We start from the raw sequence: 144179 nt of genomic DNA on the forward strand, positions 1-144179 counted from the left end.
GCTTCGTTGTACGGCACCTCCAGCTGCTGGACGTGTTGTTTCGCAAGACTGTACGCAAGTGCTCCGTATGTTACTCGGGACACCAGCGTAGACAAACAAGCGGGCGGGCTGTCTTGACTCCGGCCCCTCCGATGCGTCACGACATTCGCCATATCAAATGAAGGATCCGGAGCCAAGGTTGACACAACTGTCGGATCCATATGTCGGGCCGACCGTCTGCTGCTATCGGCACGCCAAGAATGTTCACATAGCCTTCGGTCACTGAGTGAATGGGGGTGCCCGCGAAGTGAAAGGCCACTTTGTGCCGGCGTTCATCTTGGCCACCAATTGTGAAGTATGAGGTCTTTTCGCGGGAGAGTTTTCCAGGAATGCTGTGGTCATGTCCAGGGCAATTTGCAATACCGCCACTTGATCGGTGATTTCTTCCTCGCAGGACGTTTGCAGCGTAATGGCGTCTGCGTAGATTGTAAAATGCAGTTAATCCACTTCCTCAAGTTGCCAGGTCAGGCGGGCCATTACCATGTTGAAGGGCATCGGAGAAAAGATGGCTCCTTCCGGCACGCCTACTGCATTACTGTAGCGTCGTGTCGCCAGGCCCTGCATGTGGACTTTAAAGGTGCGGCCCTCCAAGAAACCGTTGATGAAGTTAAGTGGGTGGCCAGTTAGCCTGCTATGCGAGAAGAGTCTATCACGACTTCATGCATCACGGTGTCAAGTGCTTTCTTTAAGTCAACTACCACCAAGAGATCTGGTTCTACATCCCAGTTGCGACCAGGTAGGCGCGTAGTCTTGCGCAGATGGTACAAACTGTCGTGCGTGCACAGACCTTGACGGAATTCCGTCTGAAGCGGATGAAACCATCCCGTTGTCTCCAGAGGGTAGGTGATGCGAGCCAAAACCATGCGCTCTGACAGCTTTTACAAGAGGGACGACGTGTGAGATGAGGCGCAGGTGCATCAAACAGCCAGGTGTCTTTTCAGGTTTAGGAACATGCACCGAATGTTTCCAGACGTCGTTGATCAGCATCAGAAGATCACCCAGATTGTTATCATCTAGATTCAAAAGTGCCGACCATGTTATGCTGTTTCCGCCTGCTGCACTCCGCGCGTTGGCAGTATGTAGGGCATCAAGCAATTCTGTCTTGCTAAAGGGGGGATTTATGCTCTCTTCGGAGAGTACTGAGCCCCGTTCGCACAATATGGGCGCTGGTGGTTCTGCAGGTTGTGGGAAAAAAATCATGTGCCGCCTTATCCTCAAGTCGAGTGGTGGTAACCCAGTGGCTGGCAGGATGGCTTTTGTTGTTCGGTTGCGCTTGCCTCCGCTCCCGCTATCATTGATGACACGAAAGGTGGACCACATTTTCACCAAACATATGCCTTTGTTGAAGGAAATGCAGTGCTCTTCCCAATGGTGCCGATGAAGTTTGCGGGCATAACCTCGTGCGGCACTAGTGAGCCGGCGAATTCTGAGGAAGTCTTTGTAGCAGCGACTGTTGGCGTGGTAGCTGGTTTGAAGTCGGGTCGTGTGGCCCCAAAAGTTGAGTAGATGGCCGTCCGATGAAGGAAGATCAATGATCACTTCAAGATCCCGTGCAGCCTCGCGGCTGGCCCGCTGCAAGCGTACCACTAAAGGCAGCGACCGCTGGTAGTTGGTTATCTTTTCCCTTAAGGTTGCTCAGTCAATGGCGCCAATATGCCTTCTGGGTCTTCGGTTGGCGGCTTTATAAAGGTCGACCCAGATCGGGCAGTGGTCGCTGGGCATAGTGTCTGGGTTACATTCCAGCACAAGTCCTGGTGGCGCCCAGGTCAGGTCATGGGTTGTTTTGCGCTGCCGCGGGTATAGTGCATGATGAGCGGAGTTGTTAAGATCATTCTGCAGAAGTAAGCCGGCTCGCTCCGCTGCATCTACCGATGCGGTGCCTCTAACGGAGACCTTGTCGTGGCCCTACTCCGAATGGAGTGCGTTGAAGTCTCCCCCGATCAGTGGGCGCTCTCTTGGGTAACGGTTTTGCAAGTCGGTTATCCAGTAGAATTCACCAAATTGGAACGTGCACGTACCGGGCCGCATGTACACGGATGTGGTGACGATGCTAGAGCGATTGTCCAGTTTGCATCGAACGGCCACGACTTCCTGGTGGCACTCAGTTGCGCACAAACACTGCAGCTTGGACCTCTACGTATAAGGAGCCTGTCTTGTGGCTACAGTCGTGTTGGATACTCGGTTGGAAGTAGCCAGTGTAGCCTCGTATGTCTGGCGTCGCGTTTCCTGCAGCAGAAGTGCTTCCGGGTAGCCCGCGCCTGCGAAAAGCAAGTTCAGCTTCGGTGTGCACGTTCCGAGTCCACGACAGTTCCTTTGGAGAACTACCGGCAACTCGGGGGCGGAGGAGCTAGACAGTCGGACCCCGTGGCTCTTCGTTGCCTTTCGGGAGCCATGGTGGTGATAACAGGTTTACGGTGGAACGCCAACCCCTAAGAAAGCTGTCGCCATGTGTTGTTGCTGGGCTGTCAGAGCGGCGGCTACCGCTTCAGTTACCATCCTAACCAGGGAGTCCATGTAAAAAGTCTGCAGACACTGCTCCGGCTGCTGCTCTTTTCATTTTTGTGAAGGCGGCGCCTCGCTGCACATGTTGTTTAGGTTCGGTTGCGCCTTCTTGTCTCGACATTCACGTCCGTCTCGAGTGGTTGTTTGTCTTTCTTTGTCGGCCTGAATTCGCTTGGTTATCACCTCGTACGCGTTTCTCACTCTAGCTAGCTGTGATGTTAGTTCTTTCATGGCCGCTTCGATCCGGCTAATTTCTGCTTGCGTCTCGCTAGTTGTGACGATTCCACGTCTACAGCTGTTTCTGCGTCCATTTGGGTAGGCGGCTTTCGATTTCTTGCCAATGCATTAGCATATGACGCTTTCTTGAGCGGTGTCTTCGAAGATTCGATATTCACAGGGGCTGTTTCAACTGCCACAACTATCATGGTAGAGCGGCTACGGGGTGGGATTGCTTGCGCCAGGCCCTACTGTTCGTCCGGCGTCTCGACCTGCTGCGTTAACTATGCGTTTTCACCGCTTTCTTCGATTTGTCCTATCTGGCGATCTTCGTGAGACATGTTGCGTCGCGGACAGGTGGCTGTCCTCGTTGCGCTAGCGGCAATGAGGTCCGGAGGCTGGGCAGAGTTCACTACCATCCGGGTGAGCTGTGCCGCAGAACGCATGTGCACTTTAATGGGGACAAATGTCCTGTTTCTGGCCAGGCAGATGACAGTTTTTGCACACCAAGACGCGCGGTACATATGGGTGGGTCGGCAACAACTGTCCATGGTACGCTATGTGATGAGGCGGTAATGGTATGTCCACGGTGATTAACACTGTGCCGTTCTTGCCCATGCGACGCACCGCCACCACGTTCCCTTGTCCCGAATAGATCGAGCATAGTAGACTCTCTTCAGTCAGCTCGGGCGCTGTAGTGAGTTGCGCAGTGTGCGTCTCTTCGTCGGAGCCCTCCTTCGCTCTCGGGCGCTTCCTTTTTTTCTTCTTTACTTGATGCAGTGTACACACAGAATACTGCTTAGACCCATAGCCTTAGCGGCTCGCGCTACTGTGCTCGAACAAGGGCCGCGGGCGGTCACGTTCTTCACGGTGGGTGCTTTTGTTGCTCTCGTTGATGTGGGCTCTCCAGTATAGAGCGTCCACTACCATTCTGACTCCCGTCGGTTATTGAGTTTTTAGAATCGGCGTTCATGGCTTCGGTTAGGCTTAAGAGGAAGCTTTAGCTCGGGCCCAACTCTTGCGCAGCCTATTCAAATAAATGTACAACACAAAAACACTTTTTGAGATAAGCCCGGGACCGATTTTAATTAATCTTGTTGCATTTGAGAGAGAAATGGAAATCCTAGTGATTGTTGGAAGCGGATTTTGGATTTAGGGCCTGCATTTTTTTGAAAAGATTTTCGAACATATAGAAGCACGAAGTTTACAAAATAATACCTGGCCATCAAGAATAAATATCGTGATTCCGTAAACGGCGTCCATTATATCATTCATAGCGGACAAATTCAGTATGTCAATTTATATTTTACGTTGTGTACAGGAGTCTGCAAATACTACTAATTTTCTTGAGATTGATGTGTGACACATCAATTTCTTCCGCTTTAGACGTAGAATGATGGCGAATTCCATTGAGAGAACAGGAGCGCGGCGCTGTGCCACTGGAATGCGGCGTGCATCCGAAGAGCAGGTTGGAGAGATGTACCATGTGACACAAGCACTCGACGCCGCAGCATTCTCTGTGGGAGGGCGGCAAAACACGTGTAATCGTGTTGTGGTCGTCGGGTGTTCACCGGAACACACATTTGTGCAACGCCGACACAACGACGCATGCGGTGACGGTAGCTGTCGCTGCTGTCACCGTCGAGCGTCTCAGGCACTTGAGCAAGGCGAAGACGCTTTGCTGCTGCTGCTGCCCTACGCTCATCTGAAAAGAAGCAAGGGGGACTAGAAATGCCAGTATCCGTTGTTGAATCGTTACGAAACTGGTTAATACCAACAATGTCAATGTCAGTGGGGCCAAAACAGCGACTACGCTCGGCTGCCGCCATTGCCGCCGCGCTCGCCGGCAGAAGCAAAATAAATGCAAATGAGGAGGATATAACGGCTTGAAGCACGTGACTTTCTTTTCAGGCGAGAGCATTGCGGACTGCTCCCGGCTGCTCTCGGCGCAGCGAAACTGCTCTTGTTCTACGACTGGATGACGGCGCCCCTAATCCTGTTCGACCACTGAAACACGCCGCGCCTGGAAAGAGCAGTTTCAGCGTGCTTTTGAGCGCTCCTGTCCTCCCACTAGAATTCGCAATTAGATGCAATTCACAGAAATATAATATCATTTTTCATTGCTGAGTTAGAGAGTTGTAATCTTGATAGTTTCGTTTTGTGAAAATTTTTGATTTTCGCCAAGCTTTACTGAAATATTGACGACCTAAATAAAAAATTCGAAGCAAACAGTCACTCGCTTTCAAGTTTTTCTTTTAAATGCAACAAATATCATCAAGTTTGGGGGAGTGGTTGCCGAGGAAAACGAATTCTCCTTTTACACGTGTTCAGTATCAGAGCACTGTTACGGTTGGCGTGTAACACCCCAGGCAAGAAGGATGCTCCACCACCATGCCTCATCGAAACGAAGCATGGATTCCTAATTTGCCGTGATTGTCTCGAGTGGATGACTGGTCTGGCAGGGCACCGCAGTGCCCTTCGTGTGTGTGCATGCCTAAGCGGAACGAAGGATGGATGCGGTGGTTGTCTCGAGGGGATGCCGGTCTGGCGGACGCCCCCCAGTGTTCACAGGCCCCTGTGTGCGTGAAAACCCTTTCCGCGAACCAGACGGGACCCTCGGGTGGCCGCCAGCGGAGGCACGCTCGTGAAGGCGTCAACTGGGACAATGGATCAGCCGCCTATCCACAACCAGACGCCCTTTCCACGAACTGTCAAGCTCTACAGGAGAACTTCTGCGAACCAATGTCGCCTAGAAGAACGGATAAGCGCCTACGATCCTGGACCTGCTGGTTGCCACCTGCGGAGGCGGGCTCGTGAAAGGTCGCCGGGTGAGTGGGTGCCACCGCCAAGCACTGTGGAACTCAGTGTATTTCACGTGACGTTGACGTGAGCAAGATCCCGCCTACAATTTTAGTGTGCCTATTCAAGGGGCCCCGCAATGCACTTTTCACTTCATTCTCTTCTTCTCATCCTTCACCAACCATTGAATAAACCGCGCAAGTTTCGCACTAAAAATCGTCTCGTCCTTGCCTGGTCGCCAGCATCTACCGGACGCCTGCAGCCCGCCGACATCGCCATGCTACCCAATTGTAACGTCGTTCGAGCTTCGATAAGCAGACGTCGCAACAACTGATCGGCAGCGGTGAGGTACGCTACCCTGGAGAACGCAACAGCACCCGCGCTTCCTCTTAACAGCGTGGCCGCCAAATGGCTCAACGCTGATCAAGGTTCAACAAAATTTTGGCACACTGACCGGATGCTTAGATGTCTTTTGAGGTACACAAACTGTAAACGTCCAGTCGCTAGAGTCAGAGAAAGGTCTATCCGAGTGAGGAGTGCATTGCGCATACAGCATTCGTCGACATGGCTTGGCTTCCTGAACCTAATAAAGTTATCCGAATGTTTTGCCAGCAGATGCACCATATACTCGCAGTAATTTTTTAGCGTGCCGTTTATAAACGCAAATATTACGCAGTCCCGTTACGAAGCGCATATACTAGAGTGACGGGTATAGTAAACCTGAATCGTATTTATTTCAAGTTGTCGTTCGGTGGTAAGCTGTGGTTGAATACGCGCTTCACATCTCGTAAAAGCCAAGCGAGGACATTCTTAGTCTTTATTATTTTTTTTTCATAGAGAGGCCGTATGCGCGAATAGATGGCAGTGATTTCCTGACTGCATCTATTTTTCCAGCTTTTTATTGAGGCACCGAATCAGACCATTTTTGCTTATGTAGCTCTGAATGTTAACATGAAATCGCACCCTACGTGTTCACTTTTAAAGTGAATCCTTATTGGCGAATGCTGTCGCACTTTTCCCACCGTGCCTTCTCACAAAGGACAGCGCCACCTGCAGGACATGACAGCTGCACGTGCCGCTCTGTTCTTCACCGAACTGCGCAGTGAAACGCAGCCTCACTGCAGCAAATACGCGCCAGCGCTTAATTCCTTCATTGAAAGCGCAATCTTATGTGCCAACTTTCCTGGGGTCAATTTGTAGCAGGCCACTGCTGGGGAATGTGCAATAGCAAAGTGGGCTTATCCTGCAGACATCATCGCCTAGCAAACTAGGCCTATTACGGAGAGAGTGCGTGGTTGCGTGGGTCACGTGACGTCTTGCCTATCAGGCACGTGTAATCGCTACGCTGCGTGCAAAACGCCGTGCAGAACAGATCAGTCACAAATCACTTACTTAACCACTTCGCAAAAGCTTCCTTTCGTATATATTCCAACACGTGCGTTGGATCTACATACTTTTCCCACATACACAACGCGCAACTGCATTTGACATCGGTCAGCCGGCTTTTCTCGAAGAAGAGAAGAAACAACATTTAAAAAAGAAAGATTCTGCTTCTGTTGAATGCGTGTCACAAGCAATTTGCATTTTTCTGGCTTGTATAAGCGAGACTGCTCCTTGCAAAGAGAATCCCCGTGGCGTAATCTCATCAAAAAAGTGAACCTTGCTACACAAAGAAACAGAAGGCACAGCGTTCTTTAACAACTCACAGTAATCTTCGCGGAAGAAGCGGAGTGTGTCTTTTCATCGCGTAATTACCTGATCTATCGATGGGCACATTCGTGCATTACTCGTCGACTCCATTTCTTCCCGACTGGAAATGAACACATTTTGCCCTTCCGTGTCCGCTCGGAACAAGGCGAAAGGATGCGTCGTGCAACATTGCGCCATTATTGCTCCTCCAGTTGTTTGTGGCGTCACCACAAAGAAGTCTCTGTCGCCGCGCGCCGTGGCCGCCTCGTGCGCGTTGGCGGGAGAGAGCCTCGTCGCAGCGCCTGTATGCAAGCGCCGCAGATCACGACATCGGCGCATTCGAAGCTCGTCAGTGGCGGCGCCGGTTCGCTTCCTCCGCGCCGCCAGGTGGCGCGCGCACGCACAGTCGGGGAGGGGGCGAAGCGGGCGACCTCGTGCGGGTGCACGTAGCGGTTCGAGAACGAGTGGTGCGTTCACCCTGCGGTGACCAGTGAATAACAGTAATACATAAATAAATAAAATACAGAAAAAGTAGCGTGCCATCGGCTCGGTAAGCATGTCAAAGAAAGCTTGGGGGATTTTCTTTTTTGCCTTCGTCGCGTGAGCGAGTGTACGCCATGAATTAAGTCATTTAGGGGTGAGCACAAATAAATTTCAATTGTCGCTTTTATCTGCTTCGGTCGGATACACAAGGTTTCGTCAGAGCGAATTGTTTGCAATGTTAGGGTTGACACCAATTAGAATATAGCCTTTCTTTACTGTGAGTGACATTGCGGCGGTTCATTCTCTGGCGGGGTGCGTTGTGACAATTTCATGTCTCGGAAGGGGCTCTCAGCTCTGTCGCTGAATGGCGAACTCCAGTAACGAGCAGTCAAGGACGTTTCCATGTGAGCCTGGACGCGCAAGGCAGGGCCGGTGCTAGGCAGGGCGGTCTCTCGGAGCCAGGCCTTGGTGGCGACGCGACCTGTGTCGATCCGCCTCGCTGTGCGGACAGCACAATGTTTGCCTTGGGCAAGACCCATGCGGTGGCGCGGCGCCCAGCCGTGTGCGACCGAGGCAGCGCTGCCGCGTCGCACTCGCATCCGTCTCCCTCCGTCGCGGAGCTCAAGGGGGCCTCATTGTGCGCCGGCTCGCGTCTGCGTCACTCTGACAGCTGACAGAGGACTGTCTCCACCGGCTGCCGCTGCCGCCCGTCAGTGCTCGGGGTCGCTAAGCCCAAGTCGTCTACTCGCGCCGCTGCGAGCTTGCGTAAGACTTCCGCTGCCTATGCTGCCGCGTATCTTCGCACTCGAACCTCCTCCGACAAATTTCAGGAGCTGCTGAAGTTGACATCACGGAGTTTTTTATCCTTCGTCAGTCAATAAATTTTACCCGCACGCGAAGAAAAGCTATTCGTAAATACAACAATATATTCATCGAGTAATTTACCCGCATTGTTTGGTCTATGGTACATTCTTACGTTAACCCAAAACCCCTTTTCTGAACTTGGTGTATGTAGTTGGAATGTAAGTAAGAATGGCTTGTCGGCATGCATTAACAAAAGACAGCAATTTAAAAAAGGAATCAAATAATCTTATAGTGCAGCCCGCGAATCGGACGGCGTTTTTCATTCTATCCCTTTCTTCTATGTTAAAAGGAGCCCTGCGTACATACTTTGAGAACGAAATACTGAAGAACAAAAATGATGCGCGAAAGACGTGGCGACTCTTTAAGACATTCGCACATAACTTGTGGCCCTCCATGCGCTATGAACTACGTCACCGAGGAGCCGGCAGAAAAATTGGTCATACTTTGTGACTCTAAGGCGGCTCTTCACAGTATCAAGTCTTCCCTACATCACATAACGTACGAGTAGATGATATGACAGATAGGGAAATACGCCAATATGGTCTGGAAACAGGGCACAACATACTCTTTCAGTGGATTCCTGATCACGGTGGCATCGCCGGCAGTAAATGGGCTGATGGGCCTGCCCGGGCTTCCTGGTCTGCCCACGAGGACACCCATAGGCGTCCAATGCCTTTGGCGAGGACAGATGCTGCCAGGGAATTTCGTCTACTTGCACGCAAAAAGTCACAAACTTTCTTGAGTGATTGAAATGCATTCAAATGCCAATTGCATACGATGGACCCATTCCTACGGCTGCAACTGCCATATAGCCTCTCCCGCAGCGAAACAACCTTGCTGTACCGCGTGTGGCTAGAAGTGTCGTTCACCAACGTGTACTCCTGTCGTACGGGAAATGGCCGGTGTGCGCCTCCTGTAGGTGAGACGATACCATCGAGCAGCTGTTGTGCATCTATCCTCGCTACGAGGCACAACGCATCTCTCTCTGGACAGCATTAGGCCTACTGGACTCGAGACTGTTCTCCGAGTCAAAGATACTCGGACCGTAGACACATCCGTCACTGACACAAAGAGCGATTCGCGCACTGTAGCGCAGTACTTGAAGAGCACCGGTTTGGGAGACTGCTTACCCTGTGCATCCTCCCGCGTGCACTCAGTGCTCTCCCTCTTTCCATTTCCCATTGCCACCAGTGTAGGGTAGCAGACCGAGCGCTCGCTTGGTTGACCTTCCTGCCTTTCCTTGGTTTCTCTCCAACTCTCGGCTCATCACAACATCTCTAAGATTAATACTGACCGCTGATGTTAACTGATAATCCAGATATTGCGAATGCGTTTCGCCAATTTTTCATTCCTAACGTATCGGATAACCGTAATGGTACAACATTTCTTTTTCAAGCTTTGCCGCAATCTACGCAGTCATTTTACCTCTACCCCATGAACACTGAAGAACTTATGTCTATTGTTACTAATCTAAAAGCAACTAGTGCTGCATTAGACGGGATAAAAAGATCCAAAATTAAACTAATAGCAGGTCTAATTGCTCCTGTATACGTTGTCATATTACTAACTGTACGTTAAATCTGGCGTTTTTCCTGATGTTATAATGCGATACTGACCTGTACAGTACCAGGAGGAGTCAGGATATTTCCATTATAAACAGTAATGAACAGGATACAGAAACTCCTCCTATAACTAGCGACGAGGTCAGAAGGGCCTTGCAAGACATGAAACGAGGCTGCAGGAGAAGATGGAATAACAGTCAATTTACACAAAGATGGAGGAGGCGTAATGCTTGGAAAACTAGCGGTGCCATATACGAAGTGTCTATCGACTGCAAGGCCCCACGAACACTGGAAGAATGCAAACATTATACTAGTCCACACAAGCGATTACTATCGAATCCAAAGCGAAAACTTTTTGGCCCATTACCTTACTCCCAGTATTATATAAAATATTAACCAAAATAATTTCCGATAGAATGAGGGTAACACTGGACTTAAGTCAACCAAGGGAACAGGCTGGCTTCAGGAAGGGATTCTCTACAATTGATCACACCCATGTCATTAATAAGGTAATCGAGAAACCCGCACAGTCTAATAAGCCTCTATATATAGCATTCGTGGATTACGAAAAGGCATTTGATTCAGTAGAGGTACCAGCAGTCAAAGAGGCATTGCGTAATCAAGGAGTACTGAGCGCTACGTAAGTACCTTGAAAAATATCTAGAGATTCCACAGCTACCCTAATTCTGCACAAAAAAAGTAGGAAGATACCTATAAAGAAAGGCGTCAGACAGGGAGACACAATCTCTCCAATGCTATTCACTGCATGCTTGGAAGAAGTATTCAAACTATTAAACTGGGAAGACAAAGGAGTAAGAATCTACGGCGAATATCTCAGCAGCCTTCAGTTTGCCCGAAAGACATTGTTCTATTCAGCAATACTGCAGACGAGTTGCAACAAATGATTCGGGAAATTAATAGAGAGAGTGTAAGAGTGGAGTTGAAGATTAATATGCAGAAGACAAAGATAATGATGAATAGCTGGGCAAGGGAGGAGGAGGAGGAGGAGGAAAAACTTTAATCTGGTCCTGTACAAGGTGTTGCCACCTGCCTGGCTAGTTCCATGTTGGGACCGGGAGGTCAAGCCTCCTAGCCCTATCACGGGCCTACTGGACAGCCAGGACTTGAGGGATATGATCAGGAGATCTGATCATTCCTAAAAACCGATTCCGGGAAATGCCAGGGCCGAGCGACCCACACTCCCAGAGCAGATGTTCAAGCGTGCATATCTCCTTTTTGCATGCTTTGCATATAATATTCATGTCTGCAATGTTATACCATTTCTTTATTTGTGCAGGTGAATAATAAGACTCTGTCTGTAATTGTCTAAGTGTAACTGCTTGTGCTCTGTTTAGCCTATAGTGAGGGGGTGGAAACTCCCTCCTTCCCATGTAGTAATGTTTTGTAATTTCATTGTATGTAATGAGCGTATCTCTATGTAAGTTCTCCAATCCAGCAGAATCAAAACCATATGTAAAAGCGGCCCGGTCTGTAAGGTCGCGGGCGACGCTGTTGGCCGATTCATTTGGATTGACGGGAATGCCATCAAGTGAACCAAGGTGCGCCGGGAACCAATAAATGTAACGTGTAACATTTGTTTGCCTTTTGTTAATTATTCTCGCAGCCTGCGGGGCAATCTTTCCCCTATTGAAAGCTCTAATAGCCGTTTTCGAGTCGCTATATATTTCGATGAATCTATCGTCTGTTAGTGCCAATGCAATGGCAACTTGTTCAGCGTCTTCAGGTTTGTTAGTGTAGACCGTGGCGCAGTTTGTGCAATTGCCCTGGTGATCCACTACCACCGCCGCGAACTTAGTTAGATCTTTGTAGGCAGCCGAATCGACAAAGCAGGCTCCTCTGCCCCCTTTATCCATTTTCTCGATTAACGCCCTGGCTCGTGCGACTCTCCTGTTGATATTATGTTTTGGGTGCATATTCCTGGGTAGAGGTGCGACAATTATGTTGTCTGCGAATTCTTGATTAACTTTAACGTACTGTGCTGAATCCGTAATGGGGTTGATCATGATCTTGTCCAGGATTGATCTTCCCGTGCTGGTTGTAGATAGTCTCGCTATTTGTGATGTTTCTTGAGCCTCCGCGATCTCCATGGTCGTGTTGTGTATTCCTAATTTGAGCAGTTTTGCAGTGCTGGTTCGAATTGGGAGCCCCAATGCGCTTTTAACAACCTTCTTGATCACTGCGTCAAGCTTTTTGAGTTGAGACTGCGTCCAATTGTACATGGCAGCGGCGTATGATATATGACAGAGTACGAATGAGTTGATTATCCTGATGAGGTTATCTTCTTTCATGCCCTTGTGTCTTCCTGCCAGGCGCCTGATCATCCTGCACGCGTTATCCGTTTTAAGGGTGATATTCTTCACCTCGGTATGGTTTCCACCGTTTGCATCAATGAAAAAGCCTAGTACCCTGATCACGTTGACTCTGGGTATATTGGCACCATTTTCTGTATGTAGGTGTATATTGCTTTCCGATAGAGGTTTCCAGCCCTTAGGCCTGCCCCCCTTTTCACGTCTATAAAGTAGTAACTCCGATTTGTGGGGGGAGCACCTGAGTCCAGTGGGCCTCAGGTATTCTTCCACCGTCTTGATCGCTTCAGTCAGTGCGTCCTGTATCTGCCCTTCACTGCCACCAGCACACCATACAGTGAGATCATCAGCATATATGGTATGGTCAATGCCTTTAATCTTGCCCAGCTTTCTGGACAGACCAATCATGCACAGGTTGAAAAGGACGGGAGAGATCACCGATCCTTGGGGGGTTCCTCGATCTCCGAGCTGAACCACTTCCGAGTTTGTGTCTCCGACCTTTATCTTCGCCGTGCGTGCTTCGAGAAAGGATTTGATGTATTTAAACATCCTCAACCCGAGTCCAATGTCTTCTATCGTTCTGAGGATGTACTCATGCTTGATTCTGTCGAACGCTTTTTCCAAGTCTAATCCCAATATGGCCTTAGTATTTCTAGAATATCCGTCGAGTATGTGGTGTTTAATTTGCTTCATGGCATCCTGCGTGGAAAGTGCAGACCTAAAACCCAGCATGTTGTGAGTGTATATATTATTGTCTTCTAAGTGGTCTTTTAGCCTGTTAAGGATTGCGTGTTCAGCGACCTTCCCCACGCATGATGTAAGTGATATTGGCCTTAAGTTGTCCAAGCTTGGAGGTTTACCCGGTTTGGGTATTAGTATAACCTGTGAAGTTTTCCATTCTTCTGGGACTTCGCCTGAGATCCATGCTTCATTAATGAAGTCTGTCAGCGATTCAATGGACGGCTCATCGAGATTTCTAAGTGATCTGTTTGTTACTCCGTCAGGACCGGGGGCTGAATTTCGATTTAGTTCACTTAACACCCTCCGGATTTCGGATATGGTGAAGGGTTGGTCGAGTTCCGGTTGAGCGGCTCCCCTGTATTCTGATGGAAGTGGCTGGTCCTGCTCATTTCTAACTGGTAGGTATTTGTCAATTAGTTGTTTGGTAACTGTTTCGATGGGCTGATCCCCAAGGGCTACGTGTATGGCTCGGGCAAGGCTGTGTCTTTGGTTGGCTTTAGTGCCTTTTTCATCCAGCAGATGCTTGATCAATTTCCACGCCTTGCCGTTCCTGATTTGCCCATCGATTGACTCACAAAACTCGTCCCACTGTTGCTGGCAGAGGGTGTTACAGTATTGTTCGATTTGTTTGTTAAGTTCTGCGATTCTTTTTCTGAGCCTACGATTTAGCCTTTGTGCCCGCCACTTTCGGGTTATGGCTTCCTTGGCTTCTATTAAGTGGGCAAGTTTCGAGTCCATTGCCTCTACATTAGTATCTGTAACAATTCTTTTGGACGCTGTTTTGATGTCCCTTCTGATGCCCTCACACCAGTCTCTGAGATTGAGTTTGGTGGTTTCTTTTCCGCTTTGGGCTCTTAATTTACGAAAAAGGTCCCAATCTACGACCTCGAATTCTCGAGTTCGGCCTTTCTCAACTTCCAGTGTGACTTCTATTACGTAATGATCGCTGCCAAAATTCATGTTTGTATTAGTCCATGAAACATGCTCTGTGTTCTTAATGAACGTAAGGTCAGGTGTGGTGTCTCTGCAGACAGAATTGCCAAGCCTTGTAGGATGTGTCTTATCCGTGACTAAGACCAGGTCTAGCTCATCCGCGTGATTCCACAGATTCCTGCCCTTGGCGTTCGTCGTAACGTAGCCCCATAGCTCGTGGGCTGCATTGAAGTCTCCTAATATAATCAGAGGTCTACTTCCAGCTAAATTAGTAGCCTTTTCGAATAATCTCTTGAAGTGTTGTTTCTGGTGTTTCGGATTACTGTAAATGTTGAGTACGAATAAGCTATTGTTCCTTTGATTTTTGTGTGAAGTTGGTACTACAACCTCAACCATGAGGTACTCTAGGTTTTTGTCTATGACGCCTAATTCATGTGGGATGTGTGTAAGCTGCTTATTTACAAGCACGTACAGGCCCCTACCGAACGTTTGACACTCTATGGCTCTGTATCCAGTGAGTGTGACATATCCATATCCTGTCTCTTGAAGTGCGATAATATCCGGTTTAGACTGAAGTGACCTAAGGTATTGCTGGATGATGGAACGTTTGTTATTGTACCCCCCGCAATTCCACTGCCATATTCGAAATTCCCTCTTATTGTGAGCCATATTGCATATTCATCTCCCCCGCCTGGGGAGTTAGTGTAGCTCTGAGGAATGACGACCCGCATTGTTCCCTTACGTCCATTGACATAGTCATCATTTCCAGGGTTTTAATTCTTTCGCCAAAAGCCTTCAGTCCCTCCTTAGGGTCATTCAGTGCCGTCTGTATATGGCCTACATTCATTGTCAACTGTGAGACAGTGTACATAAGCATCTGCATGTTGTCTTTAAAAGATGCCAGCGCTTGTTTGACCTCCTCCATCTGTGTTTCAGTGTTCTTGAGTTTACTTTCAACAGCCCTACGCTTGGCTGACATTGGGCCTTCACCAGCAGGCGCCGGGACTGGGGCTTCTTTGCGTGTATTAGTGCTATCTTTGTTTTCTGCTTGTTTAGCCTCGCTTAAGAGTTTCCTTATTGCCGTCATCTCTCTAATCACGTCCTGATTCATTTCCCTTAGTTCTGCATTCTCTTTCTTAAGTCTTTCTATTTCACGATCCTTACTTTGCTCTGGGGGTGGGTCACAAAGCATGGCACTTACCGGATCGGTACGCGCGTCGTCGGCCCAGATAAGTCTTGTTTTATTGTTGTCCCGGTGAGGAGGCGTCTTGTCCGCTATGGCCGTTCCCTTGACTTTGTCGGCCCATGTGGATCCGTTGATTCCTTCCCCGGGTTTCGATGCAGCCTGTTGGCTCCGATCTCTTGATCCGGATCGCGTCCTGGATTGGGATCTGGATCTGGGTCGGGATCTGGACACGCTTCTTCCCCTGGAGCGTGAGCGACTGCGGGACCTGGACCTGCCGCGGGACCTTGAGCTTGGCTGCGTGTCGTTATTGTCCTTGTTGACGTTGGTTGCTAGTGCTCTTTCGTTTCTCCGTTTTCTGACCACGTATGGAGTTGTATAGCGCTGCTTACACACTTTGTCCGCAGTTGGGTGTGGGCCACCACACAGTTCACACCTGGGTTGGCACTGATGTTTGTCAGTCGGATTCACTGCACCACAGCCTCGGCATATTCTCTCTTGCGGAGACGGGCACACATCAGCTCTGTGACCGAGCCGACCGCAAGCGTAGCATACGTCGACTTGTTTCTTGTATAGTGAACACCTTACAAGGACCGGGCCATATCTGACGAAATTCGGAACCTTGTGTCCATCAAAGGCGATGATCACCGTACCGGTATTCTTGATTCTTTTAACGGCGAGAGCCAAAGGGTTTCTTGAGTTGACTATGTTCTTCTCCAGCTCCGTCGGGCCATCTGCTAAGTCAACGTTCCTTATCACTCCCTTGCACGTGTTGTGAGGTGCAGCCTCATATGCGTTGATCTCGAAGCTGCATCCATTCAGGTTAATTGACTGATTCTCACATATTTCTCAGCATTCTCTCGTTGCGGCGTACTCGCCACAATTATGTTTTGGTTCACGTTCGGGCATATGATGTCTGATGCAATGTGGTCCGAGCTTAGACCAGCTGCTTCAACGATGGTTTTGCCTATCTTGGTAGAGCCAATCTTGCTAATATTGAGTCCGCCGCGTGGTCGGAGTATGATTTTAAAGTGATCTTTCGGCAAGTATGGCATTCGGGATGCCCTGGCGACCCTGTTCTTGACTCGACTGCCGTTCTCGAATGTTCTAGGCGACGTAGCCATATGAGGCCCAGCTCCGGCTGAATTGCCGCTAACAGCGGATCTGGTAGAAATTCGCCTAGAAACTGCTGCCTGCCATCCGTACTCTTCGGTGCACTTGTCGGGAGGTAGTTCCTCCCCATCCATCATGACTTGCATGCCTGACTCGCCTCCAATTGCCACACTCAGGCAGCACCTGGCCTAGCGCGGCGGCAATGGTGGCTGCTCGAAAAAGTCTCTTAAAATGTGAATAGTCGACCCACCGTAGAAATCCTGGTGTCGCCGTAATCCTCTTGATGCTAAGCGTCGATTGATGTAACCGAACCAAGGATACACTCAGACTAATGGGTCGAAACCGATGTTGAAAGCGGGAGCCGATCTTTCTCCATGTTCTTCGATGCTTCTTCTTCTTCTTCTTTTCCTGGGCAAGGGAACAAGAGTTCAAGATCGTCAGTCAGCATCTAGAGTCCGTAAAGGAGTACGTTTACCTAGGCTAACTAATCACAGGGAACCCTGATCATGAGAACACTGTGGTATAAAATTTTTTAAACAGGGATGAAGTACCTCAGACAGGCTGGCCAACGTTTCGATAGGTGGACCTATCTTCGTCAAAGGCGGCCTCGTCATCCTCGGCGTGTTAGTTTTAAAGGGTTAGTGCAGTGACGTCACGTGCGGGTGTTGTCGCTGGCGGCTGGTTTTAAAGAGAGAGATTACAAGAGGGCACAGGCGCTGTCGTCCGACGTCTGTGAGCCTCATTCTCAAGACGAGGGGACAAGAGCGTGAGAGTGGGCACGCGGGGAGGAAAGAAAAGAAATAGAAGCAGAAAAAAGGGGAAAAAAGGAAAAAAGGAGGGGGGAGCCAGGGCCGTACCAAGACACAACAAAGGGGGGGGGGGGTGAAAGAAAAAGAAAGAGAAAAATGAAATCTTTAAGAAATACGGGGGCTTGGGAGCGTGTTGGGGATGCGAAAGGTTAGGAGGTATTCAGGGGGAGTCGTTGGCGGCATGTTTTTGAGGCATTAGAACGGCCGGTCAAGCAATAGGTCGAGTAATTTTGAAATAGTTAAGGTGGCGACGAGGAGTCTGCGGTGGAATGTGTGGGGTGACTGAAAGGCAGCGGCATGGTCTTTCAAGGGGCACTGCCCCACGCGCTTAACGTAGGTGTCGTTACGGCGGCATCCAGAAGGCGATACTCTGGGTTGAGGCGCCGAAAAAGGCATATTGACTTCGGAAATATATGCCTTTTTCGGCGCCTCAACCCAGAGTATCGCCTTCTGGATGCCGCCGTAACGACACCTACGTTAAGCGCGTGGGGCAGTGCCCCTTGAAAGACCATGCCGCTGCCTTTCAGTCACCCCACACATTGCACCGCAGACTCCTCGTTGCCACCTTAACTATTTCAAAATTACTCGACCTATTGCTTGACCGGCCGTTCTAATGCCTCAAAAACATGCCGCCAACGACTCCCCCTGAATACCTCCTAACCTTTCGCACCCCCAACACGCTCCCAAGCCCCCGTATTTCTTAAAGATTTCATTTTTCTCTTTCTTTTTCTTTCACCCCCCCCCTTTGTTGTGTCTTGGTACGGCCCTGGCTCCCCCCTCCTTTTTTTCCTTTTTTCCCCTTTTTTCTGCTTCTATTTCTTTTCTTTCCTCCCCGCGTGCCCACTCTCACGCTCTTGTCCCCTCGTCTTGAGAATGAGGCTCACAGACGTCGGACGACAGCGCCTGTGCCCTCTTGTAATCTCTCTCTTTAAAACCAGCCGCCAGCGACAACACCCGCACGTGACGTCACTGCACTAACCCTTTAAAACTAACACGCCGAGGATGACGAGGCCGCCTTTGACGAAGATAGGTCCACCTATCGAAACGTTGGCCAGCCTGTCTGAGGTACTTCATCCCTGTTTAAAAAATTTTATACCACAGTGTGCCATTCCATCTGCCAGCCCCTTTCTTGTTACTGATCATGAGAAGGAAATTCAAAGAATAAAAATGCGTTGGATCGCATACGGCAGACATTGTCAGCTCCTGACTGGAAGCTTACCATTATATTTGAAAAGGAAGGTGGACAATCAGTGCATTTTAACGGTGCTGGCATATGGGGTAGAGACTTGGAGATTGATAAAGAAGCTTGAGACCAAGTTAGGGACCGCGCAAAGAGCGATGGAACAAAGATTGTTAGGCATAACGTTAAGAGAGAGAAAGAGAGCAATGTGAATAAGAGGGCACACGGGTATATCCGATATTCGAATTGACATTAAGAGAAAAAAATGGAGCTGGACAGGTCATGTAATGCGCAGGTTAGATAATTGGTGGACCATTAGGGTTACAGAATGGGTGCCAAGAGAAGGAGAGCGCAGTCTAGGAGGGCAGAAGACTAGGTGGGGCGATGAAATGAGCAAATTCGCGGGCGCTAGGTGGAATCGGTTGGCACAGGACAGATGTAATTGGAGATCGCACGGAGAGGCCTTTGTCCTTGCAGCGGACATAAAATAGGATGATGATGATGATGATGATGATGATGATGACGACGACGACGACGACGACGACGATGATGATGATGATGATGATGAAAAGAGGCAGTCCTCCTTTTGCCTAAATGTGGTCGCCCACTCTACAGCTAAACTATAGGCCCACTTTCGTGCTGGTATTTCACATCAAGATTATCGAAAAACTACTCTTTAGCCACCTGCCATTCTAAATTGCTAAGTTTAATCTGGGGACCTACCAACAATGTTGTTTCCGCTCTGCAGTTTCAACAAGATTTGCGCTATTATCTCTCAATGCAAATATTGACCACGTCTTAGGTATGGATCATGTTGCCGGTGCAATATTGTTGACTTTAGCGAAGCCTTCAATACTATCAGCCGCACTATTCAATTTTATATACTAGAGTACTAGCCATTCCCGGTTCAGCACTTAATCTAATCCAAAGTTGCCGCACAAAAAGGTTGCACATGGTGCAAACCGAGGATTCTCTTTCTGTTCCACAAATTAATAAAAAAAGGTGTTCCGCAAGTTTCCATACTGGGCCCTATCTTATTTGTTAGATATATTAAAGTCATTCCTTTCTACCTTGGTTTTACTAACTCTCTTTCTATAACGTGGGTCCCAATTAACTTTAGCGGAGCTGTTCAACGACAAAATGATATTAGGAATAACACAGTGGGAGATACAATTGTAAGACCAATTATTAGTTCGGTTGCCAGAGGTGTGACTACCGGACACCGTAGGTCTTAAAATCGTGTGTTGCAGCGTGCTATTAAATCTTTCTTTCCATTAAAAGCGTTAGCTGTTATACCCTATGTTTATAGTACTGCGCGAAGGCGACGCCACCATCACGCTCACAAAAAGAATTTAAATAAAGCCTTATCTAAATTGAATTTAGATCTGCAGAATCTAATAGTATGATGCGCTAAAGATGAACTGTACATTAATCTTGCTAAAACACCGTTTATGCCTTTTCGTGCTCACAGGCGCCTTGTTAACCCCCTACTTTAACCCTTCAGGGTTATACGCTACTCACCCGCCGTGGTTACTTAGTGGCTTTGGTGTAGCGCTTCTAAGCACGAGGTCGCTGAACTAAATCACTACCCCTGCGGCCGCATTTCTATGGGGGCGAAATGCAAAAACACCCGTGTACTTAGATTTAGGTGCATGGTTAATAACGTCAGCTGGTCAAAATTAATCCGAAGTACTCTTCTACGGCGTGCCTCATGATCAGATCATGGTTTTGTCACGTAAAACACCATAATTTGAATCGTATACTGCTCCCCTCTATTAAAGCAGCGCCCTTAAGATAGGTCTAGATGCTCACATTAGATTTGTCGTTCACCCTGAATCAGTCTTTTCAAGAGAAGGGTTTCGTGTAAGAATTCTTATGAGAACACGGTGATCCTATGCCCAGTGCACGCTTATGCTACTTTACCGTGCATTCATTCACACGCATCGGCAATACATACTGTCTTTCGTCATGGGGGAAGCACTTATACCCTGCATACGTGTGTACATCCCCAACACTTGCAGAAGCAAACACCCCGACCTGCAACATTTTGCTCATACAAAAGGCACGCAGTTCCACTTTATGAATACGTAAATATCTACCCATACGCTATCTTGCGAAGCAAGGACTTGCTTTGTTTACATGTAATGTATTACATAGCGAGCTATATATTGAGCACATTCCCCATTGTTCACTGACTAACATTAGTCACAAAAAATTTTCGCAATAGAATAATTTCGTCTACTCAAAGTGAAAGCGAACTATAAAAAAAATTTACGTGATAATATTTGTATGGGGACGCGCGTTTTGTAATACGCCTCTATATTTATTTATTTATTTATTTATTTATTCAAAATACCTTACAGGCCCGAAGAATGGGCATTGGGTAAGGGGGGGGGGGAAATTGACACAGTATAAAGAGCAGCAAACAATTATACAAAATTATACAGTTATACAATGCTTTGTTATTAAAAACACAACGAAGAGTCAAGTTTACACCAAGTACATAATTCTAAATAACAAGAAAAAAAAACATACAAGAAGCAACACAGACAAGTTTTTTTTTTTTTAAAGTAAGAAATGAATGTTTATGTCGTGACGGAATTTTCCTTTGTTAGCTTCAGCTACCAGGATATCGGGAAGGTCGTTCCACAAGCGGATGACACGTGGAAGCGCAGATGAGTTAAAAGCGTCTGTTTTGCCGTAGATGCGCGTGAAAGAAAGATGATTATGCAATCTGCGTGAGGTGAAAGGAGAAACTTGAAGAGCTATTGGTGATGGCCTCGGTCCGTGAACGTACTTGTGGAAAAGCAATATAAGTGCTACATCACGACGAGTGGTCAAAGAAGGAATTGATAGATTGTTTTTAATTTGCGTTATACTTTCGCTCCAGTTGTAATTTTGTGAAATAAATCTAGCGGCTCTATTCTGAACTGATTCTAGCATAGTGGTTAAATAAATGTAATGAGGGGACCATACTGAAGAAGCAAATTCAAGTTTAGGGCGAACAAATGTAAGGTAGGCTAATTTGCGGATATTTGTCGGCGTCTTACGGAGGTTCCGGCGTAAATATCCCAAGGATCGGGAGGCATTTCCGCAGATATTGTTTATATGTGTAGTCCAGGAAAGGTTTGTTGTCAGGGTTACGCCTAGGTATTTGTAAGAAGTAACTACAGACACAGGATTGTTATTAATATAGTATGGAAAGCTGGAAAGGAAATGTTTGCGAGTGACATTATTTTACATTTATCTGGATTAAGCGACATTAGCCAGGTCCTACACCAGCTGCTAATAAGGTCAAGATCATTTTGAATTTTTACGTGGTCATCAGTACTAGTAATTTCTCGGTAAACTATACAATCGTCAGCAAAGATCCGCACATGAGAAGAAATGTTATTCGGTAAGTCGTTAATATATATAAGGAAAAGAAGTGGACCGAGGACACTACCCTGTGGCACACCAGAAGACACGTACGAGAGCGGGGAGGAAAAATTATTAACCACGGTGAACTGCTGCCGATTGGTAAGAAAGTTCCGAATCCAAGATAGCGTTAGTGAATCTAAGGACAACGAAGAAAGTTTAGAAATTAGTCGGCAGTGAGCTACGCGATCAAAGGCTTTCGAAAAATCTAAAAACGTGCAGTCAGTTTGCAGGTTTTTGTCCAGATTAAAATGTAATTCAGTCGTGAACTCAAATAGTTGCGTGTCGCACGATAAACCCTTTCTAAATCCATGCTGATTTGTGAAGAAAAAGTTATTATTCTCTAGATGATTGTAAATATGGGAGGTGATTATATGCTCTAGCATCTTACAGCAGATGGAAGTAAGTGAAATGGGTCTGTAGTTTAGTGGTGAATTTCTATTGCCAGATTTAAAGATGGGAATGACCTTCGCGATTTTCCAGTCTTGGGGAAGCATTCCTGTCGATAGCGATTGTCGGAATATATGAGATAATATTTTACTCGAGACTGATATCGTGTTTTTTAGTATTTTTGAGTTTATGTCGTCAATGCCTGCTGATGTGGACACTTTCAGATTATTTATAATGGATGCGATGCCGTCGACAGTAATGTCGATGGGCTGTAAGAAAGGGTAGTCAAGATCAGCTACCTCAGGCACGTTTGAGTCGTCTTCTATGGTGTATACTGATGAAAAGAATGAATTGAACGCGTTTGGACAGTCATAATCTGGAATGGGAATGTGGTCGTTATCATGCAAAATGATGTTTCCGTCCTGTCGCTCCGGACACACTGATTCCCAAAATTTTTTTGTGTTAGTTGTGAGCAGCGATGGCAAATCGTGCGAAAAGTACGTATCTCGGGCAGCGCGTACTCTGGAGCAGTAGCTTTTCAAGAAGTCGCTGTATTTTTTCCAAGATATTGGAGTGGACGCGCGTTTTGCGGACGCGTACAATCGTTTCTTTTTATTTCTCAGTTGGTTAAGTGACTTAGTGAACCATGGATTGCGTTTATCATTTGTTATTTTAATTAACGGAACATGTTGACTAACCAGTGTTATTAGCTTGTTTTTGAACAAATCCCAGTTATCTTGAACTGTTCGGTTACTGAAACGAGGAAGTAATACACCAACAAGAAATGTTTCAAGTTCAGCGTTAATAACACTGTAGTTTCCTCTGTTATAGTCACGAATTATCTTAGTTGTGGTACCAGAAAATTGGGACGGTACTTTAAGGTTTAATTGCATTAATTTATGGTCACTGAAACCATCTAAATATGTTATTTTTTCAACATTATTAGGGACCGTTGTCAATACTAGATCTAGTATATTGGAATCACGAGTGGGTTGACTTACGATCTGTGACAGGTTGAAATCTAATGTTAAGGCAATGAAGTCTGTGGAAAGGCGGCAGGTCGATGACAACTGCTTCCAGTTTATGGAGGGAAGATTAAAGTCGCCGAAAAGAAAAATACTTTCAGCCGGACAAGCTCTAATGGCGTGAGTTATGCTGTTTCGCAGGTCGCTAACAAACAACACACTTGAGTCAGGAGGACGATAACAGCAACCTAACAATAACTTTTCAAAACGAGTCATGCACGCAACCCAGACAATTTCTAGGCTAGTGTCGGAATCAATTAAATAAGATGTTACCGTCTTCCTAACGCCTATAAGTACGCCTCCACCTCGTTTATTAGTGCGATCGCATCGGTAAATATTATACGTGGTATGTATGGGACTTATTTCATTGTCTGAAATGTCAGGATGCAGCCATGTTTCCGTGAAGATGATAATGTCAGAACCTGTATCGTCTATGAAAGAACAGATTTGACCGAGCTTGCGCACCAGGCTTCGAATATTAGTAAATGATATTGATAGTGACGGTATGATCCGAGGTCCTGATGCCTGATGGCAGTGATGGGTTCGAGTGCTATGCTTTAGCTATCTGCTCAGCTGTACTACTGTGCTAGTGACGCCGTCGTACACGTAGGTTGTGTCATCTATGCGCATTCTGTCGACGCTGAGCTTGAAGTATTTTTTTTTTGCCTTTGCGAATTCGATCAGTTTCCTTCTTGCTTCTCGTGTAGCTGGCGAGAAGTCTTCTCGTATCGAAAATCCGGAGCCCTTAAGTTTTCGTGCAGCTGACAAGATGCGTTCTTTATCCTTATAAAATGTCAATTTTGCTATGATAGGTCTCGTTTTGTTATCGACGTGCTTGCCTAATCTATGCACCCTCTCGAAGTGCGTGCTTGATAGGCTTAAGTCAAGTTTTTCGGCACAGAAATCGACAATTTTCTGCTCCGACGCAGCCCAGTCCTCTTTTTCGTTGTCCGCTATGTTAAAGAAGAGCAGGTTTGAGCGTCGCATTCTATTCTCAGTGTCATCGCACCGTGAAGAAATTGTGGCCAATCGATCAGACACACCGCGAAGGATATCAGCGCCTGCTGTTGTAACAGCCGAATTTCCGGATGCGGGAGTATCGACCAGCGCGGCGATCTTGGCGTTCAGCAGCTTGATTTCCCCTTCAGCGGCCTCCTGTTTTTGTTTCGAAATTTTTAGTTCAGCGAGTAGTGTTACCTGCTCGTTTTCTAGCTTTTGAAACTTGCTTATAACTGCCGTATTACTGGCTTTGACACTAGTTAGTTCAGAAAGCAAGTGTGAGTGCGCTTCTTCTAATTTCCTAATAGCCTCTAGTGCAGCAGCAAAAGCTTCTTCTTGAGCCTTAGTCATTGGTCCAGGATTAGTTTCAACGTCTCCCGACAGCATCAGTGTTATAGCAGACAAGGCATAGCATATTTCACACGCAAGAGCCAAGAACTGTTTGAACACATCATTCAGGTCTCGTGGGCACGACACCACCAACAAGCAATAATTACTGGATTTGACGCAAGCAGCACCTTTCAGGTAACTAACCTGAAAAGGCAACGGACGTAAGCCTGCCATTCTGGAAGTGGTGTCGTGCCCAAGTGAGGCGGCTGCCAGCTGACGTTTATGAAGGCAGCCGGTTGCGTCCACCGTAGTCGTGCTGGATCCATGTTGCCAGATGAGCTGGCTGGTTGTGTCCAAACTTGGCGTTCTGCGCAACCATGGCGGCCGTGCTGTAAGCGGATCCTCTGCAGCAACATGGCATGAACCAAGCAGTCCGGAACACACGACCCAGGTGAGCGTCATCTGAAAAGGCAACGGACGTAAGCCTGCCATTCTGGAAGTGGTGTCGTGCCCAAGTGAGGCGGCTGCCAGCTGACGTTTATGAAGGCAGCCGGTTGCGTCCACCGTAGTCGTGCTGGATCCATGTTGCCAGATGAGCTGGCTGGTTGTGTCCAAACTTGGCGTTCTGCGCAACCATGGCGGCCGTGCTGTAAGCGGATCCTCTGCAGCAACATGGCATGAACCAAGCAGTCCGGAACACACGACCCAGGTGAGCGTCATCTGAAAAGGCAACGGACGTAAGCCTGCCATTCTGGAAGTGGTGAAAAATCCTCCGTTGATGGATCTCTATTAGTCACTAGGGAAGAGGAGGAGGCAAATGCTGCGCTAAGCTTGGCTGCACTTAGTGGGGCCACTGCCACCGGAACTGGTATTGAAGGAATGAATGAGGATGGGGCCACCCGTGCTGTCACCTGCAGCCGAAAGGCCCAAGGCCGCCGGCACCTGGCACGCCCCCCCTTGTGTCACCACCACAGCCCAGGAGTCCTTGCTCAGATGGTCTGGCTTCTGCTGTGACCGGCAGGTTGACGTCAGAGTTGAGACGGCAGAGCCTTGTTGGGTTTCCGGCGCTCTGGAGGGTTGCATTCATATTTGTACGTTTTTATTCTGTTTGTTCGTTTTTTCGCTATTATATATATGTATACGTAAGGCAGTCCTAATCGACATAAAGATAAGTGAACGGTCATCATAGATTTGTACAGCGTCCTATCAGGGACGGTTAAGAGTTCTTCGCGAAGACGGCGTACAATGAATTTGAACATCGCCAGATGCAGCACGGTAAGTCAAAATTTTTCTTGCCGAGAGTGGGCACAACTACGTCGAAATGCCATGAAATCATACATCAAAATTCAAGAATGCGCCTTAAAGGTTGAAGAATCGGCTATTTGTGAATTCGTGGGAAGAAAGGGCAAAAAAGAATGGGATTACAGCGTTAAAAACAACTACGGTGGGAATGACGCCGCAGTTGGTCCGAACAGAGCACGGAATCGCCGGGGGGGGGGGGGGGGGGGCAACGGCGTGCGCATGGCGGGCCCGCGGCTGCGGCGTTGCGCTCGACGTCACGTGATTTCGATGGGGACGAAATGCAAAGGCGCTCGTGCGCTTACACTTGGGAGCAGAAGTTACCGAAACGCATCCGGTAGAGCACGAACAGACATCATACGAAGAGGTGACGATCGATTGGGTCGTGCGTGCATTGTGTCCGTGAGGCACCTCAGCGCTACGGTGTGCCTGATACACGGAGCAAGAAATATAGGAGTGGAAACTCCGCTGTTTGCGGCGACCAGAAAAGGTCACAAGCCCGCGGATATATTTTCATGCTGGCGGCACCTGGCGGCATGGGAAGAAATTACCGCTGTTTTGGTTGCCAGGGCAACCGGTCGAGTGTTGCTCCCGTTCGGCCGCGCGCGCCTTACTTCTACCAGAGTCCTTGCATTTTTTTTTTACTCTGCTTCTACTGAGGGAACTCTCGCGCGCTTCTTTACCGCTTGTAGCCCGAAGAGCAACTGCTGCTACGCCTCAGCCATTTGAGCACAGTAAAAAATAAAACGCATTCTCCATGACAGCTATAAAATGATACGTAGCTTCTGGTTGTAGCCAGGGCTATCTTGCTCCGTGGCGGGCGGTTTTCGGCTTTTTGCACTTGGGAAACTGATGGCTATCTCGTTCCTAATCGCTCATAGGGCGACCGCTTGTTTCTCGCTCTAGTGCTCACAGGGGTGCGCTTAGGAAGGATGCCGCCGTGCATGTGTTTCCGTTCCTTTTCTTTTTTATAAGACTCCCGAAAACTAGTTGCCCTAGCTGCTTGGCGATAAGAGGAAGATTGGCGGAAGTTTGCCACACGTGTTGCTTTTTTTTGATGGGCACACAACAAAACAGTTTTCTTGAGTGCGCGCACCTACGCAGTTCGGTTACGGCGTGCCCGCTGAAGCAAACACCCGTGTCGTCTGCTTGTTGTCTGCTTTGAGCGGGTGCCGCCGGAGTGAGCGCCGGGCGCTGCTTTTTTTTTTTCCGCTGCTGCTTCTACGACGCGCCGCATGGTGCCGCCACTGCATAGGGTAGCGTCGGCGCATGCAACAATTGTGACTTTATCTGGTCGCCCGCGCTCGCTCGCGCTGACGGGAGTTTCACCTCCTATATGTCTTACTCCGTGGCCTGATAATAAGATTGCGATTATGGCACGTAAAAGTCCAGGGTTAGCCCAGTTCTTATAATTAGGCCTGCCCACACTTGCGGACGCTCCATAAAGCACGGACGAAGCCGTGCGCCCGGTACAACAGAACACGTGTTCGCATTGGCCGCGTCGCTTTCTTTTTTGGCTCTGTTCCCTCCTGCTCTGTTGATTTACGATCTTTCTCGTTGTACTTGTTTCATAAGCGCCGATCAAGAGGCTCATAAGCCACACCATGGCCGGTCATTCGAATGCGCAGTTCAATAATCGACACCACCTTTTCGCCCACACAGCGCAAGCACACAATTGGGACAGTAAATCTGCACACAGATGATGCAAATAATTTTTCGCAAAAATCATCAAGCTCGCCTGAGAGCTGTTCCATGTGTGTGTGCAAGGCGTCATATCACGCAGTCGGTCGTTGTCCCAGACATTTGGATGTAGGAGTCGTTTCATCGCACAAGTGCACGTGCCCTGACCGAGTGCTCGAGGCAATGACCTCAACTGCGAGTGGGCGGGCGCTAATGAGCCAACCTGGCTGTTTTCACAATTCACAATCCCCCTTTGCCCATTTTGACCAAAACTCCGACTATCTTGCCTTTACTAAGGCGATTCAACGTAATGAATATTTCGCATCTCTCGCAAGAATTTCGGACAACATGGTATGGAACCCAACAACCGGGGTAAAAATAAAGGCGGCCTAGATTAAAAAAAATACTCGCTTATCAGAAAGCATCCACATTTATTTATTTATTTATTTATTTATTTATTTATTTATTTATTTATTTATTTATTTATTCATTCATTCATCTATCTATTTATTTATTTAGAACTGTACGCTATACCATGCTATAATGTTGTTTTAAATTGAACAGCATTTTTATAAGGTCTCAGACCAAGTAATTCCTTTACTCAGCTGTATTACATTAACAGGCAGTATGAGTTTCATGACAGACCACAATCGTCAAATGACTAATTAACGGCACTGTGTGCCTTCGATAAGTACTGAAATCCTACTGTTCATTTACACTGCCGTTTCTATTTTGTTTTTTTTCAACGCCACTTCACTGGGTGAATATTTCGTAGCACGACCATGCGTAAAACGTGTGACGTTTCAGTCTGCCCACTCCGTCTATTCCCCGTGCACCTCGCAAGCAGGTGTGGCGCGAAATGCCCGTGCGGGCCACACACGAATCAGTCCTTGTGCATACGTAAGTAGCACTTCGGTCCTATTGATCAGCAGTTTAATGGCGAGTCTCTCGAAGGCTCACCGGGCTTTAGAAGTTTCCGAAAAACGGGATTGACCTTCCTTAAGATTAATAGTTATGAGCGAAGCTATGTAACTAAAATATAGTAAGCAGAATTGCTTTAATTGGATAAATATTTTATTTGTAGTGTTGGATATTCAGGGTCTCCATGTGCACCATCGCCAACAAGCTGTGTTGTGAATGAAAGACACAGATGTGAACACGACGGTTTGCTAAGCTGCGCGGAGAGCCGAGGAGGGCGAGGGAACACACGGCCGCGCCCAAGATGCGCGCCCGGGCCACTTGGCGCATCGCTCGCTGGCCTTGCCGAGCAAAGGCGAAAACCGAGGCATTGCCGGATGGCTGCACTGTTGTTGGCGGTCGTCGCGGGGGGCCACGTGAGGGTGCATACGGCCACTTTGCTGATTGGGGGACTTGAAGCAAGATAGGTTCGAGGCCGATAGGTTAGAAAGGTAACCTGGGGCGCTATAACTTAAAACTGTTCCAAACTTTTCTATTCCAATTCTGCTATCAGCCCTCCACGATTGATCAAAAACTTTTTTCGACCACGCCCACTTCACCTGTCTGTCATGAGACGTCACGAAAACCGCGATACCTCCCCATCTGATGTGATGTGTACACACTAATTATGCATGATTTGACAGAAAAAAGAAAAGCAGTTATTTCTGATTCGACCCCTTTTCGCCATTAGCCCTCGGCTATTGGTAAAAAGTTTTCGGGCTGCACCCACTCCACCTGCCTGTAACGCGACGTCACAAAACCACACAAACTCACCGCGTCAAAGTGACGTGTACGCGATAGAGATGCATTAATATGCCGAACAAAACTGAATTTTCTTCGGAATAGCCGCAGGATGCCCCGTTTCGAAAGGAATAAAAGATGGCTGCCGCCGATCGCTGAGACGCTGGCTACTCGCACCTGCCGGACAGCATGTGGGCGTATTTGCGTATAATAAATCTTCTTGCGTGGCCGTGTAATGTTTTCGAGCCCTTTCGGCACGTTTACCACCTCATTCTGCCAACTCTTCTTTGCTGAGGGTCAGTTTTAGCGTCGTTCTTAAGCTTCTGTTGCATGCCGCCGCGATTTTCGACCAGCCACCACAAGGTAAGTAAGGGAAAGCCGACCAATCGCAGACGCCGGCACCACCCTCTTCATCCAGTTATCGATTTTCAGTGCACTGGCTCTGCCCCAGTGAATCCCTCTCCACTTGAGCGTTCTCCTCGCCTCTTGTCAGCCAATTAGGTACGACAAGCCGCTCAGTGTAGGCAATGTTATTCATTTTTCAAGCAAGCAAAAGTGACCTCCTATGAACGAGGAGAGCGTTTGAATGGTCTGTTCAGACAACCCTGCGGGTGACCGCCCGGTGCTTGCCTCGGTGGTTACGCAAATTTGACGTCAGGAGATTGGAATAGAAACACATTGGAATAGTTTTACGTTATAGGGCCCCTGCTTGCGAAAATGTACTGTCGTGAGGAACATGTACCAGACTTGACGCCTCTAGCATTTCATTTGTATATCGGTGCACTTGGACAACCGGCGAGCAATCGTCGTGCAGAAGGCCGGCAGCTACTTGCATTCAGTGCGTTCAGTACTTGCGAGCCTCTTTGAGCTGACTGTGTCTGCAACTTATTGCTAAGAGCACGCGAAGAGCATTAACCAGTGACTGCAGCATGACGACGACCTGCAGACAGTGCTCTGGCCATTTCGCGGAAAGAGACATTCGACACCGTTGTCACACCTTGGAAGCACGAGTGTTTTAATTTCAGAGAAATAAGAGAGGTTGCTGTTATCGGTTCGAGGAGTGGTCTCAGATGGTCTGAATTAACGCAAAATACACTGACCTGGGCGGCATACGTTGCCCTTACCCGAATCCAGAGACCATAGTTAATCGACTTGCCTGCAGTTCATCGCTAGAGCACAGCAATACTACGCTACTAGTTTGGCCGTTATTGTGCCGAACGGTGGGCATCCCGAGATGAACGAGCGAAGCCAGACTGCAGCTCAGTGCCCCGCACGACCGAGAATGTATTTATACATCGGGCCCTCTGCCGGTCGCCTATAAAAGGACACAGCGCTCAATGCGAGGAGGAGAACACCTGGTTCCTTTCGACGCTCACCGAGCCTTGGACAGCGGCGCGTTCCGAGGCGGCGGCGCCCGCGTTTGCAGCGCCTGGCGCTCCAGTCGCACGGAACAAGCGAGCGGCGGGGCCAGCGATGTGGCGTGCGTCGCTTTCTAAAATAAGCGCCTTGATAAGCCCCCTTCCAGATCGCGCGCCTCACAGCCGACGGCTCGAGCGCATACGCACCGCGACTGGGGGCGTCCGCGTAGCGTGCCGTTATTGTTGGTCGCGTCAAATCAAATCTCGCTCGCTGCGTGTGATGCAAGCCTAAGCTAATCGAGGCACGTAATTAGAGCAAGCTGTGCTTTGCCAGAAGAAACCTCCTGGCATAATGTGGCACATAAAAGATGAGCTTACTTCAAAGTCATCCTATGCCAAGTTGAGACAACGGGACATTTGCTTGGCTTTATGCTAAAGATCCCTGAAAAACATTGGCAGTATTCGGCGACTTCACCGCCTCAGATATCCGCCGAACAATTCCTCGTCGGCGATGCGATTCGAAAGCCTCCAGCCATGTAGTTTCCGCTCCGTAGTTACCTGCATAAATAAGTACGTGATAACGCTTCTTCCCTGTGGTTTTATCACTCATTTTATTCTTATGCAGGTATACCGAACCACGAGCCCTTAGAACATGCCATAACACAAGTGACTAATCTTTCTTTCCGTTGAGTGGTGTGTGCACATGTGGTAGCAATGTTGAAAAAAAAAAAAACGACAAATGAATGCCTAGACATCGCGAATTACAGACTTACATCGTTAGCATGATCTGCAACTGCGTGAAGCGGTTAGTGACACATTTTGTCACCTCCTTCCCGGAAGACAACAATTTTCTGTCTCTGTTACATGAAAGAAGAAAATGGTCGAAAGCGATACACTTGGTCACAGCAATGCACGAGTTAGCTTCGTCTTATCATAAAGGAGGTCAACTTTGAGGCTGCTTAGATTTTTGTAAGGCTTTTGAGATTGTTAGGTGTAGCTAGCTCCTCTTCAACTTACAGAGCATAGGCCTTCCCGTAAACCTCATTAACTGGATCTGCTATTATTTTTACAATAAAAAGCGGCCAACAAATAGCGGTATCAAGTAAATGGTTCCAGATAGGCGTACTGCCCATGTGTGTTTGTTTGCTTATTTGATGCGGAAAAGAAAAGCAAGGGGCCCTATAGCGTAAAGTTGTTCCAATCTCCTGACGCCAGATTTACGTAAGCACCGACGTATGCATCGGGCGGCAGTCCGCAGGGTTGCTTAAAGAGCCCAATCAAACGCGCTTCTCGTTTATAGGATGTAACTTTTTTATTTTTGCTTTCAAAGCGAATAGCATTACCTGCATTGATCAGTTTCTCTTATCTAATTTGCTGAATAGAGGCGAGGAGCCCACTCAAGTGGAGAGGGTTTCCATGGGACCGAGCCAGCGCACTGAAAATAGATAACCGGGTGAGGTGGGTGTGGCCGGCGTCTGCGATTCGTCCGTTTCCCTTTACTTAGATTGCGGTGGCTGGATCAAAATTGCAGTGGCGTGCAACAGACGGTTAAAAATGCTGCTAAAATGGATGCCCAGCAAATAATAGTTGGCAGAGTGACGTCACATACGTGACGGAAGGTCTCGATAACTTTATACTGCCACACAAAAATGTTTATTTTACCCAAATAAATCCATGCTCCCCGGCAGCTACTTGTAGCCAGCGCCAGAGCGATCGGCGGGAAGCCATCTCCTATTCTTTTCAGGGCGGCGCAGTCTCCGTCTGATCAAAAAAAAAAAAAATCTGTTTTGTTCGGCATATTAACGCGTCTTTAACGCGTACAAGTCACTTTGACGCAGTGAGTTCTCGCGGTTTTGTTACGTTGCGTCACAGACAGGCGAAGTGGACGCAGCCCGAAAATGTTTGACCAATAGCAATTAGTCAAATGACGCTTTTTTCGCTAATGGCGACAAGGGCGTCGAATCAGAAATTATTATTTTTCTTTCTTTTGGTCTAACCATGCGTAATCAATGTGCACCCATCATATGAGATGGGGTGTTTTCGCGGTTTTCGTGACGTCGCGTGACAGACAGGCGCAGTGGGGGGGGGGGGGGGGGGGGGAATTGTTTCACCAATCGTCGAGGGCTGATTGCAGAATTGGAATAGAAAGTTTTAAGATAGGTTTATGTTATAGCGCCCCAAGCATGCATTTTCAGCAGCAAATTAGTAGATCCCGAAGTAGAACTGTCCGGGGGACCTCATCTCTTGCAATACATACAAGATAATGGCGTACATAGCAGCAGGATGTATCCAACAAGCGATTTCATACTGCAGAATGATATATATATGGAAAATCACAAGATAAAAAATAAGATACAGAGCTTTGTTTATAAAATAAGTATATTTCATTATCATCAGCTAACAGAGGCATAAAGGCAGGATAGGAAGGTTACATAACTCTTGAATTTATAACAATTTAACACGAAAGTATTTTGTTAAAGGAGTACTGACACAAACTTCTATTAGCTTTACTTTTCGCGCCTAATCAGTGGCTATTGACCCAGTATACATGCTAAAGAAACTAGTTTGCTCCAGCGCTTGACGATTGTTTGGCTATGTGCTCATATTTCTCTCGCTCTCTCGACCTGTCGCTGTTGCGATTTCGAGGAGCACTTCGTGCCCCGTAACGTAACAGGCATGCTAGTAAACTCCGATGATCACGTGAGCGCGCAGACCTATTGTACCTAACTGCTACGTAAAGCATTGGTAGCGATGTAATCGTTAACGTTCGTACTTTTCTGATGATTTCCTTCGACAATAACACTGACGTGACAAAAGAAACGCAATGTATTGTAGCTAAACGAATTGACACATGATGCTGCCCCCAGCTCTGCTACTGCTGGTCACGGCACCAGTACGATCCGTAAATTATGAGAAGATTGCGCGTACACTTCGTATGAGCATGTACGTGCGCTTCATGTGCAGCGAGTATAAGACAAACAGTGCTGAAACGTCTTCCAGACAGCGAGAGACGCCCATGACTTCGCACGTCCCCGATATCAACTGCCAACACTCGTGAAGTATCATTGTTTACACCTAGGCTGATGGTTGCATCGATAGATGCTGCACTTTCCGGTTCGCTGCTGGCACGAACTTCAAAATTAAACTAAAATGCGCACCAAGCGGCATTTGCTGTTGATAATTTACAGATAAAACCAACGAGCTCGCAGCAGTCTATGCTACCAATTAATTGGAGTTATATTTTTTTTTTGTCTCAGTACCTCTTTATTATCAATACAAGCTCCAAGAGTGGAAGCAAATTAAACATTCTACAAATTGCTACAAAATCGCAAAACTCGCATCCGCAATAATATAGAAGAAACCACAACGAAGGTAGCCTTTCCAAAATGTTATTTTTAATTTTTCTAAAGAAATACAAAAAAGAGGTAATTTTAATGTCTGTAGGACTTGTACTCCGAAGAGTTATGCCGCCAAATATGAGTGTTCCCTTTCCATAATTTGAAGTGATTTTGGGTAAAATATGGTTAGCCCATTCAGGAAATTTAGGGTTGTATGTGTTAACGATGTGACATAAAGAGAGGACATCTGTAGGTAGGTCATGATGAATCAAGTGAAACATGAAAAGTGATAGCTTATATTGAAGTTGATAAATAGTCACGGAAAGGCAGCACAGTGGTCTAAATGTAATCAGTTTTATTGCTTGGTTTTGAAAGTGTTGTAAACGTTTAAGATGAGTAAGATAAATAAATTATTAAATAAATAAATAAATAAATAAATAAATCTTTATTTATCCAGAATATCTGGATAGTCTTCAGGGCTAAATGCCGCTCTAGGCAGCTTGACTGGCTCCCTGAAGACCGTTACAATGGCAGCTTGCGACCTTCCTTCTGCAATTTTACAAACGCGGAAAATGAAGCAAATGAATGTTTCCTCATGTAGACAAACAGTACGTTATACCTATATAAGCATGATATAATGAAGCAAGGATACCTGTCGCCACGTATGGGCGCGTATTGATGAGAACATGAATACCAAATGACACTTTTTGCTGTAATGATATGACATGATATTAGTGTTTTAAGTGTCTCTCAGGGGTAACACCAATAACTTTTACTTTTTCAGATATTGGTGGTATATAGTTATTCAAGGAAACGGTTATTGGATTTACCATTACTTTTGGTGGGCTATGGAACATTACAAGCGTTATTTTAACGGATTTATACGCAGTTGGTTTAAGGTAGACCACGTGCCGACGTTGGAGAGGTCGGTATTACGTGTGGCTTGCAGAACAGTTAATGTGTTCTGAGATGAGTATAACGTGGCATCGTTGGCATATAATATCAATTTGAATCGGTAGGTACACTGGGCAAGTCATTTATGAACAATCAGAAAAGCAATGGAACTAAGATGGAGCTCTGAGGAACACCGCTGGAAATTAATTTATTGGGGGAGTTTTGATAATTAACACAGACAACTAGGGAATGATTAGGTAAGTAGCAGCGAAAACGTTCGAGAGGTGGACTATTAACGCCGAATGGCTCTAGCTTATGGAATAAAATGCAAGGATTTATCGTGTCAAACGCCTTCCTGATGTCGATAGTTCATGGGGGCAGCGTTGTGGGATGTTTTCTTTTTCTTTCTTGGCCGTTATGAAAGGCATTACACATGAATATATGCGTCAGTAGTAAATTCGGACTGTTTGCATAGGAGCTGCACGTTCCTTTCTTTCTTTTTAATTTTTCCACCATCCTTACTGTAGATGACCAGGAATGTCTGCACAAGCAGACCTGCATGTGTTTTCAAGAGGTGAGACGATTGGCCTTATTAGGAAACGAAACAGGTCAAAATTCGCCTTTATGCATGTTATAAATCAGAAAATGGATCCGTAAACAAGCATTCGTCTAAGGACTTTGCTTTGACTGAGGTTAACGAATAGGAATGTCTAGGAGTTACATTTGCAAATTGTCTAACGTAGTAGACCCATATTATTAAACTTGTTCGTCTGCCTCCAGAAAGCTTAGTTGTGTTCGACACAAGCAGAAACGCCATCAGGCACGAGGCTGTTGACCTATAATGCTTCTATAAGACCAATATAGTTGCCAACAACCGCGTAACGGGCGGTAGAATGAAAAACGATAGACCTGATATTAAGAGACTCGAACATATCGTTGTGGATCAGACAGGAAACGGGGATCGCCTATATTCTAGTTGAAATTAAGAGGAAAATTCACCGACGATTACGGTACTCCCCTATGCAAAAATTTAGCGCCGCTCTGCAGGTGTTTTCATTTCACGATATATTGGCTGGCGCGGACAATCTGTCTCGTGCGGCCCGTTGCAAACGGAGCGAAGTCTGCCGCGGCTGCCTCGTTGATCGCGAGAACCAGTGCGTGAGTGACGCGCGGGCTTTTCACACCAACCGCCGCAGACAGACCTCCCAGACTACCCGCGCAACTCTTGCGCCATCTCGTAGCCATCGTCACTGCACTCTTCTTTTCAGGCTTTCGCCGTACCCTCCTCCTCCTCCGCTTTCCGTCCCCCGCTGCACTCCGCGTTCTCTCTTTCCTCCTTCACTCGTTCTCTCGGTTATGCCGACGCTCGCCGCAGGAACGGGCACCTGCGCTATGATCAATGGAGCTGAGCTTGGCCTGCTATGCGCAGAACAGATGACCGTTGGTGTGATAGAATGGGCGCCGAAGTAAGGTTAGCGCCCTCGAAAATGGCAGATAGCTAAATGTGTGCTGAAATTAGGGAATTTGCAGATATGGCCTGTTACCCGCTGGCAGAACACAGGCGTAATCTTAAATATTGCTGAGAGGCCTTCGTCCTGCAGTGTACATAAAAATTATGCCGATCACATACTTTGTGCAAATTGGTGTACGCGAAGCTTTTATGAGCCGACAAGGAAAAAAAGGGGGAGGACGCTTAAGCTTCACCTTTCAATGTGGAACGCGATAGCATTCAAAGATCATTGACTGCTTCTCATGCCTTCCGGCAACGGCAGCTCATGTAACCGTAATGTTTACCGGGAAACGCTGGCGGTGAACGCCTTAGCAAAAAGACAACTTGCCTTCACCCCCCCACTTCAAGGTGAGCTTTCTGGTAGAAACGCGGTCTCCTGCGTGCGCCGATAGCGGAGATTGTGCTCAGCCGCGCAAAGAAAATTACATCGTTTGCAGGTTTCTGTTATTGTGTCGCACTTTTAATATTTAGGTCTGAGAAGATTTCACATAAAAGACATTCGGTGGTGGTGTTTTGTATCATGGCATTTTTTTCTGGGCTGTCATTCTCGAAATTATCAGAATAACTTTGTCTAGAATGTAAGACAAGGTATGAGCAACTGTGTGATAGAATGATGTGACAATATAACCCGCATATACCATTTGTCATATAGAAAAATGCTTGCCATGTACATATGCCTAAATATATGCAGAAATTTTTTCTCACGGACAACTCCGTCCATGCCGACACCGAATATCCTGCGACATGTGACCCTTAAGGCTATCGCGTTAAAATTGTGCACTACGCCAAAAAAACCGATGCAAATTTAGGTGACGAACACGTCCCTCAGCCACCATGGTGGACCTTGTAGAGGTACTGGAACTTTTATTCAGCGTTAAAACCTGTTCAATCACTAAAGGTGACGTGCTCGACCTTGTGTAGAAACGCGCCACAGCTCTGCGGCCCGCCTGGAGCCGACTTCCAGCACATAATGTCCACATGCCCTGAGTTCCAGCCACCCTCTGAGTGGCAACATATCGAGTTCGAGAGATGGGAGATTGCGGTGTCTACCTCCAATCCCAGCCGACCAAATAGGGCTGGTAGACGGGGCTCTGAGGGTCGTCGAGGGCCACAAACTCCCGGCGACCCTACGCGCTCTTCACCAGTAGGATTGTAACATGAGGTTCAAGCACAACAAAGGTTTACCCCCACAACACAGCTGCACGATGAGAGACGCGCAATGGAATTTGGCTTCGAACGCATTTGCCGTCTTCACCGTCAGATGTGCGCTCACTTATTTTTTTTTTTTTTTTATTGGCATGCGATGCGTCTAATGCGCCAAGCTCCGCAAAGCGCTGGCTTGCATGAGGGAAATTGGTAAAAGTGTTTTATTCCACCTATTATGCATGCGTTCGGCGCAGCCTCTGGTCCATGGCGCATAATAGCAATAGAACATCGAGTTTCTGTGCTGGCGGAACCCAGTTCGAAACCGACTTTCACCAGTGTAATGTATTATAGCGACAGCGTTAAGGGTCCCCTGTCGCAGAAGATCCGGCGTCGGTGGAGTTGTGCGTGAGCGAAAATTTCCGTATATATTTATATATATGTATACGCCACGCTTTGCTATCCACCCCTTGCTATATGGTATGTTGTATATGCGGGTTATATTGCTACACCATTCTATCGCTAAAGTCGCTCGCACCTTGCCTTACACTCTTGACAAAGTTATTCCTCGGAATTTTGTGAATGAAAGCCTACGAACAAATGTGCTGAAGCAAAACAGCAACAGCGCACGTTTTCGTGTTAAATATTCTCAGACTTACGCATTAACAGTGTGAAACAAGAACAGAAACCTGAAAATTACGTAATTTTTCTGGCGCGCCTGTGTACTACCGCCGGTATCGGCCTACGCAAGAGGCCGCGTTTCTACCAGGAAGCTCGCCTTCGTGCATGGCATTCGCCGCCAGCGTTTCCCGGTAAACATTACGCTTATATAAGCTGTAGTTGCCTGGAAGCTTGAGAAGCAGTCAGAAATCTTTGAATAATATCGCGTTCCACTCTTAAAGGCCAAGCTTACGGGCCCTCCAAAGAGAGAGAGAGAAAATGATAAAAGGAAGGTAGGGAGGTTAACCAGGACTGAGCCCGGTTGGCTACCCTACACTGGGGAAAGGGAAAGGGGGACGGAAAAAAAATTTTTATAAAATTTTATATAAAATTTTTATAGTATGTGCGGGCACCTGTCAAGGTCACCCTCAAAGTGCAGCCAGATAGAAACTCACAAAGTAAGGGGAAGAGCCAAAGCAAGCCAACCACTTAAAATCATGACGAAAATTATGAACTCGTGTGGTTAAGAGGCACTAGGACTGCTTCATCAGTGTTGAACTGCCTTTAAAAAAAGAAGTCTGGGGTTTTACGTGCCAGAAGCACATAATTATGAGGCATGCAGTTGTGGGAGAGTTGTTGTTGTTGTTGTTCCCTAATGATTTCAATAAAAACGGGCAATTTGAACTTGTGTGAATGGAAATTTATGTGATACAGATATATACCCTAATGTATGTATACATATTACGCTATAGAATACGCAATTTGAATCAGAAAAGAAAAATGAAACGGAAATTCTGGCGTTAAATTCCTTTAGTGTCACAAAGAAAATTGCAGAGCGAATGACAAACGTTCTTGTGCTTAAAACCGAGTTCGGTAGCACCAAAGGAAAGGACGACCGGGCGAAACAACGTTAAGTGAAGTTTACGCAACGGTTCTTCCAACAATCTTTTTCTTTGAACTTCAAAATGGCGACGTGCTAAAAAGAAATGTTCTAGAAATTCACTCTCATTGGGGAAATACCACAATGGTGATATTGCGAGACCAGACCTGTTAAGGTAAACCTCAGTGGGGGCACTCGGCAACGTGTTATCGTAAGCGACACTTGAGCCTTTCTAGTGGTGCACAATCTATTGTTCCAAGAGGAATTTAGATGCGAGTATTGTGGTTGAGTCGGCACTAATTGTGACCATCTGGGGTTCTTTAGCGTACACATAAATTTAAGTAAATGGCCACTCATTGAAATGCGGCCGCCGCGGCTGGGATCAAACTCTCGAGCTTAGCATCGCGTGTCTATTTCTTTCTTTCTTTGATATTTTTAAACGAGAGTGAGAAGAATGTTACGAGACGTACTGTTCCACTGGACATACTGCTGCGGAATTGCGAAGGTATCGCCGTATTGCCTGTCGCTTGTCCCCAGTGAAATGCATTGCAAACATGATATTTGTTTGTTTCACCGCACTGTCTTTCTTTCGCCTATGTATTATTTTCCTGTGTTTTACTGCTGAACTGATCCTCTGGGCATATTTGGATCAGGCAGCAGGATATGCGTGTGCTCGCAGGGTTTCGTCAAATTGTTCGTACAAATACGGACGTGCAGGTGAAAATATCAGTGGCGATTCTCAATCAAGCTTTCCCGTCGCCTTACTACCACGTGATCGCGTCTTCCCACACTTCAAACACATACCCTTTTTTGCGCACTACCAATTCCAACGCATTAAACATGTGCATACCTATTACCACTTTCATGGCGGCGACGCGTACAAACGCTTATACTATATAAAAACGAGAAATTGGCAGAAAAAGAAAGCTAACCGTTTCACCTCGTGTGCGAAGCAGTGACAGCGATGGTTCATGTTATTAAGGCCATTGCAATCTCGTTTTACCACAGTGTATTTGCTACTTCTACAATGTGTGATAATCTCTGAAACTAGTGCTTCTGCTCTTCTGTGAGAATATTTTGCTATTTATGGTTGCTATTTTGATTACTTTTCGGAAGATTAATGTGATCTTTTGTAACAGTTCGTGTAATACTATTCCGCTGGTACCTTAGTGTACGTTCATCAAATATATGACGTCTTGTGATCTCGTTCACTGAAAGGTGTTGGTTACTCAAGCAGAATCGTCTGTTACTTTTTCACGGTGAGAAAGAAGACGAGGATGTTGCCAGCCGGAGAAAGGCAGCAATGAATAGAAGTTTTATATCAGTTGCAGTGTTGCCTAAACAAACACTTGTAAGATCGCCTGCTTCTTGGCCCGATGTGGGTATGAGGGGAAAGAAGAGCAAGAAGTCTTCCCGCTTGAAGACGTTAGTCCGCCCTTTTACGACAAAGTCTTCGCCACGCCAGTCCAAGGCCTCTGATGTATCATGTATTCTACTCATATATATGGATACGACTATCAGTAAAAAATATAATGTGATTGTTCTTTCAGTGCAGTCTCTAAGTACGGTGTTTATCACGACTCACAAAATAAAACAGCAGCATGCAAGCCATTTATCATATTTGCTCTTCTGGCACGTGCCTTAGATTCCAGAAGAACAAATACAGAAGTTAAGTGGACTAGTCAGAAGAGAGCGTTTCCGCCCTCTCCTCCACTTTTTACTTGGCCAAACAAGTAAAACTCGGGCAGATTTGCTATAGTAATAAATACATTCAAAAGCCCTAATAAACACAAACATGACAATGAACACCACCAACACTTGCACTATTCTTTGTTTTGTCCATGTATTTTTAGCGCTTTTAATTCTATTCCATGTCACGAACAAGCTAGCCAGACAACACACCTTTTTAAGCACTTTTCTATACTGCCTCCGCTGGAACGCGTCTTTATGGCGTCATTGCGAGTGGCAGTGTAGTAAAGTCTCAGAAGCATCGAGAATCTGTTCGTTCGCGTCAAATCTTCTCAAGCCAGCGCTTAGTACAGTGCGCGACTGCTTGACGCTGTTGGTTTCTTCTTTTTCTTCCCAAGTCGACAAGCAGCCGGTAATACAGGTAAAAGGCGGCATTGTGACACGGCTCGTTACGCAAGCTCTCCCCCACTACGTGGATTTCGCGCCTGTTTGCTTTGGGAGCACGCAGTAAAGAAACAAACGTAAACCGAGAGCAAAAGTGAAGCCATTGTCGAAGAGAATGCTTTGACAGATCATCTCTACAGCGCAGTCAGCGCTGCGAGGAGGGGAGCCGGGAGGCAGTGAAGCGCGAAACACGGAGGACGCGCACAGCCGCCGCCTCCTCGTCAAAAGGGACAAGCGCGGTTAGCACTGGCAGCCCCTTTTCTGCCTGAGAAATTAATTGGCTCTGAGCCTGTAACGAGCCCGCTCAGCTCAGCTTTTCTTATCGCAGGTTTTTTTTCTTTTTCGTCGTTTTGCGTTCGTTGGTTCACATGCAGCATCCTTTTCCTTTCTCATTTAGCCAGTACGCCGGCCTTTGCTGCTCGCTACGGAATAAAATAAAATAATAAAGCTAAGCAGATATTTTATTTGATTTATCGCTGAGGTCATAGGTGCTCCAGCGAATTCCTGCCAGAACCCCCTGGTTAACCGCCCTGTCTTTTCTTAGGTTTTCTCTCTTCTGCCAAAATGAGAAATTGAACTCGCGTTATCGCAGTGAGAAAAGCTTAAAGAACTTCAACGAAGGTTGTTTCTCAATTGCTGACCAATATCCGCCGTTAGCGCAGATACTGGCAGGTAATGACAATTCCGCGAGTTTCTAGCTCCTGGCATATGTGGATCTTCATTTGTTTCGCCTTGCGTCTCCTACTCTCGTTAAGATCATTCGCCGTTCCTGTTTGCCTAATCAGGTACGAGTTTCACTAATGCGGAAACGTTTGCACCGCGCAGTGTTCCGCCAATTTCCAATCGAAATCATCTATTTACATCACCGATGTCCAGCGCTTAATACACTTTTCCAAGTCGAAGATTTCTTTGCTTAGAAAAATGTGGCGTGGCCCGGTCCTGTCTCCACCCGGCCATTCCTGGAGACAACGTAATGGTGAACTGTGGACCAAACTGGTACCTTAGTGGGAAATCCTGGCACCATCGCATGATGTGCGTCTTTGGAAGGATTTCAATGCCATTTGTAATGCGAACTGATCTTGGAGGCAGGGCTATCAAAGGCACGGGTGGGCCGATTTTGGTAATGCTACCGCATCGCCATCGCTCACATTTGAAGCTAGTCTTGCCCTTGTGTACGTCTCCGGATATTAGACACTCGTACGCCACCGCGAAGGCGTAGCGCGATAGCGGTCAGCTCCTCACACAACCGAGACGCACAGTCCCATATTTGCATTGCTGCAAGCATTTCCGTACCCAGAAAACAACAAATATCCAGTGGACGTACCACGAAAGACCAAATATTCGAGACAGTGAATGACGTCTAATTGAGATCTATAAAATTTTCCACGAGTACATGGCAGTCAGGGTCATCCAAAGGACGTCGAACGTCTTTGTGATTTGGCCATCTCTTGCGCATCCAAAGCTTTCGCACCTTGCTCGTACATTCTGCGTTGTGACTATAGATGAACGCACCATGCCGCCGGAATACAAAATGTCTCTGATATGCCCAACAGTGAGATGCCGGGAGAGGAAAAGCCGCGCTCTTGCCTGTTCCAGCACTGTGGCGGGGCATTTATTTTGTTTCTCCCCTCCATGTGCGTCTTCGGCATCCTGTGAGAGAGAGAATGTGTTCTTGAATTGCGAAATATCCATCTGTTCATTTTGAAAAGATTCAATTCGGAGTAATAAAGCCCATAATTTCAGTTATGACCCATTATTTTTTCGCAACGTGCCAATGAGCAGCAATCTTGCACGGCCTCTGCACATATTTTCTCATACACAAGTGCTTTCTTCTTCAGTTATATCTAATATAGAACAGTTTTGAAAATATGTAATATTTAACTTGCCGATATAATACGACAGATTATCAAGAAAAAAGAAGCTTGAACTTACAATATCTGCGACTATATCAACTCGCAGCATGAAATGTGTTTCATCGGCGGGTCTTTTGGGACTTTCGTCTGGTTGACCATCGCCCAAGTACGTACAGACTAGACAGAACTGTGCAGTTGCGTACTGGAATTTAGAGCTGAGATTCTGACAGAATTTGTTTTCCGTTTATTCGCCTTGCGGAGTGCATATACAATTGTCCTGAGGGCGACGTGTTGGGGTTTCATTATCAAACATAGATGTATCGCTTGGTTCCTGGAGCTTCTCTTGAAGTGTCAGGGATATTTCTCATTTGCAATGATTATTTCTGAGTATATCGCAGCGTTATGTGTTTGGCACTATCGCGGTGTGACAAGCTGCGCGGGCCTATCAAGATACACACTCCATGTGGGGATTCCGCTTGTGTGGATTTTCTTTAGTACATGTATTTAGAGGTAGCTAGAAAGTACTGGCTTTCTATATATCTGGAATTCCGTTGCACCAGAAGCAGCTACTTGCGTGCAGGCCATGCACTTAGTCATTCATTTGTATGTGCGATTATTACCTAAGACTAATCGTTTCAATTTATTTATTTATTTATTTATTTATTTATTTATTTATTTATTTATTTATTTATTTGTACTTACTGCAGCCATATTGGGCTGTTGCAGGAGTGGATGTGAAAAGCAGAACAGTGACAAATAACGAAAGGCAATAATTGTGAGATTGCAACTGCTAGTCATTTTCTGAGTGCTAACACCCTTTTCGCGTTAGTTATGTTTTAGTGAAGCTGAACTTTCAAGGATTTGTTTTTATTGAAGTTTTATAGTTCTTTTACACCCATGTTTAACCGCTTTGTATACTGTTAGAACTTGCGATGAATATTTTCATAAATGTGCCTGGCTAGGTGCCAATCATTTTTGTAATAAAACTTTATCAATTCTGTAGACAAAAAGCAAAGTTGATATGACATTGTGAGTCTCACTATTGTGCTTTACCTAATGCTTACTGAACTCTTTTCATGTAGCCATTGCAGTATTTGTAACTATTTATAATGATCAAAGTATAGATCTACGATACTGTGAGCCCAATTTTTAGATTTTCGTGAGCGCTAGAACTATATATAGTAAGAAAGGTACTTCATGAGTGTCTCAAATTATATTTTGAGATTCACATGTTTGCACGTTAACAAAGCATTGCAAGCAAATTCACCAGCTACTTGCCGACAACGGTGGTAGCTGTGGCATTAGTGTGCGTCAGCAGATGTGCCACCGAGGACAAGCGAAATGCGAGCAGCGGAGCAAATGAAGGCACAGCGCACGTCGTCGGCCTGTCATTGTGCACGTGCGTCGGCATGAGCTTCTCGCCCAGAGTTCCAGCCACCTTAACGGTAATCGCAGCTAGGAATGGCACTGCAGTGGCGAGGTGAGCGTCAGACAAAATACAGAAGACGCAATCGCACCAGGACAAGCAACCCCGCGTCGAAACCAGCTGCGCGTGCATGTGAACAATGATGGCAGGCCGATGCCGCACGCTGTGCTCCCCCCAGTTGTGCCTCGCCGACACGCTCTGCTGTTCGCATTTCATTTGTATTTGATAGTACATCTGCAGTGACACTTGCAGGTATGCATCTCATTATAGCGTGAACAGGAAAGATCCATTGGATGATCCATGGACTTCCTGCATTCCCAAAATGAACATGTATTAGAGGTCACTTGTGATGTGATGTGATAGAGGTCACCGATGTGACCTAGATTATCCATGGTATGTATTTGCAATGTTGTTTGAAGAAATATGGATATCTATAGGATGTGTGCAATGTCTAAAACATTATGCTCTACGGATGGGAGATAAACGCTTATCTGGGTATTTTATAGTGCATTGAAGTCGTCGAGAAGGGCTGCGCGTTCACCGTTGCCATTCACGCAATACGCTTGGTAAAGTGCTTGTCGGGCGCGTGACTTATATTCGTTTACTTTCGTTCTGCTGAGATCAAGCACGTCGATATTTTTTGTGGTATTCCGAGCGCAGCCTGTAAGGCCAACTACACGCGTCGCGTGAACTTGCGAGAGTCACTATACTGCGAAACGCCTGCCGAACTTGACCTCCAGTTGTACGGGCACCGAAAACGTGGCCAGAGGAGACGCGATCAAGCGAGGCCACGACTGCGAGCAGGATATTGTCGAAGCAGGAGAGCATCGAGAGAAACCACGAGAATCGCTGCGTCTGCACCGTTCAGGCCACCGTGCCGTGCCCGTACAGGTGCCAGCCGAGAAGGAATCGGCTGCCTGCAGACTGTAGTCGTGGCTCGCGGGTGTTTGTTGGTAAGAAGTCTTGGCGTTGCTTTCTGGAAGGGCCGCTCCCAACACGATATAGTATGTCGTGGCGTGCTAGCATTTTTCCACCAAGTTTTATGTGGTACCGGTTGTCCAGTAATAAGCAGATGATGCTTCTCACCATCTGTGCTATACTGATCCTCAGTCGTGGAAAAAGGAAAGCGTAGGCCCCGGCCAGCACGGACGCGTTGGACAAAGTGTCGCGCGAGTCACGTGCTGTTTTTCGCAAAGGAGCACTCGGACTGGTACGCCAGACATCGACGGCTGCCATAGCAACCGTGCTACTGAAGCTGCTGCTCTCGGCCTCTGAAAAGTGAGATAAGATTTCCCGCCCACGTCTTTCTCGCAGCACAGTCTTTCCTTGGCGTGCGGTAAGTAAGCTCGAAAGTTTAGGGTCGATGAGCCTGAGCGTCCGCCAGCGACACTCGAGTAATCACGGCCCGGGTTTTCCTCACGTGCCACGGAAAAGCACAGGAGCGCGTCTGCTTCACCAAAGCTGTTAGAGAAGTTTCATAGGCTTTATTCGGCAGCACACATTTCTGGCAGCTCGTAGCAATGCAAGTTCAAAGCTCGCGCCTATCTGTTCCGGCGAGCTGATTGGAGGCGCAAAGAGAGGTGGCACACCAACGTGGTTGCATTTCCGGCTTCGAAAACGCGACCTCAGGGCCTCTCTTATTTTGTTTATTTCCTCCATGGCCGCAGCCATCAGGGTAGATGTCGACCATCTTTCCCAAAACTAAGCTCTGCAGGGCACAAATTGGGAGCGTGCAACGACGCTGCAGGGTGCAGTTATGCCTGGCGAACAGGCCCGGAGCAAGGTCAGCTTTCCGAACTGGATCGAAGCACCGACCTATCTTTTCGTTTTTCTGCTGCAGACTTTCGGGATGCGCCGTAGCTTAGCTTTGTTGTGGATTTGGGAAAACATGTTTATTAGAGGTGAACCTTCACCGACACGAACAAGTCGAGTCTTGTGATCTTCGTCACCGTTACGGAACCGCTGTAGTTGGTACGCGGCTGTGTTGGCTGCCGCGCGTTTAGATAGTCCTGAAGCATTCTCTGCCTCGTGCCATGCGTAGTCTACTGTTCCTGTCTTTCGCACCTATTTAATAACGAGAAATGCGGGGCCAATGATGGGATCGAACGTTCCAGAAGGGCAGCCCGGTGCCCATTAAGATCGCCCTTCTCTCCTGCAAAAGCCTCATTGAGGCGTTGGCCCCTTCCCCACGGTGCGGAGGTTTGCGGCGCCCCCTGCTCTTCTCTGCGGGGCGAGCGTCGCGTGCCAGTATATCGCGTCGTGATCGCATTCTGTGTGAAGCATTCTGGCCTCTGGCTTTCGCGCATGCCGTGCACCCTGCCAAAAGGCGGTACTCGAACCTCGAGCTGCATGGCCGTCTGAAGAGTTCCTCAGTGCTCGCAATATGACGGGACGTGGTGCGGTCGAGAAGTCGGTCGTTCCCCATGCAGCTGGTCGGATTAATGGAGCCCATATAGATTTAAGAGGTTTAGCGCCGCTGCGAGCAAAAATACCCGCACGAGAGGAGCGGCTCGAGAAGCTAAGAACACAAAACGCGGCGCGCAGATTCGAGGAAGAGAAATCCCCGCTTATTTTGCCCGAATACGCACTCTCCTCCCACAAGAACGTAGTCATTTATCTTTGAATGCTTCGATTTCGGCGTCTCTGCATTTGCTTGCGAACATTTGTCTTTGCGCCGATCTCTCCGCACTAATGCGGCTTATTTAATTTTTTTTTTCATTCTCCCAGTTCTGTTCGTGCAGGGCTCTCGTCCCTCGTTCGGTGAATTTCACTTCATTTTTGATCGCTTCTCTTGCGCTTCTTTTCGTTCCACCGATTCTGCTTGCCTCGTTTTGCTCTTTTCTCGCACACCGTTTCATTGCAGCGTTCCTCCCACACAGTGACGCGTTCGTTCTTCGCGAATGCATGGAGGAAGAGAATTGCCGATTTATTTTGATGGGGGCCTAATCGTGCTCTCCATCTCGCGCCTGTGTTTTCTTATTCCGCGTGCACAACGTATCGAGTCATATCTTGCCGACCACTTCTCGCTGCGCTTTCATTTCCGTACTTTTGGCTTAGGTATACGCGCTCCTAGTTCGGTCTTGGCTCGTTTATGTATTCATGCCCTAGTCAGCTGTCGTTTACAACTATGCTCGTGGAGCTACCTTCCTTCACTCCGTCTCTTGAAGGCCCTTCTCCTGATTTTTTTTTCTTTTCTCCTCACGTTTGCTTTTCTACTCGCGCAGTTTTAGCAAAAGGGAGTCTTTCGTTCAATTATGCCGCTGGCCTTCGTCCCAACACAAAGATGGAAGTAACAAAAGAGCGAAAAACTAATAATGCAGATCCAGCGAACAGGTTGTAATCCATGTGAATCCAAGTTTCAGTTACGCGGTGTGTATTCAATCCTGTGCGGCTAACGGCGATGCGTCCTATTGTGTTTACCTGCAAGATCATCCGATGTGTATGTTCTTGCAATCTTTTATGCCTAAGCACGACACTGCTCACGAGCTATGCCGCCACGAAGACAGCAAATCAGTGTGAGCCGCGAGGACGAACGCGATGCTCGCCGCGCGACACGTGGCTGCATTTGTGGGTCACGCATCCCCTGGACCACGATGGCGCACGCCCGCTCTGAACGATGGAATGGGTGGAGAGGCCAACAAGCACTGACACCAAGGACAGCATAATTACTTGTGTTTAATAAATGAAAATAAAGAAACGATAAATTAATGGAAATTAAAGTGGATGAAAAAACTTGCCGCAGGTGGGAACCGAACACCCACAACCTTCGCATTTTGCGTGCGATGCTCTAGCAATTGACGTTTCTTTATTTTCATTTATTAAAACACAAGTAATTTTCCCTATGTTGTCCTTGGTGTCAGTGTTTGTTGGCTTCTCATGATATGACTATATATATATATATATATATATATATATATATATATATATATATATATATATATATATATATATATATACTGCGTGCACTAGCTCCTTGTTATGCTCGCACGAAAGCGCGTTGGGCGCGGAAAGGAGAATATTACTGGCAAACCGAGGCCTCAGGGGAGCGCCTGAGTCAGTGCAGGTGGGGCGGGATCTCCAGGGCACCCAATGGGCAGCCATGGGGATCAGAGCTGGAACACAGACCTGGGAGCGACGTGATCGGAAGGCGAGCAGATTTCACGACAGATCACACAATCGTCTGCGAACAAACGAATCGATGACGTTATTTGGGATGGGAGGTCGTTAATTTAGATCAGAAAAAGAAATGGTCCGAGTACGCTCCCTTGTGGTACACCAGATGTTACGCCATATTATACTAGAAATAAAGTTATCGACGACGGCGAATTGCTTACGAAATGACAAGAAATTTCTTATCCAGAATACTGTTATGGAATCGGTGTTTAAGCAGGAAATTTTACCTATGAGACGGCAATGAACAACGCGATCGAAAGTCTTAGCGAAATCTATGAAAATGGAACCTGTCTGTGGGCCCGTATCGATGTTTAAAAAATATCTGTAGTCAATTCGATTAGTTGCGCTTCACATGATAGTCCTTTTCTAAAACCATGCTGATCTTTCAAAGAGATCTCGTTAGTTTCCAAGTGATTTGCTACGTCTGAAAAGATTATGTGTTCTGGTAGCTTATCGGGAACGGTTGTTAGTGGTATTCGACGGTAATTGGTAACAGTGGTTTTATCGCCAGACTTAAAAAATGGTATAACTTTAGCGACCCACCGGTCCCACGGAACTTACCCTGTTGAGTCGGACTTTGGAAACAAGCGAAAGATAACTGTGCTAGAGGGTACTACTGTATATTTTAAGATATTTGAGTTTATGCCGTCCATGCCAGAAGAAGTTGACATCTTGAAGTTGTTGATCAGCTCAGCATTATAATATTGTTATATTGATAGGGGTCATATATGGATAATCGAATTCGATGTGTGTTGGTATTTTTGAATGGTCTTCCTTTGTAAATACGGCCGTGAAGTAATTGTAAAGATACATGCTGAAAGCTTTCGTGCAATCGGCAAGCCAGAACTATTAAGTAATTGTGAAATGTCGGAATCTTTAACGGGAGAGATTGTTTTCCAAAACTTTTTTTGGTTGTTGGAAGCAGCGATTTCTGATCACAAGAGAAATACTTTTGCTTGGCTTGACACAGGGCATTGCAGTAGGGCTACATCACAATACTTATGTTGGCTCCAAGATACAGGTGTGTCCACACGTTTGGCAGGCCTTTAGAGACGCTTCTTTTTATTTTTCAGACTACGAAGAGCTTTACTAAACCATGGTTTCGATGAGTTAACGCGAAATAAAACCTTTGGTATATCCGCATGTGCTAATTCCATTAATTTTTGGTTGTACAGGCACCAATTGTCGTTCACTGTCCGCTCAGAAAAAGTTGCCAAGAATGACGACGGGAAGCTTTCCAAACCACTGTTAATAGCGCTGACGTTTGCTCTTTTGTTATCAAAAACTTGTTCAGTTTTCAGGTGACGTTAACATTAAGGTGTATTAACTGTGAATTGTAATAACCGGTGGTCACTGAACCCATCCGCAAAAGTGATAGTGTTGACCCTCTCGGGTGATAGAACAAGATACAAAATGTTATTGATACGAGTTGGTTGGTGGGTTAATTGCACAAGTGAAAAATAATGTGTTCCAAAGTAATGTGATATGAAGTAATGTGATCCAAAACAAGATCAAGAATGCCACCATTGAAAGGCACACACCAACTAACCGATACGTGTGAAAACAACTTAATCGCAACTTGCTTCCTCTTTTTCATGGCACTGCACTTTTGCGCGGCTATCTTGAGATCTCGAGAAGCCGCATCACTTATTTTTCGGATACGACACATCTTCCTTTCATTTCTTTCAATTCCATAAGCCTAAGAATTTCCTTTGTTATTCTGCATTGGGCCCGATTAAAAAATACCAGTACTTTGTCCCAGACCGGAAGGCAGCCGCACTCCCGGCGGTTCATGCCTGGATGTCTAGAAATAACTATTCTGGCGTTATAACGATGCTCCGTTAGCCTCTGAATAATACAACGGCCTGTCTTTCCGATACGCCCACGTTCGCACGACAAGGGTATTAAGCAACATTCTCTATGCAATTCATAAATTGCGTGCGGTGCCTTGTGGTACAGGCGGTAGTCTGTTCCTTGTCCGAATTTATTTTGTTGCAAATCCTTTGCAGTCTTTCAGGAGCAGAAAAAAATTGGAGGAGGCTTAAGCTTCGCCTTCCCGTTCGCACCACCCACTCATTCGCTCGGCATGCTCTTGAGTCGCACAAAGACGAAACGTGCGCCTGAGCAAGCGGAACGAACCAAAGAACTCGGTGTCTCGGAGTGAGAAACGATCTACGCGAGCCACACGCCGTGATCGGCACGGACAGCCGGGTCGCGACGCGCCATGAAGGCGGACGCGATCATGGGGCTGACGCCTCGATGGGATCGTCCTCTATCTCGCTTGGGAGATCGAGGACATATTGCGGGTTCGTTGCTTGCTGACCGTATACGTCACTATCGCCGTGGGCGCCCAGAAACTTGACGCTGCAACACTCAAGGGCATTTATTTGACCTCGAGCGCATTGGCACTGGCGTTCGAGGGCGTGACTTCGCAAGGTACGTGCAGCTGTTTGGAAGTCACGAAGCACAGGGATGGGAAGCATGCTTGTGCATCGCGAACGGTTTAGAGCCTGTCATAATTTAATTGAATTCTGGGGTTTCACGTGCCTGAACTGTGATTTGACTATGAGGCACGCCGTATACAGTGGGGGACTCCAAATTAGTTTTGACCTTAGGGGGTGTTTCACCGGCCCCCAATGCACGCGACACAACCGTGTGTTTCTTTTTTTTTCATTTCGCCCTCATCGGAATGTGGCAGCCGCGGCCGGGATTTGGTCCCGCCACCTCGTGCTTAGCAGTGAAACACCATAGCCGGTAAGCCACCGTGGCGGTATAGCCGGTCATAAGCATTCTTGAAGGAAATTCGGAAGCGCTGTATAAGTTAGTTAGTCATACCAGAGATTGTGCGCAAGAATAACGAAAGGACCACGCTGGAGCTCGGCGCCCTGTGTTTGTGAACTCGTTCGAGTCTGATCACTTCGTTAATCGTGTGCGCAATCTCTCTAGTATTCTTAAAAGCGCACGCCAGCGCTAGATTTTGCTGCGAGCCGATTGGTGAACATAGTGCGTAGCCAACGATAAGTGCCCACTCCGTTGTTACGTGTGGGGACCCCCCTACCCGGTTTTACGGCAATGTGCTACAGCACTGCGTGGCTGTAGTGAAACAGTCAATGCAGAAAGCTTCGAAAATATCTTTCGAGGTAAGTGAATAGCTTACCGAATCCGTCCAATTAGCTGCGACAGCCGTTTCTTCCCGTTCCTCAGTCCCGCTGACGCCGCCGTGCCTCGCGTCGCCTCCCCAGTTTCTGTTCTGTGGCAGTCATCGCATCAGCACGCCATGGTTCACCGCCGCTTCGCAGTTCCGCAAGGTTCATCGATGTTTGCCGTGGCGTCTACGCCTCTCCGACCAACCAGTGAGGTCCGGAGGCACCTGCATTTTTCCCTCTCCCCCGGCAGCCCACTCTTTCTCACTACGCCTGGAAAAAAAATTTAATTCTGGGGTTTTACTTGCCACGACTGCGATCGGGTTATGGAACAGGCTGTAGTTTTGCACTCCGGGTTAATTTTGACCACTAGGGGATCCTTAACGCACCCCCAATGCACTGTGCACGAGCGTTCCGGCACTTCCGCCCCATTCGGGATACGGCCGGGTTCGCACCCGCGGCCCGGAGCCGAGCAGCGCCACAACCACTGCGCCATACCGCTGCGGCGTCGCCTCCGCGTTCCATGAGCGGTGGTGGTGTGGTGGTAAAAACTTTAATTCGTCAACAGAAAATGATTTATGAGATTAGATGTGGGAAGTCATGATGGCTTCGTGAGGTGGCCATCAGACCGTGTCTTACGGCGACTTCTAAAGCCCAGGTCACGGCCTGCATTTGAACCGCAGGTTCCGAGCTGGTCACCGCAGCCTCCCACTGCTCTCGGTTGGATAGCTGCCATTCGGCTCTAGGTTTGAGCTCAGGGAATCCGTGCAAGATGTGTGCTAAATCGGCTTTGTCAGCCTCGCATAGCGTACATTCAGGGGAGTGTGTCCCTGGGTAGAGTATGGATAGTTTGTACGGGTTGGGGAAGGTGTGCTTTTGGAGTTGCCTCCACGTCGCCTGCTGGTTTTTGGTTAAGGAATTGTCAGGGGGTGGGTATTCGAGTCTTTCGTTTTTATAGTATTGCGTAATGTCGTGGTAGGTTATCATGCGCTCTTTTGCTCCTCGCAGGATCGGTTGGCTCACTGCCCGGTTGACGAGTCCTCGGGCGAAATTGTGAGCCGCTTCGTTCCCGGGATGGGACGAGTGCGCAGGGATCCACATGATTTTGATCTGGCGGGGCGTGAAATGTACTTTCTTCAGAATTTGTAGCGCCGGTTCGTGTGTTCTGCCTTTGGCAAAATTACGCACTACCGTCTTGGAGTCGCAGAAAATTATTTTGGCTGCGGTATTTGTGATAACTATTGCTATCGCGGCTTCTTCCGCTTCTTCCGCGTGCCTTCCAAAAATGGTGACCGCGGTGATTGGTTTGAGGTCGGTTCCTACTACCCCTGCGGAGAAAGCGTCGCGTTCTCCGAGTTCGGCTACGTCTACGTAGACCGCTTCCTCGTGGTTTGCATAGTGTTTCTGGAGTGCTTTGGCCCGGGCCTGTCTCCGTTTGCTGTGATACTCCGGGTGCATGTTCTTTGGGATTGGGTCAACCCTGAGGCGATTGAAGATGTCTCTGGGTATGGGCCCGACGTTTGTTTGAGTGCTCTCGTACGGGTTCTTAATTTCCTTAGGATGTGTCTTCCCGCAGGTGTCTTGGTTAATCTTTCGTATTGGGCTGTTCTGTGTGCTTCAACTAGTTCGTCCAGCGTGTTGTGGACGCCCAGTTTCAGGAGTCTCTCGGTTGATGTGTATCTCGGCAGATGGAGCGCCGCCTTGTAGGTTTGTCTTATGAGGCAGTTTACCTTTTCCTTCTCCGCTTTATACAGGTTGAGATATGGGAGGGAGTACACGAAACGGCTGAGCACGAAAGCCTGGATTAGACCATCATACCTTGCTGGTGAAGCAGCGCACTGACACGGACACAGTGAAGACAAACAGAAAAAGACGACACCCGCAGCGGGTGTCGTCTTTTTCTGTTTGTCTTCACTGTGTCCGTGTCAGTGCGCTGCTTCACCAGCAAGGTATGATGATCACTCACCAACTAGCCCAACTTTCCACTTTACTGAACCTGGATTAGACGCCTAAGATCCACTCCCTTCATCCCAAAGTGTTTGTTGGCGATGCGTCGGATCAAACGGTTGGTTTCGTTCACGCATGCCGTAAGTTTGTTGATAGTCACTGTGTTTTTGCCGTTGCTTTGTAGGTGCATACCTAGTATCCGGATCGTTTGGACCTCGGGATCTAGGGTGCCGTCCACGTATACTTCTATAGGGACTGAGGTTTTTGTATGGCCTCGCGGATTGTATCTCATGACGAGAAGTTCAGATTTTTGCGGGGAGCACGATAATCCTATCTTTCTGGCGTGTTCCGAGACTACGTCTGCTCCAGTTTGCAGTAGGTGCTCGATCTCTCCCTCGTTCCCTTTGGTTACCCAGAGTGTAATGTCGTCTGCGTATTAGCCCCGAGAAAGAGGAATGGCGCCCTCTCGCAAGTGACGTCACGGCCAGGACGCCGCTCGCTCCGGCTCGCTCGGCTGCCGCGCGCGCTCGTTCCCTTCGTGTATGCTTGGGGTATAGGTGGCTCGAGCCGTACGTATTGAAGAATAAGTCGGCTTCTTTCAGCTGCAATACCTTAACCTCAGTTTCGTCTTCAAAAGCGTGTGAGTCGAGAGACTTTGCGACTTGGATATCGCAAGCTAAGTAGCGTTAAAGGGGTCTACAAGTTTTTGCAATGCATATATGCGCCGTGTCTATAGGTAAATTTTGACTAAAAAAACAATATCTGCAAATTCAACGCGCGAAGTTGTGTATGATGCTTCGCTAAACACTTAACATTCCTTTAGTATTTAGCTATGAGAGGTATTGCATTTTACGTGGAAGAAAAATTTGGTAATTGGCGTCAACATGTTATCCGATGTTAGAAAGACACTGCCCAGCGAAGCTGTCATCATGATTCCTATTACTCTGGTGTGTTGTTCTATTCAAATATGGCCATTAATTAATGCGTAAAAAATAGTTAGGCGCGCATTTCTTATGAAAATGTTTGCTGCTACTTTCATCCCCCTCTGAAACAGGCCTCCAAAAAACGAATTGCTCATGGCTGCTAACACAACGGCGTGTCATGTAGAGTATTTACATAGTTAATTCACAAACACCATAGTAGCAATCACCTGAGAGAAAAGTTTCGTTGTTTAGATCGACAGCCACTCAATTGAAAGTGATGAAATGTATCATAGTGGCCCTCAGTAGCCTTTATCGACAATATGGCACACCCCTGATCACGTAACTGTAGCAATCGACTGTCCGTATGGCGAGGCACGCTATGTTCGCGAAACCCATCAGTTCACTTCAACCTCGAATTAAAACCATAAAGCATTTTTTTACAGCGCCAACTGGAATGGCTAAAGTATTCTCGAGCTACTACTACGCAGCTTAGATTGCCTACAAAAGGAAAATTCAAGCACCATTTGTCTCACCATGTCTCGATCCAGCCTTATTTAATTATACAAACGGATAATTATTCGCATCGTCCGTACATAAAAGAGAACCTTGCAGGCTAATTTAAGTTTGCTCCAATCCAATCGTAAACATTCATAAAGAAAGCACCACAAGCCTTGCATATACTTTCACTTGATTTCTGACCCTCCACAGGAGGAATTTCGATATCTTCAATATGTCCCATACTACTAGTCATTGACGCTTCGACTGCTTTCTGGCTGCAGCTATGCGGTCCAGCAGGCATACTTCACTAAAAAAATTGGGCCGAGCAGCCTGTGTCAGTTTGCCAAACAGATTCGTCATGTATATTCCTCAAGCAACAAGCACCAGTAAATTTCTCAAGTGAGTTTGATTTGATTTGATTTATTAATTTCCATTTACACACACACATGTACAGAGGAGTGGTAAATGGAGGTGGATGAGGGAAAAAAGCCTCACAGACGCGGCTTGAGGTAATCTCACCTCTTAGATACAATATGGCTGCATGGGGTAACACATCAAGCGCCATATAAATTTCATTTATGTAGTGGCCATAAAACATTGCAGTTATACAATATATGAAAGCGCAGTGAAATATTTCCACGATAACAATGCAAAACACACTGTGGCATTGAAATAAATAAATGATATACACTTGGTAACATAGACAAAAAAAGAGGAACATAACATGCATTATTAATCATTAACAAACGCGCTCTAAAGAGGTGAGTTGAACGTGTAGCACGGAAAAGGGCATATATATTGGTACATTCCTATTTGTACTCTGTAAATAGCTGTAAGCCTTCATTAACTTTACTTCACATTTCCGCCGCTTAAAAAAAAATAAACACGTGAAGAACCGCCTAATGTTGACAAGCAGTTAAAGAAGCAAGTGAGGCGTGTAGAATCTAAGCTCCAGTATTGGTTAAGTCACCGTGCTACTGCCGAGCGTTTCTGTGAGGAAACGCAAAAATTTGATATTATACCATGAACTACTCGTCGTGAGCAAATCTGTTTCAGCGGAATAAAATCAACGTAACTGCTGTAGAAGTCATATATAGCCAGCTTTGTGACATACTTGTTGCACCGCGGCAGGTATGGTATCATAACTGGATTCCTATAGGCTATGCTTTTGCGATTGTCTATCCGCGTATGAAAAACACGCAATGGGCTGGTCTGCGTCGCTTCGGCTGGCACTGTAGCGTTGCCTTCGAGAGCTGCATTGTTGTCTAAGAAATTAGCTCTTTGAATAAATGTTCGCAAAGGAAGACGTCATAAAAATATATTTGAGACGACCACCATAAGTATACAAGCAGAGAGAACGAGGGCGAACAAACGAAAACACCTCAGAAAGCGCCCGGACAACGCCCGATCTGTAGCAGACGACAGGCGCGAGTCATTGCCCTGACCATAGAGTTAGTAGAACAACTCTAGAGGAAAAGCTGGGCCGGAAAAGTGGGAACCTCTAGGGCGCCGCCCTGTTGCTACTGGTCAATGTGGCCAGCGCAATTACTATTGAAAGAGCTGAAAACAAGTACAGGTCACCTTATGCTTTGTCATTTAAAACGCATATTTGATGGCTTTATGAAGGTGGTGGGTTAATATTAAGTTTATAGAAAGTGATCGCTAAGTCCGTGACTTATGTGAATCACGATGTACGCATTCATGCAATAAATGATGACGCGAATTTCGGTTTCGAATCTGTTTTTTGGATGCGTAGTAGTTTCGTTTAGGTTTGACATGCGATCTGCGATCGCGCGTCGACATCGGATGGCACACTCGTGCCTTATGTGCCACCGAAGCCCCGAAGTGCTCTGGCATATACCTTCACATGTAAGTAAACGAATGTATCTCCTTGTTGAGAATATCACGCGAGTAGGCAGCTCTTGTGGTGCATCAAAATCGTTTGAGAAGCGTCACTTTTCTACATGCGGAGCGGTTTTTTTATTTGCAGGTTTCCCTTCAGTAGGAAATTGCTGCAGGCGGACCAGCGCACCGCAATTGTACTGGCGAAGCCACAAGCAACTCAAAGAATCTGTTTAATTGTCGCACTTTGAACAGTCATGCTTCTACAAAGGCCACAGCAGAAAAACAGCCTGATGCCGAGTATTTCTGTGCCACGAAGTAATCAAGAGGCGAGTGCCTAATGCGGACGAAATCGAGCTCTTGCATCGAAACTTAGAACGACAGAAAGCTGAGCTAGTTGGTAAGGATTCATTATGCAAAACAAATGTGAAGCGTGCAGACAGGACACAAGAGTAGAGAAGTGGGCGGCGCTCGTGTTGTTTACTAAATACTCTACTCTTGTGTCTTGTCTGCACGCCTCACCTCCGTTTTGCATAACGAGTGCATCAACCCACATATTAATAGCGTAGGCATTTTGTTAACTGTGCAATATTTTCAACACTTCCTTGCATGCCATTTCATGTGGAATATCTTTTCTGGTCACAAATTTGTGCAGCGAATCTATTTGCATGATCGACTCCGGGCCTGTGGGACCGTTCACTTGCACTTGATGCTGAGTCTTTTACATGTATCCATAAACTGCAGGTATGCACATCAGATCCCTGCGAGCATTTTCAAAATTAAATTATTATAGACAACAGGCACATATGCAATACTGACATAATCTCAAATACCACTAAGCAGCTGGGACACATTTTTGTTGATCATACTCGCAGGTAAAATAAGTAGATCATGCGGACAGCTCCAGCTCATTATCCTTAAATCAGTGTGTACAAGGGGTATGCAAAATTAATTTTTTATCGCGCACCGATTATTTTGCTGTATAAGCAAGAGAACCCACCACGTTAGTGTAACGTATCTTGTACATCACACTAATATGTGCTTTAATTTACCAAGTGAGATGAGTTACTTTTATGGCTCATTCAGTCATATCACACTGCAAGCTGCATTCATCAATCTTCAATTGGATTTTGCAAATGTTTAATGAAACATGTTTCCCAAATTTTATGCAGATATGCAATTTGGCAAGCCCTCCCGTGTGTTCCAAAGGTAAAATTTAAGCTCTAAATTAAAGAAGACATCTCTAGTCAGAAACAAGCAAAAATGGCGAATGCAGAGTATCAGAAGCCCAAGGTACAGAAATTATGAGAAGTGTCGAATAATTTTAAGGAAAGAGTCGTATTTGAAAATGCAAGACTGTTCAGTGGAGGTCAAGCAAGTCAATATAGGTAGAATACTCTGCAAAATTATGCGAGAGAGGGGATGTCAAACTATGGGTCAGGAAATGCGTTGTTTTTCTGCAAAACAAAAGCTGATTGCCATTACATAAGTCACTTTAGCATCATGAGGCTGCTGCTTGATAAATTCAGAAATAGACCAAAAAACAAGACACGCAAAAATAAAAAACAATTTAATGATGCTCTCTCCACACTGGGATAAATAAAAACAAACACATTACATCTAATGTGGACATATCAGATGCCTTGTGAAACACTAAAGGAAAAATTCAGTTTCGAGCTATGGCACTTGCCGCATAGATGTGGGGGGCCTTGCACTAATAGTGATAGTTGCCACTGCATTTAGAAATTGAAAGCATTCATGCAGACAAGGATGGTTCATTATATTTTTGGCTACCACTTCAAATGCCTCCACTAAGTGTTACAATGCTGCACGCAGCCATACTAAGGATCTCGCAGCAACACCTGCAGGTAAAAAGCAAAAAGCAGTCAAAGTGCTGGTGTGTACTGGACACTATGTTTGAAAACTTTTAGGCAAGAGGAGTGCAAGAAGCAGACATAACTGCATTTATTTCCATAATTCCCCATTCGAATGGTCTTTTCTTTTTGCTTAGACAATGCCTACGCCTAGCCACAGCAGCTCCCTCATACAGACTCCGCGAGCCAAGAGGCCGTGGAGGCAAATGCAGGTAAGAGGCAAGAAGCAATAGCACTGGTTTCGACATTCATCTAATTTCTTTATTCTTCTTTCGTTTAGGCAGCCAGCACACCCCGAACAGCCACCTTGACTGCGGATGTGTCACCCTAGTCACCAAGGAAACATTTGAGGGAAAGCGACAGGCAATGTGACAATACTCTTTCTCTCGGATGACTCCTATGCCTCGCCACGCTAGCACACTTGTGCACAAAGATGTCGCGGAGGCACATACAGGTCAGAGGCAAGAAGCAGTGGCACTGGTGTCGACATTCACCCAATTTTTTTTACTTACACCGAGGCAGCCAGCACACCTCGAACAGCCACCTTGACTGCGGGTGTGTCAGTAGATTCCTGTTGTACATATGCTCATAATAAACTTGAAGGCAAATGGGACAATGATGCATTGTTTTTTTTAACATTTATTGTACACATACAATATATGTTATACTTTGCAGTGCTACAGAGCATATTTTGAAGCTTCCCCCTATATTTTGCACCTTTACTTACGTATGTGTTGTGTGGCCCTCAATGCAGTTCATGTTGTAGCAGCTGCTTTGTCTGTGTATCGCACATTGGCTAAAGCTCATGATATCCACATACTTCTCTCACATATGCAAAATAAAGTTCTATGTAGTCCTCAGTGTCACAACAAAAAATGAAAGTAAGCAATCCGATTGTGGAATTGTGTTTATTACAGTGATTCCTATGACAGTTACTGACAAGTTGACAACTTGAACTGGTCAATCCGTCCATAGCCTCCTCTATTTCTCAAAAATAAAGGAGGCTATGATCCGTCATGGCAAGGAATTGTATGTATACATAAAAAAAGGGGGGATATGTGTGTGTGTGTTTGTAGTGGGGGGTATAGGATTAGGGCGGTACGAAAAAATGTACCAACACCGTCCTCTAGACCCATTCCGTTAAGGTACCGTAACAAAGCGTATTATGCATAAAGTTCATAGAACCAACTCTGATACTACTACACACGCCAGGCGACGCGAGCTACATGCCATGACGCATTCGCGACTGCACCGGATGCCCTCCATATTATTCTCGTTAATCGTGTTCACTGCACCGAGGCAAAAGAAAGATCATGGGCGCAGGTGCCTTTAAAGTATCTCGACCTTGCGAGGCACTGCTGCGCGTGCCAGGGGAGCTGTCCGGGCGAACACTCCCTGGCACACACCTGACTCGGCGGCCCCAACCTACGTACCGTTCTGCTTCGAGCTTTGATCCCCCCACTTCTCTCTTGGGTGCCCTGGAGTTCCTGCGCCGCCTGCTTTATTATAATCTCAGGTGCTCTCCTGAGACTTCCGTTTGTCGGTTACATGCGCCTTACAGCTGGATCAGTACTTATAATAATAAAAAAACGCGATCTATCGTCGCGACGATAGATCGCGTAGGCGGATTTTGTAGCATACCGCGTCCGTGCGAACAGAATTACGGAACGCCAACGAGGAATCTGACCACAGCTTCAAGGTAACCTCGTCGAGTGACACTCCTGCAACAGGCGCGTGACCGCTGAAAACCGCATACCGCCGGAAACGTGAACAGGATCATCCCTCGGTTGCATAACTGCCACCTGTACGGCCAACATGGACCGAACCCACACCGTCCCGCAACATAGAATAAAGAACCAACTTATAAAGCCCAAACACACGGCTGCACGCACACATCACAACACTACAAGCGAGACGCCATGCTGCTACGCTGCTACTGTTGCCGGATTAAAACTGACTACTGTCACCAAGTTTAGCAAGCGTCTCAGGAGCTGGCAACCTCGGCGCGTAGCAACATGGCGGCGCTCTTGAGGTTCCCGATTTTAATGCATGGGCCCTATGGGTAGCTTGTCCTCTAGAGTCAGTATAGTAACTCTATGGCCCTGACGTCACGCGAGCGGCGCTCGCAGCGCCGCTCGCGTTCGTTCTCGGGGCTAATAGGGAATGCGATAGGTTTGGTATTCCTTCGAGCAGCTGTGCCATGGATATGAGCGCGACATTGAAAAGGAGGGGTGAGAGTACCGATCCTTGCGGCGTTCCTCTGCTTCCCAGTGTGAAAGGGTCGGATCTGAGTGACCCGAAGCGTATTTCCACCGTTCTAGCGGATAGGAAGGCTTTGACGTACGTGTGGGCTCGCTCGCCTACTCCTAGATTTGAAAGGGCTTCCATGATAGCCTCGTGCTTGATTTTGTCGAATGCTTTGGTTAAATCCAGAGCTAGGATTGCTTTGGTTCGTTTGCTGTGAATAGGGTTAATGACCTCCTCTGATAGTCTAAGCATGAGGTCTTGTGTGGAGAGATGTTATCTAAAGCTCAACATTGTGCTGGGGAAGAGTTCGTGCTTGTCCATGTGTTCTTGCAGGCGATCTAGAATCACGTGTTCTAGCAATTTGCCCAGGCATGACGTGAGGGAGATAGGTCTCAAATTTTGTATTTGTAGGCTCTTCCCTGGTTTCGGTATGAAGGTTATCTTTGCGTGTTTCCACGCTGCCGGCAGCTTGCCCTTTTCCCAGCATTGGTTGAAGAGTTTTGTTATAGCTTTGATTGATCCCTCATCCAGGTTTCTCAAGGTTCGGTTTGTGATTCCGTCCGCTCCCGGGGCAGAGGATGTGCGGAGTTCGTGTAGCGCCGCCCTCACCTCCGCCGTCGTTATTTCCTCGTCCATTCCTGGATTCGGAGGTCCTTTGTATTCAGGAAACGTTTCCTTGTCGGAGGTATCTACATATTTGCTCCTGAGTTCGTCGAGGAGTTCGTCGTCTTGAAGGGGGTGTTCGTGTATAATGCGGCTGATGTTCTTGTTACGTGCCGTCTTACAATTTTCAAGGTCTGGGAGGTACCTCAGTAGGTGCCACGTGTCTTTTAGGCCCAGTTTTCCATTCATCTGGTCGCATGTTTGACCCCATTGTGGTTTGACCAGCTCTTGTGCGTGGTGTTCTATTTCTTTAACTAGGCGAGTAATTTTGAGCTTGAGTCTTCTGTTGTGTTTTTGTTTGAGCCATCTCTTTTGAAGGCTTTCGTGTGCTTGCCACACGTATAGTAGTCTGTTGTCTATTGCGTCTGTTTCTGCTGTGACTGGTATGCTTTTGGTCGCGGTTTTGACGTCCTTGCCTAGCTATTCAACCCATTTGTCGAGGTCATCTATGGTGGTGGGTTCGTCTCGTGCTCTGATGAGTCTAAATTTGTCCCAGTCGGTGATCGCGATCTCTTTCCGCCCTTTCTTCTTTAGCGATGTGGCCGGGATGGTGGTTTCGATTATATAATGATCGCTGCCTAGGCTACAGGCGGTGTTCCTCCATTTCCCTTTTCGCACGTTCTTACTGAGCGTGAGGTCGGGGCTAGTGTTCATCTGCACACTGTTTCCTATTCGCGTGGGTTGTAGCGGATCATTCAGTAATGTTAGGCCTTCATCTTGTATGTAATTCCATATGGCGGTGCCCTTCTTGTTGTTTATTTTGTAGCCCCAGGCCGTGTTCCTGGTGTTACAGTCGCCTACTAATAATAGCGGCTTGTGTCCACAGAGCTTGAGTGTTTTGTTAACTGCCTCTAATATCGGGGGGTGGTTCGATCTGGGGGCGCTATATATGTTGAGAATAAATAAGCTCGCTTGTCCTCTTTTCTGTGGAATTATTTCCACGAGGAGGCTATCCGTGTCAATCGTGTTCGTGTCAATTTCGTGTTCGACAGCGGTCAGGTTTCTGTGGACCAAGACGGCCGCACGCGGGTTCTACGCTCCCGTTTTCTCGTACGTTTTATAGTTTCTGAGTTTGGCTTTAGTTAGTGTTTCTTGCAGTGCTGTGATGTCCGGTATTTCCGGCTTGTCTAAGTTTTGGATGTGGAGTTGTAGGTTCTCCCGCTTTGGGCGGAAGCCCCTGCAGTTCCACTGCCATATTTTGATTTCCTTAAGGTTTCCCTCCATATTGGTTTGATCTTTGTACCTGAGTGTTGATGAGACCGGATTTGGATAGTTAGATCGCTGCAAGTTGCTCAGCATGATCTGCGAGTTGAGTTTGTATCGTGGCTACGGTGGCCTCTGTTTGGCTTAGTCTGGTCTCGAGGGCGTCCATGCGCCCGTTTAGCTGCGTAGCTAATGCACCAATTTGTTCCTTCATGTCTGCCCTGATTCTCTCTTCGGTTGCTGCCATCTTCTCCTCCATGCGATCAAGTGGGGTGTTCATGCCTTGGATTAGGTGAATTACATCGTTTATGGTGGGGCTTTCCACGTCTTTGACCGTTTCGATCGTTCTCTTTTTAGCCGGGGGGCTTCTTTGTGGTGACGAGGCACGCGAGGATGCCGCGGAGCGGGGTACTGAGCCGTTGGGTATCGTCGAAGGGGTGCGTTGTTTTGAGCTTGGTGTTTCCTTCTGGGGGGAGTTTCTACCCTGTAGGTTTACAATGATTTCCTTAGGCTCTTTGATTGTTTCATTTTGTATTTCAATCATAGCCCTGAGCTCTGCGTTGCTATCTCTCTCTAAAGAGGTCTGCGGTTTCCAGCTCACCTGTTTTGGGCGTTCTTGACTGTCGGCTTTCGGGAGGGGAGGGAAGGAGATGGAGCGGCTTCTCCACCTTCTTTGGCTGGAGTTGGACCTTTCCCGGCTCCTGGAATGGTGTCTTCCGCTGTCTTGTTGTCCGCGTTGCCATTGGCTTTCGGTGGGTTTTCTGCCCCTGTAGTGGGGTCTCTCGAAGCGGGCCTTGCAGCTTCTGGTGCCCGTGAAATGATCTCCGTTGCACAGGATACATTTTGGGGTGCAGTCCGGTTTCTCTTTGGCGGGGTGTTGCGTCCCGCAGTGGTTGCATAGGTTGGTCCTTTCCCTCGGGCAGACGTCGGCTCTGTGTCCGGCCCGTCGGCAGTTAAAGCAGGCTTCCGTTTTGGCACGGAAGGGGTAGCACGAGTATAGTCCTCCGAACAAACGGAGTTGGCTGGGTACCTTTTGGGTTCCAGTAAAGGTTATTAGTGCCTATGAGGTCTTGCCTAGCCTTCTTGCGTCTGCAATTTGGCACCCTTTGTTGAGGTCCTGGATGTCTTCGAGGATTTCCTCGTGGGTTTGGTCTTCGAGCACGTTGTAGGCGATTCCCTTGATGGCTTCGTCCGGGGCCGCAATGTAAGCATTGACAGGGTATATCTGGTCGATGATTCTGAGGTTTTGTAGACTGACATATTTCTTGACTCTCTCCGCCGATGGAGAGCTCACGGTGAAAGAATTATTGGTTGGGTTGACACGCACCTGGTCTTGCTTTCGAGCTGTAGCGATGTCCGTGTCGGACCCCTGGCATACCGTTTGCAGGAGGGTAGTGGCGGTGTGGAAACGGAGATCGAGGCCTCCTTTCGGTCTGAAAACCACTTTATTATCCGTGGCCGGGAGGCGAGGAAGCGGTCTCCTTCTTCTGATTGTTGGTCGGCCAGCGGCCGATTTCTCTTTCTCGGCGGCCTTGCCGTTACCGTCGTCGGTCGTGATGGATGACGCAAGCGGCGTCGCATTCTTCTTCCTAGGGTGGACGCGGTCGTGGGCCTTGATGGCAGAGGTCCAGAGTTTTTCGTTGTTGTATTCTTCCGGGGAGATATCCTCCCCATCCACAGTACACCCCATTCGGGCTCGGCGCCGGCGGCGGCAGGGAGAGGCCCTAGTCGCGTTAGGCCTAAAGTAGGCCCAGCACGACTACGTGCGGCTCGGGGGAGAAGTGCCCGAAATCTGGCTATGAGCAGGTCTTGTCTCCAAAAACGTAGCGGTTAGATGCACAGCACCTTCACTGACCTCGGTGTGATGTTCCCGGGTCGTCGTAGTCCGTAAAGTTGCCAAAAATCGGTCGAAAGTCGGCAGCCCATGCGAAACACGTCCGCACTGCTCGGTGGCAAGATGGCCGACACAACAACAGACAAGAGCATCTACTCTCAGCTGCGCTCAGACCAGTGTCTCTCCATGAACGGAGAAAGCCCGGCCGCCGACAACAGGGCGGAAGAACCAACGAGCGCTTGAAGGTATCCTGAGACGCAGGGCAAAGTAGAACAGCGGGCTTCATCGATCCCTCCGACGCGGCCCGCACACATTGGTCATGCCGTTAATCAACGCCTCTGTCGGTCGAGGTGCGTGCGTGTTCGCTGTGTGGTTTACACTATCTACTCTAGTTGAGCATGATAAAGCACACGAACCAGCGCATGCTCGTACTAGGTCTACGACCTAGCTAGGTCTACGAAGCCTTGAAACGACGCCACGAGTTACATTCCTACACGTCAAAAACTTGCTGGGCCACGAGGCAAGAGGCTTGTGCCAAGAGGCCCGGGCTGAGGCCTCAATTCCTGTGGGACGAATAAACCTGATTTACGTTTTTCTTGCCGCATTTTAATCAGGGATGAATGCAAAGAGAGAAAAAGTTAGCTCATACGATGCTTAAGGAACAACAGCGGTGGAAAATTATGCCGAGTCTCTGCACCTCGGTGTCTCCTGACTGCTCCTGTCTAGCTTTTCGTTGTGCAAGAAACGATCGACGAATCAACGCCCGAATGATGCCTGTCCGTCCTTGAGAATGCGTAACATGTGCGCGCAGGCTCGCGTGCTAGAACGCACATTTTTATGTTTAGTTTAATAACGCCACCCGGAGTGTAAAATAACTAAAGTTCCGAAGGTACAGAACACGCACAACAGAGTCCGTGTACCGAGAGTGGAAGGAAGTCGGCTGTCTTTTTTGTTCCTGGAGCTGCGTGCTACGCGATGTTGAACACATTGGGAGAAAAACGCTCAACTCTTGCCCGGCGCCTACTTTCCGAGCCGCGATACGCTCCGGTGATTAATGTAGGGAGAAAGATTAACGCCATTGCGCTCCGGCGTGCGTCATCGATGGGTAGTAAGGTAAAAAATGAAAGTCCAGAAAGGCCGTAAGGAGCGAGGTTGGAGCTGCTGGGGGTATCTAAAAAAATACTGGCAAGCGGATGCAAGTGTCTTGCAAAGGCCTCGATCGCGACGTCGTCAGCGATCATGTGGGGCTCGTTTATTATCGTCCTTATCGTCATTGCTTTGTGTCCTGTCTTGCTTTTGCGGACGCGACTCGCAAGTGCCTTGAATGAGCTCTCGGAAGTGTTTCTGAGGAATTCAGCTTAAGGCCTTATTAGGAACTTCTCACGATATCATTGAAAAGTGACAAGTTGGAGCACTCGTGGGCTGTCATAACTGGAATAACGAAAAGCGTGGCGAATCAGCCTAAATTTGGGAAGAGCTAACATGTAAGAGACACTGGGAGCACCGACTAAAGCTTGCGCTAAACGAGAAATTAAAACGGAAGCAAAGGCATGAAAATGCAGAGCTGTGCATGCAGACGGTGACAACGATCACCGTGATGATGCTTGGGGCCTAAAAAAGTATCTTTGCTGTTCAGAAGGAACTGCCGGCCTGAAAATGCAGCCCCCTGCTCACGCGTGTACCGCCACGAACAGAAGTAAAATAAAAAAAAGGCGTATGAAAGAAAGCTCGACAAATGCAGAGATCGGAAGAGGAAATGAATAGTCGCTCGAAGGTGCGCACCAGTGGGGGAAAAAGCGAGGAAGGACAGCCCCTTGTTTGCTGCTTCTTTTTAAATATGGATGTTCAACTCCGTTTCGGCGCTGCGATATTGTTTCGGAAGCGCCCGGACCCGTGCGTGCGAGAGGGAGCGGGGTTTATTCGAACAGAGGCTCCTTATACTGTCGGAAAGTATGCGCAAGGAGCATGCGCGATATAAAAAAGACGTGTGCCAGTGAAGCTGCATCCGTTTCTATTCAAGAATGATTTGGGACTCGTGAACCGTTTGTTGGGTTCTTGTAGGTGTCTTACGCGAAAGCCGCGAAGAAACAGTAAATACCTTAAAGGCATCAATAGGAAGACAGATATGGAAATATTTTCTTTTTTTTTGGCCAGGATGTGGATAACCCCAAAACCTTGTGAACGAGACGCCTGAGAGAGGACGGAGTAGACAAAGCAGAAACTGCATCGCAAGCGCAATACATACTTGGCGCGTTTACAATATACCATGGTCATCTTTTACAAATTCTTGCAACTATATCCGACGTTTTCATGAAAATGGCGAAATGGAAGGCTGTTTTGCCCTCGGATACTTTCAACGTACTCGTGAGAGAGTATGCGTTCATTGACGCCGCTTATACGAGAAGTCACGTGGTCTGATGACCAGTCGAAGTCGTCTCTGCTATATGCAGGATCGACCCGTTTTTGCTCTTCCCATCAACCAACGCATTGATGGCGCCTTTGTTACGCTCATACGTAGACTGCGCCTGGACCTTACTGGCCGCATATGATCGAGACCGTACGCTGGTTGCCCTCACTGTGACACCACGTAGGGTGCACGTGTGGAACACCCGCTCATCGAGTGTCCGCGATGCGAGCGTCAGCGAGAGGCCCCAGTTGCGCAAGCTCTTAAATCCATAGCGTCTATTTTGAGTGAAGAAGATCCTGGGAACCTGCTCAAATAAACAAAAGCACGCTGTCACAGCTCTTCGTCGTTTTGTCTCAGATAGCGACTTTATACAGTCTTTTCTGAAAGACTGTATAATGTATATATATATATATATATATATATATATATATATATATATATATGAACAACCAGAAAGGATGCTTGCGGCCTATCTGACAAGGAGCCCTAGGGACTTTTTTGTATCGATTAACGGTGATTAGACGCTCGCATATCGTCAGTACAGCTCGCTCTACATTGTTTATCAGTATACGCCGTAGTTAAGTGATAGTCTATTGCACGCTATTTTCCCTTCCTTATTTCTCTTTCGTTTGTTTCGCTTATTCCATAGATTCCTTAGTGGCTGGAGGTCACTTCTGATAATTGGACTACCTGGCCCATAGGTGGCTTATTTCCGTACTGCTTATCATTTAAGAAACAAGAACAGAAACGTCGTCCTCTCTTTCGGCAGCTTGGCACACGGCGATGTTAACTTTTTCTTAAGTGCGGTACGCTGCATATGGCAAGTAAGCATTAACGTTAAAGCATCGGCTAGTTGGTTATTCGTATTCAGGTGGGAACAACATTGAAGACAGGCACAAAGGTAAAGGCGCGTATAAAACAACACGTGTCGTAACGAGTGTACCTGTCTTCACCTTTGTCCGTGTCCTTGGCTCTCTTGAAACCTAAATAAGGCAAGTTGCAAAAAGATTCCTTCTTTAAAGGACATTGCCAACAATGTGGCGAGTTTTGGTAGTCCGTTCTCCAAGTGGCAAACACGATAATAATCGGTAAAGAAGTGAAGGCGATTTTTCTCATCGCCTATCGGCGTAGCCTTCCGCGGTTGACCGGCGTCACAAACCCGGAGCTTGGCGCGCGCCCTCGATCCTCTCGTCCGCCCATCGCGACCGCGGGGGCCAGTGTCGCCGGCCTAATGAGATGCGCCTGCGAGGCTGCGTCTGATGCGCGATCAGCGGCGGCATTCATTAGCGGCAGCGCCTGCTCGCGCAATTTCACCGGGGGGAAGGCGAGCCACCCTTTCGGCACGATCGCTTGTAAGTGATCATTTCCGCTGGCGTCCCCTTTGAAGTGGGGCGGCCACGAATGCTCACCTGCTTCAGCTAGTTAGGTTTTACTACATCACAGCCTAGCATTTTGCTTATATCTTCTTCTTCGTCAAAACTTTTATTTATATATTATACAGTTACTTATACGGCCCTAACGACTCCGGTCGCATCGATGTTTTCTCAGCTTTCTTCCACTCTAAACGCATCTCGCTTATCTCGCATGCTGACCGGTTAGTGCTTCCAACCGCTTTGAATGCCGGCGTGTCTGAAAGATGGGCGTTCCCTACTGGTCTCGCTGGGGAAATATTTTGGCATTCTGTTGCGATGCGCTATATTGTTTCATACTTTAGCTACAGCAGACCTCATCCTGCTGAGGATACTTGCTCCGGTAAGTTGTTGTCGATAGGGAACCAGCTCAAATAGCAAGGCGTTGTTCTTTGTCCCCTACAGATCTCCCTTCTTGATTTCTGTCTTGCCGTATTTGTAAATCTCCATGGACATTCTTGCTTCCATCCTTTCCATCCAACTCACCGCCTCTGTTTCTCTCACTTTCTCTTTGATGAGTCGTGGACATGTATATTTATTCAGCACACGCGTTACAGTGTGTAACGGCCTCTGTTCAAGTCCTAGTAATTGAATAAATCAATACCACGATCCATAAATAGATTTTCCAGCTCTAGACAGACCTATATATAGCATTTGGTCCATATCACTGACAGTGCAAGTATCGCAAATAAATAAGTTTTGTTCGAAAGTATGAAGACGAGAGAGAGAAGAGAAAAGGCAACGTGGTTAACTCGATAGACTGTGTTCAGTTTTCTACCCTACACGTGGAAACAAGAATTGAGAAGCGAAAGAAGGGGAAAGTAACAAAATTTCTTAATTCATTGAAATCACGGCACAAAAGTTCTTACGCCAGAGTTGTTCGTCCGAAAAAATTTCAGCCGATCCTGACGTCGGTCATGTTATTTATAAAGGCGGCCAGCCAATGGCAAATGGCATTTACGAAAGACGAGCATTGTGAATTTCGCCACAGATATCATATAGTGAAAAGAGTTAAGCTTGAATACAGCCATACGAAACGTAACCCTTTTGCTTTGTTTTATTGCGACAGAAATTAAATGGACACTCCAGGCGCATTGCTGCCGCTGGCGTCGCCGTGACCGTCGCAGTGGTGTTCCGTATTAAGTCCAAAGGCGATAAAATCGTCGACGTGCGCCGTGTGCTGTATGGGCGAGTGCAAGCGTGTGAGCGCACGCAACGGAGGAAAGCGGGGAGGAAGCGCGCCGTCTTTCGTGGCGCACAAGGATCCGTGGGAAGGGTAGGGAGGGGGGGGGGGCAACGTTACTAGACTAGCTTCAGTTTTAAAACTCGGCGCCGTTGCGCGGAACCGCCACCCGCCCGCGCCTTCGTGGCGCTGCAGTCGCGCCCGGCTTCACTTCCTCACTGGCCGGCTACGCGGGCGGGCCGGACTAAGCACGCGGTGCAGCGTTGGTGTACTCTGTGGTTCGTTGTTGACGGCGAATTTCAACAAGCATGTCATCCGCGAAACTGTAGCCTTCGCCGAGTTTCTTAAGTATATCAGCAGACGATGCCGACGTGCTGCGTACCTGGCTGCATAGGCTGCTATCGGAACGATGTCGACAGTTCGGCGCACCACTTTTTCTGTGCTCCCAGCAATTCGACGCTTCGCTCGGCGTGAAACAGAGTGATTTCTCGTGGCGACCGGGAACAGTCGGCGAAATCAACGGCACGCGCTCGTGCCACTGCTCCCGCGTTCGTCGTCGTCTTCCACAGCTGGCTGCGTTGCCGATCATCTTTCCAGCGTAGAATTTCACTTCACTTCTGTCGTCGTAATGGGGAGGCAGCGTTTACGGGGGTATACAAAAGATTTAATATTGAAGAAATTTAATTTCGAAGAATCACAAGCGGCACATCGCAGGCGAAGGCTGCTAACCACGCCGCCGAGCAAACTCGAGACATCGAACGCAAGCGACAACTGCAGACTGCGGGCATACCGTCAGTGACGTCGTTCTCCCCGTCGCAGCCGATTGTGTGTGTAACCTCGTAACTGAGAAACACTTTAATGAACTCTCAGGATTAACCCAGCGATAAACACAGGGCCGCACGTTTCACTTCGCTGATTAAGCGCCTTCACGGAACTAAGAATCCGACTTTTATTTGTTTATTTTTTGTGTGGCTTGCGTGTACAAAGACCGACCTCAGCTTTCTTTTTGTAGCGCGTCTTTGGTGTGGTGAGAAGCTTCGGTAGGGATGAAGATATCCTACAATCACGCACTTTGGCCAGATAGTCAGGATCGTGAGCCTAAACTGCGCGAACCGTTAAGACGACAGGAAGAAACACACGGCATTTAGAAACGCTCATGAGAGTGGCTTGTTGGGCTAGTTGGTACATGGTTATACAAGGAAAATGCCAGCGAACTTGAGAGTAGAAAAAATGAAGAGGCAGTCATAGACAAAGAGACAGGAAGGTGGCTGGTGGTGACCTGGAAAGTGGTGACAAGCCACCTTCCTGTCTCTTTGTCTATGTCTGCCTCTTGATTTTTTCTACTCTCAAGTTTGCTGGCATTTTCCTCGTATAATTTAGAAACGCAGCTTCTGCGCTTCGCTGTATGTGTTTCTTCCTTTCGGGCAGTTTATCCTGCTTTCAGTATTTAACGAACTTGCGCGATAAATCTTATTGCTTTAGGTGGATACCGCTTTCTCGTGGTATCACTAATGCGGTCAAGGCAGAACGCCAGCCAGCGTAAAACACGCGCAAAGTGCCCGTCTGCTCGAGCTCAAAGCTGTGACGAGGCGTCTGCAGTGGAGCCCGATGGAACAGCGTCGCCACCTGGCGGCTGTCACAGAAGTGGCGACAGCGGCTGTAAGCGCGCGGGCGGGGAGTTTTACAACTGAAGCTAGTCTAGTAACGTTGCGGGGGGGTTCTACTTCGTGCGGTCGCGCGCGCCCGCCTGGGCCTCCGTATCGTGAAAGCCACCTGCGAAGGGGACAGAGTGTGCCGCGCGCTCTGTTTTCGCGGCTTCTTACTGCAAGAGGAAGCACGAAGGTCAAATCGCTCGCTGCTGCTGCTGCGCTTCCTCACTCCGGCGTTTTGACAGCGATGTTCAGCGGTCATCGAGCGAGATGTGCTCATGTCTGCTTGTGCGCGCGTGATACCATGCTTATTAATTTAGTTAGTATGCCTACGTTTGCAAGCTTATATCGGCGATAACACTATTTACTTCGTGTGGCTGTCCACTAATTTGCTATCATAATCGATGCTTCGCCTTTCGGGCGAAACTACGACTTCTTTTTTTCTTTCTGCTTATAACGAAGGCAGCCGTTCCCTTCGGCGCTCACAGTCTTCGTAACGCGAGAGCGATCTGTGGCGGCAGAGTGAACTTTGCACATTCCAGCAGTGTAAATACTCCACTGTTTAGCGGGAAATCAAAAAACCGTTGTCATGAACAACGGACGCCTGCGCAGTCGTCCGTGCCACATTACCGAGGCAGAGCGAGCACGTGTCTGCGGCAAAGGTTGGCGCTGACAGCGGATGCAAAACACGCAGCACCGGCGCGGCGCCAATATGCAACGGCCGTTTCATTTCCTTCCGCGAATAAGCGACGAACCCCGGAGCGCCGTCGCCCACTTCGAAATTGCTGCGCAGCCTACCGGAAGTAGCTTCCGCTGGCTCCGCACGTCCCCTTCCTCGCTCCCAAGTGCATCTCGCGCGGCAGTGACGTCTTTCCGTTGCCTCGTTTTAATCACTTCCTTCGCTATCCGTGTTCACTTGGAATTAGGCGAGCTCGTTCCATCGCGGCAACGCTTACGTGGCCGTTTTCTCGAATGAGTGCCTCTCCTCCTCCTCCTCCTCCTCGCAGCTTCCGTAAATTTGGGCCCCGCCTCGCGTGCGATGGCACGAGCAAGCCCTTTTCGGACTCCCTCTCTCTCTCTCTCTCTCTCTCTCTTGCTACTACAAATGTTCAGCGAAGCGTCGACGTTAAGTCGAATAACATGCCGGCGCCGCCGAGAAACGTTTCATATAGGCGCTCCACCTTCACATTAATTAGTTATCGAGCGATGCCTGTATCGATCGATATGTTCGTTTGTACGATGTTCGCAAGGCGCTCGATTTCTCGTCGAACTGTATCTCGTTCTGTTCAGGCAAGTTCCGTCAACTTGCTCCTCAAAATTCGACACCCTCAAGCAAAGAGTTCTGCACGTGAGAAAAGAAACGAATGTCACAACACCACCACGCGAGCTTAGAGCTCAAATCCTGCGGCGCTTATCGATATTCACGTAGATTCGAAACCCTCGAAAAAGCTGCACCCCTTGCAGTGGACACTCGGCGAAGGCACGGTCGCCGACGCGCCGCGTGCAGCGCCGGCTCTCTTCGCCGTGCGCCGCACCCGCCGGCGAGGCCGCTCTGCATACACTGGCTCGTGGGCGAACACCTTGGGTGGCGAAGAGGTTTTTGTTTTTCTATGTTCTTTTTATTTCCTTCTCTGTTCCCTTTTTTACAGGTCTTTATCAATGCGGCATTTACTAATTAAAATTTAGCTCACCGAAATTCATAAATGACGCTTCGCTTAATTGCTTCCAAGAAGTTGTTGCAATTAAACAGTTGAAACCAGTGAGCGTTTAAGGCACGTTCACTTAGCAGCTATGTCGAGGATTAACACCACTTTGCTCATACCAACACAGGCTGTGAACGTGTTAATCGCGAAATGAATTGTCAATATCGATTCAATTAAATAACCGTAAGCGATTATTGTATTATACCCAATGTCCGGCGGCGCACACAATAACCCGCCGCCGAAGAAAGTTACCTCAGTACGCCTGTAGCCATGTCCTGAAAATTATTCTTCACTGAAGGTGTCCGATAAAGACCACATGTGAGCGACTAAGCCGCGTTTCTTACGTGTGGCAATGTGGTCCTCTGCTTATGCGTTCGCCACTGCCGTTTCCTCTTCGCTATCGCTAGTTATTGCGTAACACGAGAGGAAAACGCCGGTTTCGGTTTCCACAGCATCGTTAAGAATGAAGCGCTGCTGGAAGGGCGAATGCTTTTAACACGCTAGCCGCAAAGTGGGAGCAAAATGGTGCAAGGAATTGCAGAGCCAAACGTGTGGCTCGAAATACAAAAGCCGCGGCGCTTCTGCGAAGAAAGCGTGCCCGGTAGCCAAACACAGATTGGATTAGGGGAGCGAAAGAGAACAGCGCTGCTGCAGAGCGCTGCCCCGTTAAAAGTGTGCAGCCGGCGACGGGGCGATGTGCCGCACGGGCGCAGCCGGCCACCTCTGTGCTGACGCAGCGGAGACCGGTGCACCACTGGCGGCACCCGTTCTACCGGCTGGTTGAGGCGAGCTTCCGGAGCGCGCGACCAAAGCGGGGCTTGTCTCTGGCGCGCGCGAAGGTTTGGCAGTGAGCGAGCCACCCGGTGCGCTTCGCTGACTTCGGGCGCACGTCGACGCCCGGCTCGGGCCTGACGGATAGGCCGACGAGTCAAATTAGATTTGGGCCCGACGCGCTGACTACGGGTTACTTGCCTCGTGCTTCGCGCACACACTCCCGCATCTCGCCCTCTCTCTTTTTCTGACCGTCGTTCGCGCGGTGCAAGTTTGTGCCGCCGGCTTCGGACGAATTGATGACGGCAGGCCAGCGTTCTTTACCAACGCTTTATTCAATGCTGAGTTAAGATCGCGTAAATACGCTGTAGTGGAGCCGTATGTGATTGCGCTATGTTGCGACTTTCCCTCTATCTGCGCTGCCTTATGAATTTTTTTTTATTTTTTTTTAGAGGCAAGATTCTCGCGTGTTACTGAGTGTATACTATGAAGAGTCGCTTCGGTTACTGCCTTCCTCAAACAGACAACCGCAGTGTATTGTAGCAATAAGTTTTGTTGCGTGTAATAAGCACGTTGTTGTACCCCGCGCCTTACTCTCCATGCAAATGCAGCCAATGGTATGGATCCCAAGTGCCTAGTGCTGCTGCACTGAGTCCCATAATTTGGTTGCCATTTTGAAGGAACGCAGAACGATTTGTTATCTAAGGTGGTTTCGGAAGAAGTCCGCGTTTGTATCGAGCCTGGAGCCGACGTGCTCCCTCAATGAAAACACGGCGGCATGCTATCCTCTTCCGTCACCATAAGTTCGCTAAGTTGGCGCGCTTTGAGTTGTGTTTGGTACAAATGAATATTGCGATGTTCCTTTTGTTTTACTGGGACATCACTCAGTTGCGGTGTCCCTCGAAACTTTCCGTTACGCCGACGACAATAGTTGTCTGTCATTTACGTGTCCCGCATCGTCCTATCGTTATGCATACCGCCGCCGCACTTTCTTCCGTGGACGAAAAAAACAAAAAAAATTAGTACCTTTCCACTCTGTGAAGGACACCCAGCGAAGCTGTCTTGGGATGACTATATTGACAACTATATTGATTTATGTGGTTCTTGCAATGTTGATTGAATAAAGACACGTACACCTAACTTCGTGGTTTTATTGTCTTTACTTTATCTCATTTGTTACCGCAGTGACCCTAGCTTTGTGGTCATCTATAGAGGGGCACGCTGTCAAAATGACCATCTACGTCCAAGAGGGACATTGACACGTTTCTGAACGACGTGTTCGGCTGGATCACTCCTATCGACTCTATGTCCATCGTCATTGTATGCGCTTTCAACATCGATCTGACTCGACTGTGTGGAAAACGGTTAGTATCGTTCCTGCTGGATAGGTTCTGCATTCAGTCCTTATATAATTCAGCATTCAGTCCTCAGTCTTGCATGCATTCAGTGCTCATATAATGGAGTGGGGCGAAGGAGTCTGATCCCCAACGAATGGAAATCTGTGGTGATACCTGTTTTAAAGCCCGGGCGTCCTGCAAAACACCTCAAGTCATACCGGCTTTTGTCACTAACATCTCATGTTATCAAGCTGATGCAATGAATGGTACTGCTTCGTCTCGACGGCAGACTACAAAAACTGAATTTCTTTCCTGATGTCATGAGCGACTTTCGTCGCCATCGTTCAGCCTCGACAGCATGGCAGACTGGGTATCATCGCTTGAATCTGCGCGAGAAAACAAGCACTCTGCATATATACTATTCGTAGACATACAGCAAGCATTTGATTCGGTACCACATAGGGCGATTGCTTTCGCTGCGGGAATTTCGGGTCTTCGTTTTTGTGTGAGTCGCGTGCACGATAGTGCGTCCGTTCTTGACATTCGCGCTGCGGTCGGCCCATTATCACTTGGCCGGCTACAATAGCAACAATTCCCAATAATCCTGCGTTCTTCTTGTTCTGCCTGTCTTGCTGTTCTCACGTGCTTCGCGGCACGGATACAGTTTTGTGCGCCATTTTCTATCGGAGCGCAAAATGAAAGTGCGTGTTGGAGGAGCAACAAGAGAATCTCGCGCGGTTAAGTGTGGTGTCCCGCAAGGCAGCGTTTTATCGTCGCTTCTCTTCAACAGCGTACTTGCTGGACTTCCAAGCCGATTGCCTCAAGAATATGCCTGTCCAATAGGCATAACAGTCTATGCTGATGACATCGCACTGTGGATCAGCGATCCTTCGCACCATGGTCCATGTCTTCGTGGAATCTTGCAGAGAGCTCTGAATGTCACATCAGAGTACATCGATGAAGTTGGTCTGCAGATTTCCCCCGCTAAGTCACCCGTAATAGCGCATCATCCTAGACAATGCGCATGTCGAACCATGAACCGGCTGTGCTTCGGAGATACACCGATAGATTTGGTACAACATCACCGCTGCCTGGGCGTAATTGTCGATGATCGCCTATCATGGCGCCCTGCCGTCACCTCTGCGCGGCGCAAATGACAATCCTTACTCAGATATGTGGCCGCCTTGACTGCTAGGGGCGACGGCTGTGACCAGATGACAGCACTACAGGTATATCAATCATGCGTACTTTCTGACACGATGTGTGCCTTGTCAGTGTTGAACGTGCCGCCTAGTTTGGTGATTCAATTGGAACGGGACCATCGTGTTGCCTTCCGAGTCATTCTTGGCGTGCCTCGTGAGGCGCAGTCTGTTTTATTACTCACTGAAGCACACCAGCTGCCCCTGAGGCTGCAGGCAGACCAGAGATCGTTACATCACGTAGACCGTATGCACCGAGCATCAGATGGACAAGTACTTATTAACTGGCTGATTCAGTGACCGTTCTCCCGCACGGGGAACATGGCGGCATTGTTCGTTGCCATTGCTGGCAGTTCAGAAAATACTACCTCACTGACAACTCCGATGGAACACAACAACAAACGCCTGTTCCCTATCCACCTCTCAATTCCAGAAATAGACAAAAAGTCTTACCAGCCTGTTTTGGCACTATTCCAGTTGGCCCAGCTGCACTTATTTGAAAGATATGGAGACCATCTTGAGATATTTACGGACACATCAGTAAGCAGCGACGCTCAAGGCGCTGCAGCAGATTTCTTCTGCCCTTCGACTGATATAAGAAGGGTCTTTCGAATACCTCGTCCACCCTCATCAACTGTGGAGCTGGCAGCGATTGATGTTCCTGAAGTACGTACAGGAAGAAGTAAGACTCCAACCAAATTACTGAATTTGATTAGCCCGACGTTTCGGAGCCCATTCGGCTCCTTCTTCAGGGGTTAATTGTTCTTCGGGGGGGGGGGGGGGGGGTTGCAGCTTTTAAAGGGTCTTGTCTAAAAAAAAAAGGATGGGAGAGTACGGAAGGTGGGGAGACACTTAAAGTGAGATGGCTACCGTGGTGCTGGGCGGCTGGGATGACTGGTGCGGGGGGAGCTTGACCCGCGATAGTGCCGCTGACGGGAGCCAGGGGAGCGGGGGGGGGGGAGGTTACAGGGCAGCGCCAACGTTTCAGTGGTGAATTCTGGCTGGTCGTCCTTTTTTTTCTTTTCGCCATGTCACCAAGGCCATTTATATACACCGAGGGTAGATTGACCTTCACGCGGTTTATGTTACCTCAGTATTCTGAATGTACCACGACTCCAATAGTTGTCTTTCCCAATTTCCCAACCAGACAGGCAATTCTGTCGAAATGTTTAGCTTCAGAAAGAAGCAAGCACGTCAAAGGTCGTCATCTTTACAGACTCCAGTGCTGCCCTGAGCAGCCTGTTGAGAAATGATGCCAACAGCCCAATTCTACGCACTGTCCTAGAAAGATTGGCCGCCCTATATACACAATGCCTCATGACCTCGAACGTACCGGAATCTTGGAAGAACGCTAACATAATCCTAATCCATAAGAAAGGGGACGCCAATGACTTGAAAAATTATAGACCGATCAGCTTACTGTCCGTTGCCTACAAAGTATTTACTAAGGTAATCGCAAATAGAATCAGAAAAACGTTAGACTTCTGTCAACCACAGGACCAGGCAGGATTCCGTAAAGGCTACTCAACAATAGACCATATTCACACTATCAGTCAGGTGATAGATAAATGTGCAGAATATAACCAACCCTTATATATAGCTTTCATTGATTACGAGAAAGCGTTTGATTTAGTCGAAACCTCAGCAGTCATGAAGGCATTACGGAATCAGGGTGTAGATGAGCGATATGTAAAAATACTGGAAGATATCTATAACGGCTCCACAGCCACCGTAGTCCTCCACAAAGAAAGCAACAAAATTCCAATAAAGAAAGGCGTCAGACAAGGAGATACGATCTCTCCAATGCTATTCACAGCATGTTTACAGGAGGTATTCAGAGACCTGGAGTGGGAAGAATCGGGGATAAAAGTTGGTGGAGAATACCTTAGCAACTTGCGATTCGCTGATGATATTGCCTTGCTTAGTGACTCAGGAGACCAATTGCAATGCATGCTCACTGACCTGGAGAGGCAAAGCAGAAGGGTGGGTCTGAAAATTAATCTGCAGAAAACTAAAGTAATGCTTAACAGTCTCGGAAGAGAACGGCAGTTTACGATAGGTAGCGAAGCACTGGAAGTGGTAAGGGAATACATCTACTTAGGGCAGGTAGTGATGGCGGATCCGGATCATGAGACGGAAATATTCAGAAAAATAAGAAGGGTCTGCGGTGCGTTTGGCAGGCATTTTCAGATCATGAACAGCAGGTTACCATTATCCCTCAAGAGAAAAGTGTATAACAGCTGTGTCTTACCAGTACTGACCTACGAGGCAGAAACCTGGATAGCTTAGGAAAAGGGTTCTACTTAAATTGAGTACGGAGCAACGAGCTATGGAAAGAAGAGTGATGGGTGTTACGTTAAGGGATAGGAATAGAGCAGATTGGGTGAGGGAACAAACGCGAGGTAATGACATCTTAGTTGAAATCAAGAAAATGAAATGGGCATGGGCAGGACATGTAATGAGGATGGAAGATAACCGATGGTCATTAAGGGTTACGGACTGGATTCCAAGGGAAGGGAAGCGTAGCAGGCGGCGGCGGAAAGTTAGGTGGGCGGATGACATTAAGACGTTTGCAGGGACAACATGGCCACAATTAGTACATGACGGGGGTAGTTGGAGAAGTATGGGAGAGGCCTTTGCCCTGCAGTGGGCGTAACTAGGCTGATGATGATAATGATGATGCTGATGATGCTGATGATGCTCCTGATGATGATTATGATGATGATGAATAGGGCCCGCCGACAAAATCACTTCTCGTGGGGTGTCCCTCATTGCCCAGAGGATGCCTTCGCACGTGGGTATTGCTGAAAATGAAGAAGCTGATCGCCTCGCTTCAACCTGTGCTCACAACGGGAGTGACTGCCAAGAAATTTCTAGTATGTTTGACAACGCCCGTGTGTTAATCCGCCGATACCCCCTAAAGCAGCACCCAGACCAGCGTATTGCAAACTGGTCATTCCCTCCCAGGGTTCGTAGTCGTGGCTTGCCCCGTAGTGCCAGAGCACTGTTAGTGATTTTAAGAGTTGGCTCTATGTTGGTGCGCCAACGTTCGTATCATCAAGGACGTGTGGACAGTCCGTCGTGTACGTCCTGTGACTCCTGGGAGACACTTGAACACATTGTAGTGTGGTGCCCCGCATTCGTCACACAACGATCACTGCTAATTAAGGAATATGGACTGAATGGACTCAAGTGTACGACTCTTGACGATTGCCTGTTAACGAGAGGGAGCGCTGCTCAACGCGACTAGGCCCATAAAGCCTTGCTAACTTTCATGCAGAAAACTGATTTGGCCTCCCGTTTACAGACATTTCTTCTGTGCTCCTACTTTCTTTTTTCGGGTCTCTGTCATTTGTTTATTTCCTATTTTCTTTCCTATTTTTTTGTTTCCTATCTTCTTCCCTCCTCCCGAAAGCGTTGCGCCCCTCTCTGTGGCAGTTATCAGCCTTCTCCCTCCCTGTTTCTTTTGTGTGCTTGTATTTTTCAATAATAATAATAATAATAATAATAATAATAATAATAATAATAATAATAATAATAATAATAATAATAATAATAATAATAACGGCTCATACTAGTCACAATTTTAACCGTGGTACGAGGTGCCGTAAGATAAATGCGCTGCAATTTTCTGAAGGGCAGTGTTCAATGTTATCAATTTGTACGGAGAAGCTTGGCCATAAACCGTTAACCCACATCGCATAAGCGGTTTGATTTGATTTGATTTGATTTATTGATTTCCATTTACACACACACATGTACAGAGGAGTGGTAAATGGAGGTGGATGAGGGAAAAAAGCCGCACAGACGCGGCTTGAGGTAACCTCACCCCCTTAGGTACAATATGGCTGCATGGGGTTACACATCAAGCGCCATATAAATTACATTTATCTAGTGGCTATAAAACATTGCAATTATATAATATATGAAATAACAGTGAAATGTTTCCACAATAACAATGCAAAACACACTGCGGCATTGAAATAAATAAATGATATGCAATTGGTAACAGACAAAAAAAGAGGAACATAACACACATTATTAATCACTAACAAACGTGCTCTGAAGTGAAAGCAATAGAGTTTTAAATTCTGACAGTGATAAATCCTGTAAATTGAAGCCTGCTCTGTCGTATAAATTCAGTAATCTTGGAAGGTTATTACACAACATTTGACAACCATAGTTAGTTCTAGAGCGCGGAAGCTTCCAGACTTCAGGTGTACGAGTGGAATAACGGTATGAATTGACGGATAGATTTGCAAGTTCTACAAGTAAAGTATTGTTACGTTTGGTATTAAAGTAATACTCGCGTAATAGTCTGCAGTTATAGATTTTATGGGCTGTCGCAATGTTGTATTTCTTGAACAGGTTTTCAGTATGGGCGGCAAACGGTACATTAGCGATGACACGTATTATTTTCTTCTGCATACGAAATAATTTACTCAAGTTACATTCAGTTGTGGTGCCCCATACAAGATGCCCATAATGTATGTGAGACACGAATAAGGCATTATAAATTAATAATTTTACAGAGACGGGTAAAGTATATCTGTAGCGATTTAAAACTCCTGTTATGCGGCTAAGTTTTTGGAGTACAAAGCTTACATGGTCGTCCCATTGCATGGTACTCGTGAAGTGTACCCCTAACACCTTTGCAGAAAGAGTGAGTTCTATATTTGTGGATCTATACGCTAATGTTAGATCTGACGGAAGAAGACTCATGCCTTTGGTATGAAAAATTACGGCCTTTGTTTTCGCCGTATTTACTTTTAGACAGTTCTCAGTGGACCAATAGGATAGGCTGCGCAAGAAGTCATTTGCCATACTAATTAAATTGGTACAAGAACCGGACGAGATGAAAACACTTGTATCATCTGCGTAAATGATAAATTTCGCCTTTTCGTAGATGGAAGTAATATCGTTAGCATATAAGTTAAACAGCAACGGGCCCAAAATGCTACCCTGTGGGACGCCACAAAGTATTTCTTTGGTTACCGATGTATTGTGGCCTACAGAAACAAACTGGCGTCTGTTATTAAGATAAGATTTTAATAATTGAAGTGCAATGCCTCTAATCCCATATTTCTCTAGTTTGTAGAATAAAATGTTGTGAATAATATGATCAAACGCCTGTGTAAAGTCGACAAATATGCCTATTGTTAATAGCTTATGTTCGAAATTCTGCAATATAAATTCCTTTTGATCGAGAAGAGCTAATTCCGTCGACCTGTTTTTACGGAAACCGTATTGAGCATTTGAAATTATCTTGTACTTTTCACAGAACGAAGACAACTGACTTAGAATAATTTTTTCAAGACCTTTTGAAAAAACAGGGAGGATCGAGATCGGGCGATAATTTTTTATATCCAATTTATTACCCTTTTTAAATAATACTACTACCTTAGCAACCTTCATATTTTCTGGAAATACGCCTGTGGAAATGCACAAATTATAAATATGTGTCAAAATAGGGGCAATATCATATATAACAAATTTTATAGGTAGAATCTGAAGACCATCGGCATCGCAGCTGCGAGATGTCTTGAGTCTTAGGTACACAGAACATACATCCGAAGGCATGAGTGGCTGAAAAAATATTGTGTTTGCGTTCGGAGTAATGTGCACATAGTGCGGCATGGGATGATTGAGGTCAACGTCTCTGTGTACAAAATAATCATTGAAAGCGTTTGCCAAATCCTCCTTTACCAGCAATCTACCGTTTAAACTAATTTGTTCAATTGGATCACTCCTCTGATTTCTGTTCATAAGAGCATTTAGTCTATTCCATAGTTTCTTTGAGTCATTCATACAAGACGAAAACATCTGCAGAAAATAAGCATCACGTGCTTTTCGTAGCTCTTTGCTTAATTTGTTACGAAACATTTTAAATGTTTTTAAATCCAGAGGCTCTCGGGTTTTGATGAATTTAGCATATAGTTTGTCACGTTTCTTCATTCTTTTACAAAGAGCATTCGTTAACCATGGCTTTCTGGCATTTTTTTCTCCTGTTAACTTTGTAAACAAAATGCTTTTTATACACGGTAACAAACCTGCTAAGAAAAATATTGTACGCTGATTCAGCATCATGTTCCTGCAAAACATCATCCCAATTAATCTGCTTCAGCTCTGTTTGAAAAGATGTTAGGGTATCCTCGGTTACTTTCTGGAAGGTTCCGCTTGTGTCTCTGTGCGAGGTGCTAGCTGTTCTAGTTTTGACAAACATGCAAATAGGCATATGGTCACTTATAGCACTACTCAAAACAGCACTTACGATACACTGAGGTGAGTAATTCGTTATAAACAAATCAAGCGTAGTTTCCGTATTTTCTGTTACTCTAGTGCTGGAGTGAATTGTATTTAAACAACCATTTGAAATGAATACCCTTTCAAAATCGGACCGGCGTACTGTATCCGCGCCAATGTTAACATTAAAATCTCCTCCAATAATTATGTTTAGGCGGTTTTCATTAGCAAAAGATAACAGATCATCAAAAAATTCAAGAAAATGGGCAAGAACACCATCAGGAGGGCGGTAGCATACAGCAAAAAGGTCTTTCTCTGAATGAACACATAGCACTTCGTAATCACTCGTTGTACGCGAAAAATTAGGAAGTATATCACAAGGTATAAGGTCAGACATCAATAGGCACACACCAGCCCCGCGTCTTGTTAACCTATTAAGGTAAAATGTTTTCATGTGCGGAAGTTCTAAAATGTGACTGTCATTCGTATACCAGGTTTCGCTTATCATAACGTCACACAGCTTATCTATCCCCACAAAAAAGCTTTCCAGTTCTTCTATTTTGCTAGAAACGGATTGAGCGTTAATATGAACACAACTAATTCCCTTTTGTTCAGCTTCTATGTGGGCAAACCATTCTTGTTTAGAAACCGACCCTAAGTGATTCATGGTGCTGAAAAAGAAATAAGATAAACAGCAAGGAACATTAGCAAGGAATACTAAGTAAGAGTCGAAAGCTCATCCTCGTGCTTAATGACTACAGCCTGGGCACCATTTTCTTTGCGTACAAGCACATGCCCATTCGCGTGCCATGCATACTTATAACCGGAATGTTTTGCCCATTCCTTAGCGGCAGCCAGAAGCTTTCGAGATCGAGTTGTCATGTTCTCGGCAATAAAAACTTTCATGGAACTATCTCTAAGTGATCGTTTCTTAGCAAGCCAGGCATTTCGCAGTTCCTGACGCGCGAAGCGCACAATTATGCCACGGGTCCTGCCCGACCTAGCTGGCAGCCTGTGTATAGCCACAACGTCCTGCTCCGATAGACATTCGATGTTAAGTTGTTGTGCTATTTCGTTCACCAGGGATAACAAGTTCTCATCCTCAGTCTCAGGAACTTCATGAATTTCAAGGTTCAGGCGCCTGCTGTGCCATTCAAGAGCGTCAATGCCATCCTTAAGTTTACTAAGGTCCTCAGGGTCTCGAGCCCCTTCCATCTTTTCCACCCTACGCTTTACATTGTTGATGTCTTTTTCGTGACAGTCCAGACGTCTCTTAATTTCATCAAATTGGTCAGACAGCATTTGGATAGATTGCTCAATGCCACTTACTTTACTTGGCAACTCCAAAAGCAAATTAAGCTTCTTATCCAATTCTACCAGCTTCACCATGATTTCCGGATCTTTTACCTGACCCTGTACAGGCGCAACACTTTTGCTTCCCTTCCCTTGACATGTCTCACACTTCCAATTTTTCTTGAAGGCTCCTCGTTTGGCCTCATTCACGCCCGAACACTGACCAATATGAAAAATAAATCCGCAGTCGGAGCACGTCAGAACCGAGTCATGCTCGCCGATAAGTAAACGGCACGTGCAACATCGGGACATTGTAGGCAGCTTTTACGTAAAACCACAATCACCAGCACATGTAAGAAATGGTGGAGCTACAGTGGCTGAAACGCATTAAGAATCAACGCAGACAATCAGTTTGGCAGCAGACACAGACAAGCAGTTTCGCAGCGGCAGCAGCGGAGCGCAAAAATAGGAAGGTTCAAATTACAGAGATAGACCAACCTGTAAAACAGAAGACTGTTCAGGCTTTCGTGCACGATGCGCTCCACCGCTGCAGCCAAAATGACGCGAGACGCCCCCCGCTGAACTGGCCGTGTTATCTGGTCACGTTTAGCGGATTTTCAGGAAAGGTGGCAGCACAGGCAGCCAGGTAGTCTCGAGGCGCGCAGATCAAACATCAGGTTTCCCTGTTGATGAAAGGCAGGAATGTCCTTCAAAGGTAGAAACACCCAAGATAATCCTCTAGGGCTGCGACAACACAGGCCACGACGTCCTGCCAAGTGGTCTGTAGCAGTACCTGTAAAACAGAAGACCGTTCAGGCTTTCGTGCACGATGCGCTCCACCGCTGCAGCCAAATGACGCGGTTCACCGAGACCACAGGCTGAAATTTTTCATTTTTCCGGAAGGGGGAAGATCAGCTTTCGGAACCCCGTATATATATTTTCGTGACCCAAATACTACGGTTGAGTGAGTCTTCGCCCGGCAACGCCCTCTTAAGACTTGCACCAGGTTGCGCTCACATTTTTATACAGCACTGAACACGCTTCGAGTCTTAGGATTACGCTGCTCGAGACAGAAGGAAAAGGTAGACGCACCCTGGATATTCGAGGATATAACAAGTAACTGAAGTTTACCACGACCGCAGTCAAAGAGCTGCATTCCAGCTGCAGAAGCCAAGTCACTAGTCCTGGTATATTTGAACACTACTTACCCGAATCACCTCCAAGTGTACACAGATGCCTCTGTCAAAGTAGACAAAGATCGCTGCGCAGCAGCATACTGTGTTCGGTCTCTGAGATATGCGTGGTCTGGCCGTTTGGGCTGTATGGCTTCATCGACGGTTGCGGAAGGCGTGGCAATAGCTGCTGCTCTGCGTAAACAAAAGACATTGCCTTCACAGCACGCTGTCCTCCTTACAGAGTCAAAGGCGGTGTTGCAACAACTCTACCGTGACCTACCGTCGATTAAGTACCCACACAAAACACTAGACCTCGTGAAAGAACTGGGCAACAAAGGCTCCACAGTAAAGCTTCAGTGGATTCCCTCCAACGCTGGCACGCAGTGCTCCAGCATCTTCCCAAAGTCAAGGCGCCGAAGAGTCATCAAGTTAAGAAATCTGACATTCGAAATCACTTTGGGTCACTTTGGGTTCAACCACATATTCCATGCGTAAACAAGAGATATCGCCGAGAGGAAGCCTCACTTGTATGTCGTATAAGGACAGGATCTGATAGCACACGAGCGTGGTTATTTAAGATGGGGCGTATCAATTCTCCGATCTGTACGACATGGCACGAGACAGGAGACATCGAACACTTTCTCTGGTCGGGCCCAAAATTCCAAGATTAAAGGGATCTCTCCTGGAAACTCTGCAACAAAAGGACCTTCCGCATGCGTGCCTGCAGCACCATGTGTTCCCCGAAGGACCAGTTATAGCCCGCAAAAAAACTTCATGTCTCCGTATTGCATTCTTAAGAGAAACTGGTCTGATAGACGTGTGGTGAAACACCACAGTGGTTCCATAAAAGACGCTGAGGCGGAGAAATTGCCGGCCTTTATCGCCAGGCTAAACCAGCCTGTGGCTACAACTCACCACCACCACTTACACTTAATTAACGAATCTTGGTTAATGAGTGAACAGACTGGGATGGCTACTCGACCATTTAGTGTCAACCGTGCAAAAGAACGATTATTGAAGAAAGCTTCATCGCATCGGTTAAACCCTATTAAAAAAATCTGTTTACATTAAAGCAGATCTCACGGTATACGTTTATAAGGAACCTATTTCTTGCACCCAGTCAAATTTGGTGGACTCTTTGTGTGTACGTTATACTAATTATCACGTGCGCCGGGAACCAAGACCAGCAAGTTGTTCCTTGGCACCTTAACAAGATTGATTGATTGATTGATTGATTGATTGATTGATTGATTGATTGATTGATCCCTCAGTAGATAGCGAAACAAAAAGCATAAATGACAAGTTTAGAACTCCTCGTGGATATAAATGGGCGGAATTGTTAGCAGACGCTTGTATTTTTCTGCTCTTATAGTCGATGAGAACAGGGCCATATTAAATGTGTTTAATGCGAGAAAAACAGTGTTCCTTTTTCATTTGTGACACCAATTCTATCTCGCAGACTGACAAAGTAGCCGGTCGGGTAAAAATGTTTTGAAAAATAAAGCGCGCAAAATAAAAATCTTCACGAAGCAAATTATTTAGACACTGCATTAAGCCGTACCACAAGGCAGTAAGTAGAGGGTTTACTGCACTTGATGCCTAGTCACTGCAAACCGGAGAATACAATTTTGCTCTTCACCGAATACCACAGCGAAGAATGCTAAGGTTGTGCTCTTACTCCTTTCCTCAGCTTCACTGCATTGCGCAAGTAGTGGCAAGACATAGGCAGGGAGCAATGGCGTAATCCGATGCAAGCAAGACTCACACAGCATGAGATGTCGACTAAAAGCGAAGTCAGTGCTGTAATTAAATCTTAACACGAATAGTGTTCTCGGCACTGTCAGACCAGTTTTAAACAGAAGCTTTCTTTGCCTCTTCCTTGGACTTTTCCATTGCTGCTGCTGACGCAGTATCTGCTGCATTGCAGGTGGCGCAGCGCTTGCCTTCTACTAACGTGCAAGTTTAGAGGGGAGATGGAATGACAGAGAGTGTGCAGAACCGACATCCTTGCCGCTCTTCGGTTGCAGTTCCCATAGAGGGGCAGGGAGGGCGGTGGAGGAATAAGGTGACGTCAGAGAGCACGTAAACACGACAGCAGTCGCGTGCAAACTGGAGCTACGGTACGGTGCGTTTCTGCTATTTCTGAAAAACGAACACCATGAATGTTTGTGAAGTGGGCAACTGACGCAGGGTGTGCAGACGAAAAGCTGGCTTAAATCACCACAGGGTCTAGGCGACGCTGCAGAAGCGGTCGCATGTTAAATCAACACTTGTGTGCCCGCCGCGGTAGCTTTGTGTCATTGCTAGAAGACGCGGGTCCGATCCCGATGGCGCCAGTCGCGTTTCGACGGTAGGGGAATACAAAAACGCTCGTGTACTTAGATTTAGGTGCAAGTTAAAGAACACAATGGTGTCAAAATTATTCCGCAGTCCTACACTACGTCGTGCCTCGTAATCCAAATGTGGTTCTGGCAGGTACTGCCCCATAATTCACTTAATGTTTAACACCGGCCCCGATGCGATGTGCCATGTGAGGCAATGACTACGCTCAACCCTTTCGGAAGTTATGAAGTGCTCCGAGTCATCATCCTTAGCTAATCATCTCGCCGCTCACTTATCGGACTAAACGTTGAAGAAATTAGGCATTCGCCGTTGACGTCACCGCTAATTATCGTCGTTCAAAGCAAACAGCGCAGAAATCTTTGCTTACTCAGCATGGGTGCGTGCCGCCCTTACACGAACCTCTCGCCAGCTGTGCACGTGCCCCTCGATGTGCGCCGAGACAAAGGGAAACGCGACAGAAGGAGGCGCGCATTACGCGTGGCGCGTCTCGGCCATTCGCACACCTGCACAGTCATCGCAGACCTGCGTTTCTAACGAGCTCTTGCTGTATCCCGTTGTCAGGGGCCTTGTGTCTGGCCTTTCTTCTTAGCTCGCCCCGACGTGCAATCTGTCGTTGAAAATAGTAGACAATAAATAGTTCTGAAAATCACGCATTGTCTTATCTCTCTTAAGAGTGAACACACTTTCGATTAACATTCCCACACAAAATTACAAACGGCGCTACTCCTATACCACGTTTGCATGCCCTTACGCTCGAAAGCCTTTTTTTGTGATTTCTGTGCTCCTGTGCATTGTGTTTGGGTGCTTCACGCAAGCTTAGCAGTTTCATCTACATAAATACCACCAGAGACGCTTGTTCGAACAAGTGGCGACCAAAGAGATTAGTTCGAATGAAGCTACAAAATCAATCCTGTGCGTACTTTTTTCAGATTGATTTGAGCGTTTTGTTAATAGCCTTTTTCTTGGCGCATGGACGAATTCTTGTCAAGATGCGCCAGCACTTTTCTTAACCATCAATGATGACAGAAATAAGCGGCCAAGGTAAATTCGGAGTAGTCTTCTGTTACCCATCGTGCACTGCATGAATGTTTGCCTAAAAGAAATTTCTGACAGCTGTCTTGCCAGAAAATTTCTGTACAGCTGTGTTTTCTATTTTTGATCTTTCTATATTACTTTAACAAAAATTTTGTGTTTAAGGACAGTTATCGGTGTTGTATTGCAGAAAAGAGTTTTCTGTTTAAAATGTTTCTGTTATTTCAGTGTTATCTTCTGTTCCACGGTACAGAAGTTTGATGTGCTAGGACAATTTCCTATCGTGATGACGACTGGACGAACCAAGAATATCGCTGAAGAGAACGTTTTTCCGAGGGCATTTCTATGCATCAGGGCCACCCTGACGAAGACGAAACGTCGGCTGCAATCGACATTCCTTGTCATATGTGGCTTACCCCTCTCGCGCCACCACTTTTCACACACATTCCTAAAGGGCACACAAATCACTCTATTCGGTGGTCAGCATTTTGCTGCTTTTTACGGCGAAAGCTGTGTATGACTTACCTTCCGTAGTTTTTTCGCCGTCCGTCAAAAAAAAAATCATCATGTGGGCAGATCCTGGTGGCAGAAAGGGTCCAAGCTCAATGCCACACACCCCTGTGGGCTCGGGAACCAATAGCGCGCCCTTCGGGATCGGCCCACGTATGGGGAGTGCTTAAGGCCTGCTTTACCTTTGGCGCGGGTCGGCCTGGTGTTGCACATCTTCGGGCCGACCCGCGGCGCCGGTGAAGCACTTTCTTTTCTTTTGAGAGCTTTATGCTGTCGTCAGCTTTCGCTATCATTCCGTCTTCACAGAGTGGAATCGTTGTCAATTCCTTCATTCCTTCTGGATGGCTGTAGTTATCGGCATCTCCTGGGGTGGGAAGGCCAGTTTTTTTATCGTTTCTGTGCCCGCGCGATTAACTCGAGATGCATTCAGTTGTCAACACCTATTCAATGATCAGGCGCATGGATGTTGCCTCGTTAGTTCAACCTTCTTTGCTTAGAGTAATCCAGGAACCAGGAAAGGGAATCGGTTCGTAGTCAGCTGGTCTGTATGCCTGAGGAACGAGTTGCAGTCGGAGAAAACGCCAGTTGAGTTTAACTTTTCCTTTTGCTTCATTATTTCCTCGAGTGGCCGCTCACGGCGATGTTGGCAGATCGTCGGTTCCATATATCCGCTATATGGGTTACATAAAGTGCAAATTTAAAAAAAATGTGAAACAGCGTCCATCATCAAACTTTGCAATAATCCTTAAACTCACTAGCAGTATGACTCTAACCCGTTACCTCGTCTGGTTTTTTCATATTTGTGCAGCGCTTCTTGTGCGAAATTGGCAACTGGAAACAACAGTCGCAAGGAGTTGAGAAATTCAGCGATCTACTAAAGGATCGAGAGAGCCAAGGCAACAGCCAAACAGGAAGGAAAAGTGAAAATTAACCAATTTAACCGTTGTTTGTGAAGACATTTATGCATTAACATCTTTCTTTATTTAAAAATGAAGTAGAGAAAACACCGCCGGAAGTGTAGAATAATTACGTGTGTTTAGGAATAACGCTTCTACAGTGACCAGTCGAGCCGTCTGATGTAGCCGTCTGATGTATTCGGCGTCGTAGTAGCGAACGTAGTGTGGAACCCGCAGTCCTTCGAAGGTGAGGAGGGCCGTGTTCGATTTGCCCATCATACGTTCCTGCAGGACGGTGAAGCCTGGCGTAACGAGATGATCCATAAGTTCGGACGGGGTTGTTGCCGGGTCCACAGCGGAGATGATTCCTTTACACGAGTTGTCTGGCTCCTCTATGTACACCAAAACGCGATAGGTGTGCTGGCCCAGGCGAAGTTGTCGGACGCTGTACAGGTTCAAGGCGATGTGTTCATGCGGCGTGCTTATCACGGCAAGATTCTGTTCTTGGCGTTGGCGAAAAACAAGCCGATCGACTTCAGCCGGGGGCAAGCCTGCGGCCTCCTCCATCGCCCGGTCAGGGTGGGGCGAGTCCTCTGATCCGAACGTAGCGCTCCTTGTGGACGCAGGATGGCCTTGTAGTCGTGGAGGGGCAAGAGGGGTGGCTTCAACATGATGGCGGGTTTCGCCTTCAATCTGGCTGGCCTTCGTGCCTTGGTTCAGCGTCGGGATGCGGAGGTCCGCTTGCGTGCGGCTCTTCCTTTGGACGAGCATCCATGTACAGCCGGCCTCGTCGGATCGGGAAGTTTCGTCACTAGTCGTGGTCGGGGCCGGAGTCGTGTCCATCGCCGCTGCAGCAGTCGCCATCACAGCGTCTGTCGCAATTTTCTCCGTCGGAGCGACCTCCATCTGGATATGGAGGGCTTGTGGGCGTCGGCGGCGTTCACAGACGGCAAAACGTTAAAATGTACCGGAACGTGCATGAAAGACAGAGATTCTCACTCGATGCGATGCAGATTCATGCAGGTTGGTCGAAAATGCGTCACTGCGCCCACTCAGAGCTCCCAAACATAGCCGTAGGCAGGCCGAAGCTTCGGCCATGCCTAGGTTTAGCGCTTTTGTTGAGCACTTGCGTCTGCCGTGGTCGCAAAGAACCAGCGGGAGGGGGGGCGGGGTTCAGTTAGATGAAAAATGGTGAAAATGTCACTCACTGGGGTCGGGGTCGTCTCAAATGGATCCCGGTGACTTGCCGCGTCGACTGAAGGCAGCGGTCAGGATGCAGAATTTGTTCGACCTCCGTAATGAGTTGGAAAGCGAGAGCCCACGCAGCCCGAGGAACGCCGCGTCTCCCACTCCATGGCGGAAGGATAAAACTGAGGAGAGGCCCCTCCGCACGCTAGGAGAAAAGTGTGGAGGAAGTCACGCGGTATTTTTCGTTGTAGTGGCCATGTCGTCGGGGCGCAATGGCGGTTTTGTTATGGTGGTGCGTGCTTATGCGTGTGCAGCCCCGTAGGTCTCGTACCGTGGAAAAGGCGTCGTGTGTGCAGGATTGCGTTGGTTTCCGTGTTTGAAGTGTTCCGCCGCGTTTTCTAGGCCGTACTTTCCCAACTGTTGTTTTGGCCAGCTGGAAGAAGTGAAAAGCGAGCGCAACGCCGTACGCCACGTGCCACGCCGCGGACGATGCGGGAATATATTTGCCGTCTTTTCATGCTAACGTGTTATCACAGACTGGAACCACTGTGCTTCAGAATATGTACGATAAGCGCGTTGCAAGTCAGTGACAGCTGCGCAGTGTTCCTGCTTTTGGCAGAGGACTATGCATTTGTGGAGCGCAGAACAGCCACGCGGAAGGATGAGAAAGAGGCGACTGCTGTGAGTAATTAAGTGACGAACCCTCCTTACGGTACATATACAGTCTAGCCCGGTTATAACGAAGTCGGCGGGAATCGGAAATCACGTCGCTACATCCGCTATTTCGTAATATGTGGACTATGAAAAAAAAATGCAAATATGGGCATACCGATTTACTGCAGCTGAAAGAAGTGGTCCAGCGTCCCCTGAACACGTTTCGCGAGTGCGGACTTCAGGATTGCGGCTTCCATACCATCCAACTGCGCACCAAAGATCTGGTCGAACTCCGGACTCCCGAGGTAGTACATCCGTAGCGTGTCAACAGCTGCGATGGCCGCTGCGGAGGTGAGCGGCTTAGGGGCACAACTAGCATCGTCGCATTCGCTGTCCGAGGCGCTGTCCGCCAAGGTCTCTTCCATGACACTCCTGGCAACTTCTTCAGTCGTGAAGTCCTCGGTGGCAACAAGGTCTTCGTCGGCAAAGACGAAGTCCATGTGGCATAGACCCGCAGGCACAAGGTTCAAGTCGCTAGCGGAATCCCAAAGCTGCTCGAAGCAGGCCGTCGCGGCGGCAGCATCAGTGGTTGCAGCGACGTCAATAGCTTGGTCCCCAGCAGGCGCCGCCTCCGCGCTGCTGCTTCGGGAGAAGCCGGCTTTCTCGAAGCAGTGGGCGATGGTCAGGTGCTTCACATTCCTCCAGGCTCCACTTGCGAAGAAAATCGCCTTTACCAAAGGCACCTTCATGCCGGCCACGTTGTCGGCAATGTGAACATCAATCAGGAGGCGCTCGATCATTCGGCGCCGTTAGTGGACCTTATAGTTGGCAATAACCCCCTTGTCCATGGGCTGCAGCTTGGCGGTAGTGTTTGGGGGCAGGAACAAAACCTCTACAGCGATCAAGTGTGCTTTGACGTGATACACACTGCAGTTGTCAAGCAACATCAGCACCTTGCGCTTCTTTCGGTAGAAAAAAAATCGTCTCTTTTCTTTTTTACCATTTTCCCCTGCGCGGCGTGCTCTACCGCTCTACGCCGTGACGCCGTTCAAGGACGGCGCAGCACGAGACTGGCGTGCCATGCGATGCAGTGAAGCAACCTTTCGCTCCGCGGGAGACCAGATGACGCCACGAAAGGACGCCGTCAGCCGAATTTTGCTCTTATTTTCGCGGAAAAAATCGCCTCAAGGACGCAAAAATGTGTTGATTCACAGATTATTTTTCGGTTGGTATGAAATCTCTTCGTTATATCCGCTGACGTGCTCTAATTTACTTCGTTAAAACGGGACCCAAAATGTATTGAAAATGCAAATATGGGAACGGGAAATTGAAATCCCTTCGTTATAACCGCTATTTCGCTATAAGTGGCTTCGTTATAACCGGGATAGACTGTTTATGTATGCTGGAGGGACGTAGGGAAGTGAAAATTGGCAGATGCGGTGCGAGAGTGAGCAAGGCTTGGCAGAAGAACGTGCGCCTGCGCGCACATCCAATGGCACGGCGAAGGGTAGGCACGTATAGACCCGGTCAAGGCGCTAGCTTCACGCATACGTGCTTAGTGTTCTGCATGGCGCGGAGTATACCGCAGAATTTTGTTTCCGTGAATCTTCACTTGCCGTGAGAGCAATGTACCTCAGGCCGCGGTCGGTGTACTTAAACGCGCGACGAGGTTCTCCTCTGCTGGCCACGCCACCGGCGCGCTGTGGCTCGTCACAACTCCGCCGTGCGCGCCCGCCCGAAACCACTTGTTCAGTAAAGCAAAACAATTCCTATAAATTTAATTTTAGATCAGCATGCCTGTCTGCTCTCATAAAGCGCAGATGGGCTATCCATAGGTCTTGATGTGCGCAAAGTGTGCTGCCGGTCATCGCCTGAGTATTCTTGTATAGTGCAGTGAGAACGCACAGATTTGTTTTCAGAAAAGCCCGCAAATGCAGCGGGTGACCGGCCTCATGGTCTAACTCGTGGAGTTCATGACTCTTTAAAAGCTAGAGCACAACACTCGGAGGAAGTGTCGAAGGCAACGTCATGGAGACGGTGCGTGTACGCCGCGACTGTATCCGTTGGTCGGGCGGCACGCGAACGCCCGCGCAGCCTGGCGTGGCTGCGCGTCGAGGGCGAGGAGTGTCAACAACGGATGCCCCGACAAGGTGATGAAGAAATTCCGGCGTCACGGAGCTTCACAAGGAGTGACGCCAGGGACTCGCCTTAGTTTTTCCTTCCTCAATCGTTTACTCGAGAGGCTTGAATATGGCGCGGGGCATCAAAGCAGCACCGCATACAGTGCGTCGTGCATGATGTATGCAAAAACCGTTGATGTATTCAAAAACGTATGCAAAAATGCAAAAATGCAAAAGGAAAGAACTCTAAAACATTATTTTATAGTTTTTATGCATTTGAAATAATTTAGACCGCTTACATTTTAGTTTAATTTGATTCGATTTATAGGCAGAAGATCAATAGAAATTTTGCGTTTATTTTTGTTTCATATGGCGCGTTTCTGTCATACAGCATTCACAGACAGACAGACAGACAGACAGACAGACAGACAGACAGACAGACAGACAGACAGACAGACAGACAGACGGACGGACGGACGGACGGACGGACGGACGGACGGACGGACGGACGGACGGACGGACGGACGGACGGACGGACAGACAGACAGACAGACAGACAGACAGACAGACAGACAGACAGACAGACAGACAGACAGACGGACGGACGGACGGACGGACGGACGGACGGACGGACGGACGGACGGACGGACGGACGGACGGACGGACGGACGGACGGACGGACGGACGGACGGACGGACGGACGGACAGACAGACAGACAGACAGACAGACAGACAGACAGACAGACAGACAGACAGACAGACAGACAGACAGACAGACAGACAGACAGACAGACAGACAGACAGACAGACAGACAGACAGACAGACAGACAGACAGACAGACAGACAGACAGACAGACAGACAGACAGACAGACAGACAGACAGACAGACAGACAGACAGACAGACAGACGGACGGACGGACGGACGGACGGACGGACGGACGGACGGACGGACGGACGGACGGACGGACGGACGGACGGACGGACGGACGGACGGACGGACGGACGGACGGACGGACGGACGGACGGACGGACGGACGGACGGACGGACGGACGGACGGACGGACGGACGGACGGACGGAGAACTTTAATTACAAGGCCCTGAGAAGCTTTGCCCTAGGGAAGAGCTGCGGGCCGCCCACACGTGGGGACTGGTAGGCCGAGCCTAACCGCAGCATCGCGGGCTCTCTGGACAGCCCAAGTTTGACGTGAAAGTTCTGAGCCCTGGATGGCAGAGCTCCATTCTTCTTCTGTGATGCGATTGGGTCCCTTAACGAGGGGTATCGCCAGAACGTGTGCGCGAGATTGCTAACAGCCCCACAGTCGGGGCAAGTAGAGCTAAAAGCCTCTGGAGCGATCGTGTGGAAAAGGGCCAGGTTTGGATAGCACTTAGTCTGAAGCATGCGCAAAGTGGGCGCCAGACAGAAAATTTCTTTTGCGGCACAGAAAATCTCTGTAAATTTTCTTTACGGTTACAGATATTTTTGCCTATAAGGGAGAATATATATCTGCAATATTTCATGCACGAGCTTCGTTCCTCCGAAAATTTAATTTTAGACAACATCGGAACTCGTTGTTGGGTACTATTCGATCCTCGCGGTTCAATAAGTTTCTAGTTGCCATTGGAAAGGGCTTTTCAGATTTGTGATTTGCTTTACCCATACTTTTTGCTTTTGCTTTAGTTGCGTCCGCTTGCCAATGTTAACTGAATCAAAGATTTAGTTGTGTTTGCTTCGTTTATGTAAATTTAGTGTTTGCTATTTGTTCCCGCGCCGTTGTCAGATGGGAAGAGGACTTGGCACCCGGAGGTGCCACGTCCCACAGCTTACATGTACTTGTCAACCCAGCATCATCCCATACATTGACTCCGGCGCTCCCCCTCTACCCGGGCTGACTGGGCGGGGGTCTTTGGTTCGGGCCAACGGTCCTTCACGGACAAGAGGGCTGTTGTGGTGCAGCGCAACTGAGTTACTGCACTCAACACACAAACAGCCATGTCGGTCTTGCAGGACACAAGCCTGACTGACCCTCGGACTGCCTTGACGCAAAATAAGTCAAGGCATACAACCATGGAGAGCACCAAAGGCATCCGTGGAGCAGCGCTACCACACGAGGATGCGTCTCAGCCGGTTCTGGCTCTGGGTTCCACTGAGCCAAACAAAACCCCGTAGATCGACTGGCACACACGGCCGAGTCGAGCGACCTTAGGAGCATGCATCATAACTTAACGGATAGCTTTCCACCTGACTCATCAAAAATCACGGCAGGACAAGCCCACACTTCGAGAAACTTCTTGTCGCCCAAGTGATACCGCTCTCGGGCGAGATGGAACCGGACCTCCTTCCGCGCTTTCGCAAACACTTCGTGAAGCGCCCGTCCCTGGAAAACCGCATCAGTGAATGCCAACCAAACTTGGTACGAGCACTCGACAAAAAGAAGCACAAACTGGTTGATCGCCTGGTTAGGCAAAGGGTGCAAAAATCGAACCGTCGGACAGGGAACACCTGGGAGCATAAAAAGACCAGCAATCCTTTGCAGAAGAGCTGCAGGACGGAAGCACTGCGTAAAGATATGAACCGAGTCCTCACGACCGCCACAAAAGGGGCACGAGCCGGGACCGCTGTGAAGCGCCTGTAACTCAACGACAGGCCCCCTCGCGCCAGGCGGTACATGAACGTAGCTCGCCTAGCGTCGAGGAAACTGGCCGTAATGGGCTTCCAGTTTGGCCTGTGGGTGGACAGATCGTACCTTTGGCAATGCGGGGGGAGACCTGGGGTGAAGATATCGACTAGTTCTTGCATTGGAGGTGAAACTATGTCGATGCCGGGGTGAACCTTGCGGGTGGCTTACCAAAGAATTGGCAGCCGCTGCATAAGCGGTGGACGGGGAACCTGAGTGAGGCACGCGGTGGGAAAATATGCTCTGCGAAAACAAGCGGAGTCGGGTGCTAACAAAAAAGGAAGTTAAGCTTCGAGTTAAAAGCATATCCAAGTTAAGAGCGACCTGGGTTCAAATGACCCGCTCGTGGTATTGGCGGCGAGGAGTTACGGAGCTGCGATCTGTCGGAAGCGCCTCCCTTGCGTAGTATGAGGGATCACGCGGCGCGCTCCTCATAGGTTTCGCTTACGGCGCTCAATAAAAACACCACGCGGCAGCTCTCCTCTCATAACGAGGGAAACTTTTGAGTGTCGATATAATAACCATGGGCAAACTGAAAGTACACAATCGTTTACAGACGCTGAGAGTAAACTATGTAAAATATGTTCTTATAGTGGGTTGTCTGTATAACCAAATGGAGCATAACAGAATGAAGCCCCACTGCAGCGATCGCACTTTTCCTCAGCGACCGACTGCGCGTCTGCATGCATGTCCGCACACAATGTTATGATTTCGCCGAAGCAGCCGACGCGGCCGCTGTATCCACGTGATCACTCATGCCACATCACGCCGACGGTGGCGCCAGCTCTTCCAGTGGTGGAGCTCGAGGCCAATAGCCTTACGACAGGGCTGCAGCGCCTATGAATAAAACAAAGAAAAATTAAAATCACATTTAGGATGGTACGGTTCCGTGAAACTATCGAAAGAAGGCGAGTTCGGCCGAGCTTTTCCGACGGCGCAATCGCGCGTCAAGTGTCTGTCAGCGCTCGAGGAGCGCCGCCTGACGGCCGGCGCAGCCACGAGTCTGCCACACCGCCTGCTGCATTGTTCGTCTTCGTCAAGGCCACGAATCGCACAAACTGCGGGGCGTGTACTGCTGGCCAAAGCCGAAAGAAAATTTTTATTCAGATTAATGTTTCTTTTCGTAATTAAGTTGAAAGCACGCACACCCCTCGACGCACAAGGGGAACGTAGAGAGAGAGAGAGAGATGCGAAGATCGCTTTTAATGCGCCAGAATCATTCTTTTGTGCGAAGCATATTACTAGAGCTCAATCCAGCTCCTCAGGCGCGGCGGTGTCGCCTTCGATACCACGTGACACCATGACGTCATGACAGAGGAGAAACGGGGCTCCAACTCGCGCCGTCGCTCGCGGCGTCGCGGCGGTATATAAGCAGCTGCGCTTGCCTCTGCTAGACACTCACGAGGTGAGATGCCTCCTGGAGACAGAGCTGCTCGTTGGAATGAGAAGCGAAGGTTGCGGCGTGCTACAGAGACTGTTTCTAGGTGGCTTTGGCTCCACTCTTGCAAGATGGGCTGGGTGGGAATCGAACCAGGGTCTCCGGAGTGTGAGACGGAGATGCTACCACTGAGCCACGAGTACGATGCTTCAAAGCGGTACAAAAGCGCCTCTAGTGAATGCGGTGTTGCCTTAGAAACGAGCTGTTTCTAGGGCTCAGGCGTGCGTCGCTTGCTCAGGCGCACATTTCGTTGCCGCGCCGAACGCTGCGTTGCTCGACGCTCACCGCGTCCAATGCGGGGCGCGTAGTCGCTGCGCCGTAGCCCATACACCCCTTGGCGGGTCGACGGGAACGCTGTCGCGTTCCACTCTTGAAGGCGAAGCAGAGTAACGCATGAGTGGTTTCTTCGTCTAGCCGAACCAAATATAGCCAAGCAACAGCAGTTCACCAGGCTAAACAGTGGTTCAACAACTAAAATAAAGGCTAGCATGCTTCGCGTCCTGGGCTTAACTTTAGCTAAGCCACAGCCATTTTTTTTGTCGGGCTTCTCGGCCGGTATCGTGCATAGGCATTCGGTCCGCGCTCTGAAGCGGCGTGGGTCGCGTATGCGGCTTGAACGTGGTCGCTAGCTGGTCGAGCAGCGGAACTGCATCGGCGAGAATTCGCGAGATTTCGCACACGACGGCCGGTATGTCGGAATAACGGCTGACAGCAACGGTTAAGCGTCGCGTTCCACGTGGACATATCAAATCACTAAGCAGAATAACGCTGCAGTTGTTGCCCGCGTATGTGAAAGTCGTCGCTGAAATGAATGAACGCTTTATGAATAGTGCCGCAGCCTTCCTATTTAAGTATTGCAAGTTCTAAACGCGTAGCCCATCCAAACTGCGTTTCTAGCTTTATTTTTTTCTTATTTCCAACATGGGGCCGTGGAACTTGCGTGCAATCTGTCGGAAGGGCCGGCCCCTGCGCCGTTCCCATTAAGACCCTTGCCGCGCTGTAATGCCTCCACTACTTGCACACGTGCTTGATGCCATGCCTTAATCTGGTGTTCGTCAGGCTTCAAAATTGCTCGCGTAGTCCCACTTCTCAGGTGTCGTGCGCGTAGTGAAACATGAGCTTACATAACAATTCACCTGTTCCCGTGCCGTCCAAGGCTACTGGAAACGTTCTTATACCCAGACTTACATTATTTAGAAGTTGAGAAACAGCCGCAGAAAGAACATGAAAAGACGCAACGCGCCGATGTCGTATTTTTCACACTCTTTCGTGCACTGTCTGTATGGTCTTCCCAAAAAAAGCACCAATTCGCCCACCCCTTCTCTGTTGCGCTGCTGTATTTGCAGAAAGGGCTAATTTGCTGCTTCATCTTCGCGGGCAGGCGTGACTTGGTTCAGCGCCCCTAAATCACGCTGCACACAGTTGTGGTGGGGTTTGCGGCGTCTACAGCACGTCATGCTAATTTATTCGCGAGGACTGACTGATCTGTTCGAGCTTTCGTCTTACGCATCCCTTAAAACGTACGGCAGAACGTGTTACAAACGACGTATGTAGTAACCTTTCCTGAAAGAAACATTTGCAGATTTTTTTACGATAAATGAAGGTCGGAACCCAACAAACGTGGCAAATAATCAATATGTAGTCACATCGCTGACGAAAAAAAAACACGCATTTCGCGAAATTTATTATTTCGTAGCATTTTTTTCGATATTAAGATACATATTCGTGGACTCTAGTGTTTTGAAAACCTGGAAACAACAAAGTGAACTTTACTTATCGCCCAATGTTCTTAAATATGGATAAACCAACGGTATGCTACTGATGAGCGCGATTTTTTAAGGTTTTATTGAGGTTTTATTATTTATACACAAGATACAGTACAAGCAAATATTATACAGGTGGAGGTCCCATGGCCAAATACTTTAATGGCACGTACCTCCAGTACAGCGCATGAGTAAAAACATAAACAGCAGTTGCAACAATTACTGTAAGAAATTTTTAAATGTAGCAAACGTAGTGTTCGACTAGCTTAAACAGTACAAGTAAAAATTATCTACAGAAAGGCTAGTAAGAGAGTATAATAGTTACTATTACATCCTACTAATTACAGAGGTAGAATTAACTATAACACCATTATACAAGTAAATGGATAATAAGACATAACCAAACGAACTTTTATTTGTGTACCATATGTAAGTATTAACAAAGGGTATATTTAGAGACAAAAAAAAGGAAAGAAAGAACATCACTAGACGGTGGCAAATGATAAAATATGGTCTTTCAGTTTTCCTTAAAATTCAAATTATTTACATGACTTAATATCAGGAGGTAGTGTGTTCCAGAAGGAAACGAATGAAAAATGGATACTCTGCTTACCATAACTGGTACGGACCATTGAAAAAATGAAATTGTTTTTTTAATGCGAATCGCGTAATATTAGTATTCGTTAGTCAAGGTCGGGGTGTCATGAAGCTTACGACAGAAAGCTGAGCTAGTTGGTAGGGATTCATTATGCAAAAAAGAGATGAGGCGTGCAGACAGGACACAAGAGTGGACAACACGAACAGTTCATAGTTGGCGTTCGTGGTGTCCACTTCTCTACTCTTGTGTCCTGTCTGCACGCCTCACCTCTTTTTTGCATAAGTAATCGGGGTGTAAGACTGTTGCGGTTAGCGTGATATAGTTATCGGTATCAAAACATACCAGGATCAAAGTTAATAGCTTCCTTTGCAGTAAGAATGCTATACTTACGTTAGTAGCTGTTTTGAATTGAAATAGTTAGGACTAAAACTAATTATTCTAACAGCCTGGTTTTGTAAGACTTGTAATGATTTAAGTTGGTAGCATACGTGTTGCCCTAGCATGCAATTGTCAGGATTAGGGGCTCAATCCCATCGCTCGTGATCCGTTGTCAAGATTGGAGTCGGGCATGAATTAGAAGGTAGCTGGCCCATGCCGTCGTCCAACTTATCCACGCTGAGGACGGTGATGAAGGGAAGGAGAGCTTCTCATCAAGAACGAGGAATATGGATTTATTTACAGTATTTATAACAGTCTAACATGACTGTTTGAGAAAATACATCAGTCTAACATAACTGCTTGAGAGAGAGTCTCAGTGCAACATGACTGCTTAAGAAAAGTGTATCAGTCCAACATGACTGCTTAAGAGAAGTGTGTCGAGCATTCGCACAACAGCAGTTTTTAAACACTCGGTCCTCCCATGATACAAGGCGACGCGAACGTTCGTTTAGTCATCGCAAACTAGCCGCCTCTCCGCAGGACGGTCTACACACACACACACACACGTGTTCACGGTCCGAAACCGACACCACACGAATTTCGTAGAACTCGGAGCCGTTCCGGGTAGCGCGTTGTCTTGCGTCTTGGTGGGTCCGTGGGAAGGAGCCTCCGTCGGCGTTCCCGCGGCAGCTCCCCCGCCCGTAGGAGATCAGGTCCGCTTTGTCGTGTTGCGCACAAAGCCTGCTTCGTCGAACTGCTTCAGTCACAACGCATCCTAGCTGAAGCGACGGAGAGTGGAGGATGCGCGTATTGACACTGACACAAAGTCGAGTTAGCCACGCCATGGCTAGAGGTGTGCGGCGATGGTCCCGGGATGTTGCTTCCACAGTCGCAACTGGTTGGCAAAACTTGCACTGCACTGCAGCTGGCCGTTCTTAACACAATGCAATAGTTTCTATGCGAATGGATAAAGAGCGTGGTGTTTTGTGGCTAAATACATACCGAGCTTTTAAAAGTGTCTTTATTCCGTAGGTTGCCTTCTTCCTAATGTTGACTATGTGTTGATAAAATTTAAGGTTAGAATCAAAAGTTCTACAACCAAATTACAGGTTACAAGAAGCACTATGGGCGATAAGATTATTGCCGAGGTTGAGCGGAGGAATGAATGTGTGTGAGCGTTGGGAGGATGTGAATAAAGCGAATTTAGTTGTAGACGAGTTTATATCGAGTTGGCTAATATTGCACCAATTTAACACGTTGTTTAAGTCAGTATTAAGGTTTGAAACTATGTTTCTTACACTGTTGTCTAAGTTAAAGATAGTTGTGTCAACTGCATAAATAATGTAGTTAGAAGAAAGCAGGCAATTAAGTAGGTCATTAACATATAGTAAAAACAAGAGTGTGCCAAGTATGGATCCCTGTGTTACGCCAATGTTTGCTGTCCTTGATTTAGAAAGAACACAATTTATTCTTGCTGTTTGTGTTCTACTAAGTAATTTTGTATTAAAGCAGGACCTTTTATTCCGATAGATTCAAGGATAAAATGCGGTATTTAATTTTATCGAAGGCTTTAGTTAGATCCACGAGCACAGCATACATGTGCTTATTGATTTCCATCTTTAATTGTTCAGTTAGAGCCATGAGAGCATGTTCGGTTGAATAGCCCTTGCGGAAGCCAAATTCGAATGGTGAAAGAATGCTAAATTTAGATAGGTACTTAGGCGCTTTTCTACCAGCCGTTCGGTAACTTTGCTGAAGAAGAGTAGAATGAACGTTTGTCTATAATTAGTAATCAAGGCGCGGTCACTCTTTTAGAATACTGGAGTAATTATACCTTATTTTAGTCTTTGTCGGAAAGTTCCAGTTTTAAACATTAGGTTGATAGTAATTGCGAGAGCCTCTGAAATCAGATGTGCAATTACTTTGATGTGATTTGAATGCATATTATCAAGACCTGCCCTGGTTGCTTCTAAATTTTTTTTATAATGTTTTCTATTTCCTGTGGTGTGGTTGGAAACAATAATAATGAGTGAGGTAGGCATTGCATTGAATGATTATTTTACGTGGATATATGCGAATCGCTACTAAAGAAAAGAAATCTGCAAAAGCATCGGCAACTTCTCGTGAGGTGATGTGCTTCCTGTCGTTATGAATGATTTTCTTTCATGATAATCATCATTATCTCCACTGCAGGATGAAGGTCCCTGCCTGCGATCTCCAATTACCCCTGTCCTGCGACAACCGATTCCAACTTGCGCCTGCGAATGTCTTCATTTCATCACCAACCTAGCCTTCCGCCATCCTCGACTTGGCACCCATTCAGTAACCTTACTGGTCCACTGGTTATCTAACCTACGCATTACATGACCTGCCCAGCTCCAATTCTTTCTCTTAATGTCAATTAGAATATCGGCTATCCCCGTTTGCTTTCTTATCCGAACCGCTCTCTTTCTGTCTCTTAACGTTATGCCTAGAAATCTTCGTTCCAACTCTCATTGCGCGATCGTTAACTTGTTCTCGAGCTCAGTCTCTAAGTTTCTGCCCCGTATGTTAGCACCGGTAGAATGCGCTGATCGTACACCTTTATTTTTAATGATAATGGTAAGCTTCCAGTCAGGCTTTGACAATGTCTGCCGTAAACGCTTCAATCCATTTTTATTCTGTAAATTTCCTTCTCATGATGGGGGTCCCCTTTGAGTAATTGACCTAGGTATACGTACTCCTTCACAGACCCTAGAGGCTGACTGGCGATCCTGAACTCTTGTTCCCTTGCCAGATCATTATATTTTTTTTTCTGCATATTATTCTTCAACTCCACTCTTACTATGTATCTCTGTTAAGGTCCTCAATCATTTGTTGTAACTCGTCCCCAGTGTTGCGGAACAGGACAATATCATCTGCAAACCGAAGGTTGCTGAGATATTCGCCGTTGATCCTCACTGCTAAGCCTTGCCAGTTTAATAGCTTGAATACTTCTTCCAAGCATTATTAGATTCGTCGGACGATCCCACCGCTGTTAACCAGATGTATGAGTTGTCGGACGATCTCGCCGCTGCCACCATTTGAAGGAGTTGAAGGTTGTAGAGAGGAACTTGGGAGGAACTAGGTGAACAGGATTTATTTACATTATTTGCAGTTTAAACAAGACACACATTGACAGTCTAGCGTGACTCCCAAATGTAGCCCGCAAGACAAACATACAGCACACAGCTCACGAGTACATATGACGAGCACAGAGCACGACGACGAGCACGCACTAGCAGCCGACAACAGATGCTTATAACCTCTCCGTTCGACGTCATCATTCGACGTCACTGTTAGACGCCATCGTAGAAAGTCCTCGTGGTCGCCTTTGTGAGATGGGGGTAGGGGTTTTACACACAGACATGCCGCACAGGTTTCGGTGCTCACTCCGAGGACCGACGACCTTTGCAGCGCAGTCGTCGTGGTATCCATTGTCCTGCGTCCCCGTAGTCAGGTGGCCACGCCCGAACCCAGCCGGCGCACCTCGCACAGCGGCCTCCGCCGCTGCACATGGTGTCTCGAAAAACGCATGAGGAGGTTCCGCCAATTGCCTCCCCTCGAGAACTCCCCTGAGCTGACCCTTGCCGCGTGGCTGCCGGTTATCCGCAGTTCTCTGAAGTGCGCCACCACCCCGTTTGGATTATTTATTTATTTATTTATTTATTTATTTATTTATTTATTTATTTATTTATTTATTTATTTATTTATTTATTTATTTATTTAGTACATACTGCAGACCTTTCGGTCCAAGCAGAGGGGCAATAGAACGTATACAAACAAAAGAGAACAAATTAAGAACAAACAAATACAAATTTATACAAATTTTAGTTAAACTGTGCCTGTAAACTGTCGTTCCAGTCTGATACTGTTTCGGCAAAAAAAGAAAATTTAAACGTGTCAGTTCGAGCATAATAAAGTGTTAGTGCATCCGGATGATGCTGTCTTGTTTGCCGTGTTACTGCAGGCGTTATATAAGTCGATGGTTTAATTTCAAGCTTGTTGTTGAGAAGAAGGGAAAGGTATTCAAGTCTTAGCAGCTTTCGGCGGGATTCAAGAGTAGGTATGGAGTTTTCTGTCATAATTTTAGAGGGAGAGTCCAGTCTTGCGAATTTATTAAAAGTAAACCTGAGTGCCCTTCTTTGTATTTTTTCAAGACGCACGATATTTGATTTAGTGTAAGGATCCCATGATATACATGCATACTCTAACTTTGGTCTAATAAATGTAAAATAACACAGTAATTTCACATTAGGAGGGGCATTTTTCAGTTTGTGTCTTAGGAAACAGAGTTTGCGGAAAGCAGAAGAACAAATATCATTAATGTGCATGTTCCATGACAATGTGGAAGTCAAAGTTACACCTAAGTATTTTTAATTGTGAGTTTCACGCAGAGCTGAAGAACCTAGCGTATAAGAAAAAGTTAGTGGGCTTTTTTTACGAGTAACACGAAGAAATACGGATTTATCAGCGTTAATAAACATACCCCATTCATTACACCACTTTAATATGTTATTTAAATTCTTTTCGAGGACAATCTGATCATTCTGACAAGTTATATCACTGTACAAAATACAATCATCGGCAAACAGTCTAATTTGCACACAAGTAGCTATGGTTTTAACAATGTCATTTATATACATTAAAATCAGTAAAGGCCCCAAGACACTACCTTGGGGCACCCCTGATGTGAGTGGGAGAGTGGCCGAGCTATGTCCACCTACTGTAACGTACTGAGTGCGTTCGCTCAGGTAAGCAATAATCCAGTTTATGAAAATGTCAGGCATGCCAATAATTCTAAGTTTGAAGATTAATTTGTCGTGCGGAACCTTATCGAAGGCTTTTCTGAAATCTAAAAATATTATATCTACTTGGTCATTATTGTCTAGAGATAAAGCAAATGAATGAATCACTGATACCAATTGCGTTACAGTCGAATAACTCTTTCTGAAGCCATGCTGAAACTCCGTGAGCACATTGTTTTCAGCTAAGAATTATTTTATATAGTTTGCCACGATGTGCTCCAAGAGCTTGCAGCATTGTGATGTCAGAGAAATGGGACGATAATTTTGTAATCTTAGTCGATCTCCTTTTTTAAATATTGGAACAACTCGGGCCACTCTCCATTCATCAGGCAGTTGTGCCGACAGCACAGACGCAGAAAAAATTCGTACAAGAAAGCTGGCAATAAGTTCAGGATAACGTATTAGAAAGATGTTTGGGATTTCGTCAGGGCCACAAGAAGCTTTGGTTTTTAGGTTTACCAACATGTTGACAATTCCAGCATAAGAAGTAGAATCCACATCGAATACCTGTTTCACTGGAAGCATAGTAATGCAATCATCTGACACTGCAAAGACACTTTGAAAATACTCATTAAAATGTTGTGCTATGTCTTCGTCATTAGTTATTGATGTGCCTTCAATTATTACCTGTGAAATTGGTTTCTTTCTTTCCTTCATATGATTCCAAAATTTTGTAGGATCATATTTAATAAAGTTAGGCAGAGAATTGTTATAATAGTAACCCTTTGCAGCAGTCACCTTCTGTTGAAGAGAGTTCTGCGCCTCTTTTATTTTAACAGGATTACCATGCTTTCGTTTTAACCTTTTTACCTTGCATTTAATATGAATAACATCGCGTGTCACCCAAGGTGTGTGTTTGCGAACTTTCTTTTTTTTACTAGGGATGAATTGGTTCATGCAAAAGTGGCACATAATTTTGAATCGATTCCACGGAGAACAGGCATCAGTGCTGATAAAATCAACAAGACAGTTTTCCATGTGCTCAATGATGGACACATCATCGGCATGAGAATAATCTTTGTAGCTAAGCACTGGGGAATAGTTTTGCATCATCTGTAGAACTGGTAAAGTAATGCTCACTAGCCGGTGGTCGGAAAGTCCTTCTTCAATACAAACAAAATATTCCGAAAAATCCTGGCTAAGAAATACCAAATCGAGAATGGAACTGCAAATGCCCTGTATGCGTGTCGGCTCGCGTACCACCTGTTTCAAGTTAAAACGCAGCATAATATTGAAGGCAATGTTGGCGTGCTTGCTGAACGCGTTTCCAGTATTGAGGCGCTCCCAGTCGATGTTCGGTAAATTAAAGTCACCTGCCAATATAATCTTATTCTTTCTGTGTCTGTTCATTTCATCATATAATTTTTGTAAGTATTCGGGAGTAGTATCCGGTGGTCTGTATATGGCGTAAACAATAAAGCTGTGACCCCAAGAGCTTATCTTGACGCGCAAACATTCAATCTCAGGGATATCTTCCAAGAGATGGGCAGAAATGCCATTTTTGATCAGGACGGCAACACCACCACCCCTGGTGCGCCTGTCTTTTCGGAACACTGTATAGGAAGGAGGAAATATATCGTCACTTATTTCATCATGTAGCCAAGTCTCAGTTAAGACAGTAATATGAGGATGATGTTTCAGTAATAAAATTTCCAATGCACCAGTTTTGTTTTTAATACTGCGGGCATTGACATTAATCAGTCTGAGCTGCTTATGTGGCCCTTGGGGAACGCGTCAATCCTGCGAGCTTGTGGAATGGTTTAGCTCGTTTGCTGTGGGAGTGCGAAGGGAGCTTTGGGGAATTTGTACGCGTCTGTTTAGGCATTCATCCCAACAAAAAGTATCCCTGCCAATCTTAAGGTCATCATGGATCAATGAAGCTCTTTTTTTAAGCAGCCGGTCTTCTTTACAACTGTCCCAGAGGAGTTTTCTTTTTTTCAGTGTGGAAGGGGAATAATCGTTCTGAATGTAGATGTCAGACCCTTTAAGTTTCTTGCAGTTTGCAAAAACTGCTTTCTTTCGAAACTGCTTTCTTTCGAAACTTTCTTTCGAAATGCTGCACGTGTTTCGGATCGAAACACGTGCAGCGGGCTGAAGTAACTTGCACTTTGCCACCCTGGCAGGCCATTCCTAACAGCATGTAGTTGTCTTGCCTATTAAAAAATTATTTACTATCTTCCATTTCTTACTTATGTCATTTCCGCACTGTAATATTTTTTTTCTCGTAATAAAGTTTTTGTAGCTTTCTTTAGTTCGATAGAAAGAAAGTTTGAAATATTTTTATACCTGCTAGCCAAATTGCGTTAAATGGCCGTAGTTTAGCTTTTTTATACAGATTGTCTCTCTTTTTTGCGCATCAAGGCTACAAGCTTATTTGACAGCCAGGAATTCTATGGGGACGCAAGCCTTTCTTTTTTTTTTTGCATTTGACTTTGCGGGTATGGCGGTCAAAATACGATTTTAATGCAAATGTAAAGAACGAGAAGGCCGTTTTTGGAACTTTTATATCTGCTATAGCAGACCGATCAGCTTGGCTCACTGAATCAATGAAAGGTTCTTCTTCAAGTGTCAGCTTTGTGTAAGTGACTTTGACGGAGTTTTCAGTATCCTGAAAGCGTAAAAATATTGGATAGTGATCAGTCAAATTTTGCAATAGTACGCCGGCACCTGGTGTTGACAGCAAACTTGAGAGCGCATGATCGATTAATGTACCATCCTCATAGTTAGTGCACCGCGTAAGCACTTTTATCAAGCATTCGTAGCCGAAGCTATTGAAACAATCCGAAATTTGTAAGGCGTAAGCAGACGAGCTGTCTGCGAGGTTAATGTTGATATCGCCTATAATTATGACCGTTCTATTCTCGTTTGCGAGGCTACTCAGCGTAGCGACTACGATGGCACTGCGTGGCCTGAACTCCCTCCGATCTTTCCCGGGGGGAGGGGCGCAGAGCCTCCCCCCCCCCCCAGGCGATTCCGGAGCCCCTCCCCCCAGTGTCATTGCCAGATTTCTGTTACCCGCATCATCTGTGGTTTCTTTTGAGTTGACTCTACCTCTTCGCAGAAAATTTTATTGCGGTTACAAGCTCACTGCGTCCTTGCTGGTTTGGACATGCACGACTGTTAATTCATGTTTGCGCTTTATTTCTGCAAATCCCTGAGAATAGGAGGACAAGCGCATTAAAGCATAATCGGCGGCTACATTATCCGCATTTTTTCACTTCAACTTTTTTTTTCTATTACCACTGTGAACGCCACGCACAGATACAACATTTTCTAATACATACACAGGACAAAGCTTATTATATTTTTTGAAGAAAGGAAGATAGCCAATTAACAATTATTTCTAATGGTATGGATAGCCTGTGCCTAGATAATGAATATATTGCAGTGTGTTCATCTCGCTCCAAATTGCTTTGCGTTATTTTTAACCTTGAAAAAAAAATTACTTGCTGACTTCATTGACCCTTTCGACAGTGTTTTTTACCCATGGCGTGTGCACTGCAAGTAAATGATATGTCTCATTTAGTGCTTCTGTTTCCAGTAGACAATGCTGACAACTTATGAGAAAAATAAGCTCTTCTAATAATTTACATTTATTAGGAATGGAAACATCGCTACTTGCATGCAGACGACATTTTATTCATTCATTCATTCATTCATTCATTCATTCATTCATTCATTCATTCATTCATTCATTCATTCATTCATTCATTCAGTAATACAATAAAAATACAGTAAAAAAAGAAAACATTAAAAGCACAGTAATACAATACAGCATAGTTACAAAAAAGGATACAAATATTGCATATATATTTACACGTTACATGAACAACACACACGCGTAATAACTCGAGTTGTCAAAGGAGAACGAATGAAGAACATAGTCAAACTACAAAGTTCGGTAACGATTGAACTGCAGGACAAAAGTATAAAGTAAATTGAATAAAACTGCAAGATACAATGAAACATATAGAAAAAAATCCATTGAATTAATAAACACACTGTGAGAAGAACAAAGCGGTGGATATTAATAAGGGATGGTCGCATGTACGTTATCACGAATGGGGTCTTGAAGTTTGCTGATGTTGGTTTCTGTAGCGATGAGTAATGGCAGCTGGTTCCGATCCTTTTATGTGCGTGGTGTGAAAGATATAGCGTAGTGTTTTGAGCGGCACATTATCTGTTTTACTTTGTTAGGATGGCCCCGGCGAGAAAAGATAACTGCTGGTTGCTGGAAAAAGTCGTCATGGAGGAATGTGTGATGATAAAGTTTATGGAAAGGTGATAAGCGAGAAAGTTTGAGGCGATGCGAAAGCTCTTGCAATTGAGCGCGTTTTTTAAAGCAGTGATACTAGCGGAAGGTGAGTATCCAGAGTAGATGAAGCGAACATCACGGTTTTGAAGGGCTTCGATATATATATATATATATATATATATATATATATATATATATATATATATATATATATATATATATATATATATATATATATATATATATATATATCATAGGAAGCCCACAAACCCAAACCCAAACAGATCACGTTCTCGTGACGCCTGCGGCAGGAATGACGTTCGACGTCCGCCGCCAAGGTCTGTGAGGGGTGGCGCTGGCTAACACGCCCATGATTCTACTAGGAAACATAAATACCCGAGAAAGTGGACGGGACGACAGCGCCGCGGTAGCTCAATTGGTAGAGCACCGCACGCGAAATGCGAAGGTGATGGGTTCGGTCCCCACCTGTGGCAAGTTGTTTTTTCATCCACTTTCATTTCCAATAAATTATCGTTTCTTTATTTCATATGTTAAGCAAAAGTAATTTCCCCTGTGTTGTCCTTGGTGTCAGGGTTTGTTGGCTTCTTATTATATGATTAATAAAAAATAGGGCTCATCGGTTAATGCCCTTCGTTCTTGTTTATACTTATATGTATATATATGTATATGTATATACCCCAGCTCCCTCCGGGAAAATGAAAACGTTCAGCCTACTCAGCCTGAAGCATGAAGCACGGCGCTTAAATCATTCACGGAAGATGAACGCGAGCGATGTAGACAACCTCTTATTAGATTTTTGTTGTCCGCATAAAGAAGGTCACTTCTAAGTTCGACCCATACCATTTCACGGTTACCTACGTTGAGAAGCTCGTGCCTTCTTTTGTGCGTAAGAGTACTTGAAATATAGATTGTGGCACCTCCGTGACAGCTGTACTGACGATTTGAGTATTCTGCTTCATAGGAAAGCAAAACAGGCTCTTGTTGCGGTAACTTAACCGCGATCCGAATAATTGAGCATGTGAAGTCAAGTGTCGCAATCAGATTTGAAAAGTGATCATAGTGTCTGCGTATGCCTCGTGCATTAAAATGAATTATATGTTTGTGATCATTAGACATATAATTATTCAGCTCGTTAGTTGTAAATCATGACGCCATTGTGAATTTGTCTGGTGATGCTTTTTGTCAAAGGCGAAGTCACCTAAGCGATCACCGAAAGATTAGCCTCGGTGACGATCCGAAAAACGTGACTGCCAGCTGTTTTCCCAGCCGTGATTTGGCAGCTGTCAGTCCATAAGAATTGGCATTTCTTAGATTTGTTTATAGCTAAGGCTTTAGAAAAGAGGGTTTTATTTTCGGGTGTTATGTGGTCATTTACGTACAGTGGCGTTTCTTTATTTGCTGATATGCCGATGTCGCCTAGAGTTGGTCGTGCTTTCTTTTGCTTTTGTCACGAAGTCTGACTTTTTCGTTCGCGAGATAAAACGGCCAATGATGTTTTGTTGTTGTCAGTTTTGGTAAGCACACGTTGAACAACGTCGAGATCCTCTGGCGTTACTGGACAACCAATTTGGTTGCCAATGATTTGCATCAACACCAAGAAGTATTTTCCATGCGTACAAGGAACACATTTCACCTCGACGTTGTTCTGCCTCAAGTGCTGTTCTAGATCTTTCACTGCTTTTTTTTTTGTGTGTGTGTGAGCGAGCTTTCGGAGCGTTATTTTCAGCTACTAGAGCAGCCTTCGCACCCCTTATTTTCTCTTCCAGATTGTTGAGGAATTCAACACGTACTGGTCACCAATTTATCCATTTCTTTTTTCATTTCAACAGCGTATAATCCTGAAGTGCTAACTTTTAGTAAGAATTTGCTATAGATCTTATCAAGGAAACTAGGCATTCAAATTTTCAAGCTTGAATTCAAGTTAGGCATTACGCTCTGGACAGCAAACCAATGTTTGGATGGCACAATATATATATATATATATATATATATATATATATATATATATATATATATATATATATATATATATATATATATATATATATGTATGTATATATATATATATATATATATATATATATATATATATATATATATGCATGCAGTAATACAGCAAAACTAAATTCAGTGGGTTGTTACCCAGATCAATATTCTTCCGAGATTTGCGGCAGCAGCTGCGGTGATACCGGCAGTATTACTAAGAGATAATAATAGGCCTATGACAAACCTGCCGTCGCAGAGTGGCTCGATCCTTGTGCCTGCTCGCTGTGCCCGAACGAGCCCCTGGTGTCGTCGTGGCTGCCTTCGCGCTGCTCGCGTGTGCGCAGGCGCGGCGGTGTCCCCCTTGGGCCAGGTGGGCCGACTTGTAGCTGGATGCGTTCTCCAGGAAAAGGTCAACGCACGTGGTAACCGATTGCAGGGAATCGGGACCGCAGGAAACTACAGGGGTGGCCGGTGTTGCAGCCTGCAGATGCAAAGTAGCTTGATCGTTGCGTGTCGTTGCACTCGCAACCGCTGCCAGAATCATTTAATTCTATACTGATTTGTTAAGGAGGTCTATCGCTCTCACTGAGGAACACCAGAGGAGCTCAACGTTTTTGCGGTACACAATAAGCGCGATTATTCCCTAGGCAGAAAAAAGTCAACCTCAATTGCTTTTTTTCTCTTGGGCATGCAGAATGGTATTTATTTATTTATTTATTTATTTATTTTTATTTATTTACTCTCATACCCACAGTGCCATTTAGGCATATCAGTGTTTGAGGTGGGGGGGAAGGTTGCACAAAACAATGTGAGCAACCTATGTCATTTTTGTAGTAAACGTCGGTACAACATGAAACGGAATCAATATCATTAAGCAACAGAAGTGTTCATCAATATGTCAATGCACATTACTAGCATAAAATAAACCAATCTCCTAAGGCTTTGGTCAACGAAAATAACACAATCGAACTATTGAATAAAGGAGTATGGAAAAAAGAAAACGTCAGCTGCAGTAGTCGACAGAGGATAATTTCAAAGAGCAGCTGCCAAAGCTCCGTTATCAGGCTGTTCGCGTTAGTGTGGAAAATATTTGCGCTATCCGCGCGCGTGCGCGCGTTAACCGCCTCCCCCCCCTCTCTTCTTGCTACTACCCTTTCCCCCGTGCAGGGTAGCCAACCGGACGTTTTTCTGGTCGGCATCCTTGCCTGCTTGCTCCATTGCTTTCCTCTCTCCCAGTCGGTGCGCTCGCAAGTCTTGACGGCACCATGCTGGCGTTTGTCCTTTCACCTGGTCGCTCTGGGGTCATGTATGAGAAAGTTATATTCATTAGCCTACCATGGATGATAGTTGTATTCATTAGATATCATGGATGATATCGTATTTTCTTGTCCTTTAGGGCCCCCCTACCCCCATCACCCCTTGCTGACCATTCTACATGCGTCAGCTGCATGCACCCAACAGTTACCGTGGTCAGCAGTAACTTAACCCTTCGTTTCTCTTCAGTTATTTATTTTAATAAACAACCAGTTACTACTACTACTACTACTACTACTACTACTACTACTACTACTACTACTACTACTACTACTATTGTTTGTCGAATAGGGACTATCAGCACGCAGCAGATACTTGGTTTCAAAAAACGTTTTCCTTCGGCATTCTAAGTTGCTTTGTACGACATTTTTTAAATTCCAGCGAAATAGCGCGACACCTTATTTTTGTCAATATTTATGACCATTCTAGAAATGTAATTTCTAAATTTTATCGCAGAAATTGTTTCTTTAGTGAGGAATGCATCCTCCTGTCCTGAAAAGTGTGTTTTGTCTTGAGTACTTATCTAAACACCACCCTACGTAGTTGCAGAAAGCTGCTTGTGTGGCATCTGATGGTGCCATCTAGTAATCACTATAAAGATCTCGAATCGCTGAACCCATGCAAACAAGACCTGGTGGAATGAAATTATGTTTCGTTTTTATTGGCAAATTTAACTCTCTGCAGTCACATTTTGTAGATGTACAGCGTGGGGTTGCATATTGTCATCTATTACGAGTCCAATCACTCTACTGGACGGCTTTTGTACTGGCAAGGCCTTACACTGCTCGGGAGGCAGTGTAATTTCAGCGAGTAGAAAGAACACGAACGATGAGGGTGCTCGAGCATCGCACGCTCGTTTAGCTGACACGCCTGGCTATTATCAAGACTGATCGAACGAAACGAAAGAACTTTGCGCCGTAGATCAATTAAGTAAACACCGTTTCAAGTTATTAGTCCCGAAGCTTATTATCAACTTTTTTTAGAATAACCTTTCGCTTATCATTGCATCCCCAGGACACAGAACTAAGTTTTCCATTGCATACACGTTCTGTATATATTTATTACAAGGGATGCGAAACTAACCTCAAGAGTTCTTGTACTTCTATTCGCCTGCTCCCTTGATAACGCGCTTTCTTGCTACTCCCTTATCGAAAATGAGCAGACGGCAGCGTTCATCGAACAGAGCCGCGAACATCTTAGGCCATTTCTTCTTTTTTTTTTTCTCAGTGTTGTTGTGCGCAGCTATAGTATAGGATATATACTAACTACCAAAATTTAAAAAAAAGAAATATCGCGACTTGGAACTCCGGCTTAGGGCCACTAATCTCTGGAGGGTGCTCGTAAGATCTGTGAGATCAAACGTTTGTGGAGCAATCTCAAGATCAAGACCAGCTGCTGTAGGTCAGGAGAAGAGAGCGAGCAGACGAAAATATTGTCAAATATTTAAAGCATCATAAACCTTTGTTAACTTGGATCAGGGCAGCGCAACTATGTTGTGGGTACATCTAATAGAAAAACAACCGAAATTATACTGAAATTTTGCTCAAGTTTTAGGCCGCACATCACAGACGTGTGTAATACAATGGCTCAAATGCGCAAATATAAGTGGAGATATTTCTCAAATGAAAATTTCTGTAGCTACATAGTGGGCCGTCTTGACGTTCCTTTAGCCAGTGCTTGCCGTCCGTCGTGGCCGCATCTGCAACCTATGAGCGTGTCGACTACTTGTGTATTCAGGCGTACACACGGAAAACGGCCCACGTTGGCGGACGCTCCACTTGTCTCCAGGCTCTTGTCAGAGCAAGTATACCCCCTTTCTTTTTCCTACGCTACTCTATGACTGATAGAGCAATCAGTAAGCATGGATTGTAAGTGATCTTATAATGCCTATAACATTAAAGAACGAAGTAAGTGCGAAAACTCAGTAGAAACGCCGCTGCTCCTTGAACGGCGTTACGAAAAGAAGTTGAAGAAGAAGGGCTTCATTATTGGCCTTTCTTTATCTGCTTGAGCAACAAAAGTGGCAAAGTGCAAAAGGAAAAAAAAAGGAAAGAAGAAGACTGCTTCTCAACACAAGAGCGACCCAGGCGACCGGGCTCCGCCTAATGGCTTGCCGATCAGGCGCTGTTTGTTGACACAGCGCCTGCAGCGAGCGGCGTTTTCGCCGCTTTTGTGGACGCGAGCCTTGCTCCGCTCGGGGGCGCGCGGCACTTCGTGCGAAGAGGCCTCGGCCGTCGACCGGTGCTTCGTCCAGGCGGCTAGGATTAACTGGAGGACTGGATTAGCCAAGTCTCGCCGTTCCACTTCACTCTGCGTCGACAGTCTATTTGTTGGCACATGTTCCACACATTAGAAACTAAGAACAATCTGTGTCGAGTAATGGAAAGAAAAAAAAGACGAAAGAAACCAAAGTGTAAGATTGCGCATAGTTCACCATGTTCGAAGTGCCACTGTTACACGGTGGTCACAGATTGTTTATTGTTTATTGTTGTTATTATTGTTATGACATGTACAAAAAACGGGCTTACATATTATATACAGCATCAGGAGGTCCCAGAGTGAGAAACTGCCAGGGGGACCTCCTATCATTAGTGGGTGCATAAGAGTATCAGAGCAGCAGGTAGAGGACGAACAAACAAACAAAAAAAACGCGTTAAAAATACAATTCGTAGGGAACAAGTGCAAATAAATAGAAGACAATTAGATATATAGTAAAAACAGCGTTATACAGTAATATCACAATAAATAATCATAAGCAGGAATATCTAGTAATCTAACAAAAATTTGGCTCTTCTGCATATTACGAACAAAGAAAAATACAAAATGTTTTACAGAAATATGAAGCCCAACGATACAATAATAGAAGTAATGTAAAGAAAATGTAATAAATATGAAAATGTTTTTATGACAAATGAAAAGCTGCTTCTGCTAACAGTATTCTTTTCATATTGTGTTTGAAAAACTGCAATGAAAGGGATGACTTAATATTAACAGGGATGCGATTCCAAAGTGAAATACCATGGAAACGAAGTGTAAATTTACCATAGTTAGATCTGATTTTAGGTAATGGAAGGTTATTGCGTTCTGCAAAAACTCACTGTCAGTGATTTCAGGACGTTCGATGCGTTCCTTGGAAAATCGCTTACAGAGGCGTTCTCCCTGATCTTAATTTAAATATATAAATCAATGATTTTATATATTTAGCTTTTAATGCGATTAGCTATTGACGGCTTCTCGTGCAGTAAGTTTTGCAGCAATATATGAGCGACGCTCGTCGCCTGGCAATGCAGGATGTGGCACCTTACATGGGTGAGAACGCAGTTGTCAAACTCCAGGCTTCCCGAAAGTGTTCAACCAAGCATGCACACAGTTCTGCGGGCTCGCACAAGGCGAGTGCCAGCAGGGAAAGGCAGAGCGCTCCCCCACCGAGCGTCGTGCAGTCGTTGCGCGTCCCTCGAGAGCCTCCGCATGCATGCGCCGCCAATAGTGGGACAGCACGGCGGGGGCGTCAGCGATGGCGTCCGTATAACTGAATAAAAATCGGAGGGATTCGGGGTGTTTAGTTGTTGTAGGGAGGGAGGAGGTAGGGGCTGTTACGGTTCACTTAGTGCGGCAATGAATGGAACAGATGCCAAACGCCTGGGGCACGGCGTGCCTAATCGTCACGTTCGCCAACATGAAAAGACTTGTCCGTCGTGTGTGTGCGACCCGATTATGGGCGGAATGTGCAAACGCTGCTCTCCTCTGTCCTACGTTCAACCTCTCCACGCCAAGGAGTGGTTTCTCCCCGTGTCCCTGTGTGCGAGTTGAAACGACGTGTCCTGACCATTCCCTCTACGAGGGGGCAAGAGAGGATGAGGTTGCCCGGACGGTGGAGAGCCGCCAACTGGAGACGCATCTTCTCAGTCCTTGCGTGCAGCTCCACGCACGCTGAACGTCTCTGCATTTTTGTCCTGCAGCGCGCCGCTCGTCCGTAAGGATGTATTAAACTTCTGTTACTTGTTTTTACATTACCTCGTCTGTAACAGTGAGGACGGTATGGGCAACGGCCGAATTTCTTTCAAGCAATATGTCGGCGATGAGACGTAGTACATAGACGCCGACGGGAACAGATGGGAACTACAGTAGAGTGACGTACGTAGTGGCTTGAGGCGACAGGCGGATGTCTTCGGGAGAGCATAACCGTGGTTGTGTGACTGGTGGACTATAGCAGCCATGGGGCAGTTCAAGCTGAATGACACTAGACGCGCAATCAAAGCGGGCTGAAAGGGGCGATAAAAGTTCAAAGCCGAGTATAACGTCGTAAGGGCATTGTTCCAAAACGGCTAACAAAACAGTCGTTAGGCGCCCCGCTATGCCAGTGCGAGCGGTGCACACACCAAGTAAGGCAAGCGTTCCTCCGTCAGCAACGCGGAGGGTGCGTGGCGCAGCAGGTGTGAGAACTTTGTTGAGGCGTCGGCGCAATTGGCCACTTATCACGGATACGTACGCGCCAGTGTCAATGAGTGCTGGGACACTGACGCCACCGACTTAAACGTCCATCAGGTTGTGTTTAGTCGGCGAAGGGATTAGAGGGTTTTGCGGTCGAGTCGTCAACCCAGCGTCACCTCCGGGAGCTGCATCGCTTAGTCTTCCGGAGACGCGTGTTGGGGCTGCATCAAGGACGGTAGGAGACGGGCCTGCGGCGATAGGGACGATGGTCGATGAGCTGGTGGCGAACAGGACTGGTGCCGTCGGAATCACGATGAGGTACTCTTCCATGGAGTACGAGCATCATTGTTTGGCTGTTACGGTGCCAATGGAGGCTGCAGTACCGACGCTCGTTCTGTTCGGGGCATAACTATTAGATGCATAACTAGTAAATGATGGTTGCAGAGGGGAGGAGACAGTATGGTTGTTGCAATGGCGAGCAACGTGACCGATACGCCGGCAGGCAAAACAGACTGGCCGATAGTCTGCGGTTCACCACTCGAATGGATTTCGGTAGCGTGCAGGATACCGTGGACCAGTCGATTGACCTGGAGTATGAGACAGCTGTGAAACGCCAACGGCACCAACAGAATGAACTCCAAGATTAACCAGTTCTTCGCGGACCATCGCCTTCACAAATGGTGCTGTAGGAGCTGTTCGGCTCACTGGGTTGGGATAAACGGGCTGCAGTAGCCATGGCTTCAAGTTCTCGCCGCACTATCCACGTCAGTTCATTTGATGACGATGGTCGCTTCACTCCTAGCCTGTCGTCACAAGAGGATGTCGCAGCTGTGTTCGTCAGACATGCGAACGGCGTTGCAATGCAGCGCCTCTTGACCTGCTCAAAGCGTTGACACTCTTTTGTGATGTCCTGTACTGTTTCGCAATTTTCGTACATGAGCTGGCTGAAAGCGTTGTCAGCGATACCCTTCAATACATGCCGAACCTTGCCTGCCGCTGTCGACCATACCGCTGTCGGCCTTGCGACACAGAGCCAGTGCGTCCTGGATGTAAGAGACGTAAGGTTCCGTGGACGTCTGGGCGTGGGCCGCTAGTTCTTCCATAGCGGTGCTCTTCCGTCCGGCGGAACGGCCAAACAAGTCCCTCGGCTTCTGTTTGCACGTGTCCCAGTCATTAAGCTCTTCCTTGTGGTTGTCGTACCACACCTTCGCCGTGCGTGGTAGGTGGAAGACCAAGTTAGCTAACATAACCATCGGATCCCATTTGTTGTGGGCACTTATACGTTCATACGTGGCGATCCAGTCTCGCACGTCGAGGTGGTCGGTGTCGCAGAACGTTCCTCGATTCCGCCGATGAGCCAGAAATGAAGTTTGTAGACTTTGATGTGCGCCACGGTCCTGTCTCGTCCGTCATGCTGTTCAGTTCGAGGTGATGACCACTGCGCAGCTCGGTTGTCGTCTCTCGTGGGTACCCCGCACCTATAAACAATTTGTTATGTTGCAGAAGTCACAAATAAAGATGTATTTACAATATTTGCACGAGATACAACGAGACATAAACAAGTTGGCTGTCGAGAGCGATTCCACCTCCACACGTCAAATCGTCTTCTTCTGACTGGCGCACTCTTGGGCCGTATAACGTAACACTGGGCGCTATAACGTAAAACTATTCCAAACTTTTCTATTCCAATTCTGCTATCAGCCCTCCACGATTGGTCAAAAACTTTTTTCGACCACCCCCACTTCACCTGTCTATCACGCGACGTCACAAAAACCGCGATACCTCCCCATCTGATATGATGTGTACACACTGATTATGCATGATTTGAGAGAAAAAAAGAAAAAGAGTTATTTCTGATTCGACCCCTTTTCGCCATTAGCCCTCGGCTATTGGTAAAAAGTTTTCGGGCTGCAGCCTCTTCACCTGCCTGTCACGCGACGTCACAAAACCGCAAGAACTCACCGCGTCAAAGTGACGTGTACGCGGTAAAGATGCATTAATATGCCGAACAAAACTGAATTTTCTTCGGAATAGCCGCAGGCTGCCCCGTTCCGAAAGGAATAGAAGATGGCTGCCGCCGATCGCTCAGACGCTGGCAACTCGCACCTGCCGGAGAGCATGGGTGTATTTGCGTATAATACAACTTCTTGCGTGGCCGTGTAACGTTTTCGAGCACTTTCGGCATGTTTACCCCCTCATTCTGCCAACTCTTCTTTGCTGATGGTCCGTTTTAGCGTCATTCTTCAGCTTCCGTTGCATGCAGCCGCGATTTTCGACCAGCCACCGCAAGCTAAGTAAGGGAAAACCGACCAATCGTAGACGCCGGCACCACCGTCGTCATCCGGTTATCGACTTTCAGCGCAGTGGTTCGGCCCCATCGACTCCCTCTCCACTTGAGCGTTCTCCTCGCTTCTTGTCAGCCAATTAGATTCGACAAGCCGCTCAGTGTAGGTAATGTTATTCGTTTTTAAAGCTAAAAAATGTGACCTCCCATGAACGAGGAGAGCGTTTGATTGGTCTGTTCAGACAACCCTGTGGGTGACCGCCCGGTGCTTGCGTTGGTGGTTACGTAAATTTGACGTCAGGAGATTGGAATAGAAACATATTGGAATAGTTTTACGTTATAGGGCCCACTATTCCGATATGTTTTTATTCCAATCTCCTGACGTCAAATTTGCGTAACCGCCGACGCAGGCATAGGGCGGTCACCCGCAGGATTGTTCGAAGAAACCAATCAAATGCTCCCCTCGTTCATAGGAAGTCACTTTTGTTTGCTTGAAAAACGAATAACGAAACGAAAGTGGGCTCGTCGGCTGGCCGCCAGTCAACGTGACCAACCCGTTGCTTTTTTACATGCAGTTTTTCCTGTTCCGCACGTCAGCGGTCAGCGCATTGCAAGATTCAACACCCTCGCTCATCACCAAGGCAGTTTTCCACGGAGATTGCGCATACGCACCGCCACACCATGAAGATCGCTGGGCGTCAGTGCGTCTTCTCTCTTTTGTCTTCTCCCTTCTAATGCTTTCTGGGGACGTAGAGCCCAATCCTGGACCTGGGGCTACGACTGATGAACTGTTAGTCGAACTACTTAATGGTCAGAAAAAAAATAGAAAAACGGTTAGATGAAATTGAAATGAAACTAAAGGTGGTTGAGGAGTCGGCATTGGCTATTAAAGAAGTCAGCAAAAAAGTCTCTGGCCTCGAGAAAAGTGTGCAGAGGTTGCAGGAGAAATTTGTCGATCTAGAAGATCGTTCCAGGAGAAACAACCTTCTGGTTTTTGGGGTCAAAGAAACAGCTGCCGAAACTCATGATGATCTGAAGCAAGCTGTGTTAGAGGGCGTGCTTAAGAGCGTTCTCGGTGTGCAAGTTTCCTCGGCTGAACGACTTCATAGGATCGGGCGCAGACACGGGACTACACCACGCCCAGTCATAATCAAGCTTTTCGACCACCGCGAAAAAATGGCCGTACTACAGAATTGTTTCAAACTAAAAAACAAAGATATTTCGGTCTCGGAAGACTTCTCAGCGCCAACAAGACTTAAAAGAAAGAAACTCTGGGATAGCGCCTCCGAAATTAGAGCTGCTGGGGGGAAAGTACAACTAGTGTACGACAAAATTAGGATTAATGGCGAACTATTCCGATGGGATGGCACAAGTGACAGAAGGATTCCCACAGGCAGACAAACTGAAGAAAGACACCAGTCACAATGAACCCAAACAGATGCCCAAAAGCCGCTCCGTTTCATCAACCTTAATGCACGTAGCATCGTTAATAAAGCTGATGATATTGAAAGTATCATTTTAACGCACAAGCCACATATTCTTATAATCACGGAAACTTGGCTTCACCCCGATATCTCCGACGTGGAAGTAACACCACCAGGTTACGGAATTCATCGTAAAGATAGAAGTTCGCACGGCGGTGGTGTTGCAATTATTTATCAACAGTCACTAGTCGTGTCTAGGTTACCTGATATACCTTCCATTGAGTGCGTGCTCTTTAAAGTATATTTCGATGGGCACACTGTAATTGTAGGAGCCTTCTACCATCCCCCTACTCAAGATAACTTCTTTCTCGAGCTTAACGAATTCCTTTGTTCTAGCAAAAGCTATTCTTGCAATGTCCTCCTGGGTGGTGATTTCAATATGCCTTCAATCGACTGGAGTACCGATTTTCCTGAGCCCCTTTCTAGTGCTGCTGAACCTTTTGTCGACCTCGTAGTATTCCATGATTTAGCTCAGTTAGTAAAAGAATCCATGCGCATTCAGAATGATACAGCTTCAATTTTAGATCTATTCCTTGTAAGCAATGCAGTGCTCAGTCGTGATCCCGAAGTACATATTTTTGACGGTATATCTGATCACAAACTGATGTCTTTAACAGTTGGCCGTCCGACTGAAACCAGGAAAAAAAGGTGCCTCGTTCCAAACTTTTGCCGCGCTAAGGACATTGACATATTGGACGCCATGGATAGGTCGCTCGATGATTTCATACTTCTTTCTTAATCGGGCACGTGCTGTGTGAACGAGCTATGGTGCTTCTTTAGGAACCTAGTCTTAAAATGCGTCAGGGACTTTGTTCCAATGAGACTAAGCATTCAACAGCACTCACGCCCATGGATTACAAAGGAGATAGTGCGGCTGGAACGGAAGGCTAAACGAATAAGAAAACAGCACCGTCAGTGTACCACAGAGGACAATGCCAGTAAACTTTCCAATATACGTCTGCAATTAAAGGCAAGCATTAAAAAAGCAAAGGAATACTATCAAAGTGTATCCTTGAAAAATTTTCAGCTGTCCTCCCCGGCAAAGTTCTGGCGTCATTTTTCTTCGAAAAAGCAACCCTCGTCTAGTTTCTGCATCGACGGGGATACCGTAACTGATAAAAGTTTGATAGCAAAGTCTTTCAATCAATTTTTCTGTTCGGTATTTACTGATGACGACGGTCGTAAACCAAGCTACCTTCTAGTTGATTGCCCGCCAATTGCACATATCTCAGTGACCGAAGAAGGCATTTTATCTCTCTTGTTAAATTTGAATACAAAGAAATCGCCTGGAATGGACGGCGTACCTACTGCCTTTCTCGTGAGATATGCCGAGTGGTGCTCAAAATATCTGTGCATCATATTTAGCAAGTCTTTATCGCGTGCGGAAGTTCCGGATGACTGGAAGTACGCAAAGGTTACCCCGACGCCCAAATCGGAAAACAGGTCGCTTATCACTTCATACAGACCAATTTCATTGTTACCCACATGTGCAAAAACCCTTGAACATATTATGTTTAAACATATTTCGGTCTTTCTTAATGACAACAATATCATTGATCCCAGGCAGCATGGGTTTCACAAGGGACTGTCTACAACAACACAGCTACTGGAAACTGTCCACGAACACGCAGCAGTTCTAGATAAACAGGGCCAAACTGATTTAATATTCATAGATTTCGAAAAAGCAGTCGACCGTGTGTCTCACACTAAACTGCTGTTAAAGCTACAAACAATACTTAAATATGATTCTTTGATTTCATGGATTTCAGTGTATCTGTCGTTAAGGCGGCAAAGTCTGTTTATTGACGGCGCGCGTTCTGGATCAGCACCGGTTCGATCGGGCATTCCACAGGGGTCCGTCCTTGGGCCTCTTTTCTTTCTAATCTTTGTCAATGACTTAATAAAAGAAGTAAACGTGAAAATACGTTTATTTGCAGACGTCTGTATACTATATCAAGAAGTTAATAGCGTAAATGATCAGGTCCGCTTGAATTCTTCACTAGCCAAGGTAGAAGCGCGGTGTGCCACATGGCAAATGAATATTAATACAAAGAAAACGGTTGCTATGTCAGTAACACGAAAACGCCACCCCTTAAAATTTTCTTACAGTTTCAGTGGTAATAACATATCTACGGTTACTAGCTACAGATACTTAGGCCTCGTAATTTCATCCGACCTTAGATCGAACGATCACATATCTTATATTTCAAAAAAGGCAATGCGCCAACTTGGTTACTTGAGAAGGTCGTTCCGACAGTCCACACCAGAAATACTTCTTTTAGCGTACAAAACGTATATTAGGCCAATTCTTGAGTACGCCTCGGTAGTGTGGGACCCGTACACCCTGAAGAACATTACTCAATTGGGAAATATTCAAAGAAAATCTGTTAGATTCGTGTTTAACTGTTATAGCTGGCACGTATCTCCGACAGGTCTTATTAACGAAATTAACCTGGAAACATTAAAATTAAGGCGATATAGGGACCGTCTGAAATACATGTATTTACTTTACCATGATATGCTGGGGATGGATAAGGATATGTATATTACTTTAGTCACTAGGCGTGCAACGCGATCTAATCATCAGACGAAAATAAGGGAATTTTCTTGCAGAACAAACGTATTTAAAAACACATTTTTTCCTCGTACGATAGGTGAGTGGAACGCGCTCTCTGCGAGTAGAGTGGAATGCCCAACCGTCCAGTCATTCTGCAACCAGGTGAATAGCATTTAGACGATGTTGCATGTATATGTATGTATGAATGTAATTTTTATTTTTCGTTTTTGATTTACAATATACGGAAGTGCTATTTTCGCTTGCCTGTCATTAGTATTTGTAGATTTCTTGCTGCTCAAGCTACCGAGCATGCGCGATGTCTTTTAGCATACCAGTATGAATGCGGCTCCTTGTTATCAATATCCCGTTGTTATCAATATGCTCTGTACAGCTTTTGCGGTTCAGCGAATATCCGTATTTTAAAATATATTGAAATTTTGTAATGCTTTTTTCGTTCGAATGCTCTGTACGGCTTGTGAGGATTAGGGAATATGTCTATTGCAATGTATTGAATTCTTGTAATGATTTTTGCTGTTATATTTTTGTTTTCTTCATCTGTATATCGCACTGTCCACTCCTGCCCAAGGCCTAAGACTAAGGCCGGCAGTATCCTGTAAATAAAATAAAATAAAAAAATAACATTGCTGCACTGAGCGGCTTGTCTTATATAATTGGCTCACAAGAGGCGAGGAGCATGCTCAAGTGGAGAGGGATTCAATGAGGCCGAGCTACTGCATTGAATATCGATAACCGTATGAAGAGGGTGGTGCCGGCGTCCGCGATTGGTCCGCTTTCTCTTTCTTATCTTGCGGTGGTTTGTCGACATTCGCGGCGGAATGCAACGGAAGCTTAAGAATGACGCTAAAACGTATCCTCAGCAAAGAAGAGTTGGCAGAACGAGGTCACAAACGTGCCGAAAGTTCTCGAAAACGTAAATTAATTTAATTATGGGGTTTTACGTGCCAAAACCACTTTCTGATTATGAGGCACGCCGTAGTGGAGGACTCCGGAAATTTCGACCACCTGGGGTTCTTTAACGTGCACCTAAATCTAAGTACACGGGTGTTTTCGCCCCCATCGAAATGCGGCCGCCGTGGCCGGGATTCGATCCCGCGACCTCGCGCTCAGCAGCCGAACACCATAGCCACTGAGCAACCACGGCAGGTGCGACAACGTTACACGGCCACGCAGAAAGTTTTATTACACGCAAATAAACCCATGCTCTCCGACAGGGACGAGTAGCCAGTGCCGGAGCGATCGGCAGCAGCCATCTTTTATTCCTTTCAGAACGGGGCAGCCTGTGGCTATTCAGAAGAAAATTCAGTTTTGTTCGGTATATTAATACATCTTTAACGCGTACGCGTCACTTTGACGCGGTAAGTTTTTGCGGTTTTGTGACGTCGCGTGAGAGGCAGGTGAAGTGAGTGCAGCCCGAGAACTTTTGACCAATAGCCGAGGGCCAATGGCAGGAACGCGTCGAATAAGAAATAACTTGTTTTGTTTTGTTCGGTCAACTTATGCATAATCAGTGTGTACACGTCATATCAGATGGGGAGCTATCGGGGCTTTCGTGACGTCGCATGACAGACAGGTGAAATGGGGGTGGTCTAAAAAAGTGTTTGACCCATCGTGGTGGGCTGATTGCAGAATTGGAATAGAAAAGTTCGGAATAGTTTTACATTATAGCGCCCTTAGTTGCGCCGTAACAATATGTCATCCTATTTCGCCATCAGAAACCAGAGGGTGGAGGGGCATGGTCGCAGCCGCTAGAATAGTATAGCCGGCACGATCGCTCCCTCTCCTCCTTCACCTGACCATCCACATGCTTACCTTTGATTGCCTCTCGCATTTTCATATCCCGCAAGCAACACCTACACCGGTATACTCTGATCCCGCCCTGTGTCTGTTCCCCTTCCCCGTATTTACCTGGGGTGGGGGAAGACTCTCTCCAAACACTTCGGGATGCGGTGGCCCTCACGTTTTTCATAAACCTGGGCCTCGGACCCAGCAGCACCCATATGGGTTTCTTCAAGTACCCACGGTTCCACTTGCGTGCCGTCTTCTGCGACTGTGTCCAGACCACACGAGGGAACGTGTCTAGACGCGCCTGCATACGGACAAACTACCCAAGTTCGCCCCGAACTAGGAACAGTTATTTATGGACGACAATTAACTGTTCACAGACAGTTATGCAGCTGCTTCAGTAAAAAGAACTGCCAAGCGTTTATTTAACGGTTATAACAAACAGTTAAAAAGTCGGAAATTAGTTCGCTATATCCATAATTCGTAATATAAAATTTCGTAAAAAATACATGCAAGAGGAGCAAAATTCAATCAGAGAAGGCACAGCAACTCGAACGATGCTTACTTGGGCCACGTTCATTTATTTACGCACAAAGAACTGCGTTATCGCGGCCTGCTTCTTGGTGTTGATCGCATTCCGTATCACGCCCTGTTCCACAGTTTGCAAACACTCAACAAGGGCAAACCCACTGCCCTCAATAGCACTGCAGTGGCGGCGCAGTAAATCCAACGCAGCAAGTGCTTCTTGTGAAGTCGGAATGTTCTCATGCCACTGCTAACACTAAAACGCAAAAGCAACATTCGATCACGCCGCTGCCGCCGCTGCTGAAGCGGCGCTGTCAGCGGTTGTGAGATGCGGACGATTTCTTTGGCTGTCAACGCTCGATGACGACGTGGCATCTGTGGCGCTGTCAGCGCCTGCGAGGTAGCCCTGAACGTTTGCTGCGCCGCATTACACGCTTGTAGTGCAACGAAGCCTGCGACCTGCTGTTAAATTGAGGTAGGGCTTGGCGTCGCGAAGTTCGTTATATCCGTTTTATGCCAAACCGCGTTCGCTATAGGAAGTTAAAAATACATGTGTTTGACAAAAATATTTCGGAAGAGTTCGATATATTCAATAATTCGTTATATGCGTGTTCGTTATATCGAGGTTTGACGTATCTCTATCTCGCCATTATCTTTTATCTCGCGGCCAACTATGAGACAAACAAAGGTTGACCAAAAGGAGAGTTACGTGCACTGCGAAGGCACTGTTCATTTAATATTGGTGGCAATAACTTAGTCATTAGTTTGTGTTGCAATCAGACAAGCCCAAGCCTTTTCGCGCCGCTTCCAGGTAAGTAGAGAAAGAGAGAGCGAATGATGCATGAAAGGCAGGGAGGTAAACCCTTCCTGCCTTTCAAGTAGAGGAGCCCAATAGGCATTATGATGTATACGTGCGCTGGCTGTGATGTCATTTTCTTTTGTGAATATCCACCACAGCTCGCAGGCGACCGCAAGGCCCTTGCGTTATAACGAAGCAAACAGCTAGAAGCGTAATGCACGCGGGCCGAACCGGAAGTGCGCTGCACCAGCGATTTCCACTCGTGTTGCCGATGCAAGCAAATAGGAAATCGAAGCGGGCGCACGCTCCTTTGGTATTCCGATCGTGCTTTTGGTTCGTGCGGAAGGAGGGCGCAACGGAGAAAACTCGGGCAGCAAAATAGAATGAGTGGAGCACAAGAAAGGCGACTGCGCCCGTTGTTTGCCTGGTGGTACATAAAGTTCACGTGCCTGGACTCCACCGAATAAAGCCTGGCGCTCACGTGCCAAGGCACTTTCTTTCGTGCGAACGCTCTCCGGCGATGCGGCTTTTGAGCCGAGTAGAACATCATCGTGTCTGTGTTCTTGCAGGGCGCTCGGACGAGCGTTTTGGCTGCGAAGGGCCCCCGCGCAGGGCTACGCCACCGCAATCCGGGGTGCGTGCTCCGATCGGATTCCTCCGAGGGAAGAGCACTGCGAAACGGGCATTCGTGCAGCCAATGGGGTCGCGTGCCACCAGTGGAAAGGAGGAGCAGCTCTGTTGCACGTCGGTGCGTTCTGGCCGCGCGTATTCGTTGCACCGGTCTTGTGATTGGGCGATGACGAACGAGCGCTGCTGCATACTCGTTTCTTCATTCAATCGCTTGTCGATCGCCGTGAGTTCTCGGGCATTGCGCGGAATAAAGCGAGGCAGTCGGTTTGTGCATGAAAATACGCTTAAAGACGAACGAAATAATTTCCGCGTACAGGCCCCGCAAGGAGAGAACAACGAAGGAATCAAACGGAAAACATAAACTAACTTGTGGTTGTGGAGTATAACTTACCGAAATGAGCACGTAACTTCTTAAAGGTGACATTTTCATGTTCAATGTTTCTGCACTTTAGCACCTTTCATAATCTCGGTAGCCTGTTTTTCTTTCTAGCTGTGGCCCGTAATTTGTTCGACATGTTTCTGCCATCCGCGGCTCAATATTTCTTGTTTTCTAAACTGCATTGTGTCACTTAAACCTGTGATATGTCATCAATAAGCAGGCGCTTCTTTATTGTCTGTGTAAACTGTATGAAAGAAAGAAAATGACGTTTTCTTTTGTTTTTGTTTTCGGACAGTGACATGGCATTGTACTTCAGAAATATTCAGATTCATGAGGACAGGGCACCTTTGATGCAGCTCGCCAAAAAAATCGTTTGCGTGGCAGATGTACCCTCGTTTGCGTTTACGTTCTTGTGTAGTTGACGCCCACGCTTAATGACAGTAATTAGGCGCTAAATATTTGAGGGGCCGGTACTTACACTAGTGTAGCAGAACTGCCCTCACAAGGGTTATCTTATGCTTGGTAACACGGGTGGCAATGGACCTTGCAGCGTCCCTCATAGCGTGCCGGACTTTGACAATAATCCTCCGATGGTTTCTGCCTACCTATCTTCTTATCGATATTATTATGCAATGACGAACTATCCTGCACGTGCATTCTTCGAAACCAGTCGTCTTGAATGCCCTTTTCAGGTGAACAAACACGAAGGAAAGAACAACCCTATCTGCTCTTGCCTCCGCCTGCTACAGCTGATGCAATGCCTGGGCTTGTATTGCGGACTGGACGAGCTCCTCTAAGCTGGTGCATTCGAAAAGCCCTGGCGGCCTGAGCATTTGCCAAGATTTCAGTGCCGACTAGACGCGCCGCGCACAAGCCTTTCTTGTAGTGCGCAGCCAAGTTGTTCCTGCTGGTGCTCACTGGCAAGAACAACAATTCTTCTATGTCACTAAATAAGGCATCGTATTTTTTATGCCCACTGAGAAGGATGTTCTAACTAGTTTTTGTATGTCTATTGTTTTCCCCTTATCACGACATCGATACATGAAATGTCCAGAATAAACCATTTATTTCGGTTTCAGTTCTATTTCAGTGCGTCTTTAAAGTACCTAGCGCAAAAAAAAGTCATAAATGCAGAGGAAACAACTAGTCCCTTAATTGGTTATGAGACAAAGTAAATCTTCGGCTTATTCACTTAAAATGATCGAGCCTAAATGAACCACTAAATATATTTCGAATACTTAGCTAGATTAGGCGTACATGTTCGTCCTGGTTATTATGTTTCTGCGTCAATGTCTTCATCGTTTTCATCAATGTTTCAACTCTGTCGGGTGAGGCTAGCTTAGCAGGATTCTTTGGGGAACTATGAGACATTGTTTGGAATCATTGGCCTTATAGAGATTAGAAAGATTTGTGAGGCTTATACAGAGCTGACTAACAGTCATTTCCTCTGCTATAGAGGTCTCCCAGATAAGAAGCAATACGGGCTAGGATTCCTAATACATAAGGACATAGCGGGCAACATTGGCGAATTGTACAGCATTAATGAGAGGGTAGCAGTAGTAGTAATCAAACGTAATAAAAAAATATAGATTAAAGGGAGTACAAGCCCACTCTCCAAGATCCAGTCACGATGATGATTAAGTTGATCACTTTTGTGAAAATGTTGAATTAGCGATGAGAAAAGTGCAAACTCAGTACATTGTAGTAATTGGCGACTTCAATGCAAAAGTGGAGAAAAAGCAGGCTGGTGAATAAGCAATTGACAACTACTGCGTCGATTCTAGAAACGCTAGAGAGATGCTGGTACAATTCGCAGAAAGGAATACACTGAGAATAATGAACACCTTTTTCAGGAAGCGTAGCAACAGAAAGTGGCCCTGGAAGAGCCCCAACAGTGAAAAAAGAAATGAAATTAATTTATACTTTCTGCTGATACCAGCATAGTGCAGGATGTATAAGTGATAGTGCAAAGGGTAGTGATCATATGAGGGCCAGGATTCACCTAAATTTGGACAGAGAAATAATAAAATTGGTCAAAAAGAAACAGGTCAACTTAAAGGCAGTAAGTGTAAAAGCAGACAAATTTACGCTGGTACTTGGAAACAAATTTGTAGCCTTAGAACAGAAATATGATGATGATGACATAGAGCTAATGAATGAAACAGTAACGAGGCTGGCTTCAGAGGCAGCAGCTGAAGTGGGAGGCAAGGCACCAAGGCAACCAGTAGGCAAGCTCTCCCAAGTAACAAAAGACCTAATAAAGAAACGACAAAGAATGAAGGTGTCCAACTCAAGAAATAAGATAGAATTCGCGGAACTGTCAACACTCAACAACAAGGCGAAAATAAGGGATATTCGAAATTATAACCTCAAAAAGACTGAAGAAGCCGTAAAAGATGGACGCAGCACGAAATCAGTGAAAACGAAACATGACATAGCACAAGCCTAGATGTATGCACTGAGAGATAAGCAGGGTAATATCATCAGCAATCTCGAAGGTATTGGCCTCGAGCTCCACCACTGGAAAAGCTGGCGCCGCCGTCGGCGTGACGTGCTAGGAGGGATCACGTGGACATAGCGGACGCGTCGGCTGCTTCGGGAGCGCCGAAGCGAGCTGAAAATGAATTTAAATTCCCTTGTACGCTGCGGTCCTCATTTAGTGGCGAGATTTTCCCGCTTCGAGTGTCTCCTTTACAGCGCTGGAAAGCACTACAATAGGTAGTGGCTGCCTTTGAAGGCGCGCAACATGGTAGGTTATACTGCTCGTTGCCGCAGTGCCGGACGCACGCAACGGAGCCCGGTGTCAGCCTTATTCGCACGTACCCGCAGGACAAGAAGCTGCGTGAAGCTTGGCTAGCGAAACATAAAACAGGCAAATAGTAATCGGCTACAACTCGGGTATGCAGCAAGCACAGACGCGAGGAAGATTTCTGCCACGGCGCCGGGTCTGCGATGTTCGGAAAACGCGCACTGAGACGCTCGCCCGAGTTCGCTGCCGGACTAATGTCATGACGGTTTGGTCTATGAACTTGTCGATGCTATAGATACTGGCAAGTTCACTGGAGTGGAAAGGCAGCGGTAAGGAGCACATTTTAAAGAAGCATGGCATATGGTCATGTTTGTGTTATGAATTCTGTGCACTGGATTACAAAAAAGAAGCAGCGGGAAATCGCATGCTGAACACACCAATAAACATACAGTGCGACGCAACTCGAGAAATAATATTGAAACGTCCAGGAATTTACAAGAAAAAAAAAGATTGAATCGTCATCACGGCACATCACGTTGAAGTCTCTACAATGAAATTATTTTTGAGCAGCTCTGATAGCGCCCACGCAACAATGGTTGCTTGTATACTGTCAAATGCTCATATTCTGAGGCCTAAAGCATGATCATGGCACGGTGCGAAAACGCGCGCGCGGAGAAAGCGAAACAGTGCGCGGACAAGCATGCAGACGCGCAGTCGGTCGCTGCGAATCTGAGCGATCGCTGCATTGAGGCTTCGTTCTATTACGCTCCATTTAGTTATACAAACACTATAAGAACATATTGCACATAGTTTGCTCTCAGCGTTTACCCACCTTTCACGCAAGAAAGCCGGTTCGGAAGTCTCCATCGCGGCGACCCCGCGCAGTCGCCTTCACTAGTACGTATTCGGTAAAGAGATCGCGTCTGTAAACGAGTCTGTGCTTTCAGTTTGCCCAAGATTATTATTTAGACAGTAAAAAAACTTCTCTCGTTTCGAAAGTACTTACAGAAATGTCCGGGAGAGCTCGCGCGTGGTGTTTTCAGTGAGCGCCTGACAGCAAAACCTATGAGGGGCGCGCTACGTGATCCTCCCTCATACTACGCCAGCGAGGCGCTTCCGATAGAGGGCGACTCCGTAACTCCTCGCCGCCAATAGTAAAAGCAGTGGAAGAATTTTATACTCACCTGAACAGCTTCTAGAGACTCCTTCAATAACTAGCGATGAGGTTAGAAGGGCCTTGCAAGACAAGAAACGGGGGAAAGCGGCAGGGGAAGAAGCAATAACAATCAATTTAATCAAAGATGTAGGAGACATAATGCTTGAAAGACTGGCGTCTCCCTATACGAAGTGCTTATCGACTTCAAGGGTCCCAGAAAACTGGAAGAATGCAGACATTATACTAGTCCACATAAAGGGAGAAGTTAAAGAATTGAAAAAATTATAGGTCCATTAGCTTATTCCCAGTATTATCTAAAATATTTACCAACATAATTTCCGATAGAATGAGGGCAATACTGGCGTTTAGTCAAGCAAGGGAACAGGCTGGCTTCAGGAAGGGATACTCTACGATGAATGATATTTATGTCATTAATCAGGTAATTGAGAAATCTGCAGACTACTGTCAACGTTTCTATATGGCTTTCAAAGATTATAAAAAGTCATTCGATTCAGTATAGATACCAGCAGAAGTAGAGGCATTACGTAATAAAGGATTACAGACAGACACAGACACAGATTCCACAGCCACCTTAATTCTACACAAGAAAAGCAGGAAGGTACCTGTGAAGAAAGGGGTTGGACAACGAGACACAATCTGTCCAATGTTATTCACTGCGTGCTTGGAAGAAGTATTCAAGCTATTAAATTGGGAAGGCTTAGACGAGTAAGGACCGACGGCGAATACCTCAGCAACCTTTGATTTGCAGATGCAATTGTCCTGTTCTACAACGTGGTGGGGGTGGTGGTGGTGATGATGATGATGATTTCATCGCCCGTATACAACAGAAATTCATCAGAATGTTCCAGAATACGTTTTTGTTTTGTTTGTGTTTTGCAATGACTCAGTAACATATTAACGAAATCTTATTTTTTTTTTCGTATCACTTTCCATTGACTTTTGTGCTACATGTCATGTCAATTTGCAGACTTTCTTTCTTGCCATATCTTTAACAACGTTTCCTTTTTGGCTTTCGAGTTGTTCTAACATCACACGCTTTGTTATTTTTGGCTCTTACGTTGGGGTTCGGCGTGTGGAGAAGCTCGAACTTTAACCACTCGCGTGTGACCAGTTATCTTTCTACTCCAGAAAGAAAGAAAATGAGCCTGAAACCGAACTTCACGTGTGCTGACAAGGCTCAATATATAGACAGAAACGCGTCATGCTCCGTAATAAGTTCGGTAAGATTGCAGATATTATATTCACCTGGAACTAATTTCCAGGATCGTGCCGCAGGGACACTCCGTTATACTCCTTTATATTATACCGTATAACGACTGGCACAGCTCTTACCACGTTCGGTATTGTTTTGTTCAGATATCACCCCCAGTGGCACAACTTGGTAGAAACATGCAAGTGTTCGATATCTCGTCCGATCGCTCCTTTCTGTTTTACAAGAGTGGAACTTCTGACTGCCGCATCGTTACGTGGTGCCTAGTTCCCGCCGGCCCCGGACTTGTCCAAATTCCATGCGCGAAGTGAGGCGTACGACGTCGTTGCTTCCGTGCCTAAGCGTCATATAGGACGCCGACCGTGCACGCCCGAGAGACGGCGCAGGAAATTTCTTCTCGTCGTCGGCAATCTCGCCGTCTCCTTGCCTCTGTCTCCCGCCTTGGTGCTCGTTTATTCTTTGGACATTTCTTGCTCGCCGCGATACAACGTCGTCGTCGACAAAGCCCAAGAAGAGGCGGTGCAAGTACAAGCAACCGGGCCACGACGAACGGCAGGAAAATGTCGACGTCGCTCGATGCCCGGGCAGGCATCGTCGCATGTAGCACAGAGGAAAGGCATTCTGCAGAGAGGTTATATACGGAAAGCTTATCGCCCACCAAAACGCTAAAGAAACGAAGCAGGGAGAGGAGCTCGGAGAAATCGAAGAAACGTACCGTGCACCCACGACGCAGAAAGATGCGCGCTGCGTAGACAACGGGTCCCGCCATTGCTGCCAGCAGCGATCATAACTGCTTGACAAACGACGCTGTCTCGTGGACCATTTTATTTTCTCCGCGCGGAGTACCTGCTCTTGGTTGCTGTGGATGGCTCGGGTGGACCGTGTCGGAACTTTCATTTCACCGGTTTCTGCCCTCCTTTCTGCGGCTTTTTTCTTCCCGTCGCGATGCTCCAAGGTTCGCAAGATGTCCGAACGCTATCTTCTCGTGTCGCATGGCTCGAGGTTCCTATCCCTGGGTTTAGCGCTTGTCGTCCTGAATGCTCGGTAATGTGAACGTGTTTGTGGGCTTGCACCATGGTTTTTCAAAGGCAACCAGTCGCGATAGTACTGGCTATGAGACGGCAGGTATCGCTGCTGACTTTTCTTTCAGTCGGTTGAAATATGCGCTGACGCGTTTTTCCGGCTTTCTTACGCCGTAGCAAAGCTGTATTGTTCGAAGCCATAAGAGCATACATAGAAAAAAACGCGTAATCATGGTCGGATAATACGAAAGGTTTGCTGCGGATTAAACATTTACGATGACGCCATGCTCCATATTCTTCCGCGTTTTGATTTCGTGTCCTCATATAGCAGGTAAGCTGTGACGCTGCAACTTATGTCTGTTCGCTCCCCGCTTTATAGCAGCGCTGGGGGGAGATCTTTCTCACGGCGAAACGAGTTATGCTTGCTAGAGGCGTAAAAATGTGGCTTTGAAGTAGGCGCTGCGCGATACCTCCTTAACGCGAAGCAAATAGCTTTAACAGCGGAGCTGTTCTCGGTCGACCCTGTGCCGTCGCGCTGCTTGGCGTCACGCTGGTCACGGGACCTGGGAGCGAGAGGGGCGAGAGTGCGAAGGGCAGCTGCACCGCGCCGAGAAGGGACAGAGTGAGTAAGGCAGCCAATGAGCGTTTGCGAAAAGTAGGTCAGTGAGAGGCTCGTATGAACAAAAGAAGCCAGGCTCCGCACCCGGTTCTTCGAGAATGGCCAAGGCTGCTGGTACTCCCGAGGAAGAAGCCGCCCGACGTGAGCGCCAGCGAGAGCTTGCATGGCAACGGGCCCGCCGTCGCACGCTATGGTAGAGCAGTTATCGGGGATTTCAACATTTTACGGGAGGACTGGATTGTGCAGTGCATGCGTGCGAAGTTTGGATTAACATGTTTGAGCAGTGCGTAAGGCAAGCAGCCAACTACGATTAGGGGCACCTGCGTTGACTTGGTCTTCGCGAACGTGACTGAGCTGCAGCCGATAGGTGCGCCGCTCGCTGCAGATCACAAAGTCGTGCTCATGAGGTGTACGCGGCGAAAATGGCGTCAGGAGCCCACGCCACACCCGGCAACACAAGCTGCATTGGCGAGGCAAGATCAAGCAACGCGAACGGAAGGCCCCGATAACGAATGAGGCACAACGCAAACTTCAAAGAGCTACGGCCAGTGTTCCACTCCGTGAAAACGCAAATACTAGCTCCGCTGTTCCAACAGTTTTCACAGAGTGGAACTGGCCGTAATTTTATTGTACCTTTTTTTCTTGTGAACGTGGTTCGGCTAGCATGTCGTATTTCCTGGCATCGCTGCAGACTGACGTCACATAGGCGATTGTTTGGTGGTTTCTTTACACAGATAACGTTCCCAAAATATGGTTTGACATATCCGTGAATCTTGCTGCGTACAACCGATACCATACCCTAGGCTTTGCTACGCCAATACAGGAAATTTAAACAGTGGGTCTCTTATACCCCGGGAATACTGTTTGCGCATTAGTTTCTTAGTACTGTACGCTGATTTTCTGTAGATCAGAGTCCACGAATCAAACGTTATTCAACCTAGAACTCATGCAGCGCTTTTTATACTAGCCACATCATTTACCAGTGCCCGCTGAAACTATACACACAGGTCCACAACAGGGGCCCATGATTGCACTGTTAATAACCACAGGGCGAAAATAAACCGTTACAGATGAAGCACTCTTATTTGGAGTACAGGAAGTTTGTTGCACAAAACATGAAGAGCACGCAATGTGAGCGCTGCCTATAAGGTATCGGTTCATTTATTGCGCTAGTTGTACGTTCATGCCATTGTGGCACCTCTTCGTTTTAAAAGATATTTCGCGGGGTAACAGATTAAAATGTTTCAGGGTGCATCAAAGAAGAGCATGCATCTCTGTGTGATTATGGCTGTGCCTCCAAAGCAGATCGCTTTCAAGAAAAAACCCGCGCGCAACCGCACCTTGGAACGACAGTACGGTGGCGCCGCTGGCAGGGTAGTACCGTTCAGTGCCGCATGGTGGTGGCTCGGCGGTAAGGAGCGCGTTCTCGCATTCTTCCCTGCTGACAGCTAGCACTTGGAGACGCTGCCGTCGGAGGCAGGCGCTGCACGGGGTTGCCAACAGCCCGGGGATTTTTGTGGCGGCAACGAAATACGTTTTTGTGCATGCTTTGAGCTTGCTTCTGTTTTTGATTTGCTGCCTTTAAATAGTAATTGACTGGCTTTTATTTTTCTCTCTTTTTTTTTTGTCTCTCGTATTTCGGGTGCGCGGGTGTGTTTCGTGCACATTTGGTTTTTGCAGGCTTGTTAGAGCGTCCTTTCGCGCCACTTGCTTCAACACGTGCAGCCGGTTGGGACGTTGAGTGTTTGTAGTCGTTAAATGGTAGCTTGGAGGTGGCAAGATTATTAGTTAATAGCTATTAGGGGGTTTTACTGTGCGTGTTTTTGGTAGGAAAGTGAGAGCGTGGCCGCGTGGTTGAGCGCGTGCGAGAGCGTGTCATACCTTCGGTCTCCGCGGCATTGATTGTTTTTGAAACAGTGGTGAGAGGTGCTTTGCGGCATTTTGAGAATTTGGATCCTGTGCGTATCGGTTTTTGTTAAAAGACACGTGACCTGCATCGATATAGTATTAGAGTATTTGCATCAGTAGTAGCATTATTACAGTATTATAGTCTTTACAAAAAGCCGTGCAATACATGGTGAGAAAGGGCGGTAAAGCAAGCAGTGCGCGGGGGGTCCCTCAAGGCAGATGAGGATACGGATGAGAATGGAGAGGGCATCGAACCAACCGGCACACAACGTGACGTCGATGCTAGACTGCAGAAAATGGAGGCTTTCCAGGAAGAGCTTGTCAAACAGGTGCAAGAGCTCAAGAATGAACTGGACAGGGAGGATGATGCACTGAGGGTAGTTGAAAAGGGACTTGAAGCAGCCGAGGAAAACCTGAACAGGGCCGCCATTGTGAACGAGAATGTGCGTGACAATGGGATGCAAACCTCCGACGCGACATGCGAGGGAGTGCAATGACGAGGTTGTATTTGTCCAAGGCAATGACGAGGTTGTACTTGAAGAAAAAAAGAGCATGAAAGAGACCCAAGTGGAAAAGGAGCTCGTGCTGACAAATTTCAACTGGAAGAAAGCGGAAGAGAAAATTCCTAAGCGCACAGCCACAGGGCTAGACGAGGTTCCCGTTAGGCTGATTAGTGAACTAGAACCGGAAAGTAAGGAAGCTCTGGTGAAAGCAGTGGAACAAACTTTAAAAGATAGACGAATACCAGACAGTTGGCGACAAAGTAGAATGAATTTAATTTATAAAGGCAAGGGGGAGAAAGGTAGAATTCACTCGTATAGACCGTTGACCATTACATCGGTAATATACAGGCTAGCAATGCAGGCAATCAAATTAAAGCTTCAAACTTGGGCAGAGAATAATGGCATTTTGGGAGAACTTAAGGATGGCTTCAGAATAGGTAGGCGTTTAGATGATGACTTATTTGTTCTTACTCAGTGTATTGAAATATCAAAAGTAGGAAGCAGACCGTTATATGTGGTCTTTTTAGACATTACCGGAGCCTGTGACAACGTAGACCGCAACATCTTGTGGGATATTCTGAAAGAAGAAGGCTTAGGTGACGATTGTCTACAGCTTTTGAGAGAGATTTACCAAGAAAATACCGTTTTCGTTGAATCGGAAGGGATGAGAAGCGAGGAGAAAGGTCGTCTCAGCAAGGGACTGAGACATGGGTGCCCTTTATTCCCGCTGCTGTTTATGATGTACAATCGTGAGCAATATGAGCGGGAACACAGGAGCGCGTGTCAGATAGCCTCGAACCCTACTATGGTCGATATGCGGCGGCCGCCGTCGGAAACAAAGCAGAAAGGGGGACGCTGTTCTCGTAACACTCGGCACTCCCACCATGCGTCTCTTTATAAAAAGCGCAGAACTTGGCATCGTCACCGCACGTTGATAAAGCTCTTTGATATTGCGGTTACCGATAACTTTGTGCACCGAAGCGCAAACATTCGAGAGCTACTTGCCTGGGAAATTTGTCCGTCTGTTTAGAAAGCGTGACACGATGCGCTCCATGAGACACGCACGAAGTCCTACGGGGGCACAACATGTGAAAATACCTTACGCTAAATGCAGAGACGCGCGCTTAAGAGCTGCGCTCTGAAAAGAAAAAGCATGACTGGAAAAAATAAAATGAGTCGCTGGAAGTCACTGCGCACGTAACAGTCTTATTGGTTGCCAGTGAGATGCCGTAAGCTGCCGTTTTCGACAAACGCAGGCGCGGCCGGAGTGCCAGCTGAAGAGCGTCCTTCTTTCCCCTCTGTTTTCGACAGCGCCATCCGCGTATCGCTCCAAAGCTCGGTTACGAGGCTATTCGCCACGCGTTCGCGTGTTTCCTCTCATATTGCTCACGATAGTACATGGAGAGGGCGCTAGAAGTTAGTCTCCCATACGAACAGGCGGGTACAGTAGTTGAGCAGGAGCTCCCAGGTTTATTTTATGCGGATGACATTGTGTCGCTAGCTAACAAGCAAAGTGATTTGCAACGTCTGGCTAATATCTGTGGACAGGAAGGCAACAATTTAGGTTTTAAATTTAGTGTTACAAAATCAGGCATTATGGTATTCAATGAAAACAGTGAACAGACAGTGGAGATACAGGGCCAGGAAATACCTCGGGTAATAGAATATAAATACCTTGGTATATGGATAAACGAGGGCAATAGATATATGGGAACACAGGAAAAAACAATAACAGTGAAGGGGAAGAGAAATGCAGCCATAATGAAGCACAGAGCGCTATGGGAATACGATAGGTACGAGGTCCTCCGAGGTATGTGGAAAGGTGTAATGGTTCCAGGACTTACTTTTGGAAATGCGGTTGTTTGCTTTAAATCAGGGGTACAATCAGGACTCGACGGGAACCAAAGGTCAGTGGGTCGCCTCGCATTGGGCGCTCACGGGAAGACTACAAATGAAGCTGTGCAAGGGGATATGGGCTGGACTAGTGTTGACTACACTAGTCCAGCCGCAGTAAAATTGAGTATGAAGAACGACTGAGGAATATGGAAGAAAGTAAATGGGCTGGGGGTTGCAGCGGTGGCGTAGAGGTAGAACACCCGCCTCGCGTGCAAGAGGTCCGTGGCTCGAATCCCGGTGCCGGCAATTTTCCACCGGATTAAAAAAAAAATCCGCGTGTTGATAAAATTGCATAAACAGGCCTGGAGTGTGGCCTGATCCCGGTGACCAGAACCGGTAACGCACTCCCTCACCAGAGCAGGATTGGCCACCCTGGTGCAGTACTTGGCCACAACCTCCTATATGAACAACACAATCAAACCCCGGCCCTCAGTCCCCAGCAGCTGCGAAGCAACTGACCACGGCGGCGGTCAGACCTGCGACGCTGCAGAGGGTGCTAAGAATCACTGGCTCCGGACAGGCCGCCATTGGAATATGAACCTGGCAACGTTTAACGCTAGAACGTTATCTAGTGAGGCGAGTCTAGCAGTGCTATTGGAGGAATTAGAGGGCAGTAAATGGGATATAATAGGGCTCAGCGAAGTTAGGAGGCCAAAAGAAGCATACACAGTGCTAAAAAGCGGGCACGTCCTGTGCTACCGGGGCTTAGCAGAGAGAAGGGAACTAGGCGTCGGATTCCTGATTAATAAGAATATAGCTGGTAACATACAGGAATTCTATAGCATTAACGAGAGGGTGGCAGGTCTTGTTGCGAAACTTAATAAGAGGTACAAAATGAAGATGTACAGGTCTACGCCCCTACATCCTGTCATGGTGACCAGGAAGTCGAAAGCTTCTATGAAGACGTGGAATCGGCGATGGGTAGAGTGAAAACCAAATACACTATACTAATGGGCGACTTTAATGCCAAGGTAGGCAAGAAGCAGGCTGGAGACAAGGTAGTGGGGGAATATGGCATAGACACTAGGGATATCAGGGGGGAGTTATTGGTAGAGTTTGCGGAAAAAAATGATATGAGGATAATGAATACCTTCTTCCGCAAACGGGATAGCCGAAAGTGGACGTGGAGAGGCCCGAACGGCGAGACTAGAAATGAAATAGACTTCATACTCTGCGCTAACCCTGGCATCATAAAAGATGTGGACGTGCTCGGCAAGGTGCGCTGCAGTGACCACAGGATGGTAAGAACTCGAATTAGCCTAGACCTGAGAAGGGAAAGAAAGAAACTGGTACGTAAGAAGCCGATCAATGAGTTAGCGGTAAGAAGGAAAATAGAGCAATTCCAGATCAAGCTACAGAACAGGTATTCGGCTTTAACTCAGGAAGAGGACCTTAGTGTTGAAGCAATGAACGATAATCTTGTGGACATCATTAAGGAGTGTGCAATGGAAGTCGGTGGTAACTCCGTTAGGCAGGATACCAGTAAACTATCGCAGGAGACGAAAGATCTGATCAAGAAACGCCAATGTATGAAAGCCTCTAACCCTACAGCTAGAATAGAACTGGCGGAACTTTCGAAGTTAATCAACAAGCGTAAGACAGCTGACATAATGAAGTATAATATGGATAGAATTGAATATGCTCTCAGGAACGGAGGAAGCCTAAAAACAGTGAAGAAGAAACTAGGAATTGGCAAGAATCAGATGTATGCGTTAAGAGACAAAGCCGGCAATATCATTACTAATATGGATGAGATAGTACAAGTGGCTGAGGAGTTCTATAGAGATTTGTACAGTACCAGTGGCACCCACGACGATAATGGAAGAGAAAATAGTCTAGAGGAATTCGAAATCCCACAGGTAACGCCGGAAGAAGTAAAGAAAGCCTTGGGAGATATGCAAAGGGGGAAGGCAGCTGGGGAGGATCAGGTAACAGCAGATTTGTTGAAGGATGGTGGGCAGATTGTTCTAGAGAAACTGGCCACCCTGTATACGCAATGCATCATAACGTCGAGCGTACCGGAATCTTGGAAAAACGCTAACATAATCCTAATCCATAAGAAAGGGGACGCCAAAGACTTGAAAAATTATAGACCAATCAGCTTACTGTCCGTTCCCTACAAACTATTTACTAAGGTAATCGCAGATAGAATCAGGAACACCTTAGACTTCTGTCAAGCAAAGGACCAGGCAGGATTCCGTAAAGGCTACTCAACAATAGATCATATTCACACTATCAATCAGGTGATAGAGAAATATGCGGAATATAACCAACCCTTATATATAGCTTTCATTGATTACGAGAAAGCATTTGATTCTGTCGAAACCTCAGCAGTCATGGAGGCATTACGGAATCAGGGTGTAGACGAGCCATATGTAAAAGTACTGGAAGATATGTATAGCGGCTCCACAGCCACCGTAGTCCTCCATAAAGAAAGCAACAAAATCCCAATAAAGAAAGGCGTCAGGCAGGGTGATACGATCTCTCCAATGCTATTCACAGCGTGTTTACAGGAGGTATTCAGAGACCTGGATTGGGAAGAAATGGGGATAAAAGTTAATGGAGAATACCTTAGTAACTTGCGATTCGCTGATGATATTGCCTTGCTTAGTAACTCAGGGGACCAACTGCAATGCATGCTCACTGACCTGGAGAGGCAAAGCAGAAGAGTGGGTCTAAAAATTAATCTGCAGAAAACTAAAGTAATGTTTAACAGTCTCGGAAGAGAACAGCAGTTTACAATAGGCAGCGAGGCACTGGAAGTCGTAAAGGAATACATCTACTTAGGGCAGGTAGTGACTGCGGATCCGGATCATGAGACAGAAATAATCAGAAGAATAAGAATGGGCTGGGGTGCGTTTGGCAGGCATTCTCAGATCATGAACAGCAGGTTGCCATTATCCCTCAAGAGAAAAGCGTATAATAGCTGTGTCTTACCAGTACTCACCTACGGGGCAGAAACCTGGAGGCTTACGAAAAGGGTTCTACTCAAATTGAGGACGACGCAACGAGCTATGGAAAGAAGAATGATAGGTGTAACGTTAAGGGATAAGAAAAGAACAGATTGGGTGAGGGAACAAACGCGAGTTAATGACATCTTAGTTGAAATCAAGAAAAAGAAATGGGCATGGGCAGGACATGTAATGAGGAGGGAAGATAACCGATGGTCATTAAGGGTTACGGACTGGATTCCAAGGGAAGGGAAGCGTAGCAGGGGACGGCAGAAAGTTAGGTGGGCGGATGAGATTAAGAAGTTTGCAGGGACGACATGGCCATAATTAGTACATGACCGGGGTTGTGGGAGAAATATGGGAGAGGCCTTTGCCCTGCAGTGGGCGTAACCAGGCTGATGATGATGATGATGATGATGATGATGATGATGATGATGATGATGATGATGATGATGAAATGGGCTGGGAGAGTGTTCAGGTATCTGTACAGGAAAAACATTGATTCACAGTAGAGGAAAAGAACTAAGAAGCTTACCAGCAAGTATGCGGCCTGTAGGGTGGGCAACCCAGCAACAAAGACGGTCAAACGGAAAGTCAGAGAGGCTGAAATAATCTCATGAGTGGCGGCAATGGAAAGGAAACCTGTCATGAGTAACTACTTAAGAGGAAAAGCGAAATCAGGAAAGAAACAATTTATGATAACTCAAAGGGAAGCTCATTACTTTTCGAAGCGAGATCGGGATGCCTTAGAACACGCACCTATAAAGCGAGAAATAAGAAGGAACAAGAAGCATGTGCTTGCGGCGGTAAAGCTAGGGAAACTATGGAGCATGTTTTATTAGAATGTGAAGACGTCTACCCAGCGGGCGATTTAGGCACCAATGGCCTCCTTGAAGCCCTTGGGTTTAGCGGGAGCAGTGGAAAAGTAAACATGTCCACAATAGGCATTAGTAAGAGGCGATTGGAGGATTGGTGGACGAAAAGTAGGGAAACGACAAAAAACGGAGACGTACAAAAGCACAGTTAGCAATAGGGGATCAGAAAATTTGGGTGTGGGAGTTTATAGTGTTTATTTTTTTTTTATTCTTCAACTCAGGTATAGGACATTAGGCAGTATAATAGCAAGAGCTTGGTGGCGCAACCCACCGCCCCGTTCCAAAGGGGACGCTCATAACCTCCATCCATCCATCCATCCATCCATCCATCCATCCAGCGCCTTGCTTCAGGAAGTGGCGCTCGAAGTACCGGTTGGCTTCGGCGTACGGGTAAAGCACGGTGGTAAGGGGGAGCACTCCCCACGTAACAGAGTGCAATATAGTGCCGTAGATAACCACTTCCCAAAGCATGCTCAATGTTTTCTTCAATAGTAAGAGGGATTGGTTCTTAATATTTTTTTTTTCGTTATCCATGAATAACAAACATTTCAGCAGCGCAATTTCAGCCATATGCGTATCAGACTATAGGTCCAAAGTATTATTTTAAAGAGTATACACTACGCTTGACGATTCTTATCTTCTGATTTCTACGTTGCGACTGCGCGTAGCGCTAACTGAATGCGGAGACGAAATTTGCAGACAAACCGGAGGGAGCCCGGAGGTGCCTTCCTCGTTCGCTTGTTTCGCAGTTTCAGACAAAAACCGCCGATTTCACAAGCTGGCCCGTTACGCTTGCGTCAGTGGCTGATGGACGCGTATGGCTTAATTTTGAACCAGCCTGGTTCTTGTAGCCATCGCTTCAAAAGTATTCCCTGAATATACATGTACGTAGGTGCCCGTGATTTCTCTGTGTTCTTGTGTGCATGATCATCTTTGCATATACACATCTCATAACATCGCTACAAAACTATGTAAAATCTCATCATCATTGTGCATAACCATTGTGTACACCGTACATATTGAACATCATCTTGTCTAATGTAACATAAGTTCGTGTGTAACTGTGCGCTTCCGTGGGTCTATTTGGTTAAAGGTTAGTGAGTGGATATTTCTTTCAGAACATGCCATGTATACGATGCTTCATACTTCGTATTTGTTATCGTGCTGGTAGAATTGTGACTCAGTGTT

The 144179-nt window shown here is 46.8% G+C and overlaps 2 protein-coding genes and 2 long non-coding RNA genes across 4 annotated transcripts; 1 reads left to right on the plus strand and 3 right to left on the minus strand.

The window, feature by feature from the left end:
• Positions 1 to 7090: 7090 nt before the first annotated feature.
• On the minus strand, positions 7091 to 24980 carry LOC139055833 (arginine/serine-rich coiled-coil protein 2-like). Its single transcript, XM_070533382.1, has 3 exons — positions 24933 to 24980; positions 15357 to 16169; positions 7091 to 7723 (listed from the first exon to the last, which is right to left on the minus strand). Exons 1-3 carry the CDS (start codon positions 24978 to 24980, stop codon positions 7595 to 7597), a joined length of 990 nt encoding a protein of 329 aa, XP_070389483.1. The 3' UTR covers positions 7091 to 7594.
• A 17578-nt stretch (positions 24981 to 42558) lies between these two features.
• On the minus strand, positions 42559 to 84825 carry LOC135903445 (uncharacterized). Its single transcript, XR_010564805.2, has 3 exons — positions 84513 to 84825; positions 51804 to 52062; positions 42559 to 42844 (listed from the first exon to the last, which is right to left on the minus strand). It is a non-coding gene; the product is annotated as an uncharacterized lncRNA (long non-coding RNA).
• Positions 56881 to 60761, plus strand: LOC135903444 (uncharacterized). Its single transcript, XR_010564804.2, has 3 exons — positions 56881 to 57399; positions 59011 to 59085; positions 59154 to 60761. It is a non-coding gene; the product is annotated as an uncharacterized lncRNA (long non-coding RNA).
• Positions 84826 to 91991: 7166 nt separating the features above from the next.
• On the minus strand, positions 91992 to 92612 carry LOC135903433 (tigger transposable element-derived protein 6-like). Its single transcript, XM_065433764.1, has one exon. The coding sequence runs from the start codon at positions 92610 to 92612 to the stop codon at positions 91992 to 91994; it is 621 nt and encodes a 206-aa protein (XP_065289836.1).
• Between the last annotated feature and the right edge of the window lie 51567 nt (positions 92613 to 144179).

The sequence above is a fragment of the Dermacentor albipictus genome, chromosome 2 (assembly GCF_038994185.2).
Source record: "Dermacentor albipictus isolate Rhodes 1998 colony chromosome 2, USDA_Dalb.pri_finalv2, whole genome shotgun sequence".
Taxonomy (NCBI): Eukaryota; Metazoa; Arthropoda; class Arachnida; order Ixodida; family Ixodidae; genus Dermacentor; species Dermacentor albipictus.

What these genes read in the sequence shown, in the direction of transcription:
- LOC139055833 (XM_070533382.1), bottom strand. Translation starts at nt 24,980, where the DNA reads ATGGTTGCGCAGAACGCCAAGTTTGGACACAACCAGCCAGCTCATCTG. An exon ending in ACAACCAGCCAGCTCATCTG is followed by an intron (nt 16,170 to 24,932) that starts GCAACATGGATC and finishes TGTGAGAATCAG; the next exon opens with TCAATTAACCTGAATGGATG. An exon ending in ACGACGCGCGTACCGATCCG is followed by an intron (nt 7,724 to 15,356) that starts GTAAGTGCCATG and finishes TGGTCACCGCAG; the next exon opens with GGTGAACGCACCACTCGTTC.
- LOC135903433 (XM_065433764.1), bottom strand. Translation starts at nt 92,612, where the DNA reads ATGATCGAGCGCCTCCTGATTGATGTTCACATTGCCGACAACGTGGCC.